The sequence below is a fragment of the Cherax quadricarinatus genome, unplaced genomic scaffold (genome assembly GCF_038502225.1).
Source record: "Cherax quadricarinatus isolate ZL_2023a unplaced genomic scaffold, ASM3850222v1 Contig17, whole genome shotgun sequence".
Classification (NCBI taxonomy): Eukaryota; Metazoa; Arthropoda; class Malacostraca; order Decapoda; family Parastacidae; genus Cherax; species Cherax quadricarinatus.
Window position 1 is genome coordinate 469,730 of NW_027195043.1, and position 144,179 is coordinate 613,908.

At 41.5% G+C, this 144,179-nt stretch overlaps 1 protein-coding gene across 1 annotated transcript; it reads right to left on the reverse strand.

Annotated features, from left to right (window-relative positions):
- Positions 1 to 31,629: 31,629 nt before the first annotated feature.
- On the reverse strand, positions 31,630 to 113,441 carry LOC128704496 (venom carboxylesterase-6-like). The gene is made up of 13 exons (XM_070079794.1): positions 113,244 to 113,441; positions 108,712 to 108,864; positions 106,487 to 106,628; positions 104,317 to 104,502; positions 102,066 to 102,277; positions 98,717 to 98,867; positions 93,896 to 94,068; positions 82,051 to 82,207; positions 76,770 to 76,899; positions 75,326 to 75,437; positions 55,758 to 55,912; positions 39,602 to 39,777; positions 31,630 to 31,784 (listed from the first exon to the last, which is right to left on the reverse strand). The coding sequence occupies exons 1-13, from the start codon at positions 113,439 to 113,441 to the stop codon at positions 31,630 to 31,632; spliced, it is 2,100 nt and encodes a 699-aa protein (XP_069935895.1).
- Between the last annotated feature and the right edge of the window lie 30,738 nt (positions 113,442 to 144,179).

Here is a 144,179-nt window from a genome sequence, read left to right on the forward strand (position 1 = left end):
TGCTGCTGCTGATGTTATTGCTTACGTACCGCCGCCAGCTTCCGGCGCTGCTTACCTCTCTTGAGACAAATCCCGATAACTCTTATCGGAATTTTGGTCTTGTCCAATATCTCCCAAAAGGTGACATTCTCAGGCACTTTCTCTCTTTTATAAACACTTGAGGGATTTTACAGGATTATGGTAAAAGTTCCTTCCTTCAGTTCCAACAAGCTAAAAGTTTTTGCCTACCTAAACCCATTTAAAAATATACCCTGAAATTATATTCACTAGTATAAAACATACCAACGGGGAAAGGATGACTTTGGAGCCATCTGTTGGCCTGGTATTTAATTTAGTCATCTGCCTCTTTTCAATAATGCTTGTGCGTGATTCAGCTAAGTTCTAGACTCCACTAATACTATTTACGAATGAAGTGAAGGTTTTCAGAAGGATACAGAGAGTGTAGTTGATGATGAGACGAGTGTAGCAGTTGGCTGTTTCGCCTACACGGAAGGTTTTTTTCAGTCAAATTCAGAGAATAAATTGGAGACAGTAGTTGTGGCGAGGTGAAGATGTAATTAATCTATTAATCCTCAAGTAGTTTTGAGGTGGTCAGTCCCTCAGCCTGGAGAAGAGCACACCTTCATGGTCTAGGTTCTCTAGAACTGAAGTTGAAGCATGAGAATGGAGTCTTATATATTCTCGAAGGTGAGGCGTGAAAGATCTTTGATATATATAAAATAATAGATATATTAAAGATTTAATAAATGCCCACTTGTTGTACATATCTGAATCTTAAACTTGCCATTATTACATCCAATTTTTATCATACCTGTCAGACAGCAGCACAATGGTACCTTGGTATAGAGAGTATCTTCCACAACCACTTTGCTGAACCACTTGAGAGTGAGAAGGGTTGGATTATAGTTGGATTATAGTTTAGCATAGGCCAGTAGACCTGTTGCAGTACCTAATTCTTACCTTCTGTCTTCTGCTAGTGGTCCCAGCCTCCTGTGATATCTTCAAGATATTTTAGGCCTCATCTTTGATAGTATATAACATTACATTCTCATGCATCAATTTCAGATCATGGTGATGAACACACACACACACACACACACACACACACACACACACACACACACACACACACACACACACACACACACACACACACACACACACACAAACACACAAACACACACACACAAACACAAACACACACACACACACACACACACACACACACACACACACACACACACACACACACACACACACACACAAGTATGTGAGGAACTCAACAAGAGATTCAAAGAAGTGTTCACAAAGGAGACAGAAGGGGCTCCAGAAAGACGAAGAGGTGGGGCACACCACCATGTGCTGGACACAGTGCACACAACCGAGGAAGAAGTGAAGAGACTTCTGAGTGAGCTAGATACCTCAAAGGCAATGGGGCCAGATAACATCTCCCCATGGGTATTGAGAGAGGGAGCAGAGGCACTATGTGTACCCTAACAACAATATTCAATACATCTATCGAAACAGGGAGATTGCTTGAGGCATGGAAGACAGCAAATGTAGTCCCAATCTTTAAAAAAGGAGACAGACATGAAGCATTAAACTACAGACCAGTGTCACTGACATGTATAGTATGCAAAATCATGGAGAAGATTATCAGGAGAAGAGTGGTGGAACACCTAGAAAGGAACGATCTCATCAACAGCAGCCAACATGGTTTCAGGGACGGGAAATCCTGTGTCACAAACCTACTGGAGTTCTATGACATGGCGACAGCAGTAAGACAAGAGAGAGAGGGGTGGGTGGATTGTATTTTCTTGGACTGCAAGAAGGCGTTTGACACAGTTCCACACAAGAGATTGGTGCAAAAACTGGAGGACCAAGCAGGGATAACAGGGAAGGCACTACAATGGATCAGGGAATACTTGACAGGAAGACAGCAGCGAGTCATGGTACGTGGCGAGGTGTCAGAGTGGGCACCTGTGACCAGCGGGGTCCCACAGGGGTCAGTCCTAGGACCAGTGCTGTTTCTGGTATTTGTGAACGACATGACGGAAGGAATAGACTCTGAGGTGTCCCTGTTTGCAGATGACATGAAGCTGATGAGAAGAATTCACTCGATCGAAGACCAGGCAGAACTACAAAGGGATCTGGACAGGCTGCAGACCTGGTCCAGCAATTGGCTCCTGGAGTTCAATCCCACCAAGTGCAAAGTCATGAAGATTGGGGAAGGGCAAAGAAGACCGCAGACGGAGTACAGTCTAGGGGGCCAGAGACTACAAACCTCACTCAAGGAAAAAGATCTTGGGGTGAGTATAACACCAGGCACATCTCCTGAAGCGCACATCAACCAAATAACTGCTGCAGCATATGGGCGCCTAGCAAACCTCAGAACAGCATTCCGCCATCTTAATAAGGAATCATTCAGGACCCTGTACACCGTGTACGTTAGGCCCATATTGGAGTATGCGGCACCAGTTTGGAACTCACACCTAGCCAAGCACGTAAAGAAACTAGAGAAAGTGCAAAGGTTTGCAACAAGACTAGTCCCAGAGCTAAGAGGTATGTCCTACGAGGAGAGGTTAAGGGAAATCAACCTGACGACACTGGAGGACAGGAGAGATAGGGGGGACATGATTACGACATACAAAATACTGAGAGGAATTGACAAGGTGGACAAAGACAGAATGTTCCAGAGATTGGACACAGTAACAAGGGGACACAGTTGGAAGCTGAAGACACAGATGAATCACAAGGATGTTAGGAAGTATTTCTTCAGCCACAGAGTAGTCAGTAAGTGGAATAGTTTGGGAAGTGATGTAGTGGAGGCAGGATCCATACGTAGCTTTAAGCAGAGGTATGATAAAGCTCACGGCTCAGGGAGAGTGACCTAGTAGCGATCAGCGAAGAGGCGGGGCCAGGAGCTCGGACTCGACCCCCGCAACCTCAATATATATATATATATATATATATATATATATATATATATATATATATATATATATATATGTAATATATATATGAATATATATAGTGCCATGCGCTGGCGCTGGCAAGACGTGTGGCGGGCTAGCTGCGGGATTTTCAATTATAAGTCCGGATCAACGAGGCTGACCAGGTTAAGACTCAACAGGACTTATTGTGAATACTCTGGGAAGATTCCAGTGAAGCGAGAAGACATTTCAAAGCACCGTTTCAAGGTAAATTGTGGAAATGTTGTGCAGTTTGTGAATGTTGGTGAGTGGTGGTTGTAGTGAGGAAGACGGCCAGTGGAGGTGTGGGGGAGTACAAGGCCTACACTGTTTATGAGTACCGGCCAAGATTATCGTACATACAAACCTCGAAAAGCTCTTATAAAAACATCTATATCCAGCACCATGCACCATGCTTCCAGTTAACGTGGAAATGATTGTGTCGATGCATGGACTTTTTAAAGGCTTATGTTATGGAAAAACAATGTGAAATTAATGTTAACGAGGGAGTGACCAGTCAGTGCATCCACCCCCACGTCACGGGGGTGGGTGGAAGAGGTGGGATGTGTAACTAGATGGTGAGTGAACACATTGGTTCAGCAGTGCCCATACCCACATTGTTCATAGTGTACATGGGAAACAAATAAAGTTATGTGTATTGTAAGACAGTGTGAACAATATATAGTGTGCAAGTCCATGTGTATTGTACTCCCCGGGATAACCCCACTCAACCTGCGCCTCCCCCACCTAATTCCCAAGGGAAGTTTTCCCCTTCCCCTCCCGGCCCCTCAAACTCCACCAGGCCACCACGGTCAAGTTCACTACCTTCCACGCACCATACCCACCCAGCATGTCATATTCCACTCCTATTGTCTAGTCTAGCAGATGGATGCCAACCAGGAGGAAGCAAGCAGCCAGGGAAATGGCACGGCTGGCAATACTAGGAGAGGCAAGTGTCGGTCATGCTTACAGCTTCGTTGTCTCAACTCTAATGGTTTCCTCCGCAAACACGGTAGTTGCCCTGGTTCAGGATGTCCTCCTGTGGAAAGTGATGATCCAGAGCCACCTCAGGCACCTGAACCCACTCCAACAGATTTTATCTCATCAGACAATCTCTTGGAAGCAATCAAAGCAACAGGTACGAGGACACTCACACATATTCCCAAAGCAGCCCGTCCACACGCAGCTGGGAAACTTACAGACCTCCTGAAAAAAGTAAACGATGGTTCCACTATCTTAAATGCTCCACCAACCATCAAGGCATGGCACAACTTGCTACTTTTTGGCAATGTCTGCTTAGCTGTGCCGGAAAGAAGGGGAAAGAGGCTAGCCTCAATGATAATTAAATCCTTAAGAGATTTTCCTAGAGTTGATAACCTCATTCACCTTCCCCGTCAACACAAAAAAGGGAGAGGCAGAACCCCCACTCACTCTACTGACAGTGAAAAAGTCAGAGTCCAGGTGAGCAAGAAAATTGAAGAGGGCAACACAGTGGGGGCAATCAGAATTATTACCAGTGAAGATACAGTTGCTCCCAGGGATGCTGACACGGCTGAAGCACTTAGAGGAAAGCACCCTGCCAGGGAAACCAGTGGCACCAACAGTTCCAACACCTCTGTCCCCACTATGGAACCATTGATTGTGGAAGACTCAGACATTTACAAAGCAATAATGTCGTTCCCATCTGGCTCTGCTGGGGGTTACACTGGAATAAGGCCACAGCATTTAAAGGAAATGGTTAATCCAGTTATTGGGGAAATTGCAGAGACACTGCTTTCAGAGATCACAAGGTTCGTCAACAATTCCTTGGCTGGTCTGATTCCTGATGAAATTAGACCTTTCTTTTTTGGTGCAACACTTTGTGCACTTAAAAAGAAGGATGGAGGAATTCGGCCAATTGCAGTAGGCAACACGTTACGCCGCCTCGTATCCAAAGCTGCTGTCCGAAGTATTCGTGCACAGGCAGCCATGATGCTTCAACCAAACCAGCTTGGCTTTGGGGTCTCTCAAGGAAGTGAAGCAGCGGTTCATGCAACAAGGGCATATATCAACAACCTGCCTGAGGACAATGCAGTGGTAAAATTAGATTTCAAGAATGCGTTCAATCTCCTGAAAAGAGACGTGGTATTAGCAGCAGTACAAGAACATTTCCCTGGTCTCTTCCCTTTTGTTTCAGCTGGGTATAGCAAGGAATCAATGCTTCTCTTTGGAGAGCATGAAATCACATCATCGGAGGGTGTCCAACAAGGAGATCCTCTTGCACCATTTCTCTTCTGTATTGCAGTTAGGGAAATCACAGTCAGACTGACCAGCGAGCTAAACATCTGGTTCCTAGATGATGGCACACTAGCAGGTACAAAGGAGTCCCTCCTACATGACCTTACACAGGTAATGACACGGGGACAGGAAATGGGTCTCATCCTGAATCCATCCAAATGTGAAATCATCTCAGTCAGTCAACAAGTGATAAATGCAGTGAGATCAAAACTACCAGGAGCAGCAGTCATTGCCCCCACAAATAGTGTCTTGCTAGGAGCACCTCTGGGAAGCAATGCCATTGACACAATTCTCAGGAAGAAATTGGAAGAGTTAAGGAGAATGGAACAACGAATAGGCAATCTGGACACCCACGATGCCTTGTACCTTCTCACAAAGTGCTTGAGTCTGCCCAGGTTGACATATTTCCTAAGATGTGCACCTTCATATGATAACCCTATACTGCACGAATATGACAGTATTCTGAGGCAGATTTTTACGAAAGTACTTAACCTTACTCTAGAAGACGGGCAGTGGAACCAAGCTACACTTCCAGTCAGACTAGGAGGCATTGGTGTCCGCAAGTCATCACAGATTGCGTTACCTGCTTTTCTGTCCTCGTGTATTGCATCCAGAGAGCTTGTAGCAGCGATTCTCCCTGAACATCTTAGGGACAAGATTGGAGCCCAGGACCAAAAATTCATTGACGGAGCAATGATCTGGGATAATCTAACGGGCTCAGAAACCAGACCTGCTCCCCCCAACAACTACAAACAATCGCACTGGGATGGTCCAATAGTGGAAAATATAGCCTCAACGATGCTTCAGAGTGTGTCAGGGAAGGATAGAGCCCGCCTGCTGGCAGTGAGAGCCCCTCATGCTGGGGACTTTCTGTTGGCTGTTCCCAACTCCAGCCTTGGCACACGCCTCGACCCACAGACCATCCGCATCGGTGTTGCCCTTCGACTTGCCGCCCCTATTCTCGCCGAACACAGGTGTATTTGTGGCAGTGAAGCAGCAGACCGATTCGGGTACCATGGTCTTGTGTGCCGTAAATCCGAGGGAAAGATTGCAAGACATGAGGAGGTTAATAACATTATCAAGAGGAGCCTCACAACAGCTGGATGCCCAGCAGTAAGGGAGCCACCCCAACTATGCAGATCTGATGGCAGCCAGAAGCGTCCAGATGGTATCACCCTTCAAGCCTGGACAGATGGGAAGCAGGTGGTGTGGGACTATACATGTGCATCTACCTTGGCTGATACCTATCTCCAATACACCAGGGAGGAAGGAGGGGCAGCTGCCAGCTTTAGGGAGTCCCAAAAGTCTAGAAAATATGGAGAACTTGCCCATCATTATATGTTTGTTCCCATAGGCTCAGAGACCCTTGGCTCATGGGGAAAGAGTGCATCTAATTTCCTTAAGGAGCTGGGAAAAAGACTCATCAGGGTAACTAGGGATCCCAGGGCAGCTAGTTTTCTGTTCCAGCGGCTCAGTGCGGCTGTTCAAAGGGGTAATGCATGCTGCATTTTGGGCACACGCCCCAGCTCTGAGGAGCTGGATGAGATTTTCGCCTTATAATCGGTGATACACACGTAACAACATGTACCGTATATGCCACCTTTATATCAACAATGTATCTCTTAAATCTTCTGTGCCATATTATGTAATAAAATATTCCTATTGGTAAAAAAAAAATAGTTTAAAAGATGGGGTGGTAGGGGAAGTGGAATATTCAAATGGCTTCAGGAAGAAATCCAAATATTCTTCCTTGAAGCCTTTTTATCCACTTCTCCGAGGCTATGGGTCCCACAATTTACACCAGAGGTGGACACCATATATATATATATATATATATATATATATATATATATATATATATATATATATATATATATATATATATATATATATATATATATATATGTCGTGCCGAATATGTAAAACTGGTCAATTAGCAAGAAATCATTTAAAATTAAGACCTTTCTAAAATTTTCTCTTATACGTTTTAAGATATATTTTTTTTTCATTAAAGTTGATGTGAAAATTTATAATTTTGCACCAAAAGGAACTTAGAAAACTTACCTAACCTTATTATAACAAGCGCAATTTATTTTAGCCTAACCCAACTAAATATATTTTAGATTTGTTTACAATAATTTAATACTAAACAAACACAGTGAAATATATTTTTTTCGTTAGGTTCAGAATGATTTTGGCGAAATTATTGCATACACAAATTTTCACTTGTCCTATATGGCAAGATGAGCGTTGCTATTTAAGCCAAGATCGCAAGTTCTGCCTATTCGGCACGACATATATATATATATATATATATATATATATATATATATATATATATATATATATATATATATATATATATATATATATATATATATATATATATATAGAGGTGGCTGGCCATCCAGGAAAGTAGTGCATACATAAGGTGAGAGAGCACACTTGTGTCTCGAAGTTGGAGTGGGTCTCGAAGTTGGAGTGGGTCTCGAAGTTGGAGTGGGTCTCGAAGTTGGAGTGGGTCTCGAAGTTGGTGTGGGTCTCGAAGTTGGAGTGGGTCTCGAAGTTGGGGTGGGTCTCGAAGTTGGAGTGGGTCTCGAAGTTGAAACGGGTCTCGAAGCTGAAACGGGTCTCGAAGTTGAAACGGGTCTCGAAGTTGGAAAGGGTCTCGAAATTGAAATGGGCCTCTAAACCTATAAAAAATGAAAATAAAAGAAATTGAAATTTTAAAACCGGTGGATAAAAAACGCATTTCGTAAATAATGCCAGCAGGTGCAATGAGTCGTGTGAGAAGCAGATGATTAATCACAAGTGTTTAAATACCAGTAATTACGTCGTCTTTTGATTTTAAATTTCTGCTCTCGTCATCACCTCGTTAATTCCTTTAATCTTAATAATTTGGTGACAAAACATTTTTAATATATCTGAAGATTTTTTATATCATAATTTCATTTTAATTTCATTACTGCTAAGCTAAATTTAATAAGTAGAAATTGATTTCTGAAAAGAAGAAAGAATGCAGTAGGCCTACTGCCCATGCTAGGTAGGTTCTTCTCAAACCCAAACCCACTAATAAAAATATTTGCCCAACCCATTTTCAATGCTACCCAAGGAATATGTAATGTATACAGGAGAAGGGGGTTACTGGCCATTTGCTCCTACCATTTTAGTCGCCTCGTACAACAGGCATAGCGTACAGAGGAAGATTAAGTAAGTTTATTCAGGTATGCACAAATACAGTTACATAGATAACAAAAAAAGGCACAATACCGTGACTGGAACGAAACACAAATAACCCGCACATAGAAGAGAGGAGCTTACGACGACGTTTCTGTCCGACTTTGACCTTTTACAAAAGCCACACTGTGACTTTGTAGATGGTCCAAGTCGGACCGAAACGTCGTCGTAAGCTCCTCTCTTCTATGTGCGAGTTATTTGTGTAGAGTTACACAGATTATCATACATGGCAAAAATGTGTGTAGAGAACCTAGGATAACCCCAAAAAAGTCAGTGACTTATTTCCATTGGGACATTCAATACGCATGTATTCTCTAGACTATCTCTGTTGCAACTGAGTACATATATATGAAGGGGTGTTTGTCTCAGTATGTTTACAAGGAGAGTTATAATACTTTTAATGGTAATGGGAGTATATTTGACGGGTGTTTAGATAACATACAGCTGTAATGACGCTCAGGTGGTTAGATATAAACCTAAATTCAGAACGGGCAAAATATTTTCCTAGAAGATGAATGAAAGTGTCGAACTATGAACATAGTGAAGAAAAGATTCGTTAAACAACGAGCGCTGTTTCGCTCTGTAGAGCTTCGTAAAGTTATGGAGTGATAAATGATATTTAGTTGCATAGAGCGCGAAACGTTGTCTTTAAAGCTAGTTATGCAACGCAAGCAAGATATTGAGAAAATGGGTCGTTGTGTCACACCCTGAATGGGATATTATGGTGGTGGCCATTGGTACTGATAGTGTGGCTTCGCATGAGATATTCCAGAGTTAACTGCTTGAGTGCAATGTCCAGGACAATAGCCAAGAGTGTTGGCGTTATTAAGGGTAGGGGGTAGTTTTTGAGTGATAAAAAATAGGAAAATTGTAAAATTATGGAAAAAATGTTTTACCAATAAATAGTGCATAATTCTGGCAACATGTTGATGTAATTAGCTTGTTTCTATCATATTTCTAAGTATGTTTTTCCAAAAATGTAATTTTTTTGTTGTTGCTGTCATCAAAAAGACAGGATTTGGGGGGTCAACGCCCCCGCGGCTCGGTCTGAGAGAAGGTCTCATGGTGGATCAGCGTCTGGTAAACCAGGTTGTTCCTACTGGCTGCATGCAAACTGACATATGAACCGCAGCCCGACATGATGGCAATTCGTGTTTTTTTTTTACTCCAAAAATTAAAATTTTTATGATAGTTTCATTCTAAATACACTACATTACAACTTCTCTGAGAACTCCATTCAAGTGCAGGGAGTGATAACAGCTCAGTCACCTGTGGGTTGTCAACATGTGTTGTGTGGTGCAACATACTGAAATATGGCGAGCCGTCACCGTAGAGTTTTACAGAAAACGTAATATATGTGTAACTCAGGAATAAGTTATTGTCATCATTTTCCATTTCTGGCGAAAAATATTTATTTATAGGAGTTTCATAATTTTTGCACACGTTGAGTAATGATAGTTCTACTACCATGCACAGGGGATTTGCGATATTTTTTACCACTTTGTTTTCATTGATTTTTTCTTCAAAAAAATTCACTAAAAAATTTATTTAAAATTTTTTTATTATGAAATCTATTGACATTTTCGCTCAAACTACGTTGGTACCAAGATTATTTAGACCTTATCATTCATCTGATGTCAATTAGAGCATTGTTCATCTTACCAATTTTGTAGATAAGAGTTTTATGCACTATTTTTTGCTATCTATCTTTTAAGGCAAAAAGTCCCTACACATTGTGTAGGCTTCAAATGCTGCTTAAATCACTGTAAAAAAATTTAATTGAAATTGGACCAAAAAAAAAAAAACTACCCCCCACCCCTAACGATTTAACACTTAATATACATATTTTACCAGTGAGTTGTATGACATCTTTTTTTGTTAAACATTTCTAAATGAATAATTATAATATAAAAAAATAATAATATTAACAAAATTCTTAGGTTCGTGCAATACCCTGAGATAGCCTCTTCTGATTGTCTAGAAATTTTCAACGCTCGAATATATACTTAGAAGAAAGTTTAAACTCATGTAGGAGTGTGTAGGGGATAATCCATCAGTTTAATTTTAACTATACCGTGATCAGTGAATATTATATGTGCCTTGTCTGAACGACTTAGAAATAATGATGTCCTTGTATTGATAAAGCCACTGGATGGCTAAACGTCTATAGTAAAGATACCCAGATGCTGCATATTTGTCTAATTTTATCTTGTCGATGTTGTATACCATTCATGGACAATTTATAATTTGTATTTTTTCAGGCACTGCAAATATTCATTTAATGTATTAAAGTACTGTATTTTTGAATACTGAAGTATTTTTCAGAAACTAATTTATCAGATATAATAGTTGACGAGGTACTGTAGTTCAGGTAACGTTGATAGATACTTAGGTACGACTAACTGTCTAGGTACTGTAGACTTTCCAGGTACTGTAGTTGTCGAGGTTTCATAGTTATTTTGCTTCTCTAGTGTCAAGATACATTTGTTAGCCAGGTTGAGCAGTTGCAAAGATTGCTATAGTTGAGTGTGCAACAAGTGGGCATCTTTATTGATGAAACGTTTCGCCTACACAGTAGGCTTCTTCAGTCAAATATATTGAAAGCGGTAGTAATGAAATAGATGAAATCAGTCAGTCAACTGCGGAGAAAGAGTATTTGAGGTGGTCAGTCCCTCAGCCTGGACTGACCACTTGTATTTGACCGAAGAATCCTGTGTAGGCGTAAACTATTTTAAAACATTTTCAATAGTGCTATAGTTATTTAGGTGCTCTAATAGTCCATGTTCTATTATTGTCCGGTTAATAAAATTGTATAGGTACCTTAATAATCCATGTTCCGTTGCTGTCCTATTAATGTAGTTAGGTACTCTGATTACCCAGGTTCTGTTATTGTCTTATTAATGTAGTTAGGTACTCTGCCCAGGTTTTGTTATTGTCCTACCAGTGATGCTAGGCACTCTGCCCAGGTTCGGTTATTATCCTCTCAGTGTAGCTAGGTACTCTGCCCAGTTTCTGTTATTGTCCTATTAATGTAGTTAGGTACTCTGCCCAGGTTCTGTTATTGTCTTATTAATGTAGCTAGGTACTCTGCCCAGGTTCTGTTATTGTCCTATTAATGTAGTTAGATACTCTGCCCAGGTTCTGTTATTGTCCTATTAATGTAGTTAGGTACTCTGCCCAGGTTCTGTTATTGTCTTATTAATGTAGCTAGGTACTCTGCACAGGTTCTGTTATTGTCCTATCAGTGTAATTAGGTACTCTAATAGTCCAGGTTCTGTTATTGTTCGTTTAACGCAGTTCCTTAAGTACCATAGTTGTTTATTTAGCTTTAAGAACCAGTACCAGATGCTATTTACATTATTAACAAGACTAATGCTAAATTGTAAAATGTAAATTTATTTCTTTACATGATTCTCTCCGTTATTAGCTAAACATTCATAGTTAATTGATAACAGTCTCTCGTATGTTAAAATTGTACATCTGAATTCTAAAATCAAGTTATTCTAAGATACCATGAAAAAAACACATTACAGTGGACCCCCGCATAACGATTACCTCCAAATGCGACCAATTATGTAAGTGTATTTATGTAAGTGCGTTTGTACGTGTATGTTTGGGGGTCTGAAAGGAATAATCTACTTCACAATATTCCTTATGGGAATAAATTCGGTCAGTACTGGCACCTAAACATACTTATGGAGTGAAAAAATATCGTTAACCGGGGGTTCACTGTATATAAATTATCCCAGCGGGTCTAATGAGCCGAGTGCCAGGAAGATGATTAATCATTCTTCCTCCTTAATTACCTATGTAATTACGTCTTCTAATATTTTGTCTTCTCCTCCTTTCTTGCCATAATCTTCATTAGTAGGTAATAGGTCTTCAAGACGAGTCCTTGGATAAAAAAAATATAAAATTTGATTTATCTTGGCTGATATTCTCTTTACAGGAAAATCTAACAAATGAATTTTCTCTCCCAAATTTTAAGTATTGTTTTCATGTGTGATGCTGATGAATAAGATGTATGTGACACGTGGGTGTCTTTATTGCCTAAACGTTTCTCCTGCCCAGCAGGCTTCTTTAGTCGAATATAAAACCGGAGACGAAAGTAATTTTGAGGTTATCAATCCCTTACTCTTAGTAGGAGGTATTCAGTAAATTAAATATTTTGAAATATGTTTTTAATGATATAAAAGAATGAAAGACAAAATTGCTTTACAGTAATTGAGTTGTTCACAAAAAAAACAGAAATTTTTGTCATAGTTCGTGTTTCTTGTTTCTTCTTTATATCAGTTGCTGGATTTTCCAGTCGAATTTATCAAATTTTCCCAACACACCGAGTAACTGCAATTATTTACAATATACATATTTTGCAGTTTTTTTTACTGGCGCAGAGGAAATCTAAAATATTTTGTATAATTTGCAAATACTGTCGAAAGAATATTCGGTTAATTTAACTCAAAGGAATATTTATTCTGAATTTATGAACTAAATACCCGATGCGTATGGTCAATAAATTTTTGATATATATATATATATATATATATATATATATATATATATATATATATATATATATATATATATATATATATATATATATATATATATGTCGTGTCGAGTAGGCAAAATTTGAGATTTTGGTTTAAGTAGTAACTCTCTTTTTGCCGAATAAGGCAAGCGATGATTTGTGTATGCCATAATTTCGCACAAATCATTTTGAACCTGACGAACAAAATGTATTTCATAGTTTTTGTTTATTAATAAATTATTGTAAACTCATCTAAAGTATATTTAGTTGGATTAGGCTAAATTAAATTGCCGTTGTCATAATAGGTCAGGTAAGTTTAAGATTCTTTTGGTACAAAATTATTAAATTTAACATTAACATAAATGAAAAAATGCATCTTTAAACGTATAAGAGAAAATTTTAGAGAAGACTTAATTTAAACGAGTTCCTGCTAATTCACAAATTTTACCTATTCGGTATAATATATATATATATATATATATATATATATATATATATATATATATATATATATATATATATATATATATATATATATATATATATATATATATATATGGATGCAGTGCGGATGATTGCTGATGTTATGAATGAAAAGAAGTTGGATGTCCTGGCCCTAAGCAAAACAAAGCTGAAGGGGGTAGGGGAGTTTCGGTGGGGGAAAATAAATGGGATTAAATCTGGAGTATCTGAGAGAGTTAGAGCAAAGGAAGGGGTAGCAGTAATGTTGAATGATCAGTTATGGAAGGAGAAAAGAGAATATGAATGTGTAAATTCAAGAATTATGTGGATTAAAGTAAAGGTTGGATGCGAGAAGTGGGTCATAATAAGCGTGTATGCACCTGGAGAAGAGAAGAATGCAGAGGAGAGAGAGAGATTTTGGGAGATGTTAAGTGAATGTATAGGAGCCTTTGAACCAAGTGAGAGAGTAATTGTGGTAGGGGACCTGAATGCTAAAGAAGGAGAAACTTTTAGAGAGGGTGTGGTAGGTAAGTTTGGGGTGCCAGGTGTAAATGATAATGGGAGCCCTTTGATTGAACTTTGTATAGAAAGGGGTTTAGTTATAGGTAATACATATTTTAAGAAAAAGTGGATAAATAAGTATACAAGATATGATGTAGGGCGAAATGACAGTAGTTTGTTGGATTATGTATTGGTAGATAAAAGACTGTTGAGTAGACTTCAGGATGTACATGTTTATAGAGGGGCCACAGATATATCAGATCACTTTCTAGTTGTAGCTACACTGAGAGTAAAAGGTAGATGGGATACAAGGAGAATAGAAGCATCAGGGAAGAGAGAGGTGAAGGTTTATAAACTAAAAGAGGAGGCAGTTAGGGCAAGATATAAACAGCTATTGGAGGATAGATGGGCTAATGAGAGCATAGGCAATGGGGTCGAAGAGGTATGGGGTAGGTTTAAAAATGTAGTGTTAGAGTGTTCAGCAGAAGTTTGTGGTTACAGGAAAGTGGGTGCGGGAGGGAAGAGGAGCGACTGGTGGAATGATGATGTGAAGAGAGTAGTAAGGGAGAAAAAGTTAGCATATGAGAAGTTTTTACAAAGTAGAAGTGATGCAAGGAGGGAAGAGTATATGGTGAAAAAGAGAGAGGTTAAGAAAGTGGTGAAGCATTGTAAAAACAGAGCAAATGAGAGAGTGGGTGAGATGTTATCAACAAATTTTGTTGAAAATAAGAAAAAGTTTTGGAGTGAGATTAACAAGTTAAGAAAGCCTAGAGAACAAATGGATTTGTCAGTTAAAAATAGGAGAGGAGAGTTATTAAATGGAGAGTTAGAGGTATTGGGAAGATGGAGGGAATATTTTGAGGAATTGTTAAATGTTGAGGAAGATAGGGAAGCTGTGATTTCATGTATAGGGCAAGGAGGAACAACATCTTGAAGGAGTGAGGAAGAGCCAGTTGTGAGTGTGGGGGAAGTTCGTGAGGCAGTAGGTAAAATAAAAGGGGGTAAGGCAGCCGGGATTGATGGGATAAAGATAGAAATGTTAAAAGCAGGTGGGGATATAGTTTTGGAGTGGTTGGTGCAATTATTTAATAAATGTATGGAAGAGGGTAAGGTACCTAGGGATTGGCAGAGAGCATGCATAGTTCCTTTGTATAAAGGCAAAGGGGATAAAAGAGAGTGCAAAAATTATAGGGGGATAAATCTGTTGAGTATACCTGGCAAAGTGTATGGTAGAGTTATTATTGAAAGAATTAAGAGTAAGACGGAGAATAGGATAGCAGATGAACAAGGAGGCTTTAGGAAAGGTAGGGGTGTGTGGACCAGGTGAAACATATAAGTGAACAGTATTTAGATAAGGCTAAAGAGGTCTTTGTGGCATTTATGGATTTGGAAAAGGCGTATGACAGGGTGGATAGGGGGGCAATGTGGCAGATGTTGCAGGTGTATGGTGTAGGAGGTAGGTTACTGAAAGCAGTGAAGAGTTTTTACGAGGATAGTGAGGCTCAAGTTAGAGTATGTAGGAAAGAGGGAAATTATTTCCCAGTAAAAGTAGGCCTTAGACAAGGATGTGTGATGTCACCGTGGTTGTTTAATATATTTATAGATGGGGTTGTAAGAGAAGTAAATGCGAGGGTCTTGGCAAGAGGCGTGGAGTTAAAAGATAAAGAATCACACATAAAGTGGGAGTTGTCACAGTTGCTCTTTGCTGATGACACTGTGCTCTTGGGAGATTCTGAAGAGAAGTTGCAGAGATTGATGGATGAATTTGGTAGGGTGTGCAAAAGAAGAAAATTGAAAGTGAATACAGGAAAGAGTAAGGTTATGAGGATAACCAAACGATTAGGTGATGAAAGATTGGATATCAGATTGGAGGGAGAGAGTATGGAGGAGGTGAATGTATTCAGATATTTGGGAGTGGACGTGTCAGCGGATGGGTCTATGAAAGATGAGGTGAATCATAGAATTGATGAGTGGAAAAGGGTGAGTGGTGCACTTAGGAGTCTGTGGAGACAAAGAACTTTGTCCTTGGAGGCAAAGAGGGGAATGTATGAGAGTATAGTTTTACCAACGCTCTTAAATGGGTGTGAAGCATGGGTGATGAATGTTGCAGCGAGGAGAAGGCTGGAGGCAGTGGAGATGTCATGTCTGAGAGCAATGTGTGGTGTGAATATAATGCAGAGAATTCGTAGTTTGGAAGTTAGGAGGAGGTGCGGGATTACCAAAACTGTTGTCCAGAGGGCTGAGGAAGGGTTGTTGAGGTGGTTCGGACATGTGGAAAGAATGAAGCGAAACAGAATAACTTCAGAAGTGTATCAGTCTGTAGTGGAAGGAAGGCGGGGTAGGGGTCGGCCTAGGAAAGGTTGGAGGGAGGGGGTAAAGGAGGTTTTGTGTGCGAGGGGCTTGGACTTCCAGCAGGCATGCGTGAGCGTGTTTGATAGGAGCGAATGGAGACAAATGGTTTTTAATACTTGACGTGCTGTTGGAGTGTGAGCAAAGTAACATTTATGAAGGGGTTCAGGGAAACCGGCAGGCCGGACTTGAGTCCTGGAGATGGGAAGTACAGTGCCTGCACTCTGAAGGAGGGGTGTTAATGTTGCAGTTTAAAAATTGTAGTGTAAAGCACCCTTCTGGCAAGACAGTGATGGAGTGAATGATGGTGAAAGTTTTTCTTTTTCGGGCCACCCTGCCTTGGTGGGAATCGGCCAGTGTGATAATAAAAAAAAATAATATATATATATAAATATATATATATATATATATATATATATATATATATATATATATATATATATATATATAAAAAATATATATATAAATATATATATATATATATATATATATATATATATATATATATATATATATATATATATATATATATATATATATATTTATATATATATATATATACAAAACCACTGTGAAAGAATAGAGAAATTCCAAGCACTTTCGTGACTACTCACATTATCAAGGAACTATGAAAGTAAAGCATCCAAGGGAGGTATATAAGGGGTCTGGCCAACACCTCACTATCAGATCCCGCGCGCCGGCCCAACTGGACAGGTCCTTCGCACAACCCACCAACAAACTATTCTACCCAAGAAAATTTTAAAAATTATTATTTGTCCAGTGTATTATTAAATTCTTCCCAAATTCTATTAATTATAAATGGATCTGATTTATATAAACCAAAGGAAATATTCATATTATTGTCAAAACTGCTTTTTATGAAACAAGATTCAATTATATTTCTGTCGACCATGGACTTGCTTGATACTACTTTCTCAACTTTTTGAAAATCAATTGGATGGTTAAAATCTCTTACATGAATAAATAGAGCATTGGAGTCTTGTCTAGTTCTAATGCTATATTTATGTTGTTTTAATCTTAGTTCGAGATTTTTACCAGTTTGACCGTAATAAACTTTATCGCAAATTTTACAAGGAATCTTATAGACACATCCATCAGCATTTTGGGGGGAATTCTTTATCAAAAGTTTTTTTATTGTATCAAGATTTTTGAATACAACATTAATATTAAAAGTCTTAAGAAGAGAAGGCATATCAACCAAGTTTTCATGGTAAGAAAGAACCAGCATATTTTTAGTTGAATAAGGCTGGTTGTCCCTTTTTGGATTGTAAAAAGTATTTCTAGCAACTTTAAAAGATTTATCAATTACATTTCTTGGGTATTTTAAATCATTACCTATTTCATAAATTTTGGATATTTCCTCATCTATGAACTAAGGACTACAAATTCGTAAAGCTCTCAAAAACATTGATGAGAAAACAGACAGTTTGACTCTATCTTGATGCGAGGAATAATAGTGGACATAGGAACAGTTATTTGTAGGTTTTCTGTAAATTTTAAATTTGAATTCATATGTGTGTGTGTGTGTGTGTGTGTGTGTGTGTGTGTGTGTGTGTGTGTGTGTGTGTGTGTGTGTGTGTGTGTGTGTACAAAGAAAAAAATTCAGATAGTTGTCGGTCCATTATGGCTTTGGCAGTACATGTAAATTCTAAATTTTAAAGTGAATGATTTTTGTAGCGGATAAATGCAATATGAATCGTCCTTTAGTACCAGCGAGAAACGTTACCCTTTGGCCATTTAATAAAAGTGGGAATGAAAAAAACGAATTGTAAGTTGGTCAATGTGAAAAGTAGACTGGAAGATTAGGTAGGGAAGAGAGGATCCGTAAATGAAATTTAAGACAAATGTTATTCTAGGTCTTGATGCCAGCGAAGGGGTCTCCATTAATGAACTACAGCTCCCTTATTCTTGGAACACTTTTGATTGTTCCAAGTTGAGTTTCCTCTTGGAACACTTTTGATTGTTCCAAGTTGAGTTTCCTCTTGGAACACTTTTGATTGTTCCAAGTTGAGTTTCCTCTTGGAACACTCCGGGTCACCGTATTACAGACTGGATATAACTGCACTGGAAAACGTACAGAGGAGGATGACAAAGTTGATCCCATGTATCAGAAATCTTCCCTATGAGGATAGACTGAGGACCCTGAATCTGCACTCTAGTAAGGCATAGAATTAGGGGGGATATGAATGAGATGTATAAATGGAAAACAGTAGTAAATAAAGGGAATATAAAAAGCGTGCTAAAAATATCTAGCCAAGACAGGACTCGCAGCAATGGTTTCAAGTTGGAAAAATTCAGACTGAGGAAGGATATAGGAAAGCACTGGTTTGGTAATATAGTTGTGGATGAGTGGAACAAACTCCCCAGTACCCTCATAGAAGGTAAAACGTTGTGTAGTTTTAAAAACAGGCTAGATAAATACATGAGTGGGTCTGGGTGGGTGTGAGTTGGACTTGGCTACCTTGTGATAGTAAGTCTGATGACTTGCACCTTCCTTAAGTGGATGTGACCTATCTCAGCTAGGTTGGATCATTTGCTTAAACCAGTAGGAGACTTAAACCTGCCTCCCATGAGGCAGTAGGCCTGTTGCAGTGTCCCTTCTTTCTTGTGTTCTTGCAAGTCTTGAAGAGAAGCCCAGGAGCCTACCTGTTATGTCTGCCTACTTAGTGGACCGAGAGAAACTGAAAGTTGGATCTCCGAGTTACCACTCAAATGTGATGGGTCTCACGACGTTACAACTAGAAGGGAGCCTTGCCATAGAGCAGCTGGGATTATCTAAGTATACTACACAGTACACAATAATACTACAAACAGTGGCGCCTCTGCTTTTGCTTTTCATCTGGGGAGGTTGCATCTCCTGCCGAGTCTTCTGCTTTCGTAGGGAGTGATTTTAGTGGGTAAATTTAAGACTAGTCCCTCTAGGATTTTCCAAGTGTATATTATCAAGCATCTTTCTCGCCTGCGAAAAAGATGCTTGATAATATACACATCAAGGGGCTTCAACCGTTCCCAGTAATGTAGGTGCTTTATCGTATTTGTGTGTGCCGTGAAACGTCTCTGTATATTCTCCAAGTCTGCAATTTTGCCTACCTTGACAGGGGCCTTTAGTGTACAGCAATATTCCAACGTAGAGAGAAGCGGAGAGAAACATTATGGGCTTGACATCCCCTAGTTTTGAAGGTTCTCATTATCCCTCCTATCATTTTCCTAGCAAATGTGGTAGATACACTGTTGTCATCTTTGAAAAAGTGAGATCCTCTGACATTATCACTCCCAGGTCCTTCACATCAGTTTATCGCTCTATTGTGTTGTTGAAATTTGTTTTATATTCAGATACAGTTATGTCCTCGAGTTTTCCATAGCAGGGTGATTATCATACGAAGCACATCTGAAGCGCACATTTACCAAATATCTGCTGCAGAATATGGTAGCCTGGAAAACCTAAGAATAGCATTTCGACACCTGATTGTGGAGTCATTCAAGACACTGTACACTACGTCAGATCCATGATGGAGTATGAAGTACCATTATGGAACCCACACATGGTCAAGCATGTTAAGAATTTCGAAAATGTGCAAAGGTTGGCAACAAGACTAGTCCCAGAGCTACGCAGTATGTCTTTCAAGGAGAGGATAAGAGAAATCAACCTGACGTCACTGGAGGACACGAAGGACACGATAACATATAAAATATTGAAAAGAATTGACAAAGTGGATAGTGACAGAATGTTTGAGAGATGGGACACAGAAACAAATGGTCACGACTCGACTCACGAAATCGTAATGACACGATTGCAAACAAACCATACCCCGGCCGGGATTGAACCCGCGGTCAGAGAGTCTCAAATCTTATCTGTGGCTAGCTGGTCTAGTGGCTAACTCGACTGTCTGGAGTTTTGAGACTCTCTGACCGCGGGTTCAATCCCGGCCGGGGTATGGTTTACAAAGGGTCACAACTGGAAGCTGAAAACTCAGATGAGTCACAGGGATGTTAGAATGTACTTCTTCAGCCATAAAGTTGTCAGGAAGTGAAACAATCTGGAGAGTGATGTAGTGGAGACAGGAGCCACACATAGCTTTAAGAAATGGTACAGTAAAGCTCTTGGATCAGGGAAAAAGTGGACCTAGTAACGATCAGCGAAGAGGCAGGGACAGGAGCTACAACACGACCCAAGGAACCACAAAAAAGTGAGAAACACACTAACACACACCACCCATCATATCTAAGACTCATCATTATTTCTCTCGTTATTCCTAAATAATGAGTATCTATTCATATTGCCGTCATTGTGCGTTATCACGAAACACGTAGTTCGTATCATTACGTATTCAAAATGAAATATCCTTCATTTTGAAGAGATATTTCAGCTAAACTGGAGCTGCATTCCGTTTCCATGGATCAAATATGACTCGGTTCGGTTCCCAAAGTGTAGTTTGATCCTCGAGAGACATAGAGAGAGAGAGAGACAGAGACAGAGGGAGTGAGTCAGGTAGACAGACACATTGACATATATATATATATAGAGAGAGAGAGACATATATAGAGAGAGTATGGAGGAGGTGAATGTATTCAGATATTTGGGAGTGGACGTGTCAGCGGATGGGTCTATGAAAGATGAGGTGAATCATAGAATTGATGAGGGGAAAAGGGTGAGTGATGCACTTAGGAGTCTGTGGAGACAAAGAACTTTGTCCTTGGAGGCAAAGAGGGGAATGGATGAGAGTATAGTTTTACCAACGCTCTTATATGGGTGTGAAGCATGGGTGATGAATGTTGCAGCGAGGAGAAGGCTGGAGGCAGTGGAGATGTCATGTCTGAGGGCAATGTGTGGTGTGAATATAATGCAGAGAATTCGTAGTTTGGAAGTTAGGAGGAGGTGCGGGATTACCAAAACTGTTGTCCAGAGGGCTGAGGAAGGGTTGTTGAGGTGGTTCGGACATGTGGAGAGAATGGAGCGAAACAGAGTGACTTCGAGAGTGTATCAGTCTGTAGTGGAAGGAAGGCGGGGTAGGGGTCGGCCTAGGGAAGGTTGGAGGGAGGGGGTAAAGGAAGTTTTGTGTGCGAGGGGCTTGGACTTCCAGCATGCATGCGTGAGCGTGTTTGATAGGAGTGAATGGAGACAAATGGTTTTTAATACTTTACGTGCTGTTGGAGTGTGAGCAAAGTAACATTTATGAAGGGGTTCAGGGAAACCGGCAGGCCGGACTTGAGTCCTGGAGATGGGAAGTACAGTGCCTGCACTCTGAAGGAGGGGAGTTAATGTTGCAGTTTAAAAACTGTAGTGTAAACATGACTCATGAAATCGTAATGACACGATTGCAAACAAACCATACCCCGGCTGGGATTGAACCCGCGGTCAGAGAGTCTCAAAACTCCAGCCCGTCGCGTTAGCCACTAGACCAGCTAGCCACAATAAGATTCGTTCAACTAGGTATATTTCTACACCATAGGAAGGTTAGCTAGAGTTCGTCACGGCCACGCTAGCTGGAGATTCGTCTGTAAAAACTTGCATTTGTGGTCACAGAGGTGCCTGTGCTAACCTTCCTATGGTGTAGAAATATACCTAGTTGGACGAATCTTATTGTGGCTAGCTGGTCTAGTGGCTAACGCGACGGGCTGGAGTTTTGAGACTCTCTGACCGCGGGTTCAATCCCAGCCGGGGTATGGTCTGTAGTGTAAAGCACCCTTCTGGCAAGACAGTGATGGAGTGAATGATGGTGAAAGTTTTTCTTTTTCGGGTTACCCTGCCTTGGTGGGAATCGGCCAGTGTGATAATAATAATAAAATAATATATATATATATATATATATATATATATATATATATATATATATATATATATATATATATATATATATATATATATATATATATATATATATATATATATATATATAAAACATAAAAAAAAGATATTGGTGATTAAATGAGAAGGAAGCTAGAGACTTAACAACTACAGACTTGGTCTCGGAATCAGCGTGTTATTCATACTGGCAAATTGCTTAAGTTTGTTGAATGGCTCGTTAGATGGTGTTCCGAGAGGTGCATAATGTCTCCGGCGTGAGACAGGGGATCACTGCAGCTACGGCGTGAGACAGGGGGATCACTGCAGTTCCGGCGTGAGACAGGAGGATCACAGCAGCTCCGACGTGAGACAGTGGAACCACTGCAGCTCCAGCGAGAGACAGGGGGATCACTGCACCTCCGGCTTGAGACAGGGGGATCACTGCAGTTCCGGCGTGAGACAGGGGGATCACTGCCGCTCCTGCGTGAGACAGGTGGATCACTGCAGCTCCGGCGTGAGACAGGAGGACCACTGCAGCTCAGACGTGAGACAGGGGAATCACTGCAGCTCCGGCGAGAGACAGGGAGATCACTGCAGCTCCTGCGTGAGACAGGGGATCACTGCAGCTACGGCGTGAGACAGGGGGATCACTGCAGCTCCGGCGTGAGACAGGAGGATCACTGAAGCTCCGGCGTGAGACAAGGGGACCACTGCAGCTCCGGCGAGAGACAGGAGGATCACTGCAGCTCCGGCTTGAGACAGGGGGATCACTGCACCTCCGGCTTGAGACAGGGGGATCACTGCAGCTCCGGCGTGAGACAGGAGGATCACTGCAGCTCCGGCAAGAGACAAGAGGATCACTGCAGCTCCGGTGTGAGACAGGGGGATCACTGCAGCTTCTGCGTGAGACAGGGGGATCACTGAAGCTCCGGCGTGAGACAGGAGGATCACTGCAGCTCCGGCATGATACAGGGGGACCACTGTAGCTCCGGCGTGAGACAGGGGGATCACTGCTGCTCCGGCGTGAGACAGGGGGATCACTGCAGCTCCTGCGTGAGACAGGGTATCACTGCAGCTACGGCGTGAGACAGGGGGATCACTGCAGCTCCTGCGTGAGACAGGAGGATCACTGCAGCTCCGGCTTGAGACAGGGGGATCACTGCAGCTCCGGCGTGAGACAGGGGGATCACTGCAGCTCCGGCGTGAGACAGGAGGATCACTGCAGCTCCGGCATGAGACAAGAGGATCACTGCAGCTCCGGTGTGAGACAGGGGGATCACTGCAGCTTCTGCGTGAGACAGGGGGATCACTGCTGCTCCGGCGTGAGACAGAGGGATCACTGCAGCTACGGCGTGAGACAGGGGGATCACTGCAGCTACGGCGTGAGACAGGGGGATCACTGCTGCTCCGGCGTGAGACAGGGGGATCACTGCTGCTCAGGCGTGAGACGGGATCACTGCAGCTACTGCGTGAGACAGGGGGATCACTGCAGCTACGGCGTGAGACAGGGGGATCACTGTTGTTCCGGCGTGAGACAGGGGGATTACTGCTGCTCAGGCGTGAGACAGGGGTATCACTGCTGCTCAGGCGTGAGACAGGGGATCACTGCAGCTCGGGCGTGAGACAGGAGGATCACTGCAGCTCCGGCGTGAGACAGGGGGATTACTGCAGCTACGGCGTGAGACAGGGGGATCACTGCTGCTCCGGCGTGAGACAGGGGGATCACTGCAGCTCCGGCGAGTGACAGGAGGATCACTGCAGCTCCGGCTTGAGACAGAGGGATCACTGCACCTCCGGCTTGAGACAGGGGGATCACTGCAGCTCCGGTGTGAGACAGGGGGATCACTGCAGCTTCTGCGTGAGACGGGGATCACTGAAGCTCCGGCGTGAGACAGGAGGATCACTGCAGCTCCGGCATGATACAGGGGGACCACTGTAGCTCCGGCGTGAGACAGGGGGATCACTGCTGCTCCGGCGTGAGACAGGGGGATCACTGCAGCTCCTGCGTGAGACAGGGGATCACTGCAGCTACGGCGTGAGACAGGGGGATCGCTGCAGCTCCTGCGTGAGACAGGAGGATCACTGCAGCTCCGGCGTGAGACAGGGGATCGCTGCAGCTCCGGCGTGAGACAGGGGAATCACTGCAGCTCCGGCGTGAGACAGGAGGATCACTGCAGCTCCGGCATGAGACAAGAGGATCACTGCAGCTCCGGTGTGAGAGAGGGGGATCACTGCAGCTTCTGCGTGAGACAGGGGAATCACTGCTGCTCCGGCGTGAGACAGAGGGATCACTGCAGCTACGGCGTAAAACAGGGGGATCACTGCAGCTACGGCGTGAGACAGGGGGATCACTGCTGCTCCGGCGTGAGACAGGGGGATCACTGCTGCTCAGGCGTGAGACGGGATCACTGCAGCTACTGCGTGAGACAGGGGGATCACTGCAGCTACGGCGTGAGACAGGGGGATCACTGTTGTTCCGGCGTGAGACAGGGGGATTACTGCTGCTCAGGCGTGAGACAGGGGTATCACTGCTGCTCAGGCGTGAGACAGGGGATCACTGCAGCTCCGGCGTGAGACAGGGGGATCACTGCAGCTCCGGCGTGAGACAGGGGGATCACTGCAGCTACGGCGTGAGACAGGGGGATCACTGCTGCTCCGGCGTGAGACAGGGGGATCACTGCAGCTCCGGCGTGAGACGGGGGATCACTGCAGCTACGGCGTGAGAGAGGGGGATCACTGCTGCTCCGGGGTGAGACAGGGGGATCACTGCTGCTCAGGTGTGAGACGGGATCACTGCAGCTACGGCGTGAGACAGGGGGATCACTGCTGCTCATGCGTGAGACGGGATCACTGCAGCTACGGCGTGAGACAGGGGGATCACTGCAGCTACGGCGTGAGACAGGGGGATCACTGTTGCTCCGGTGTGAGACAGGGGGATCATTGCGCCTCCGGCTTGAGACAAAGGGATCACTGCACCTTCGGCGTGAGACAGGGGGATCACTGAAACTACGGCGTGAGACAGGGGGATCACTGCAGCTCCGGCTTGAGACAAGGGGACCACTGCAGCTCCGGCGAGAGACAGGAGGGCCACTGCAGCTCCGGCGTGAGACAGGGGGATCACTGCAGCTCCGGAGATGAGACAGGGGGATCACTGCAGCTACGGCGTGAGACAGGGGGATCACTGCTGCACCGGCGTGAGACAGGGAGATCACTGCTGCTCAGACGTGAGACGGGATCACTGCAGCTCCGGCGTGAGACAGGGGGATCACTGCAGCTACGGCGTGAGACAGGGGGATCACTGTTGTTCCGGCGTGAGACAAGAGGATCACTGCTGCACAGGCGTGAGACAGGGGGATCACTGCTTCTCAGGCGTGAGACAGGGGATCACTGCAGCTCGGGCGTGAGACAGGGGGATCACTGCAGCTCCGGCGTGAGACAGGTGGATCACTGCAGCTACGGCGTGAGACAGGGGGATCACTGCTGCTCCGGCGTGAGACAGGGGGATCACTGCAGCTCCGGCGTGAGACGGGGGAATCACTGCAGCTACGGCGTGAGACAGTGGGATCACTGCTGCTCCGGCGTGAGACAGGGGGATCACTGCTGCTCCGGCGTGAGACAGTGGGATCACTGCTGCTCCGGCGTGAGACAGGGGGATCACTGCTGCTCATGCGTGAGACGGGATCACTGCAGCTACGGCGTGAGACAGAGGGATCACTGCAGCTACGGCGTGAGACAGGGGGATCACTGTTGCTCCGGCGTGAGACAGGGGGATCACTGCAGCTCCGGCGTGAGACAGGGGGATCACTGCGCCTCCGGCTTGAGACAAGGGGATCACTGCAGCTCCGGCGTGAGACAGGGGGATCACTGAAGCTACGGCGTGAGACAGGGGGATCACTGCAGCTCCGGCGTGAGACAGGAGGATCACTGCAGCTCCGGCTTGAGACAGGGGGACCACTGCAGCTCCGGCGAGAGACAGGAGGGTCACTGCAGCTCCGGCGTGGGACAGGGGGATCACTGCAGCTCCGGAGATGAGACAGGGGGATCACTGCAGCTACGGCGTGAGACAGAGGGATCACTGCAGCTACGGCGTGAGACAGGGGGATCACTGCTGCACCGGCGTGAGACAGGGAGATCACTGCTGCTCAGGCGTGAGACGGGATCACTGCAGCTCCGGCGTGAGACAGGGGGATCACTGCAGCTACGGCGTGAGACAGGGGGATCACTGTTGTTCCGGCGTGAGACAGAGGGATCACTGCAGCTACGGCGTGAGACAGGGGGACCTCTGCTGCTCAGGCGTGAGACAGGGGATCACTGCAGCTCGGGCGTGAGACAGGGGGATCACTGCAGCTCCGGCGTGAGACAGGTGGATCACTGCAGCTACGGCGTGAGACAGGGGGATCACTGCTGCTCCGGCGTGAGACAGGGGGATCACTGCAGCTCCGGCGTGAGACGGGGGGATCACTGCAGCTACGGCGTGAGACAGTGGGATCACTGCTGCTCCGGCGTGAGACAGGGGGATCACTGCTGCTCAGGCGTGAGACGGGATCACTGCAGCTACGGCGTGAGACAGGGGGATCACTGCTGCTCATGCGTGAGACGGGATCACTGCAGCTACGGCGTGAGACAGGGGGATCACTGCAGCTACGGCGTGAGACAGGGGGATCACTGTTGCTCCGGCGTGAGACAGGGGGATCACTGCAGCTCCGGCGTGAGACAGGGGGATCACTGCTGCTCAGGCGTGAGGCGGGATCACTGCAGCTACGGCGTGAGACAGGGGGATCACTGCAGCTACGGCGTGAGATACGGGGATCACTCTTGCTCCGGCGTGAGACAGGGGGATCACTGCTGCTCAGGCGTGAGACAGGGGGATCACTGCTGCTCAGGCGTGAAACAGGGGGATCACTGTTGCTCCGCCGTGAGACAGGGGGATCACTGCTGCTCAGGCGTGAAACAGGGGGATCACTGTTGCTCCGCCGTGAGACAGGGGGATCACTGCAGCGCCGGCGTGAGACAGGGGGATCACTCCCTGGCTACCTTCAAGAGGGAGTTGAACAGATGCAAAAAGTCGGTGCCGGATCACCTGGGCTATGGCTCGTACGTTGAATTATGTGCGGTCAGCATTAACAGCCTAGTTGGTCAGGCCCTGATCCACTTGGAGACCTGGCCAAGGATTGGGCATAGGGGGCGTTGACACCCCGGAACTCCCTCTAGGTAGACTCCAGGTAGATGAGCCATTCTCCAGTTACAGCAAGATTTCAACGATTCCAAGTATTAAATACATCAACTTATCTGCCTGCATACAAACGGAATTTAGGAGGTACAAGGAAGTTTACCTGGAGATTTACCTGGAGAGAGTTCCGGGGGTCAACGCCCCCGCGGCCCCGTCTGTGACCAGGTTAATAAGTAATAATAATCGTTTTATATTACTTCAGAATGATACAATATTTGTACAGTTTGGTGACATTTTAGTTGTACATACAGAAAGCCTAAAGCTATGTAGGGCATAACTATATTAGTTAGTCTGGAAGGAAGACTGAGAAAAAAAACAAAAAAATGTGATGTGTAATGAGGGACCCACCTTAAAAGTGACGTCACTGATATATCTAAGAACACCGTTGATCCCCTGCATTTCAGGTGAATTGATGGCGAGCCATATAGCTAAGAAAATAATTAAGTTGAAGTCCTCTACATCCACTATACCACAACTAAACAAGAAATGCAAAGCTAGGCTAAATGCTCTCAAAGCTGTTGCTGGCTACAACCCTAACTATGGTGCTAATGTGAGAATCGTAAGAATGATGTACATAGCCTATGTTAGGTCCTTAATTGATTATGCTGCTCCCGTGTTGATATTAGCTAGAGAAAGTTCTCTCCGACCCTTGGAGTTAATGCAAAATGAAGCTCTCAGGATTATTCTTGGCTGTCCGAGATCTACAAAAGTTCTTAACATGAGGAAGGAGCTTGGTATTTCTAGTATCAGTGATAGGATTATTGAGATTAACACTGTACTCGGTATTAGAATGTTGAGAAACGAACCAGACACTGTCACAATGAATCTTACCAAGTGTCTAGAGGTAAATACACACAGATCTAAATGGATTGTGAAAATGTGCAATTACATCAAGTTTTATAACCTGCATGAACTGTATCACTGTAGGCAACAAGAGCATTTCACCCCTCCGTGGAAGATGTGTTCATTTAATATCACATACCTACAAGTCCCTCCCAAGAAGCTCATTGCTAGTAATCCCTTCCTTAAATCTCTTGTTAGAGCAACTGCTCAAGAAGAAATTTCTCACCTAGCTGGTAGTAATAAGTTATCACAAGTTATATACACTGATGGATCTAAACAGGAGTCTTCTGGCAGGGCTGCATCTGCTCTTGTTGCCACTTCCCTTGTTAAGAACGATAATAAATTTGTTGAGTTAGGCATAAGAATTAACAACTGGGCGTCTACACTGCAAACTGAATTGTTTGCAATCCTAATGGCGCTAAAGCTAACCTATGACACTGAGCTTGACTCTATCATCATTACTGATTCTATGTCATCATTGAAGGCTCTTGACTCATATAATGACTCCAACAACATGCTCATTGGAGAAGCCAGGTATAGATACTCAAAATTAGGGACAAAGGAATTAATGCAGGGTGAACAAGAAATGTAAAGATAGGCTAAATGCTCTCAAAGCTGTTGCTGGCTACAATCCCAACTATGGTGCTTATGTGAGAATCGTGAGAATGATGTACATAGCCTATGTTAGGTCCTTAATTGATTATGCTGCTCCCATGTTGATATTAGCTAGAGAAAGTTCCCTCCGACCCTTGGAGTTAATGCAAAATGAAGCTCTCAGGACTATTCTTGGCTGTCCCAGATCTACAAAAGTTCTTAACATGAGGAAGGAGCTTGGTATTTCTAGTATCAGTGATAGGATTGTTGAAATTAACACTGTACTCGGTATTAGAATGTTGAGAAACGAACCAGACACTGTCACAGTGAATCTTACCAAGTGTCTAGAGGTAAATACACACAGATCTAAATGGATTGTGAAAACGTGCAATTGCATTAAGTTTTATAACCTGCATGAACTGTATCACTGTAGGCAACAAGAGCATTTCACCCCTCCATGGAAGATGTGGTCATTTAATATCACATACCTACAAGTCCCTCCCAAGAAGCTCATTGCTAGTAATCCCTTCCTTAAATCTCTTGTTAGAGCAACTGCTCAAGAAGAAATTTTTCTCCTAGCTGGTAGTAACAAGTTATCACAAGTTATATACACTGATGGATCTAAACAGGAGTCTTCTGGCAGGGCTGCATCTGCTCTTGTTGCCACCTCCCTAGTTAAGAACGATAATAAATTTGTTGAGTTAGGCATAAGAATTAACAACTGGGCGTCTACACTGCAAACTGAATTGTTTGCAATCCTAATGGCGCTAAAGCTAACCTATGACACTGAGCTTGACTCTAGCATCATTACTGATTCTATGTCATCATTGAAGGCTCTTGGCTCATATAATGACTCCAACAACATGCTCATTGGGGAAGCCAGGTATAGATACTCAAAAATTAGGGACAAAGGAATTAATGTACAATTGCTATGGATCCCATAACACATTGGATTACTCCTTCATGATAAAGTTGATAAGTTAGCCAAGAAGAGTATCCAGAAGGAGAACGTAGAATATAACTTTGGTATAACTGTGTCTAGCATTAGGAATAATATTAGGAGAGAAGTAAATAAGGAAGATGATTGTTATAGGAATGCAGTTAGAAGCCTGAGTAGATCTATAACCCACTATGATAACATGAACGTAGATAAGTATGTTTATGGAGCAACTTGCAATGTGAACAGACTGACTGATGTTGTAGTGGCCAGGCTTAGGCTTGGTTACAAGTACTTCTGGCAGTTTGGGAGACACACAGATGATGATCAAACTAAATGTAAATTATGTGATCAGGCATATGGTCACTCTCTTGAACACTATGTGCTTAATTGTCCACTTATTGAGGAATACAGAGACAGACAGTATAATAACCTATGTGACATGTCAAGATATCTTATTAATGAAAATAAGATACCAGATATACTAAGCAAATTTCCTAAATTTGCTTGTAACAGATAAGTGAACTATAGATATGTAGATATAAATCCATATGTATTCCTGTTAACCCTTTGGGGCCTAGTTCCTAGGCCTTTTGTGTATCCACATGCTCTCGCGCTACCGTCCACAGGATGGATATGGGGTGCACAATAAACTAGCCACTTCGGTGGCAAAATCTAATCTAAATCTAATCCCATCACACATTGGATTACTCCTTCATGATAAAGTTGATATGTTAGCCAAGAAGAGTACCCAGAAGGAGAATGTAGAATATAACTTTGGTATAACTGTGTCTAGCATTAGGAATAATATTAGGAGAGAAGTAAATAATGAAAATGATTATTATAGGAATGCAGTTAGAAGCCTGAGTAGATCTATAACCCACTATGATAACATGAACGTAGATAAGTATGTTTATGGAGCAACTTGCAATGTGAACAGACTGACTGATGTTGTAGTGGCCAGGCTTAGGCTTGGTTACAAGTACTTATGGCAGTTTGGGAGACACACAGATGATGATCAAACTAAATGTAAATTATGTGATCAGGCATATGGTCACTCTCTTGAACACTATGTGCTTAATTGTCCACTTATTGAGGAATACAGAGACAGACAGTATAATAACCTATGTGACATGTCAAGATATCTTATTAATGAAAATAAGATACCAGATATATTAAGCAAATTTCCTAAATTTGCTTGTAACAGATAAGTGAACTATAGATATGTAGATATAAATCCATATGTATTCCTGTCAACCCTTTGGGGCCTAGTTCCTAGGCCTTTTGTGTATCCATATGCTCTAGCGCTACCGTCCACAGGATGGATATGGGGTGCACAATAAACTAGCCACTTCGGTAGCAAAATCTAAATCTAGACAAAAGTGATGCATACCTGTCCAAGTATTCAAGACACTGACTGACTATTGCTGAAAATGATGTAGATTATTTTTGCTCTTCCTGGAATTCTCGTCTAACAAAAAAAGAATGGAAAACTATAAATCACCCTAAATAAAAGAGATTCATTTAGGACCCGGGTCAAGAGAACAGTTAAGAGAGTAAAACAACTGAAACTCAACAGTATATTAAATAATAACAGTCTAGAATATCTTGCAAGGTTTTTTTGGTTAGAAACTAATACCAGTATGGAGTTAGGGTGAAGGTACTTAAGTCATGGGTTACCCATTACACTGTACATTAGAGGTATTTACCCTGGGCAGGCACGACAAGTAAACTTTGGTTTACTGTTCATGCTGACCCAGGTTCATCGAAAAAAAAAATTCGTCCGATTTTTTTCTTTTTTTTTTTGGTGTACTTTGAGAAGTATATATGAAATGAACTGTGATAAAGTTTCAATAAGATCGGCCAACAAACAAATGAGAACAAAAATATTTACTGAATATGACACTTGGCAGTATGAATGACCGGACTGGCACTGCGAGTGGCACTGCGAGTGGCACTGCGAGTGGCACTGCGAGTGGCACTGCGAGTGGCACTGCAGACACTCCCAACTGATAAAACAAGCCTAACCTGAATTTCTGGTAATTCTGAATAATGTAATACACCTTATCTTAATACCGAAAAAATACAGTAACTCTGACTTTTTTGGGTTATCCTAGGTTCTCTACACATATGCTGCTATGTATGATAATTCTATGTAACTGTATTGTGTATACCTGAATAAATTTACTTACTTACTTACTTACTTTTGATATTCGCCGAAATATCTGCCTTTTACCCTCCCCCTCTCCTCAGAATAAAAAATATTTGAGATATTCCAAAAATCGATCCATCATTAATTCAAACACACTTTGTTTTGTGTGTCCTGTGAAAATCATTAAGATAAGACAAGATTTCGTTGGGATTTTTAACGCCGGAGGGTTATCTACCCAGGATAACCCAAGAAAGTCAGTGCGTCATCGAGGACTGTCTAACTTATTTCCATTGTGGTCCGTTTTCTCTAGTAAGAGATGAGCAGTAGAAATAGAAAACCATTTTATAGTAGACTATACTAAAAACATTAGCCGCGACCACAACGACAGCTTTGTATTTGATGCCAAATATTATTATTTTGACTGCAGAAATACCGTATCACAGTGGGATTTCCACCAAAATGTTGCCCTGTTCAGAACATCCACACTTACTTCTGTACAATCTACATATACAGGACCTTAAATTCCAATATTAATATTGACCTAAAACGCTTTCTTGATGGTTGTGACAGGACCCACAGGCATAACACCAGACACAAACATCTCTGTGACATTCCCCGTGTCCGACTAAACCTTTACAAAAATTCAATGTGTGTCAATGGCCCTAAAATCTGGAACACCCTACCTGAATACTCTAGAATTACAGACACATTCATCACTTTCAAAACTACAGTTAGAAAACATCTTATCTTCCTGATATATCCCGTCAACTAACTACATAAAAACCACCTGGTGGTTCACACTTACACTCACTCACTCATTTGACTATAAACACAGAAATACGAATCTTAATCTTAAAATAATGATTCGTAACTAGACATAAATTTGCCTGTGATACTCCAATATAGAAACTATGTATTGTGCCCAAACAAAAGCATTCACATTGCTAAACTCACAAACTAGTATTTAGTCACTTAGTATTTAGTCATCTTACTCAATAATTTGTAATAATTTAGGGTTAAGAATTAATCTAAGTTTGCCTGAAATGCCTAGCCATGCTAGGTGTCCTAGTGGCCCCCTCTGTAGTTAATATTTTATTACATGTAAACCACACAATAACCATAATCTGTAAACCCCGCATTGTAATCCTTAAAGAGAATAAACTTGATTGATTGATTGATTCTTAAACTATTTTTTTCTGTAAGCAAAAGTCATTTTCCAAATTTTTCGAATTACTTCGTAATTCATGCACCACAGAGGAGTTTCTGTGCCTTAGTAGTAGTTACTGTTTAAAGTTTATAACAAAAAAAGGCACAATACCGTGACTGGAACAGTACACAAATTAAGTAAGTTTATTCAGGTATACACAAATACAATTACATAGATTGTCATACATAGCAGCATATGTGTAGAGAACCTGGGATAACCCAATACGCTAGGAAAAGTCTGAACTTGCCACCACTTGCAGCTCACAAGACGGTCATCCCCACGAGCCCCTTTGGGGCGGGGCAGATGGCAGACCAGTGGCCTAGCTTCTCCCTGCCAGCCCCATGAGGGTGGGGACTGTGGCTAGGCCTGGGGACAGTTGGTCCCAATGATGAGGGGATACCTCCACCCATGAGAGAGACAGGTCTCGAGATACTCCCCAGACAGGGAGCCAAGGCCGGGTCACCACTATTGGAAAAGACCTGGGCTGGGAGAGTACCGGCGAATAAAAAAAAAAAAAAAAAAATCGCTAGATACAGTGATTGATAAACAAGGGTTGAGGCTCGATCGTTCGTCATTGTAGGAGCTGCCAGAAATCACCGGTTCTTCAACACGTAAGTTATACTTTTGTATCAATCAAATCACATATTACTCGGGTAGATAATTTCAGGTAGATCCTTCATGTGTTAGCCCAAATCACCGACCAGTATGTTTTAAATAAGTGACCCACTGATCAGATCAGATCGACTGGTCCAAACCCTCGACTGGTCCGAACCCTTGACTGGTCCGAACCCTTGACTGGTTTCAAACGGATTCGTTGGACAATAAAGCAGACTGTAAACGGATGGGGTTGTAGGCGCCCTTATCAAACACAAACAATAAATATAAATCAGGAACATACACGGTAAGCTGTCCAATATACAAGTACAGTTAGAAATAGAAATACAAATAGCTAGAGCTTCATTTAAGGAGGTTATTAATAGAATATTCAAGAGGTTGCTAGTAGAATTACAGTAAATAAACCATTCAAATCATTATGAAGCCCTGTGTAGTCTGTGGTCAATCAAACAAACGGGCTTCCACATGGATAAATTGTCATTTTTGTGGAAATTGGTGTCACGCCCCTTGTGCAGATATCCAAGAACTAGCTACAAGCAGTATTAAAACAAGGAAGTGTTTTTGGGTATGCCCAAATGAGATAAATCTGTGGACTAAAATCACAAGGGTATTAAAAGAGGATAACATCAAAGCTGCTTTCATAGAAAACCTGGAAGCTTTCTACAACAGATGGGAACATAAAAAGTCTGGGCTGTAAGGCTGGAGGTGATGTCCTGGTAGTCAGTAAATGTGGTGCCGATAGTGCTGTCCCGGGAGACAGTAATGGTGAAGTTGGAGGTGCTGTCCTGGGAGACAGTAATGGTGAAGCTGGAGATTTTGTCCAGGTAGTCGGGAATTATACGCAGGAAGGAATACATATAAATGACCTCATAGGGGACAGGAGCCGTAGTAGGGAAACAAGTGTAGTCAAAGATAAGATAAAACCAATATTGCAAACTAGAAATACCACAGGAAATAGCAAACAAGAGGACTCCACTAGCAATAGTGAGGATATATTACCAAAAACAACTGGTGGGAGCTCCATTGTTGGTGCTAGGGAGGATAGGAATAAGACAGCGAAACATGCACCAACAGGGAATACAGTCACAGAAACCCAAGGCAAACGGAAACCAAGCCTGTGCACATACTATGCACTTGGTATCTGCAGACATGGGAAATCTGGAAAAACAGACGGGACGTGCAACTATGACAACCCTAGAAAATGCCATGCCCATATGACAACAGGAAAATGCAAACTCCCTTCCTGTAAGCTTTTTCACCCTGAACTGTGTACCTCTTCAGTACAGGAAAGACTGCTATAACTTAAATTGCCAGGCACACCATCTAAAGGGGACAAAAAGATGCAAAACATCCAGGCCATGGGAAAACCTGGGTAGCCACAGCCACTCAAGAGGGAGAGGTTTTTTAGTGCCAGGAAGGAAAAAAAACTGGCAGGAAATGGCAGAAATCGTACACCAAATCCAGTCATTCCTGGAGTGGAACCACAGTCGATGGCCTCCACTCCAAACCAACAGATACAGATACTAATGCCGGAAAAAAAATCCCCCCCCCCAGTACCAACAATACCACCAGTCCGATGACATTCTTCTTTGCAAATATACAGGGTCTAAAGCCAGCAACAAACAACAAAATACCTTTCATCCGTGGACTGCTTGCAGAGGCAAAGGCAATGTTCGCGGCTTTCACTGAGACCCACATAAAGGATCACTTGGACAACGAAATATGGATCCCAGGTTACAACCTATACAGATGTGACTGAGTAAACAGGCAAAAGGGGGGGGGGTTTGGCCTGTACATTGCAGAGTTACTTGTTTGCACAGAACTCCTTAATGCCTCAAATGATGTAGTGGAAGTTTTAGCAGTAAAGGTCGAGAACCAAAACCTAGTCATTGTGGTAGTCTACAAGCCTCCAGATGCAACATCCCAGCAATTCCAGGAACAGCTGTTAAAAATTGACCACTGTCTGGAAAATCTTCCAGCTCCTGCACCCAACATCTTGCTCCTGGGGGATTTCAACTTAAGGCACCTAAAATGGAGGAATATAGCAAATAATATTGTTGCAGTAATAACACCAGGAGGCAGCTCTGATGAAAACTCACACTCACACGAGCTTTTAAATCTCTGCACAAAATTCAATTTAAACCAGCAAATAATAAAGCCTACTAGACTGGAGAATACACTAGACCTCATCTTCACTAACAATGATGATCTGATAAGAAATGTCACCATATCAAAAACAATATACTCAGATCACAACATAATTGAGGTTCAGACATGTATGCGTGGAGCCCCAGACCGACATAATGAGACTAGTCACAAGGGAGCATTCACCAAATTCAACTTCAATAACAAAAACATAAAGTGGGACCAAGTAAACCAAGTCCTAACCGATATAAGCTGGGAAGATATACTAAGCAACACAGACCCCAACTTATGCCTAGAACAGATTAACTTGGTGGCACTCGATGTATGCACATGGCTTATTCCTCTAAGAAAAAGGAGGAGTAGTTGTAAAATAGAAAGAGACAGGCGCTCCCTTTACAGGCGACGGAAAAGAATAACAGAGCGGCTAAAAGAGGTCAAAATATCTGAAATGCGTAGGGAGACACTGGTCAGAGAAATAGCAAGCATCGAACTTAAGCTAAAGGAATCTTATAGGAGTCAGGAATCGCGGGAAGAACTAAAAGCCATAAATGAAATCGAAAGAAACCCAAAGTATTTCTTCTCCTATGCCAAATCAAAGTCGAGAACAACGTCCAGTATTGGGCCCCTACTTAAACAAGATGGGTCCTACACAGATGACAGCAAGGAAATGAGTGAGCTACTCAAGTCCCAATATGACTCAGCTTTTAGCAAGCCGCTAACCAGGCTGAGAGTCGAAGATCAAAATGAATTTTTTATGAGAGAGCCACAAAATTTGGTTAACACAAGCCTATCCGATGTTATCCTGACGCCAAATGACTTCGAACAGGCGATAAATGACATGCTCATGCACTCTGCCCCAGGGCCAGACACACGGAACTCCGTGTTCATCAAGAACTGCAAGAAGCCCCTATCACGAGCCTTTTCCATCCTATGGAGAGGGAGCATGGACACGGGGGTCGTCCCACAGTTACTAAAAACAACAGACATAGCCCCACTCCACAAAGGGGGCAGTAAAGCAACAGCAAAGAACTACAGACCGATAGCACTAACATCCCATATCACAAAAATCTTTGAAAGGGTCCTAAGAAGCAAGATCACCACCCATCTAGAAGCCCATCAGTTACACAACCCAGGGCAACATGGGTTTAGAACAGGTCGCTCCTGTCTGTCTCAACTATTGGATCACTACAACAAGGTCCTAAATGCACTAGAAGACAAAAAGAATGCAGATGTAATATATACAGACTTTGCAAAAGCCTTCGAGAAGTGTGACCATGGCGTAATAGCGCACAAAATGCGTGCTAAAGGAATAACAGGAAAAGTCGGTCGATGGATCTATAATTTCCTCACTAACAGAACACAGAGAGTAGTCGTCAACAAAGTAAAGTCCGAGGCAGCTACGGTGAAAAGCTCTGTTCCACAAGGCACAGTACTCGCTCCCATCTTGTTCCTCATCCTCATATTAGACATAGACAAGGATGTCAGCCACAGCACCGTGTCTTCCTTTGCAGATGACACCCGAATCTGCATGACAGTGTCTTCCATTGCAGACACTGCAAGGCTCCAGGCGGACATCAACCAAATCTTTCAGTGGGCTGCAGAAAACAATATGAAGTTCAACGATGAGAAATTTCAATTACTCAGATATGGTAAACACGAGGAAATTAAATCTTCATCAGAGTACAAAACAAATTCTGGCCACAAAATAGAGCGAAACACCAACGTCAAAGACCTGGGAGTGATCATGTCGGAGGATCTCACCTTCAAGGACCATAACATTGTATCAATCGCATCTGCTAGAAAAATGACAGGATGGATAATGAGAACCTTCAAAACTAGGGAGGCCAAGCCCATGATGACACTCTTCAGGTCACTTGTTCTATCTAGGCTGGAATATTGCTACACACTAAGAGCACCTTTCAAGGTAGGTGAAATTGCTGACTTAGAAAATGTACAGAGAACCTTCACAGCGCGCATAACGGAGATAAAACACCTCAACTACTGGGAGCGCTTGAGGTTCCTAAACCTGTATTCCCTGGAACGCAGGCGGAAGAGATACATGATTATATACACCTGGAAAATCCTAGATGGACTGGTACCGAACTTGCACACGAAAATCACTCACTACAAAAGCAAAAGACTTGCCAGACGATGCAACATCCTCCCAATGAAAAGCAGGGGTGTCACTAGCACGTTAAGAGACCATACAATAAGTGTCAGGGGCCCGAGACTGTTCAACTGCCTCCCAGCATACATAAGGGGGATTACCAACAGACCCCTGGCAGTCTTCAAGCTGGCACTGGACAAGCACCTAAAGTCAGTTCCTGACCAGCCGGGCTGTGGCTCGTACGTTGGTTTGCGTGCAGCCAGCAGCAACAGCCTTGTTGATCAGGCTCTGATCCACCAGGAGGCCTGGTCACAGACCGGGCCGCGGGGGCGTTGACCCCCGGAACTCTCTCCAGGTAAACTCCAGTGTGACTTATTTCCATTGGGGTCCTTTTACCTTATGATTATAATATAAAGGTTATAATATCTTATTATTTTATTATCATACTAAAAGACTATCAACTGCACAAGGGTCATTAAGACTACAATACGAGTCATTACTAGAAATAAGGTAAAATTACACGTGTGTGACACGCCGACTTTCTTGGGTTATCCTGGGTGGCTAATCCTCCGGGGTTAAAAATCCGAACGAAATTTTATCTTAAAAAATAAGAAAGTCATTCCCCTTCTTTTCTGTAGCTACATTCATCAGACACCTTTTGGCACTGTTCTTGAACTGGTTCATGCTATGACTGGCATTGACAAGTGCAGGCAGTCTGTTCCATTTCTTTATTGCTGTACAATAAAAGGTGTTTGAAGCCTGGCCACTGACTCGGGATTCTACAAAGTTGTGGTCTCTCCCCCTAGTACTATGATTGTTTTGGTTCCCAACCTTGACAAAATTGGCAGCAAAATATTCTGGACACTGTGAGCAATTTAATAAACATATTTTAGCTTCAGTTGTTTTACTCTGTCTTCAACATTCAGCATATCCAGCTGCTGTAATTCATTCTGGCCTACATGCTCCCTTGGACCCAGACCCAGGATGAATCTTACAAGTTTGTTCTGGGTGATTTGCAGTCTATCTTTCAGTTTTTTTTTTTTTTTTGTCAAGGCAGAGTACCATGAAGAGCAAGCGTAATCCATATGACACCGTATAAGGGCTAGACATAGGGTCCTGCGAGTCTCAGTAGGTAGACACTGTGTTTGTCTATAGAGGAACTTCAATCTGGCATTCGCTTTCTATACTACATTGTTCTCTATCAATTCTCCTCACATACATGGGTCAAAGGGGATCCCTAGATATTTTACTGATTAAACCAAAGTGATGGGCTCCCATTACACTGGACATTAAAATTATTTACCCTTTTCAGTTTATGTTTCGTGCCAAAGAGAATATCTTTAGTTTTCCCTAGGTGTAATGATAGTTTGTTGTCTACTAACCATTTGCTGCAGGACTCCAGTTCCAGTGTTAATACATTAGCTATATCTTGTGGGTCTTTACCTGACACTAACAGAGCACTGTCATCTGCGTACAGTAGACATGTCATTCACATAGCATAATAATAAGGAACCCAGAATACTACCTTGGGGAACTCTACATGCTATCGGCAGGGGTTCTGATTGCGTTTTGTTGATTTTGACAATTTGTCTCCTGTTGCTAAAGTAGGACTTAAACCAGTCTACAGAACCTATACCGACAGCTTGAAGTTTCTTAAATAATATTTTGTGGCTGACAGTATCGAAGGTCTGTTGCAGGTCTAAGGTTACCATACCTATGAGGTTCCCCAATGACATTTCAGTTCTCAAGTAATCCATCAGATTAATTAGGGAGGTGTCGGTTAAGTAAGATCTTCTGAAGCCTGATTGATAGCTATGGAGAATGTTGCTGTCATTAAGGTGCTTAACTACTTGACAGTACACCGCCCTCTCTAGATTTTTGGATATTATTCTGAGTATACTAACAGACCTATAGTTGCTTACATCAGACCTACTATTTTACTTGAAGATAGGAGTAACTCTGGCCTCCTTGAACCCCTCCGGTACGGTATTAGTGGTGATGGACAAATTATTATGTGAGCAATAGGGATTGACAGTTCAGAAGCCCCATCTTTTAAGAACTTAGATGGGATGTTATTCGGGCCTGCTTATTTCTTTTTGAATAAAGTCATGAGATACACTTACAGGTTGACAATTGTTTGGGGTTACCCCTTTATTCGTATAGTATGTTTGAAACTTATCAGAGTCTTTGTTAAAGGTATTTGATGCAGCTGGTAATTTACTTACTTCATTGTCTGCATCGCTCTTGGGCCGTGTAGACCCCCTTGCCTGACGCTCCTCAGTAACCTGATAGCAGTGGTACGAGGAGGTGTTGTGCATTCGCTGCCTGGATGAGGTAGAGTGCGGTCTTGCTTTGCACTCCTCTACTGTTTTCCCAGACGAGCTACTCAGTCAACAACATGGCGCCAGGTGTGCGCAGGAGAGTGAATACTGTGGGCATTGAACTCATTAGTGGGGCTTTAACGCCTACGTCAGTCGATGTGTTATTGCCCAAAATTATAAGAGAGACATACGGCATCAGAGACGAGGATTTATATGGACTGGCACTGAACGGTGTATATAGAATTTTCGTGAAAGTGCTAACTGCTCAAGTATACGAGGCTTTGGTTGATCGTTACGAAGATGTCAGCATTAACGTAACACCGGCAGTGAGGGTCAAGTTGACGGATGTATCACGACATTATTCGTGGGTTAAGCTCCGCAACGTGTCTTTTGAGGCTGATGAGGTAGATATTCGAAATGTATTCGAACGTTATGGAACTGTACATCTGGCCCAACCTGGCAAATGGGTAAAAGGAGCTTACACAGGATTTCCTGAGGGTTCTTTTAATCTCAAGATGACGCTAAGGCATCCTATACCCTCGTATGTATATCTCGAAGAGTTTAGAACCCACGTAATGGTAGTGTATGCAGGGCAGAGACGTACGTGCCGACTGTGTGGCGAATATGACCATATGGCGGCAGACTGTGGCAAGCGGAGTATGGCTCCTGGGCCGGCAAGGGGCGGAGCACCTGCGCATGAGCACCTGATGCCTAAGGAAGAACGGGGGCAAGGAGGAGGGCGTGGTCGCATGTGGAGTGAAGAGGTAGTGGCTCCTCCTGTGGAATCGGAAGAAGGGGTGATCCATGAATCACCTGGCCCATCAACAGTGGCTCCTGGGCCGGCAAGGGGCGGAGCACCTGCGCATGAGCACCCGATGCCTAAGGAAGAACGGGTGCAAGGAGGAGGGCGTGGTCGCATATGGAGTGAAGAGGTGGTGGCTCCTCCTGTGGAATCGGAAGAAGTGGTGATCCATGAATCACCTGGCCCATCAACAGTACAGTTGTCAAGTGAGGAGGTGCAGGAGGGCGCAGCAGTGAAGGCTATTGAGGAGGAGTTGGAGACGGTGATACAGGCTATGTTACAGTCTACGGAGGTGGAGAGTTACAGCGAACAAGAGCCTGGGATCAGGGCAGAAGGTGTGTGCGGGGAAGGGGAGGATCAGGTGGCACCTGTGGTGGACAGTGCGAGTGCCATGGAAGGACATGGAGGCGGATTAAGGGTGGTAGAGGTGGAAGTCCATTGTGCTGGCTCCCAGGACTCAGATATGGAAACTGAGGGAGCTACAAGGAAAAGAGCAGCAGCGTCAGATTCGGACGATGTTCTGACGCCGGCGCAAAGGCCGGGGAAAAAGATATGGGATTATGGTTCCCAGAGTGACTGCGAGAGGGCCACAATAGAAAGGGGGGGATGGTTGGGAAGGAGTGTGGAGTCTGTGGCAAAGGCGCAGTCCAGGGGAACGATCTGAAAGGGAAGAATCTTGACATGAGGCGGGGAAGGAAACCTTAAACTGGCCTCAGGTGTGTAACAATAAATATTAATGGTCTGTGTGATGGTGTTAAACGGGAGTGCTTCAGGATGTTTTTGAATAGGTACAAGGTTGACGTAGCTTTTGTGCAGGAGCACAATTTTAAGCTTGGTCGTGAATTAGTGGTGCCTGGGTATCAGGCTTATGTGTTGCCGTCTGAGCGTTTAAAAGGAGGAGTGGGTGTGTTGATCAGGGAGGCGAGCCCGTTTGTATTGCATAGGAAAGAGGGGGGGAGGGGGGAGAGTATTACGTGTGGAAGGATGGTGGATGGGAGAGAGAGTGGCGTTTGTGTGTGTGTATGCCCCAGCAGAAAGTGACGTGAAAGTGAAGGTGGATTTTGTGTGGGAGGAGCTCGTGTACTACCTACGCACGTTACCATCTGTGGCGATTGTGCGGGGGGATTGGAATTGTGTAATTAAGAGGACAGACGTGGAACCCAGAGGAGCGGGATATTTTTCCTCAGTCTTGGGGGGCCTGCTTAGAGATCTTCAGTTACGTGATGCTTTCGGGGGAGGTCTGTGGGAGGTGGAACATACGTTTATAAGAAGGGGATATGCGGCTCGTTTGGGCAGGTTATATTTATCTCAGAGGGTTTTGGTAGTGTCTTTTAAAACTATTGAGATGGTGTCTTCCGATCATAGGGCGGTATTAGTGGAGGCGGGATGGGATGCTTTGGCTCGTAGGCAGGGAAGTTATTGGAAACTGAACACGATGGTTTTGGGGGATAGGGAGGGAGTGGAAGCGTTTGCAATATTTTGGGAACAGCTCTGTGCAAACAGAAGGACTGAGGAAGATGTGGTAGGATGGTGGGATAGTGTGGCTAAGTTAAGAATACGTCAATTTTATGTGAGGGAGGGCAAACGCATTAATCAATTGCGGTATGGTTTGTCAAATTATTTAGAATCTAGATTACGGGATTGTTACGAGGGGGGGGGGCGGTGGCCGGGGTGTACCCGGTGGAGGATATACACATGTTGAAGGACAGGATACGGGATTTGCAAGAAGAACGTTTTGCAGCCGTACGGGTATAGGCGGGGTTGGACGAAGTACTCTGGGGCGACAAGCCGTCAGCTTGTGTGCTGCGAGGACAGAAGGTACGACAGCGAACGACTACAATACCGGGTTTGCAAGTTATATCTTCTGTGGGGGATTTTAGAGAGGGTCAGGTATTAAGGGACACCAAGGGGATGAGTGCATATGCAGATAGATGGTTTGAGGAATACGGGAAAAGTAGCGGGGTGGATGGCGAGGTTCTTGGGAAGGTATGTGAGTATGTGCCGTGCAAACTGGGGAGGAGTGATCGGGAGGCACTGGGTGGGGTCATTGAGGAGGGGGAAATATGGAGAGCCCTTATGGACATGAGGAAGGGTAAGGCACGCGGGATCGATGGTTTACCAAGCGAATTTTATGTACAGCACTGGGGTCTGCTTAGGGGTTTCCTAGTAAGGTTAATGAATGCCATGAAAGACGGAGGTAAGATGGGAGAATCTCAGGCAACGGCGGTGGTGGTATTGGTCCCAAAGGGTAAACAACAGAGTACCCTTCGGGATTACCGAGCCATTTCGTTGCTTAGTGCTGATTATAAATTATTTACGAAAATTCTTGGGAATCGGCTTAAATGTGTTGTGGGGAGGGTCGTGTTTGAGTCTCAGTTGGGGTTACCTGGTAGGTCAATGGGCGAGGGCCACGGGATTATCAAGGGGTTCCTGGAGGACATGGAAAGGGGAAGAGGGGCGTTGGTGGCGTTGGATTGGCAAGGGGCTTATGATAGGGTGGAAAGAAAGGCTTTGAGGGATATTCTCCTACGACAGGGGTTTGGCGAAGAAATAGTGGGGTGGGTGGATACGTTGTACTCAAACGCGAAGGTAAGGGTGCAAATCAATGGGTGTGTGGGGGGGGAGTCAACATGGAGCGGGGTCTTCGGCAGGGATGTCCTTTATCACAAATATTGTTTGCATGTGTTCAGGATCCCTTTTATAGGATGGTGGAGGATCGTCTTAGGACGGGGGGGAGGGATGGTGAGCTGAAGCCGTGGCCTGGTTTGGTGGGCTATGTTGATGATACCACTATTTTGGTAAGTGAGGAGACACGGTTAGGACTTTTGGGGGAAGTTGTACACACTTTTGGGAGAGCTACTGGGATGAAGGTAAATCTGGAAAAGTCAATGATCATGGGGCTGGGAGAGTGGGCAGAGAGATTAGATTGGGGATGTGATGTTGTGCAGCGGAGGACCGGGAGTCTGAAAATCTGCGGTGTCATGTATGAGGCTGACCTGAGTGCTGCAAGGGTTAGCAATTCGAATAGGATGGTGGAACAGGTGCAGCGACGGTTGGGAATGCTGCGACCTCACCATTTAACCCTTAGGCAACGTGCAATTGTCATCAATGTATTACTATATAGTAAAGTCTGGTTTGTTTCGGCTGTGATGCCGTTAACAGGAACGGCGATCACGAGTATTCTTAGAATGGTGTTCAAATTTTTGTGGGGTTCAGGGTGCAACTGGTTGCGAAGGGAGGTAGTGACATTGCCGGTATGTAGGGGAGGGTTGGGTTTGTTGGACTTGAGAAAGCGCGTGAAATGTGTGTTTATTAAGAGGGAAGTGATGAGTGCAGGTGGATGGAGGGAGGGTCAGCTAGATAAGGTACATGCTCACATGAGGAAATGGTATGGAGGGGCGGAAATGAAGGAATGTGAAACAGTGTTACGCGCTTTAATGTTAGCCAGGGAACCGGGAAAAGTAAAGTAAATCGTTAGGGGGATATGTATTATTATTATTATTATTATAATCAAAAAGAAGCGCTAAGCCACAAGGGCTATACAGCAGGGGGATATGTAGTGGCGCCAGTTGAAGGGATCTACCGCATGTATGCATGGGATGTAATATGGCGAAGATTTAGTAAATTAAGGATACGACCTAGGGCGCGTGAGGTTATGTACCATTTCCTGCATGGGATTTTGCCAACGGGAGCGATGCTCCGAGATAGGAGGGTTATTGAGGGTGGGGGGTGTGGCAGATGCAGTGGGGAAGAGACTGCGTATCATGTCGTCTATTTTTGTGAAGGTTTGGAGTGCATCAGGGTATGGATGAGTAAGGTAGTGGTGAGGGTGGGGGGTCAAGGTGTGTCGGTATTGCGAGCGTTGAGTCTTGATATGAGTGGTGTGGATGAGAGTGTGGTAAGAGGTTTAGCATATGTCATCGTGGACTACATATATGTTTTATGGGGTATGAGGGGGAAGGTGGGTGGGGATGTGATGAGAAGGACTTTGGCGGCGACGTTTTATCGAACTTTGTGTCGCAATAGAGACATTTTTGGGAAAAGGTGGGAAGAGTATTTTTCTGAGGGTTATAGAGGACTAACAATAGGGAATTTATTGGCGTTATAAGGGGCTTTAACTGCCGGGGTGAGTAGGTTGGTAAAAGGGGGGGGGGGGGTTCAGGGGATTTCAACGGGCTCACCTCCTTGGGTATGCAGTGATGTGGTTGGGTGTGATTGGAGGTACTAGTGTGTGACCAGATGAGAGGTTGTGCAAGATTAGTTTTGCTTAGTTCCCTTGATGGGGAAGGTGTAAGGAGCAGATTAAATATATAACATGTATTAATGTATAACCTATAAATTATATAACATGTATATTTCTTTGGTAGCGTATTATGTTCCACTTGCACTGGTATTGCAATTGAATTTGAATTTTTCTTGAGAGGGTTTTCCTTTCACTATTTCCTTGAAGCACTGAGTTATTTTTGCCTTTTTTGTAACGTGGTCCAGCATCAGTTTTGACGTAATTACCTATTATTGTTATTCTTATTTAAGGTATTGTAATTTTGGTAGTCCTGTACCATTCATGGTTGTAAATAATGTTTCCTCAAGTGACATGTGTCATAATAATCCTAAATTGAGGATAATTAATGTCATGATTATTCAGGTTGGTGATGGGGTTAGTTTTCAATGTGTGTGTGTGAATGGGGGAGGAGGGATGATGGGTCACCTGTGTTGCAGCACAGGTTTCTTAATAAGGCATATTGTAGATCTGGTGTAATTTGTCGCGAGTTGTATTACGGGTGATTGTCATTAAGCTTGGTGCATTATTGTGTTGAGGTTGTAATTTTAGGAGTTTTATTTATAGCCATTTTGTGGCCTTTGTTATTATAACTTTATTCCTTCTTGAATTGTGGTATGTTTTAAAAACTTGTATATAGTAGACTGTCAGATGTTGCCTGGATTGTTTTGTGTTTATATATTGTTTTATTGATGTTGTCCTTGTTCAAGTTTTTTTTAATTTTAAGTGAACAAGGGAATGTGGACTGTATTCATTGGTGGGGAGAGGGGACTGTAAGTAATAAAGGGTAGGTACCATTATATCTATGAACCCTTGTGTACTTGTGAAACAATGTACGTACGGCAGTCTGTAGGTTTTGTTAAGTTTATTTTAAGGGCCTTATGTATGTGCTTATTCAGTAGATTGTGTAGTGAATGTTATTGTTCATCATCAGTGTCAGTGTTACATATTAATATATGTACCTATAAATATTTGTACATGAAGTTTAAAAAAAAAAAAAAAAAAAAAAATGTTTTTCAGTCAGTATTTCTTTGCAACATTATCAATGTAAAGGTTGAGACATCATAGTTGGGAGGTAAATGATATGTGAAATTAAATTAGGTAACATCCATTGATTGTAGTAGGTTGTTAGGTTGTAAATAGTGGGGTGGTTGGATAACCACCGGGGGAGGGGGGTAATATGTCTGTGTGTAATATGTTCAGTGCAATGAATTGCATGGTCTGTAGTGGTCGATTACATTCTGAATGTGGGAAGAAAATCGATGTATCTGAGGGTACAGATTATGTAACATTTCGAGGAATGTGTAGATAAGTGTTGTTCATATTGTGTAATTCTGTTGGGTAGCTCCAACAGGTTTGGTTTAAGTGATTGGATGAGGGAACAGAGAGGGGGGGGGGTTGTACCCACACGGAGTTGTAAGTGTGGTGTGTAATGTTAGCTGTATGTAGGATTATGTTTATGTTATAGCCCTACATGAGTTTTATATATTATATTTTTTGTAATATCATGTTTTAAATAAAATATAAAAAAAAATTACTTACTAGTGTTGATGCAACAGATGTGTAGTAGGAATTAAAACAATTTGCCACCTTAGATGTTTCGTGGCATACCTCGTAATCGATAGTGAGTACTATGTTAGACCTATCTACTAGTTTATGGCTATACCCCAACTGTTTTAGTTGTAGCCAGAGCTTTCTGGGGTTATGCTTATACTCTTCAATTTTTGAGCAATAGTGCTTTGCCTTTGCTCCTTTTTTTAATTTTCCGAAACTGTAGTGCCTAATAGGTGTTTAATGTGTCTATGTGGGTCAAAAATGTATTTGAAAATAGGATAGAACCAGGAGTTCCCTTTGCGCATGCGCGGATGTGCTGGGGTTGAGGTCGACTTGGGGCATGGGAGAGGCGGGAGTGTTTTGAATGAGTGAGGAGGCTGGGAAAGCATGGAACCAGGAAATTGGCATTCATGGCGGCCTAAGGATTAATATAGGCCTCATTTCATAATAGGAAGTGTCGTAACTGTTCCTGGTGGAGAGTGAGGGAACGTGATTTACGGGACCACCGTAATAGAGTGGTAAAATGAGTGAATAAGGGTAGGACCGGGTGACTGGCGCGTCACCATGGACTGTGTCCCGGGGAAAATTACCCTTGGTTTAATCATCACTCATCGGTCTCAGATCTTAATGGAGTGATCTCTAATGTGTATAATAATTATGAGACATTAAATCGTCTTGTGAATTGTAATGTAATTAATGATAATAACGCTAAGTTAAGAGAATGCGTGAAGTGAAATAAGTCGCCTTGCTCCGAGTGAACACGCTAGACCTCGTTGTTCCCGAGACGAGGAAAGTGAAGTTCATTGAGTCACGACTTCTAAACCAGGACAAACCAACGGATACCTCGTCCTGCTGGAATGAGAACCGTGTCGGTGTAACAGGACATCGAAATGTGGTGGTGAATGGAGGAAATAAGGATTATCAATCACCCACAGTTAAGTAACCCTTCTAGTTATAACAGACTGATACTGGCCAGTTAGGAATGTTGTAATTGGATAGGTTATGAGTGATCCAGCTACATCAAGTGACCACCAGAGAATATCTGGTAAGTGGTGGGATTATGTACAAATGTTTTTCCTTGATGGATATATCCATGTGTAACCTACCCCCCCCCTTCATTCAGTTACACTAATATAATCTATACAGTCCACAATTAATTAGTAGCACCGTACGTGTGGGTGCTATCCAATCCATACTGGTCTCAGATAGATATGGATAAGATTGTGAGGTCGAAGGGACCACCTCCAGCGACCAGGGGTGGTTAAGTTTTCTCACATGTCTACACGGGGTGACTACGGTAAACAATATGGTTGTCTCCCAATGAGATTACTTGTATGTATATAATGTTGAGGTACATACAGGTAATCACCCCTAGAAAATTTTCCACATCTGCCCGCTGGTCCTTCGAACCGGATGCAATCAGTGAAAAAATTAATTGAATTAATTACTTAATAATTAAGTGACTGATTGAAGGAAGTGGGTATAGGGTACACAAGTTTAATCGATCGTGTGGTGGATGATAATTAGCCCAATTAATTGCTAGCACATGTGTGGCTAGGATTTATACAAGAGTAAAGTGCAAGAATTACTCTTACAAGGCGCCTAACTAAGTTGTATAATCAGTGATTAATAATTCTCTAACCATGACTGGATCTGATGGAGTTAATGTGGCTGACAAGTCCGTGAATTTTAGAGTAATGAAAGCATCATTACAGGCTATTAAAGGCCATGTGACGAAGGCATTTGATTTAATGAATCAAAGAACCGTGAACCCTAATAAATTAAAGTTATACTTAGACACTTTAGAGAGTAGATTTGATTGGTACAAATTGTGGTTTAAAGACTGTGAAAGAGATCTGCTGGAGAATTGTGCAGATGGAATGGAAATGAATGTTTTAATTAATCAACATTACGAATTGGAAGAAAAACTGTCTTGTAAAAGTAAGGCTTTGAATAAATTAAAGGGTGTAAGCCAGGCAGTTGATCAACCTATTAATGCAAAGGGTGTGTTTGCCAAAACCTCCAGAGTACGGTCTGGAGGAAATCAGACTAGGTCGGCAAGAATTAATTGTTCAATTGCAGACCAGTCAGCCAAACAGTTCTAAGGATATAACACATAATGACTCTGAAGTATCTGTCAAGTCTCAAAAGGGAAAAATAATCCCAGTGGTAATAATCATAATTAAGAGTTAAATAGGCACATATCAAGTGACAGGAATCAGTAATAGTGGTTCCTCACATCAAGGTAAGAGGAATAAGTACCTCAGTAAGGGTAACCCAGTTAATAAGAGGTCAGGCAAGGAAAGGAGAGACTGTCTCTTCTGCAAGGGTACTCATTTCACTAAAAATTGTAATGCCTATAATTCATGGGATATTAAAGTGGAAAGAATGAAAGAACTTGACAGATTTATCAGATGTCTAGACAATCATAATGTAAAGGATTGTCATACCAAATTGAACAGTTGCTATCAATGCAACAAGGGAAGGCACCATACAGTTATGTGCAGGGTTGTATGTGATTCTTATAATAATGGTGACAATAATGATAATGTTAATAACCCTGACACTACAGTGACTGATGTAAAGGTTGCAGCTAATGGCAATAATGATGGCCTAGCTGAGGTAGCCTTGCTGGTGTTGGATGTAATAATTCAGGATAAAAAGCATAAATTCAAAACAATGCGGCGTCACTCTCCTCAACACTGGTACGGGCCATGTAATATATGGCAGACTACCGCCTAGCAATAATGACTAGAGGAAGTAGTAAATACAGTCACGGTGTCTTACTCATAAAAGGTCAACCCAGTACAAGTATTCTTCTATCAAGGATGATGTTGAACCAGTCTAATTTGTGGGAGCTGGACAGCATAGGGATTAATATAAATGAGGAAAGTCCAAATGATTCCTTTACTCAGGAACAATACCTGAAGGATGTTAAATGTGAATCTGGACATTACTGGGTGCGACTTCCGTGGAAGCTCGACCGTCCAGAATTATCTACTAATTATAGGATGACGTATGGACAGTTAACGGGCCCAGTTCTGCGAACTGAGCAAGACACCAAAATTGTTGACTGCTTATAATGATATAATTAATAAACAGTTAAATAATAAATTGTTCTTACTTCAGGCGACGATAAATGCACACCTTAAGTGCACAGGTGGTCCACTGAGCGAAGTAATTGGGTAAATAATCTTATGTGGACAATTTCCGGGTGTGACGTCAACTGAAGAGGAACTAATGAGGATATGTGAAGGGGTTAATGAAATAATGCAGTAATGTGCTGGGGCTGACTTGGGATAATGAGAGAGACTTGTTATTGTTAAAGTCTCATAATTCCAGTATGTCCAATAAATTAACCCCGGGAGCATAGGCTTATGCCCCTGAGAGAATGGAACAGTAATTAGTCCATTTTGAGGGATCAATAAATATGGATGGCCATGGAGTTGAAGTGTCTATATGCAGTAATGTGCTGGGGCTGACTTGGGATACTGAGAGAGACTTGTTATTGTTAAAGTCTCATAATTCCAGTATGCCCAACAAATTAACCCCGAGAGCATAGACTTAGTGTCACACCTTACAATAAGAGGGAAATTGTTAATACCAGAAGCATGGAGGCTTGAGTGTGCTTTGCATGGAGCCCTACCTGAGGAGTTAACAGGTGGAAAGAATTAATGGGTGATAATGTAAATACCAATGTTGGAGTTCCCAAGCCAGGTGGCCAGTGAAGATGGGAAAATTGTACTCCACATTATGTAAGTCGTTTAGCAACGACCTCCGCCCGGCCGCAGTGTAGAAAATATTTTAATTTTCCGAAGCTATAGCGCCTAATAGGTGTTTAATGTGTCGATATGAGTCAAAAATGTATTTGACAATAGGATAGAACCAAGAGTTCCCTTTGCGCATGCACGGATGTGCGGGGGTAGAGGTCGACTTGGGGCATGGGGGAGGCGGGAGTGTTTTGAATGTAGTGAGGAGGCTGGGAAAGCATGGAACCAGGAAATTGGCGTTCACGGCGGCCTAAGGATTAATATAGGCCTCATTTCATAATAGGAAGTGTCGTAACTGTTCCTGGTGGAGAGTGAGGGAACGTGATTTACGGGAGTCCTGGGAAAAATTACCCTTAATTTAATCATCACTCATCGGTCTCAGATCTTAATGGAGTGGCCTCTAATGTGTATAATAATTATGAGACATTAAACCGTCTTGTGAATTGTAATGTAATTAATGATAATAACGCTAAGTTAAGAAATCGGTGAAGTGAAATAAGTCGCAATTGCTCCAGAGTGAACACGTTAGACCTCGTTGTTCCCGAGACGAGGAAAGTGAAGGCTTACTGAGTCACGACTTCTAAACTGGGACAAACCGACGGATACCTCGTCCTGCTGGAATGAGAACCCTGTCGGTGTAGCAGGACATCGAAATGAGATGGTGAATGGAGGAAATAAGGAGTATCAATCACCCACAGTTAAGTAACCCTTCTAGTTATAGCAGACTGATACTGGCCAGTTAGGTATGTTGTAAATGGATAGGTTATGAGTGATCCAGCTACATCAAGTGACCACCAGAGAACATCTGGTAAGTGGTGGGATTATGTACAAATGTTTTTCCTTGATGGATGTATCCAGGTGTATCCTACCCCCCCCCCCTTCATTCAGCTAAACTAATATAATCTATACAGTACACAATTAATTAGTAGCACCGTACTTGTGGGTGCTACCCAATCCATACTGGTCTCGGATAGATATGGATAAGATTGTGAGGTCGAAGGAACCACTTGCCGCGACCAGGGGTGGTTAAGTTTTCTCACACATCTACACGGGGTGACTACGGTAAACAATATAGGGTTGTCTCCCAATGAGATTACTTGTATGTATATAATGTTGAGGTACATAGAGGTAATCACCCCTATAAATTTTTCCACCTAATTTGCGGGGTTTTCTATATAGTAGTATGTCATTGATGTCAGCTATGGTCTGTATACCTTGTAGATGTACTTGTAGTAAATAAAGATATTATCATTGTTAAAGCTGCTTACGCTTTAGAGTTTTCTCTAACTTATTTCAAAAGAAATTCATTAGTAACAGAGGCACGATTTGCGGGCAACTTAGATTTAATGTTCATTGAGGATTTTTTTACAGATTATTAATTACTGAAATTTATTAAACGTAATATAACCCAGGAAAACCATGCAGTGTTGTTTATTGGTCATTTCGGAGGATGTGACCCACAATGCCTGTTCACGTAACTGCTGCTAGGTGAACACGTACAAGAGAGTTCATAATATTAATACCTTTATTTACTACACGTACATGTACAAGGTATTACCTGGAGTTTACCTGGAGAGAGTTCCGGGGGTCAACGCCCCCGCGGCCCGGTCTGAGACCAGGCCTCCTGGTGGATCAGAGCATACAGACCATAGATGATTTAATTACATACTACTGTATAGAAAGCCTTGCTATGCAGAGTATTTTGGACAAATTAGGTCACTTTTGCTCCAGGATGCGACCCACACCAGTCCACTAACACCCAGGTACCCATTTTACTGATGGGTGAACACAGACAACCGGTGTAAGGAAACATGTCCGATGTTTCCACCCCTTCGCCGGCAATCGAACCCGGAAACTTGCCGTGTGAAGCAAAAACTTTTGCCACCAGGCCACGGGGCATGTGTACAAAATTAATGAGTAGTAGTCATTTTCTTACGATATCCATGTTGAGAACAGATATAAAAGGCTAGAGAACTTGGCAGCATTATTTTCTTGTCACACATCAATGCCAGTTGTTTAACACACTTGACCTATAAGATAAGATTTCGTTCGGATTTTTAACCCTGGAGGGTTACCCAACCAGGATAACCCAAGAAAGTCAGTGCATCATCGAGGACTGTAACTTATTTCCATTGTGGTCCTCAATCTTGTCCCCCAGGATACGACCCACACCAGTCGACTAACACCTAGGTACCTGTTTGCTGCTAGGTGAACAGGACAACAGGTGTAAGGAAACGTGTCGGAATGTTTCCACCCGCCGGGAATCGAACCCGGGCCCTCCGTGTGTGAAGCGGGAGCTTTAGCCACCAGGCCACCTGTGTCTTTCAAGAGCTCACAGTGATGGTACTGTAGCTATATACGCTGGAATTTTTTAGTGATTCCAGGAGAGCTCTGTTATATTCAGAAAAGAATTTGGGATAAGCCTAAAAAAGCATGTCAGCTACATCATAGAATAGGGAATCCAAAGTGCTTTGCGGTTATGATTATTATTAGTAGTACTAGAATTATTAATTATTCAGGAGTAATCGCTAAACCCGTAGGGATCCACAGGGCCAGGAAAATGAGAGGTGGTACAGTTTCTGAAATATGTTTATGGTTGCTTAAAAGGAACGGGGACGGGGGTGTTATAACCTTTCTACTACACAAGGGTCATTAAGGCTGCTTGTTACCTGTTCACCACTCAAGAATACTTAAATATCTGAAAAAAGCATTACTCTTAGCATATATACAGTGAGAGACATAAGTTTATTCAGGTATACACAAATACAGTTACACAGATTATCATACATGTCAGCATGTGTGTAAAGTTCCTGGGATTACACAAAAAAAATCAGTGACTTATTTCCATTACGGTTCTTTTAACCTCTGTGTGTATATTTTATGTCCAAAGGAGCTATATCAGGGCAAACTTGTTTAAATAATCTAGGAGAAAACAGTACAATATTATGGATTCGACCATAAAAGAACATAGTTATTTCATGAAATAAGTATTGAAAGTTATAAAGAACATTACAGACAGTTACAAAGCATATTTTTATAAATACATTTCATATATATAACAGTAAAAGAACTCTTGCCTGCACCAGGACATTGGCTAATAAATGGGATTTAAAGCCTACCGATTGTAAGGTCATTAAAGTTACATATAAAACTGTTCTCTATCAGTCAAGAATACTTTAAACCTTAAAATCGTGACTAAAGAAAACTGTGGATATTCTCTGAGGGAGACTTCTTACTGAATATATTTTCTTACCAGACTGAGGCATGTAGAACTCTATTGACCACTTCAACTGACTCTACAGTCAACTGTATAGAAAAGAATACCTCTCATGAAGACCTTTCAACCCTAGAAGTATTACAGATGTACTGTGTGTGCGTATATATATATATATATATATATATATATATATATATATATATATATATATATATATATATATATATATATCGTCAGGCACAGCTTTCTGACAGGTCTTGATGCTGTGATGACCGTCCATTAGGAGCATCCGAAGGTGGTATCATAAGATTGTTGATGACTTTGCTTCATGAAGTTACTGAGTTAAGTCGGCGCCTCATTGCAGCTGCGCCCAGATCATCGGGTGTTCTAGCGCCTCTAGAAGGGATGTAAAACTTAAACTTGACAAGAGCGTGAGGAATATATAAAAAACCTGAGGTGGAGGAAACCTTATGAGAGGGGAGCAATTGACTTTAGATATCTTACCGCCATCAGTACGGGCAATGGAGGCAGGAGTAGCCGCCCACCCAAAGCTGGATGGTTACCTGGAGGTTACCTGGAGGTTATTCCGGGGATCAACGCCCCCGCGGCCCGGTCCATGACCAGGCCTCCCGATAGATCAGGGCCTGATCAACTAGGCTGTTACTGCTGGCCGTATGCAGTCCAACGTACGAGCCACAGCCCGGCTGATCCGGCACTGACTTTAGGTATCTGTCCAGCTCTCTCTTGAAGGCAGCCAGGGGTTTATTGGCAATTTCCCTAATGCATGATGGGAGGCTGTTGAACAGTCTTGGGCCCCGGACACTTATGGTGTTTTCCCTTAGTGTACCAATGGCGCCCCTACTTTTTATTGGGGGCGTTTTGCATCGCCTGCCCAGTCTTTTACTTTCGTAGGGAGTGATTTCTGTGTGCAGATTTGGGACCATTCCTTCCAAGATTTTCCAAGTGTAGATTATGATATATCTCTCCCTCCTGCGTTCCAAAGAGTACAAGTCAAGTGCTTCCAAGCGTTCCCAGTAGTTAAGGTGCTTGACAGAACTTATACGTGTAGTAAAGGATCTCTGTACACTCTCTAGATCTGCGATTTCACCTGCTTTGAATGGAGATGTTAATGTAGAGCAGTATTCCAGCCTAGAGAGAACAAGTGATTTGAAAAGGATCATCATTGGCTTGGCGGCTACTCCTGACGGGACACTCCATCATAGTGGATCAGAGGTTGTATGCATTTGAGGCAGTACTAGGGTCCTTCCACTAAAGCCTTCTTGGCTATAGCTATCACCGTAGGAGAGTATGAGTGGCCGTATGTTGGACTCTGGATATGCTGCTGCTCTCTACTGATTTGTCTGCGATGGTGTTGTTAATTCGTGAGTAACTAATCCATATACTTAAATTGGTATTTTTTTTCCTCTTCGACACCCTTAATATTGAAGTTTGATGTAAGTATTGGACTTAATAGGTAGAGAAGGTAGGTAACCCAGCAATGAAGCAACAATTTTCAATCAATCGTAATTATGACTGGGGACGTGGTGTGGGGGAAGGGGTGTAAGGCACTGCAGCAGCAAAATCATCACTAAGTTTTGGACCAAAATCGTCAGGTTGAAGAGCTAGGTGACCGAGTAGTGATTTCATCGTTCAGTCTGGGATCAAAGTCGTTAAAGTGGATGAAGTATTAGGTCCTGCAGTGAAACTATCGTTCAGTTTAGGAGGAAAGTCGTAATGGATGACGGAGAACAAGTCTGTGTTCCAGTAGTGAAACTGGTGTTCAACTAAGGAAAAAAGTCTTCAAGGACGATAAGAAAGACGCAACAAATTAGGGAAATGTCGGAAGTACCAAGTGAAAAAGTTGGCTGGTTGGTGGAAATAATTTGGACGCTGCAGAGGAGAAGGATGCCAAGGGCCTGGTATAGGCTTCCAAGGTTTGCGGAACCTCTCAGGGTATAACATCTGATTTTCTTTAGTCGGTAGACTCTTCCAAAACTCGAGAACCTGCAATGAAATTAAGATGGAGTAATTGACATTAGATGCCATAGTATTTTCTGCATATAAAGGTTGAATGAAAAACCAGAGATAAAAATTTTGAAATATTGAAATAGTGATCAACTGAAAATTTGACAGATCTCTCTCTCTCTCTCTCTCTCTCTCTCTCTCTCTCTCTCTCTCTCTCTCTCTCTCTCTCTCTCTCTCTCTCTCTCTCTCTCTCTCTCTCTCTAATACATACACACACAAACATACATATATACATTTATAAGAGCTTATATGACTCAGTTTAATCATATGTTAAAGGTGAATTCTAGCAGGCCTACCTATCTGGAGGGTCTATCTGGAGGGTCTGTCTGGAGGGTATTCCGGGGATCAATGCTCCCGCGGCCCGGTCCACGACCAGGCCTCCCGGTGGATCAGAGCCTGATCAACCAGGCTGTTACTGCTGGCCGCACGTAGTCCGACGTACGAACCACAGCCCGGCTGATCCGGTACTGACTTTAGGTACCTGTCCAGCTCCCTCTTGAAGGCAACCAAGGGTCTATGCATGGTGGGAAGCTGTTGAACAGTCTTGGGCCCCGGACACTTATGGTGTTTTAGTGTACCAATGGCGCCCCTACTTTTAATTTGGGGTATTTTTCATCGCCTGCCCAGTCTTTTACTTTCGTAGGGAGTGATTTCTGTGTGCAGATTTGGGACCATTCCTTCCAGGATTTTCCAAGTGTAGATTATGATATATCTCCCTCTCCTGCGTTCCAACGAGTACAAGGCAAGTGCTTCCAAGCGTTCCCAGTAGTTAAGGTGCTTGACAGAACTTATACGTGTAGTAAAGGTTCTCTGTACATTCTCTAGATCTGCAATTTCACCTGCTTTGAACGGAGATGATGTTAATGTACAGCAGTATTCCAGCCTAGAGAGAGCAAGTGATTTGAAAAGGAACATCACTGGCTTGGCATCTCTCGTTTTGAACGTTCTCATTATCCATCCTATCATTTTCTTTGCACTTGTGATCGTGGCACTGTTGTGATCCTTGAAAGTGAGATCCTCAGACATTACTACTCCCAGATCCCTTTTTCCGCTCTATTGTATGGCCAGAGTTTGTAGTATACTCTGTTCTAGTTATTATCTCCTCCAGTTTTCCATAACGGAGTAGTTGGAATTTGTCCTCATTGAACATCATATTGTTTTCCGTTGCCCACTGGAAAACTTGGTTTATATCTTCTTGGAGGTTAACCGTGTCCTCAATAGATGACAGTCTCGTGTAGATCCTGGTATTGTCTGCAAAGGATGACACGGTGCTGTGGATTGCATCTCTGTCTATGTCTGAGGATGAGGAACAGGATGGGGGCGAGTACTGTGCCATGTGGAACAGAGCTTTTCACTATGGCAGCTTCCGATTTAATTCTGTTGACCACTACTCTTTGTATTCGATTGGTTAGGAAGTTGAAGATCCATCTCCCCACTTTGCCAGTTATTCCTTTAGCACGTATTTTGTGAGCTATTACGCCATGATCGCACTTGTCAAACGCTTTTGCAAAGTCTGTGTACATTACATCTGCATTCTGTTTTTCTTCCAGTACATCCAAGACCATATAATAGTGATCCTGTAATTGTGAGAGGCAAGAACGACCTGCCCTGAACCCACGTTGCTCTGGATTGTGCAGAGTTTGGGAATCCAGGTGATTTGCAATTCTGCTTCTTAGCACTCTTTCAAAGATTTTTATAATGTGGGACGTTAGAGCTATTGGTCCATAGTTCTTAGCTAATGCTTTGCTGCCACCTTTATGGAGTGGAGCAACATGAGCCTATTGGCTCATGTTCGGCAGGTTCTTCTAGGACCAACTCAATATAACCAAATGTATTAGGACTAGTAGATCATCAATGAAAGTTTTCAACTCTCTTGTCAAGCTTAAAATGTGCTACATATAAACTAAATAATGTTGATCTTAATACTACTGATTGCGAAAAGGATTTAGGATTTCTGGTTAGCAGTAATCTAAAACCAAGACAACAGTGCATTAGTGTTCGCAATAAAGCTAACAGAATTCTTGGCTTCATATCTAGAAGTATAAATAATAGAAGTCCTCAGGTTGTTCTTCAACTCTATATATCCTTGGTTAGGCCTCATTTAGACTATGCTGCTCAGTTCTGGTCACCGTATTACAGAATGGATATAAATGCTCTGGAAAACGTACAGAGGAGGATGACAAAGATGATCCCATGTATCAGAAATCTTCCCTATGAGGATAGACTGAGGGGCCTGAATCTGCACTCTCTCGAAAGGTGTAGAATTAGGGGGGATGTGATCTAGGTATACAAATGGAGAACACGAATAAATAAATGGGATGTAAATAGCTTACTGAAAATTTCCAGCCAAGACAGGACTCGCAGTAATGGTTTCAAGTTGGAAAAATTCAGATTCAGGAAGGATATAGGAAAGCACTGGTTTGATAATAGAGTTGTTGATGAGTGGAACAAGCTCCCGAGTACAGGTATTCAGGCTAAAACGTTGTGTAGTTTTAAAAATAGGTTAGATAAATACATGAGTGGGTGTGGGTGGGTGCGAGTTGGACCTGACTAGCTTGTGCTGCTGGGTGGGTCACTGGGCTAATCCGGGGGGGGTGGTCATTGGTCTAATCCGGGGGGGGGGGGACATGGACCTGCTCCGCATGTGTCAGTAGGCCTGTTGCAGTGTTCCTTCCTTCTTATGTTCTTATATAGCTATATACATTTATGCATATGAAACCGAAACCACTCAGTCGTTTATATATACATATAAATACTCATATATATATATATATATATATATATATATATATATATATATATATATATATATATATATATATATATATATATATATATATTTTCAACAAGTCGGCCGTCTCCCACCGAGGCAGGGTGACCCAAAAAAGAAAGAAAACCCCCAAAACGAAAATACTTTCATCATCATTCAACACTTTCACCACACTCGCACATTATCACTGTTTTTGCAGAGGTGCTCAGAATACAACAGTTTAGAAGCATACACATATAAAGATACACAACATATCCCTCCAAACTGCCAATATCCCAAACCCCTCCTTTAAAGTGCAGGCATTGTACTTCCCATTTCCAGGACTCAAGTCCGACTATATGAAAATAACCGGTTTCCCTGAATCCCTTCACTAAATATTACCCTGCTCACACTCCAACAGATCGTCAGGTCCCAAGTACCATTCGTCTCCATTCACTCCTATCTAACACGCTCACACACGCTTGCTGGAAGTCCAAGCCCCTTGCCCACAAAACCTCCTTTACCCCCTCTCTCCAACCCTTTCGAGGACGACCCCTACCCCGCCTTCCTTCCCCTATAGATTTATATGCTTTCCATGTCATTCTACTTTGATCCATTCTCTCTAAATGACCAAACCACATCAACAACCCCTCTTCTGCCCTCTGACTAATACTTTTATTAACTCCACACCTTTTCCTAATTTCCACACTCCGAATTTTCTGCATAATATTTACACCACACATTGCCCTTAAACAGAACATCACTGCCTCCAACCGTCTCCTCGCTGCTGCATTTACCACCCAAGCTTCACACCCATATAAGAGTGTTGGTTCTACTATACTTTCATACATTCCCTTCTTTGCCTCCATAGATAACGTTTTTTGACTCCACATTTACCTCAACGCACCACTCACCTTTTTTCCCTCATCAATTCTATGATTAACCTCATCCTTCATAAATCCATCCGCCGACACGTCAACTCCCAAGTATCTGAAAACATTCACTTCTTTCATACCCCTCCTCCCCAATTTGATATCCAATTTTTCTTTATCTAAATCATTTGACACCCTCATCACCTTACTCTTTTCTATGTTCACTTTCAACTTTCTACCTTTACACGCATTCCCAAACTCATCCACTAACCTTTGCAATTTTTCTTTAGAATCTCCCATAAGCACAGTATCATCAGCAAAAAGTAACTGTGTCAATTCCCATTTTGAATTTGATTCCCCAAAATTTAATCCCACCCCTCTCCCAAACACCCTAGCATTTACTTCCTTTACAATCCCATCTATAAATATATTAAACAACCATGGTGACATTACACATCCCTGTCTAAGACATACTTTTACCGGGAAGTAGTCTCCCTCTCTTCTACACACCCTAACCTGAGCCTCACTATCCTCATAAAAACTCTTTACAGCATTTAATAACTTACCACCTATTCCATATACTTGCAACATCTGCCACATTGCTCCTCTATCCACTCTATCAAATGCCTTTTCTAAATCCATAAATGCAATAAAAACTTCTCTACCTTTATCTAAATACTGTTCACATATATGCTTCAATGTAAACACTTGATCTACACATCCCCTACCCACTCTGAAACCTCCTTGCTCATCCGCAATCCTACATTCTGTCTTACCTCTAATTCTTTCAATTATAACCCTACCGTACACTTTTCCTGGTACACTCAGTAAACTTATTCCTCTATAATTTTTACAGTCTCTTTTGTCCCCTTTCCCTTTATATAAAGGGACTATACATGCTCTCTGCCAATCCCTACATACCTTCCCCTCTTTCATACATTTATTAAACAAAAGTACCAAGCACTCCAACACTATATCTCCCCCTGCTTTTAACATTTCTGTCATGATCCCATCAGTTCCAGCTGCTTTACCCCCTTTCATTTTACGTAATGCCTCACGTACCTCCCCCACACTTACATTCTGCTCTTCTTCACTCCTAAAAGATGGTATACCTCCCTGACCAGTGCATGAAATTACTGCCTCTGTTTCTTCCTTAACATTTAAAAGTTCCTCAAAATATTCTCGCCATCTACCTAATAACTCCATCTCCCCATCTACTAACTCCCCTACTCTGTTTTTAACTGACAAATCCATACTTTCCCTAGGCTTTCTTAACTTGTTTAACTCACTCCAAAATTTTTTCTTATTTTCATTAAAATTTCTTGACAGTGCCTCTCCCACTCTATCATCTGCTCTCCTTTTGCACTCTCTCACCACTCTCTTTACCTTTCTTTTACTCTCCATATACTCTGCTCTTCTTATAACACTTCTACTTTGTAAAAACCTCTCATAAGCTACCTTTTTTTCTTTTATCACACCCTTTACTTCATCATTCCACCAATCACTCCTCTTTCCTCCTGCCCCCACCCTCCTATAACCACAAACTTCTGCCCCACATTCTAATACTGCATTTTTAAGACTATTCCAACCCTCTTCAACCCCCCCACTACTCATCTTTGCACTAGCCCACCTTTCTGCCAATAGTCGCTTATATCTCACCCGAACTTCCTCCTCCCTTAGTTTATACACTTTCCCCTCCCTCTTACTTGTTGTTGCTACCTTCCTCTTTTCCCATCTACCTCTTTCTCTAACTAGCTACAACTAAATAATGATCCGATATATCAGTTGCCCCTCTCTAAACATGTATATCCTGGAGCCTACCCATCAACCTTTTATCCACCAATACATAATCTAATAAACTACTTTCATTACGTGCTACATCATACCTTGTATATTTATTTATCCTCTTTTTCATAAAATATGTATTACTTATTACCAAATCTCTTTCTACACATAGCTCAATTAAAGGCTCCCCATTTACATTTACCCCTGGCACCCCAAATTTACCTACTACTCCCTCCATAACATTTTTACCCACTTTAGCATTGAAATCCCCAACCACCATTACTCTCACACTTGATTCAAAACTCCCCACGCATTCACTCAACATTTCCCAAAATCTCTCTCTCTCCTCTACACTTCTCTCTTCTCCAGGTGCATACACGCTTATTATAACCCACTTTTCACATCCAATCTTTATTTTACTCCACATAATCCTTGAATTAATATATTTATAGTCCCTCTTTTCCTGCCATAGCTTATCCTTCAACGTTATTGCTACTCCTTCTTTAGCTCTAACTCTATTTGAAACCCCTGACCTAATCCCATTTATTCTATACATATGTCGTGCCGAATAGGCAGAACTTGCGATCTTGTCTTAAATAGCAACGCTCATCTTGCCATATAGGACAAGTGAAAATTTGTGTATGCAATAATTTCGCCAAAATCATTCTGAACGTAACGAACAAAATATATTTCACTGTGTTTGTTTAGTATTAAATTACTGTAAACAAATCTAAAATATATATAGTTGGGTTAGGCTAAAATAAATTGCTCTTGTTATAATAAGGTTAGGTAAGTTTTCTAAGATTCTTTTCGAGCAAAATTAAAAAAATTTACACTAACATTAATGAAAAAAATATATCTTTAAACGTATAAGAGAAAATTTTAGAAAGGACTTAATTTTAAATGAGTTCTTGCTAATTGACCAGTTTTATACATTCGGCACGACATATATATATATATATATATATATATATATATATATATATATATATATATATATATATATATATATATATATATATATATATATATATATATATATATATATATATATATATATATATATATTTATTTATTTATTATCACACTGGCCGATTCCCACGAAGGCAGGGTGGCCCGAAAAACAAAAACTCTCACCATCATTCACTCCATCACTGTCTTGCCAGAAGGGTGCTTTACACTACAGTTTTTAAACTGCAACATTAACACCCCTCCTTCAGAGTGCAGGCACTGTACTTCCCATCTCCAGGACTCAAGTCCGGCCTGCCGGTTTCCCTGAATCCCTTCATAAATGTTACTTTGCTCACACTCCAACAGCACGTCAAATATTAAAAACCATTTGTCTCCATTCACTCCTATCAAACACGCTCACGCATGCCTGCTGGAAGTCCAAGCCCCTCGCACACAAAACCTCCTTTACCCCCTCCCTCCAACCTTTCCTAGGCCTACCCCTACCCCGCCTTCCTTCCACTACAGACTGATACACTCTTGAAGTCACTCTGTTTCGCTCCATTCTCTCTACATGTCCGAACCACCTCAACAACCCTTCCTCAGCCCTCTGGACAACAGTTTTGGTAATCCCGCACCTCCTCCTAACTTCCAAACTACGAATTCTCTGCATTATATTCACACCACACATTGCCCTCAGACATGACATCTCCACTGCCTGCAGTGGAGATGTCATGTCTGAGATATATATATATATATATATATATATATATATATATATATATATATATATATATATATATATATATATATATATATATATTATTATTTATTTATTATCACACTGGCCGATTCCCACCAAGGCAGGGTGGCCCGAAAAAGAAAAACTTTCACCATCATTCACTCCATCACTGTCTTGCCAGAAGGGTGCTTTACACTACAGTTTTTAAACTGCCACATTAACACCCCTCCTTCAGAGTGCAGGCACTGTACTTCCCATCTCCAGGACTCAAGTCCGGCCTGCCGGTTTCCCTGAATCCCTTCATAAATGTTACTTTGCTCACACTCCAACAGCACGTCAAGTATTAAAAACCATTTGTCTCCATTCACTCCTATCAAACACGCTCACGCATGCCTGCTGGAAGTCCAAGCCGCTCGCACACAAAACCTCCTTTACCCCCTCCCTCCAACCCTTCCTAGGCCGACCCCTACCCCGCCTTCCTTCCACTACAGACTGATACACTCTTGAAGTCATTCTGTTTCGCTCCATTCTCTCTACATGTCCGAACCACCTCAACAACCCTTCCTCAGCCCTCTGGACAACAGTTTTGGTAATCCCGCACCTCCTCCTAACTTCCAAACTACGAATTCTCTGCATTATATTCACACCACACATTGCCCTCAGACATGACATCTCCACTGCCTCCAGCCTTCTCCTCGCTGCAACATTCATCACCCATGCTTCACACCCATATAAGAGCGTTGGTAAAACTATACTTTCATACATTCCCCTCTTTGCCTCCAAGGACAAAGTTCTTTGTCTCCACAGACTCCTAAGTGCACCACTCACTCTTTTTCCCTCATCAATTCTATGATTCACCTCATCTTTCATAGACCCATCCGCTGACACGTCCACTCCCAAATATCTGAATACGTTCACCTCCTCCATACTCTCTCCCTCCAATCTGATATTCAATCTTTCATCACCTAATCTTTTTGTTATCCTCATAACCTTACTCTTTCCTGTATTCACCTTTAATTTTCTTCTTTTGCACACCCTACCAAATTCATCCACCAATCTCTGCAGCTTCTCTTCAGAATCTCCCAAGAGCACAGTGTCATCAGCAAAGAGCAGCTGTGACAACTCCCACTTTGTGTGTGATTCTTTATCTTTTAACTCCACGCCTCTTGCCAAGACCCTCGCATTTACTTCTCTTACAACCCCATCTATAAATATATTAAACAACCACGGTGACATCACACATCCTTGTCTAAGGCCTACTTTTACTGGGAAAAAATTTCCCTCTTTCCTACATACTCTAACTTGAGCCTCGCTATCCTCGTAAAAACTCTTCACTGCTTTCAGTAACCTACCTCCTACACCATACACTTGCAACATCTGCCACATTGCCCCCCTATCCACCCTGTCATACGCCTTTTCCAAATCCATAAATGCCACAAAGACCTCTTTAGCCTTATCTAAATACTGTTCACTTATATGTTTCACTGTACACACCTGGTCCACACACCCCCTACCTTTCCTAAAGCCTCCTTGTTCATCTGCTATCCTATTCTCCGTCTTCCTCTTAATTCTTTCAATTATAACTCTACCATACACTTTACCAGGTACACTCAACAGACTTATCCCCCTATAATTTTTGCACTCTCTTTTATCCCCTTTGCCTTTATACAAAGGAACTATGCATGCTCTCTGCCAATCCCTAGGTACCTTACCCTCTTCCATACATTTATTAAATAATTGCACCAACCACTCCAAAACTATATCCCCACCTGCTTTTAACATTTCTATCTTTATCCCATCAATCCCGGCTGCCTTACCCCCTTTCATTTTACCTACTGCCTCACGAACTTCCCCCACACTCACAACTGGCTCTTCCTCACTCCTACAAGATGTTATTCCTCCTTGCCCTATACACGAAATCACAGCTTCCCTATCTTCATCAACATTTAACAATTCCTCAAAATATTCCCTCCATCTTCCCAATACCTCTAACTCTCCATTTAATAACTCTCCTCTCCTATTTTTAACTGACGAATCCATTTGTTCTCTAGGCTTCCTTAACTTGTTAATCTCACTCCAAAACTTTTCCTTATTTTCAACAAAATTTGTTGATAACATCTCACCCACTCTCTCACTTGCTCTCTTTTTACATTGCTTCACCACTCTCTTAACCTCTCTCTTTTTCTCCATATACTCTTCCCTCCTTGCATCACTTCTACTTTGTAAAAACTTCTCATATGCTAACTTTTTCTCCCTTACTACTCTCTTTACATCATCATTCCACCAATCGCTCCTCTTCCCTCCTGCACCCACTTTCCTGTAACCACAAACTTCTGCTGAACACTCTAACACTACATTTTTAAACCTACCCCATTTCTCTTCGACCCCATTGCCTATGCTCTCATTAGCCCATCTATCCTCCAATAGCTGTTTATATCTTACCCTAACTGCCTCCTCTTTTAGTTTATAAACCTTCACCTCTCTCTTCGCTGATGCTTCTATTCTCCTTGTATCCCATCTACCTTTTACTCTCAGTGTAGCTACAACTAGAAAGTGATCTGATATATCTGTGGCCCCTCTATAAACATGTACATCCTGAAGTCTACTCAACAGTCTTTTATCTACCAATACATAATCCAACAAACTACTGTCATTTCGCCCTACATCATATCGTGTATACTTATTTATCCTCTTTTTCTTAAAATATGTATTACCTATAACTAAACCCCTTTCTATACAAAGTTCAATCAAAGGGCTCCCATTATCATTTACACCTGGCACCCCAAACTTACCTACCACACCCTCTCTAAAAGTTTCTCCTACTTTAGCATTCAGGTCCCCTACCACAATTACTCTCTCACTTGGTTCAAAGGCTCCTATACATTCACTTAACATCTCCCAAAATCTCTCTCTCTCCTCTGCATTCCTCTCTTCTCCAGGTGCATACACGCTTATTATGACCCACTTCTCGCATCCAACCTTTACTTTAATCCACATAATTCTCGAATTTACACATTCATATTCTCTTTTCTCCTTCCATAACTGATCATTTAACATTACTTCTACCCCTTCCTTTGCTCTAACTCTCTCAGATACTCCAGATTTAATCCCATTTATTTCCCCCCACTGAAACTCTCCTACCCCCTTCAGCTTTGTTTCGCTTAGAGCCAGGACATCCAACTTCTTTTCATTCATAACATCAGCAATCATCTGTTTCTTGTCATCCGCACTACATCCACGCACATTTAAACAACCCAGTTTTATAAAGTTTTTCTTCTTCTCTTTTTTAGTAAATGTATACAGGAGAAGAGGTTACTAGCCCATTGCTCCCGGCATTTTAGTCACCTCATATGACACGCATGGCTTACAGAGGAAAGATTCTTTTCCACTTCCCCATGGACAATAGAAGAAATAAAGAAGAACAAGAGCTATTTAGAAAAAGGAGAAAAAAAACCTAGATGTATGTGAAGTGTGACCAAAGTGTAAGTAGGAGTAGCAAGATATCCCTGTTATCTAGCGTGTTTATGAGACAGAGAAAGAAACCAGCAATCCTACCATCATGCAAAACAGTTACAGGTTTCTGTTTCACAGTCATCTGGCGTGACGGTAGTACTTCCCTGGGTGGTTGCTGTCTACCAACCTACTACCTTATATATATATATATATATATATATATATATATATATATTATATATATATATATATATATATATATAGATATATATATATATATATATATATATATATATATATATATATATATATATATATATATATATATATATATATATACATACATATACAGATACGTGTGTATATTCTTTCGCGTAAATGAATGGTTCAGAGAATCGACAGGTTGATATATTAAACACATCTGCTACACTTGAGTATCTTTAATGAGGAAACGTTTCGCCACACAGTGATGGACTGACCACATCGACTAAAGGCTGAGGGACTGATTACCTCAAACTCTTCCTGTTGTTCACTATTTTCTTTTGTATGGACTGATAAAGCCACTGTGTGGCGAAACGTTTTCTCATTAAAGATTCCCACGTGTTGCACATGTGTCTAATTTATCATATTGTTTCGTAATGCTTAGACTAATTTCCATGGATTTCTTTGTATTAATAAATTTTCATTCGGCTTGTTCGTCAAAGCACGTTGCCGATGTGTTTTATACACACGCATAAACGCACACACACACACACACACACACAGTGCGCACAGTGCACACAACCGAGGAAGAAGTGAAGAGGCTTCTGAGTGAGCTAGATACCTCAAAGGCAATGGGGCCAGATAACATCTCCCCATGGGTATTGAGAGAGGGAGCAGAGGCGCTATGTGTACCCCTAACAACAATATTCAATACATCTATCGAAACAGGGAGATTGCCTGAGGCATGGAAGACAGCAAATGTAGTCCCAATCTTTAAAAAAGGAGACAGACATGAAGCGTTAAACTACAGACCAGTGTCACTGACATGTATAGTATGCAAAATCATGGAGAAGATTATCAGGAGAAGAGTGGTGGAACACCTAGAAAGGAATGATCTCATCAACAGCAGCCAGCATGGTTTCAGGGACGGGAAATCCTGTGTCACAAACCTACTGGAGTTCTATGACATGGTGACAGCAGTAAGACAAGAGAGAGAGGGGTGGGTGGATTGCATTTTCTTGGACTGCAAGAAGGCGTTTGACACAGTTCCCCACAAGAGATTGGTGCAAAAACTGGAGGACCAAGCAGGGATAACAGGGAAGGCACTACAATGGATCAGGGAATACTTGTCAGGAAGACAGCAGCGAGTCATGGTACGTGGCGAGGTGTCAGAGTGGGCACCTGTGACCAGCGGGGTCCCGCAGGGGTCAGTCCTAGGACCAGTGCTGTTTCTGGTATTTGTGAACGACATGACGGAAGGAATAGACTCTGAGGTGTCCCTGTTTGCAGATGACGTGAAGTTGATGAGAAGAATACACTCGATCGAAGACCAGGCAGAACTACAAAGGGATCTGGACAGGCTGCAGACCTGGTCCAGCAATTGGCTCCTGGAGTTCAATCCCACCAAGTGCAAAGTCATGAAGATTGGGGAAGGGCAAAGAAGGCCGCAGACGGAGTACAGTCTAGGGGGTCAGAGACTACAAACCTCACTCAAGGAAAAAGATCTTGGGGTGAGTATAACACCAGGCACATCTCCTGAAGCGCACATCAACCAAATAACTGCTGCAGCATATGGGCGCCTAGCAAACCTCAGAACAGCATTCCGACATCTTAATAAGGAATCGTTCAGGACCCTGTACACCATATACGTTAGGCCCATATTGGAGTATGCGGCACCAGTTTGGAACCCACACCTAGCCAAGCACGTAAAGAAACTAGAGAAAGTGCAAAGGTTTGCAACAAGACTAGTCCCAGAGCTAAGAGGTATGTCCTACGAGGAGAGGTTAAGGGAAATCAACCTGACGACACTGGAGGACAGGAGAGATAGGGGGGACATGATAACCACATACAAAATACTGAGGGGAATTGACAAGGTGGACAAAGACAGGATGTTCCAGAGTTTGGACACAGCAACAAGGGGACACAGTTGGAAGCTAAAGACACAGATGAATCACAGGGATGTTAGGAAGTATTTCTTCAGCCACAGAGTAGTCAGTAAGTGGAATAGTTTGGGAAGCGATGTAGTGGAGGCAGGATCCATACATAGCTTTAAGCAGAGGTATGATAAAGCTCACGGCTCGGGGAGAGTGACCTAGTAGCGATCAGTGAAGAGGCGGGGCCAGGAGCTCGGACTCGACCCCCGCAACCTCAACTAGGTGAGTACAACTAGGTGAGTACACACTCGTGGAGGAGTCACGCGGTTTGAGCTCGTGTTTTTGGTGGTAATTTCTGACTGTGCCGTAAGGAGTGTGGGATATAGGTGTGTGCACGCATAAGAGTGCATATAATCACTTAAGCCCCGAAAAAAGGAAATATAAGTGATCACAGAAAAGAAAACAAAGGAAATTAGTGGCTGAGTGTTATTGGGGGCCGTTGGAAGGGTGAACGGTTGTGTCAGGCCTAAATAGTGTTGCCATAATAACGCATTGGGGTATTTGAAGAATAAGTGCGACTCAAGACAAGGGAGATAAGAGATATGTATAGATGTGTCAGTAAATACAGTGAGTGAGTGAAAAAATTAGAAGAGGTAGAGACTACAGTGCATACAGGAAGTTAGTGGAAAAATTACCGAGAAGCATCAAACTTCTTCAACTTCTGGGAGACAGGACAGACCAGCAACGTTACTGCACTGCCAGCCGCAAGTAATATTCACCTAAATATTCACCTAGTTTGAGTTGCATGGGGTCAATAGTACCTGTCCCTAGCTGGAATTGGGGGTCACTCTCCTCGAGCTATCAGAATTAGAATAAGCAGCATTTACTGGTATTTAATAGAATTTAGAGGTAGCGGCATATAGGCGAAGCCTAGTGTATTTATTTTTGAACGTAATTTTAAACGCATAAGACAGTACAGTGGGAACCAAGAGATTGGGTACATATACAATACATATGTAGTACATACGTGGGAAATAAGGACTATTTACATAAACATATGCACACACACTTGGTTAGAACAACTCTGCTGTTAGGCAATTGAATAGCTGTAGCACACACACACACACACACACACACACACACACACACACACACACAAACACACATATATACAGGATTTCACACCTTCCTGTGAAGTGACACTATAACCCTTCCTTTCCCCCCCATCTCTCTCCCTCCTCTATCTCTCTCTCTTCCTCTCTCTCTTTTTTTTTTTTTTTTTTTTTTTTTTTTTTTACACAGGGTTTGACAAGGTTAAGGATCCCTAGCTTTATTGACATCTCTGTCTCTCTCTCTCCCTTTCTCTCATCCTCTCTCTTCCTCTCTCTCTTCCTCTCACTTTCTCTCTCTTCCTCTCTCTCTCTCTCCCTCTCCCTCTCTCTCTTCCTCTTCTTTTTTCTCTCTCTCTCCTCCCTTGTCACTCCCCCCTCTCTCTTACCTTTTCCCTCTCTCTCACTTTCTCCCCCTTTTTACCCTTCTTTTCCCCTCCTTCTAGGCTCCCCTTCTCTCTCTCCCTTTCTCCCCCCCTTTTTTTTTTTTCCTCTCTCTCTCTCTTTCACTAAAAAAAAAAAATGGTTGGGACTCGCAGGAATCAGGGATCAGATGACAATGGTACTGGTAGGGAGGAATGGATGGAGGAACAGTGGAAAAGGATAGAGCAAGAATGGGAGAGAAAATTAGGAGAGCTTTCTGAAAAAATGGAGAAAGAGCTCTCTGTGAAATGGGAAAAGAGGTTGGAGAAGGAGACGAAGAATTGGGAGGCACAAGTCGAAACTGCAGTAGCCAGGGTAAAGGTTCTAGAATTTGAGGTAAATAGGCTGAAGCAAGTCTCAGGGGTAGTAACCAGAGAAGACATACCATACGAAGCTGAGAGGCTGAACACGAAGGAAGCAGATTTGAATTATGCTAGGGTCATATCAGCCTGCAAAGAAGGGCCAGGGAGTGAAAGGGAAGAGCAGATGAGTGCAGATGGAGAGGGAGATAGGTTGAATGCTGAGGCACAACCATGATACCAAGAGCCAATGGAAAAATCAAGGGAGAAAATGACCACATACAGACAGGAACCAGAGTCACAGTGGGAGAGGCAATGGGAGGAGGAAAGGGCAAAATCAGTGATTATCCATGGGCTTCGGGAGAGAGAGGAAAGGATACACACTGAAAGACGGCAGGAAGAAAGAAAGGAGATTGAGAAAATCATCATGGAAATAGGGGGAGAAGACATGGATGAGATTGTAAATTTTCAGAGAATAGGGGGGTACTTGAAGGGGAGAAACCGACCGATCAAGCTGATTCTCAGGACAGAAGCAGTGCGGAACAGGATCCTCCAAGAGAAACCACGGTTGAAAAGCTCGGAAGAGTACAAGAAGGTGTTCCTAGACAGAGACAGAACACGAACAGAGAGACAGCAGCTGAGGGAGAGGACAAAAAAGCGAAAGGAGCTAGGAAAGGAGACAAGGATGGAACCAGCAGAGGTCAGTCAGAGCAGAACAGAGCAGCAAGGGCAAGCACACACACAACTATCCTCAGAACCCCACAACCTATCACACCATCCCAACACACAATGCAATCCATACCCACAGCTTCCACCCAACCCCCAACCATAGAATCCCACAGTATGCTACCAGGTCTCCCACCCCCACAGGCCCCCCAAACCACAGTGTTGGAAAGGAAACTGAAGGTATGGTACACAAACGCTGATGGAATAACAAACAAGTGGGAGGAGTGGCACGAAAGAGTCAAAGAGGCATCACCAGACATCATAGCGATCATAGAAACCAAGCTTACAGGTATGATAACAGATGCCATCTTTCCAGAGGGATACCAGATCCTGAGAAAAGACAGAAGGAACAGGGGGGGTGGAGGAGTGGCATTGCTGATCAAACACCGATGGAATTTTGATGAGCTGGAGAGAGGAGACAGCAGAGAAGAAAGTGATTACATAGCGGGAACGCTTCACTCTGGTGGTCCCAAGGTGATAATTGCAGTGATGTATAACCCACCACAGAACAGCAGGAGGCCAAGGCAAGAGTATGACGAGAGCGATAGAGCGATGGTTGACACACTGGCTGCAGTGGCCAGAAGAGCTCATGCATGCAGGGCAAAGCTACTGATCATGGGTGACTTTAACCACAAGGAGATCGACTGGGAGAACTTGGAGCCACATGGGGGCCAAGATACATGGAGGGCTAAGATGATGGAGGTGGTATTGGAAAACTTCATGTACCAACACGTAAGGGACACTACAAGAGAGAGAGGAGAGGATGAACCAGCAAGACTGGACTTAGTATTCACCTTGAGTAGTGCAGATATTGAGGACATCACATATGAAAGACCCCTTGGGGGCCAGCGATCATGTGGTTTTGAGCTTCGAATACACAGTAGAGCTACAAGTGGAGGGGGAAGCAGGAAGGCCAGGACAAATGAAACCAAACTACAGGAAAGGGGACTACACAGGAATGAGGAACTTCCTGAATGAGGTTCAGTGGGACAGAGAACTGGCAGGGAAGCCAGTTAATGAGATGATGGAATATGCAGCAACAATGTGCAAGGAGGCTGAGGAGAGGTTTATACCCAAGGGTAACAGGAATAATGAAAAAGCCAGGATGAGCCCATGGTTTACCCAAAGGTGCAGGGAGGCAAAAACCAAGTGTGCTAGGGAATGGAAGAAATATAGAAGGCAAAGGACCCAGGAGAATAAGGAGAGCAGTCGTAGAGCCAGAAACGAATATGCACAGATAAGAAGGGAGGCCCAGCGTCAATATGAAAACGACATAGCAGCAAAAGCCAAATCTGACCCAAAGCTGTTATACAGCCACATCAGGAAGAAAACAACCGTCAAGGACCAGGTAATCAGGCTAAGGAAGGAAGGAGGAGAGACAACAAGAAATGACCGTGAAGTATGTGAGGAACTCAACAAGAGATTCAAAGAAGTGTTCACAGAGGAGACAGAAGGGGCTCCAGAAAGACGGAGAGGTGGGGTACACCACCATGTGCTGGACACAGCACACACAACCGAGGAAGAAGTGAAGAGGCTTCTGAGTGAGCTAGATACCTCAAAGGCAATGGGGCCAGATAACATCTCTCCATGGGTCCTGAGAGAGGGAGCAGAGGCGCTATGTGTACCCCTAACAACAATATTCAATACATCTATCGAAACAGGGAGATTGCCTGAGGCATGGAAGACAGCAAATGTGGTCCCAGTCTTTAAAAAAGGAGACAGACATGAAGCACTAAACTACAGACCAGTGTCACTGACATGTATAGCATGCAAAATCATGGAAAAGATTGTCAGGAGAAGAATGGTGGAACATCTAGATAGGAATGATCTCATCACCAGCAGACAACATGGTTTCAGTATCGGGAAATCCTGTGTCACAAACCTACTGGAGTTCTATGACATGGTGACAACGGTAAGACAAGAGAGAGAGGGGTGGGTGGATTGCATTTTCTTGGACTGCAAGAAGGCGTTTGACACAGTACCACACAAGAGATTAGTGCAAAAACTGGAGGACCAAGCAGGGATAACAGGGAAGGCACTGCAATGGATCAGGGAATACTTGTCAGGAAGACAGCAGCGAGTAATGGTACGTGGCGAGGTGTCAGAGTGGGCACCTGTGACCAGCGGGGTCCCACAGGGGTCAGTCCTAGGACTGGTATTTGTGAACATGACGGAAGGAATAAACTCCGAGGTGTCCCTGTTTGCAGATGACGTGAAGTTGATGAGAAGAGTTCAGTCGATCGAAGACCAGGCAGAACTACAAAGGGATCTGGATAGGCTGCAGACCTGGTCCAGCAACTGGCTCCTGGAGTTCAATCCCACCAAGTGCAAAGTCATGAGGATTGGGGAAGGGCAAAGAAGACCGCAGACGGAGTACAGTCTAGGGGGCCAGAGACTACAAACATCACTCAAGGAAAAAGATCTTAGGGTGAGTATAACACCAGGCACATCTCCTGAAGCGCACATCAACCAAATAACTGCTGCAGCATATGGGCGACTGGCAAACCTCAGAACAGCATTCCGACATCTTAATAAGGAATCGTTCAGGACCCTGTACACCGTGTACGTTAGGCCCATATTGGTGTATGCAGCACCAGTTTGGAACCCACACCTAGCCAAGCACGTAAAGAAACTAGAGAAAGTGCAAAGGTTTGCAACAAGACTGGTCCCAGAGTTAAGAGGTATGTCCTATGAGGAGAGGTTAAGGGAAATCAACCTGACGACACTGGAGGACAGGAGAGATAGGGGGGACATGATAACGACTTACAAAATACTGAGAGGAATTTACAAGGTGGACAAAGACAGGATGTTCCAGAGACTGGACACATCAACACGGGGACACAGTTGGAAGCTGAAGACACAGATGAATCAAAGGGATGTTAGGAAGTATTTCTTCAGCCACAGAGTAGTCAGGAAGTGGAATAGTTTGGGAAGCGATGTAGTGGAGGCAGGATCCATACATAGCTTTAAGCAGAGGTACGATAAAGCTCATGGTTCAGGGAGAGTGACCTAGTAGCGACCAGTGAAGAGGCGGGGCCAGGAGCTTGGACTCAACCCCTGCAACCTCAACTAGGTGAGTACAACTAGGTGAGTACAGGATGTGGAATAGTCTAGCAAGTGACTTAGTGGAGGAAGGAACCTTACATAGCTTTAAGACGAGGTATGATACAGCTCAGGGAGCAGTGTGTGGACCTAGTAGCGATCAGTGAAGAGACGAGGCCAGGAGCTGAGTCTTGACCCCTGCAACCACAATTATTCGAGTACACACACACATACACACTAATAATAATAATAATAATAATAATAATAAAATCACAATCATTAAAATAACCAATGTGTAATACATAGTAAATTTCTAATTTTTTTCATTATTTCTCGTATGAATGAATTATTATTATTATTATTATAATCAAGGGGGAAGCGCTAAACCCGGAGAATTATACAGCGCCTGGGGGGGGGGGATGTGGAAGGCATTCAGGCTTAATTCGGGGAACTGGAGCACAGATCCAATTCCCTAAATCAAGAGCCCCTCACCAACATCAAGGAACCTTCCTTGAGGGGTCACATGAATGAAATCTCACGATATAAAAACAAGGAAGAATGTATATTTCGAGCTCCAGGTGAGGTCCTCTTCAGTTGAACGGGACCTCAAAGAGAAATGGAATTATACAGACTACCAATCTTCTTGATTTTTATCTAATGATCAATTTCCTCTCGTTTATCGGTGTTCATTTAGGTGTATAATAACACAGTTCTAATATCAGCATTTTTACGTAATAGATGGATCAGAATATTGGCAGTTGATAAATTGCATGTTATCAGCAGACATGTATTGAAAAGCTGGTTAGTAGCAGTAGCAGTAGCGATTTTTCCGGAGAAAAGCTGGTTAACTATCCGCTCTACATAAACACACTGTTCCAGCATTAGCAGGAGCACTGAAGCACCTACCCAAGCTGTAACAATAGCCCTGCAGCACCTACCCAAGCTATAACAATAGCCCTGCAGCACCTACCCAAGCTGTAACAATAGCCCTGCAGCACCTACCCAAGCTATAACAATAACCCTGAATCATCTGTCCAAGCAATAGCAATAGCTCTGAATCATCTGCCCAAGCTATAAAAATAGCCCTGCAGCACCTCAAGCAATAACAATAGCCCTGAAGCGCTTGCTGCAGTGAAGCAAACATATGGTGGAAAGAAGTGACCACTTACCTCAGCATTGAGAGGGATCATGGCGGGTGTTGTGGTCAAGGCCAACGTCGAGATGTTTGTGGGTGTCACCGGCTGCCATAATACTCCCAGAGAGTTGTTTGGGGTCGGATTCCTGGTGAAGTTGTAACATCTAAGTAACAATGGCGATCCTTATTTTAATAAAGTACGGTGTACAATTCATATAGGATTTATTCCTGTGATTTACAGACTGGGAAAAGGCCCTGATTATGAGCCTAACATATTACTGAAACTACAGTTTCCCGAGTTAAAGCCCGTCGTTTGGTGACTGTTTATATATATATATAAATATGTCGTGCGAATAGGTAAAATTGGTCATTTAGAAAGAACACGTTTAAAATTAAAGCCCTTTCTAAAATTTTCTCTTATACGTTTAAATATATTTTTTTTTCGTTTATGGTAATGTAAAAATAAATAATTTTGTACCAAAAGAACCTTAGAAAACTTACCTAACCTTATTACATCAAGCGCAATTTAATTTAACTTAATTCAATTAAATATATTTTAGATAAATTTCCAATAATTTAATAAACACAGTGAAATGCATGTTATTTGTTAGGTTCAGAATGATTTTTGCGAAATTATTGCATAAAATCAAAGAGCGTTGCTTTTAAGCCAAAAATCGCAAGTTTTACCTATTTGGCACGACATATATATATATAAAATATATATATATAATATATATATATATATATATAATATATATATATAATATATATATATATATAGAAATATATATATGTCGTGCCGAATATGTAAAACTGGTCAATTAGCAAGAACTCATTTAAAATTAAGTCCTTTCTAAAATTTTCTCTTACACGTTTAAAGATATATTTTTTTCATTAATGTTAATGTAAAAAATTTTAATTTTGCTCCAAAAGAATCTTAGAAAACTTACCTAACCTTATTATAACAACAACAATTTATTTGAGCCTAACCCAACTAAATATATTTTAGATTTGTTTACAATAATTTAATACTAAACAAACACAGTGAAACATATTTTTTTCGTTAGGTTCAGAATGATTTTGGCAAAGTTATTGCATACACAAATTTTCACTTGTCCTATATAGCAATATGAGCGTTGCTATTTAAGCCAAGATGGCAAGTTCTGCCTATTCGGCACGACATATATATATATATATTATATATATTATATATATATATATATATATATATATATATATATATATATATATATATATATATATATATATATATATATAAAGATCACAGTAAACAGGTGATATCACAATATGATAATCCCTATGGAAAAAATAATGAAATTATAATCGCATTCGTGATTTCTCACATTATCCAATATAATTTACTAGACTGATAAAAAAATAATTATTAAACTGCACCTATGCAGTAAAAGGTGAAACAAAATTGACATTTTTTTGTATAAACATGGTGCAGGGCTCACCCCATGGAGGCAAAGTTGGTCCAGAGTGAGACCATCAGTTCCCGCAGTTGAAGGTCTTCAGGTGTGTCTAAAGTGGGTAAGGAGGCTGCACCCTCAAACAGATATTGCAAGTCGTCTCCGTGGCTCACCCCTGCAACACGCTGCAACAGTTTACCTGCCGAGCTAAGATGCAATTGCCAAGTGGTAAGAAAGTCAGTGCTGGGAAGCTTTTACTGGTACAACGTTTGTCTTAAGGGTAAACACTATAATTTACTTGATAAGGTCTCCAGTAAAGGCTTCCTTGCAGTTCACGTAAACTTACAGGTAATGAACGAAGTGATTGAGACAATTTAACTGACAACTGTGTGTGGAGACACCAAGTACAAAACGAGCTTTAATTTCACGAAACATTTTGCTCAGGACTGAGCTTTATCAGGTTATTATAAAGCTCAGTCTTGAGCCAGGTGTTATCTGAGCTTTATCAGGTTATTATAAAGCTCGGTCTTGAGCCAGGTGTTATCTGAGCTTTATCAGGTTATTATAAAGCTCAGTCTTGAGCCAGGTGTTATCTGAGCTTTATCAGGTTATTATAAAGCTCAGTCTTGAGCCAGGTGTTATCTGAGCTTTATCAGGTTATTATAAAGCTCGGTCTTGAGCCAGGTGTTATCTGAGCTTTATCAGGTTATTATAAAGCTCGGTCTTGAGCCAGGTGTTATCTGAGCTTTATCAGGTTATTATAAAGCTCAGTTTTGAGCCAGATGTTATCTGAGCTTCATCAGGTTATTTTATAAAGCCAGATGTTATCTGAGCTTTATCAGGTTATTATAAAGCTCAGTCCTGAGAGATATGTTATCTAAAATAAAATAACTCTGCGTTACGTATTTATAAGACCAAGTTACCTGATACAGATTTAATACTTATAAATCTGCCGTGACTGTCAGAGAAACACTAAGTAGAAAAAATCCAGCTTTTGCGGTAGATTTAAATCCTTTCTGTTACACAAGGGTCATTATGGATACATTTATCCATACATGTCATTTATCCATGTATACTCATTTTGAGTTAGCAAATCTTCTTAGATATAGTATGGAGTCTACTTGGGTACCAAACTAGAGCGTATGGAGTCTACTTGGGTACCAAACTAGAGCGTATGGAGTCTACTTGGGTACCAAACTAGAGCGTATGGAGTCTACTTGGGTACCAAACTAGAACGTATGGAGTCTACTTGGGTACCAAACTAGAGCGTATGGAGTCTACTTGGGTACCAAACTAGAGCGTATGGAGTCTACTTGGGTACCAAACTAGAGCGTATGGAGTCTACTTGGGTACCAAACTAGAGCGTATGGAGTCTACTTGGGTACCAAACTAGAGCGTATGGAGTCTACTTGGGTACCAAACTAGAGCGTATGGAGTCTACTTGGGTACCAAACTAGAGCGTATGGAGTCTACTTAAGTACCAAACTAGAGCGTATGGAGTCTACTTGGGTACCAAACTAGAGCGTATGGAGTCTACTTGGGTACCAAACTAGAGCGTATGGAGTCTACTTGGGTACCAAACTAGAGCGTATGGAGTCTACTTGGGTACCAAACTAGAGCGTATGGAGTCTACTTGGGTACCAAACTAGAGCGTATGGAGTCTACTTTGGTACCAAACTAGAGCGTATGGAGTCTACTTGGGTACCAAACTAGAGCGTATTGAGTCTACTTGGGTACCAAACTAGAGCGTATGGAGTCTACTTGGGTACCAAATTAGAGCGTATTGAGTCTACTTGGGTACCAAACTAGAGCGTATGGAGTCTACTTGGGTACCAAACTAGAGCGTATGGAGTCTACTTGGGTACCAAACTATAGTGTATGGAGTCTACTTGGGTACCAAACTAGAACGTATGGAGTCTACTTGGGTACCAAACTAGAACGTATGGAGTTTACTTGGGTACCAAACTAGAGCGTAAGGAGTCTACTTGGGTACAAAACTAGAGCGTATGGAGTCTACTTGGGTACCAAACTAGAGCGTATGGAGTCTACTTGGGTACCAAACTAGAGCGTATGGAGTCTACTTGGGTACCAAACTAGAGCGTATGGAGTCTACTTGGGTACCAAACTAGAGCGCATGGAGTCTACTTGGGTACCAAACTAGAGCGTATGGAGACTACTTTGGTACCAAACTAGAGCGTATGGAGTCTACTTAAGTACCAAACTAGAGCGTATGGAGTCTACTTGGGTACCAAACTAGAGCATATGGAGTCTACTTGGGTACCAAACTAGAGCTTATGGAGTCTACTTGGGTACCAAACTAGAGCGTATGGAGTCTACTTGGGTACCAAACTAGAGCGTATGGAGTCTACTTGGGTACCAAACTAGAGCGTATGGAGTCTACTTAAGTACCAAACTAGAGCGTATGGAGTCTACTTGGGTACCAAACTAGAGCGTATGGAGTCTACTTGGGTACCAAACTAGAGCGTATGGAGTCTACTTAAGTACCAAACTAGAGCGTATGGAGTCTACTTGGGTACCAAACTAGAGTGTATGGAGTCTACTTGGGTACCAAACTAGAGCTTATGGAGTCTACTTGGGTACCAAACTAGAGCGTATGGAGTCTACTTGGGTACCAAACTAGAGCGTATGGAGTCTACTTGGGTACCAAACTAGAGCGTATGGAGTCTACTTGGGTACCAAACTAGAGCGTATGGAGTCTACTTGGGTACCAAACTAGAGCGTATGGAGTCTACTTGGGTACCAAACTAGAGCGTATGGAGTCTACTTGGGTAACAAACTAGAGCGTATGGAGTTATACTTGGGTACCAAACTAGAGCGTATTGAGTCTACTTGGGTACCAAACTAGAGCGTATGGAGTCTACTTGGGTACCATACTAGAGCGTATGGAGTCTACTTGGGTACCAATCTATAGTGTATGGAGTCTACTTGGGTACCAAACTAGAACGTATGGAGTCTACTTGGGTACCAAACTAGAACGTATGGAGTTTACTTGGGTACCAAACTAGAGCGTAAGGAGTCTACTTGGGTACAAAACTAGAGCGTATGGAGTCTACTTGGGTACCAAACTAGAGCGTATGGAGTCTACTTGGGTACCAAACTAGAGCGTATGGAGTCTACTTGGGTACCAAACTAGAGCGTATGGAGTCTACTTGGGTACCAAACTAGAGCGTATGGAGTCTACTTGGGTACCAAACTAGAGCGTATGGAGACTACTTTGGTACCAAACTAGAGCGTATGGAGTCTACTTAAGTACCAAACTAGAGCGTATGGAGTCTACTTGGGTACCAAACTAGAGCATATGGAGTCTATTTGGGTACCAAACTAGAGCTTATGGAGTCTACTTGGGTACCAAACTAGAGCGTATGGAGTCTACTTGGGTACCAAACTAGAGCGTATGGAGTCTACTTGGGTACCAAACTAGAGCGTATGGAGTCTACTTAAGTACCAAACTAGAGCGTATGGAGTCTACTTGGGTACCAAACTAGAGCGTATGGAGTCTACTTGGGTACCAAACTAGAGCGTATGGAGTCTACTTAAGTACCAAACTAGAGCGTATGGAGTCTACTTGGGTACCAAACTAGAGTGTATGGAGTCTACTTGGGTACCAAACTAGAGCTTATGGAGTCTACTTGGGTACCAAACTAGAGCGTATGGAGTCTACTTGGGTACCAAACTAGAGCGTATGGAGTCTACTTGGGTACCAAACTAGAGCGTATGGAGTCTACTTGGGTACCAAACTAGAGCGTATGGAGTCTACTTGGGTACCAAACTAGAGCGTATGGAGTCTACTTGGGTACCAAACTAGAGCATATGGAGTCTACTTGGGCACCAAACTAGAGCGTATGGAGTCTACTTGGGTACCAAACTAGAGCGTATGGAGTCTACTTGGGTACCAAACTAGAGCAATAACATGCTGCTATTTTCACCTGCTATTTTTACCTGCTGTTTTTCCTTGCTATTTTTACCTGCTATTTTTATCTGCTATTTTCTCCTGCTATTTTCACCTGCTATTTTTACCTATTTTTACCTGCTATTTTCACCTGCTATTTTTACCTGCTATTTTCACCTGCTATTTTTACCTATTTTTACCTGCTATTTTCACCTGCTATTTTTACCTGCTATTTTCACCTGCTATTTTCACCTGCTATTTTCACCTGCTATTTTTACCTGCTATTTTCACCTGCTATTTTCACCTGCTATTTTCACCTGCTATTTTCACCTGCTATTTTCACCTGCTATAGCTATACCATTTTCAACCTATGGTTTCCAGTGTCAAATAAATAGCGTATTAAGTGTTCTTAATTTTTCCATATGCAAAAAAAGTAAATATATGTGGGAAACAAAACCAACGGATACGACTTATAGTGATGTGCAGCCGAGTGGTAGAACGCTAGGCTCACAACTAAGGACCCTGGGTTCGATTCCCAAACAGGGAGGACAAGGCATATAGGCGACTCTCCTTTCACCTTATACCAGTATAGAGGTAACTAGATGTTAGTAGGATTAGAGCAGGATTAAAGTCTTAATAGGCTCGGTGTGCACTCAAGATCTTAGATTCCAAGACAGACCTATAGATAAATATTTACTGTGCATACATTGCATTGTGCAGAACAGCCACTATGAAAAAATAGTGAAATTCCAAGCGCTTTCGTGACTTATCACATTATCAAGGAACTATGATAGTTTCTTGATAATGTGAGAAGTCACGAAAGCGCTTGGAATTTCATTATTCTTTCACAGTGGTTTATTCTGCATATTGTGATATCACCTGTTTACTGTGATCTTATTGCAACATCGCATTGCATGTAGTGCATATAATTTAACCAATTTGTACGGCTTAATTCACGAGTTTTGTTTGATCTTATTTCGACTCGAGGCATTGTCGTTGTCTGAATATTTTCTCGTATGATCTGAGCACTGCGGCCATTATGACTGATAGACAGTCCTGTGGTTAGTAATAAATCCTGAATTACCTACAATATGTTAGGAAAAAGAACACACTGCAACTAAGGTGACACTGCGGCAACGTTTCGCTCTCCAGGAGCTTTAACGTGTGTCCTACCTAAGTATCCGGTGGTCATATACGATAAATAGAAATGGGCTTAAGTGAATTTGGGAATTTTTTTTAAGGCGGTATGGAGATGATTTTGACTGGTTTCGGCTATAACTGGACTAACGTAGTTCTCAAAGTGGCAGAAATAATCGTTTCTTAGCAATTTTCTTAATGAGAGGCTACCTTCCCAGTCTGTTTTATGGATTTTAGAAAGATCTTACATATTAAATTTAACCAAGGGGAAAAACATACATTGATCTGTGATGGTAGTGTTGTAAGCGTCAGTGAGGCTGTACTGGCCACGGTGTTGAAGCACGTAAGCGAATACCAGGTTTCCCAGAGCAATACTCTGGGAGTGTAGGCGAGTTGTCTCGTGGTGAGGCACGTTAAAACCCCGGTCACCAAACAGCTGCACAGGTCACAACATGTGAATACAAGTATTGAGCACTGCAGAACATATAAGAATTAAGCACTGCAAAATATATAAGAATTAAGCACTGCAAAATGTATAAGAATTGAGCACTGCAAAATATATAATAATTGAGCACTGCAGAACATATAATTGAGCACTGCAGAACATATAATTGAGCACTGCAGAACATATAATTGAACATAAGAACATAAGAACATAAGAAAGGAGGAACACTGCAGCAGGCCTGTTGGCCCATACTAGGCAGGTCCTTTACAATTCATCCCACTAACAAACATTTGACCAACCCAGTTTTCAATGCCACCCAAGAAACAAGCTCCGATGTGCAAGTCCCACTCAAATCCAACCCCTCCCACTCATGTATTTATCCAACCTAAATTTGAAATTACTCAAAGTCCTAGCCTCAATAACCCAACTAGGTAGACTGTTCCACTCATCAACTACCCTATTTCCAAACCAATACTTTCCTATGTCCTTTCTACATCTAAACTTATCTAATTTAAATCCATTACTGCGGGTTCTCTCTTGGAGAGATATCCTCAAGACCTTATTAATATCCCCTTTATTAATACCTATCTTCCACTTATACACTACGATCAGGTCTCCCCTCATTCTTCGTCTAACAAGTGTATGTAACTTAAGAGTCTTCAATCTTTCTTCATAAGGAAGATTTCTAATGCTATGTATTAATTTAGTCATCCTACGCTGAATGTTTTCTAACGAATTTATGTCCATTCTGTAATATGGAGACCAGAATTGAGCTGCATAATCTAGGTGAGGCCTTACTAATGATGTATAAAGCTGCAGTATGACCTCTGGACTTCTGTTGCTTACACTTCTTGATATAAATCCCAGTAATCTGGTATAAATCCAAGTAATCTGATATAAATCTCAGTAATCTGCAGAACATATAATTGAGCACTGCAGAACATATAATTGAGCGCTGCAGAACATATAATTGAGCACTGCAGAGCATATAATTGAGCACTGCAGAGCATATAATTGAGCACTGTGAAGGCTTACTCAGCTTTGTAACAACTTCAGACAGTATTACCAAGGCTGGCTCCTCCTCAAGAAAAATAATGAATAGAAAAAGAACAAAAACTGACAAACATAAACAATTTATTATTTAGAAAATATAAAATATGAAACACTTAAATATGAAATATTGATCCTACATTAAAGAAAATGAAAAATGAAAAATATAAATGATAACTGAATTCAACGCTAATATAAATGTATATAAAACGTGGGTGTTGGTGACACTGCGTGTTGTTAAAATTGTAGCCGTAGCTGATGATGGGGGGGGGGTCGCAGGTGTTGATGACAACCCACCGGCTCGTTCTTCATAGATTTTCTAGCTTTCAATAATCCTTCCAGATGACAGGAAATCAGGTTTTCTCCACTGCAATGATGAGGGGTTATATCCTGCTACTTGCATACACAAACAGGTAAGTGGATCAAAATTTGGGACATCTCAGAACGTTAGTCCGTCTCCTTCAATTCTACTCGTTGATTGGCAGGTGACCCTCTCTGTCATCCAAGAGCAATGCTGGGAGCTGTGAGTCTAGTGATTACTGTTTGGACCGGAGCCCCACACGTCACCTTTCGGGGGAGGGGAAGGAGGGGAAGGGATAGCCGGAGCTAGACTGACCCTACCTTAACAAGCAGCCGGCAATCAAACTATCACTTTCGAGGTGGGGGGAGAAAGGCGGGAATAGCGGGAGCTAGACTTACCTTACATTAACAATTAGCCGGCAAGCAAACTATCACTTTTGGGGAGGGGATAAAAGGATGGGGATTAAACTATTGTTACTATATCGCTACTCCTATCTATTGAACTTTTCCCTCACACTCCCCCATACCAAGACTTATAGTCAAGGAGTATAAGAAGAATAGGCGAGGAAAAAGTTCTAACATGTGGAAGTCGCGTAAGGCAACAAATCTTCTACTGACTGTCACGACTTAACCAGTCAGAGAAATAATTGGATGAACCATTGATATACACAATATGGAACTTAAAAGCCTGGAGTGCCAATGTCCATCTCAAGAGGCGACTGTTGGTTCCCTTAAAAGTTTCAAGGTATATCAAAGGTTTGTGGTCCGTTTCTAAAATGAATTCTTTTCCCAGCAAATAAAATTTAAGTTTGGAGATACCCCACACAAGGGCCAAACATTCCTTTTCTATGGTGGAGTATCTCGTTTCTGCGGGAAGGAGTTTCCGGCTTAGGAAGCATACAGGGAAGGGAGTACCATCATGGTATTGTAGTAGCAATGCACCTAAGCCAGTATTGGAGGCATCAGTTCTCAAACAAAATGTTTTATTAATATCTGGAATCTTAAGTGTATAGGGTCTTTCGAGAAGATATTTTTAATCTCATTAAACTTTTCCCGAGCTACGTCGGAGAGTTCAAGAGGTTCCTTCACAGACTTTTTAAGGAAGTCGGATAAGATGCCTAAGATCAGTAAGGTTCGGGATAAACCGTGCATAAAAATTTACAGAACCAAGAAAGCTACGCATGAGCTTCTTGATTTTGGGGAATTTAAATTCTAATAAAGCTTTGATCTTACTGGGGAGAGGCTGCAGAGAGTTATTAGAAAGTATCAGTCCAAGATATCTAATCTTGTTATACCCAAGGAAGCATTTCTTCGGCTTGGCAGTGAGGCCATGTGAGCGTAACCTACGCAAAACTGATGTTAATGTTTGGATATGTTCGCCCCACGTGGATGTCATTACGTAAATGTTATCAAAATATACTGAAACATTTGGCATATTTCCCAAGACCTTTCTCATCAGTCTCACGTAGGTAGCACAGGCAGTTACCAAACCGAAGGGCATAATATTGCATCAGTCCTTGGTGTGTAGGAAAAGTGGTGTAGTGCTTAGAAGAAGGATCTAACATTACTTGATGATATGCCTGCGCAATATCAATCTCTGAAAAGAAGGAAGAGTCATAAAATTTGTGTAGATCGCTATCTATTAAGGGCATAGGCTCAGCATCCCACCGAGTTATAGCATTAAGGCCTCTGAAGTCAATAGCAAGTCTATATGAATTATCCTCCTTCTTAACCATGACTACTCGTGAGCAATATGAAGATACTGAAGGTTCAATGATCTTTAGTTTTAATAATTTGTCTACCTCTCGGTCAAATGCATCCCTAAGGTGAACTGGAACTGGGTATAATCTTCGTTTGACAGGATTGTCCGTCACTAAGTCAATCTTATGGACTACCGAGAAGGTAACAACTGGAATATCAGTAAAGACGTCTGAAAAGTTACTCACACATTGAAGTAGTTCATGTCTCTTATGGTCATCCAAAGATTCATTAATATTAATGTTTGTTGTGCCCGAGTGGTCAAGAGTCACCAAGTCATGTAGTTCTTCATCATAGTCTAAGTTAGAGGTGTCAATTACGCACACCTTACATTCTTCAGTTGTCGTATCAAGTTCGTGTGGAAAAACTAAGTCAAAGTTATTAAGGCAGTTAACCGAATTTCTTCGGTAATATTTCTTAAGGATGTTGATATGATAAAGCTTAGGTTTCCCCTTGACTTCTATGAGGTAGTCAACTTTCCCACAAATTTTTAATTCTTTATATGGACCTTTCCATGCTACTAATAATTTATTTGACTTGATAGGCAAAAGTACCAGAACTTCATCTCTTACTTTAAAACTTCTCCTCTGACTTTTGGAATCAAAATAGGTTTTGTATTGGTCCACTGACAAGCTTAAGTTTTTCGAAACTATGTCAGAGGTCTTCTCAAGTTTGGATCTAAGGTCAAGGAGAAACTGGTAAGAAGACTGAACCTCAGCATTTACCTCCTCATTAGTCCATAAGTCGTGAAGGATGGGCAATGGGCCTCTGGCCTGTCTACCATAGAGAAGTTCAAAAGGTGAAAACCCTAAAGAGTCACTGGGAACTTCCCTCATGGCAAACAAAGCACAGGGTAGGTAACGATGCCACTCCTTAGGTTTAAGGGAGCAAAGTTTCCTTAAAATGGACTTGAGAATCGAATGCTGGCGTTCAATCCTCCCATTACAGCTGGGATGATAGGGTGTGGTGAAGAGAGGCTTCACTCCCTGAAGTTGGTATAGATGTTGCATTAAGTCAGATGTGAATTGTGTCCCACGGTCAGACAAAATTTCTCTAGGGATTCCCACTCTGGAGAAAATGGACAAAAGGGCTTCAGCCACCTCTGTAGTAGTTATAGTCTTTAAGGGAACGGCTTCAGAGAAACTCGAAGCATAATCAACTAATGTTAATATATATCTATGTCCCCCAGATGAAAGTGGAGATAAAGGACCAACGATGTCAATAGCTACTCTTTCAAAAGGTACTGTAAAGACTGGCATTTTGACCATAGGTACTCGCCTGGTACCTCGGGAGGATGACAGTTGACAAATTTTACACGATCTACAATAGGTAGTGACATCTGAGGACATTTTTGGCCAAAAATAGGTTTCCCTAATTTTATTTAAGGTTTTACGATGCGAGAAATGTCCGGCCACTGGCAGGTCATGAGCCATTTTAAGAACCGTCTCTCTGCATTGACTTGGAACAACTAAGATGGAATAGTCTATCTCATCTGAATTTAATTTGAATACTGACTTGTACAAGATACCTTTTATATATTCAAATTTATATGAAAAGTTTTTCCTTTGGATATCTTGATTTTGTTTAGCGGTATTATGGCAGTTCTGAAGAGAAGGGCAATTACGTTGTAAATTGACAAAGGAGTCCTTCGATATATCTAAAGGCTTAAAGTCAGGGAAAATCAAAGGATGGATAGTAGGAGAACTTGGGCTTTATTCTGAGCCCTAGTCAAGACATTTATGGTATCGGAGGTGATAACTTCACTTTCATCTAACAAGTGAACCGGTGATCCTACTACCTCGAGTATAGCATCACTGGTTTTTAATCCCACATGAATCTCGCGAGACATTGTCTCATCTGAACTTTCGAGGGGCTTCTCTGACTCTACAGGAAGAGGATCTGAAACACTTATGTCCATCTTTGGTGATGAAAGGTCAACTTCAGAGGAAAGAATGGCACCTTTTACATTACCTATTAGTACGGAGCAAGAAGTAATGGAAGCTAGTACGGCTTCAGACCAACCTGTGAACAATTTAGATCTAATGTAACAACGGATGGTAGGAAAAGTGTCTGTACGGCCCAAGTAGTCTGAAAGTATAGCAGAGGAATGAGTTTCTTTAAGATTAGGGAACAGCTTATCAGAAATGACTATACATGTGCATCCAGTGTCTCGTAAAATGGTAGATACATTAAGTCCATTAACTGTTCCTGAACAGAAGGGTGCTTGGTCATTACAGTCTTTAAAACATCTTCCAACTTTTTGGACCTTCTTAGAAGGACAATCTGGACGTTTATGTCCCTTAACACCACACAAATGACAAACAGGAATAAAAGAAGTCATTTTACTTTCCACTAGAGGCTTTGATTTCTTAAGGTCTGATGAACCCTTGCCCTTAGGGTTCGATCCCTTTAGGTCTTTATAGGAATTGTGAGCCTCAGCATACAGGTCAGCAGCCTCAGCAACTTCCTCAGCTTTAATCAGGTTATGTTCTCTAATGAATGTTCATATCTGGTGAGGAAGAGCTGTCAGGGACTGGTCAGCAACCATCAAGTCTCTAAGAGATTCATAACTCTGATCAATTCCTGAACTCTCTATCCAAAATTCGAACAAACGAAAGAGTGTTACCTGTAACTGTTGAAAGTTCTGACCAGGCTGTAAGGTGGCATACCTGAAATCTTTCCTGTAAGAATTAGTGGTTTTTTTATATGCTTTAAGGATTGCCTTCTTTAGTAGATTATAATTACATATGATATCCTGCGACAAAGTTGCATAGATATTCAAGGCTGTACCAGAAAATAATATTCCAAACCAGGTAGCCCAGGTGTGAGCAGGCCATTCACAGAGGGTAGCGGTATTTTCAAACCTGATATTATTATTATTATAATCAAGGGGGAAGCGCTAAACCCGGAGGATTATACAGTGCCTGGGGGGATGTGGAAGGCATTCAGGCTTAATTTGGGGAACTGGAGCACAGATCCAATTCCCTAAATCAAGAGCCCCTCACCAACATCAAGGAACCTTCCTTGAGGGTTTCAAACCTGATAATGTATTAAGTTATGTCTTCCCCCTCTGTGAAGGGAGGTAAATTAGGTGTTGGAATATGTGCACTAGCTGCAAGTTGTTCCATTATTCCTTCATCTAATTGCTGTTGAGAGAAAGTTAACTTTTTATTCTCTAATTCAAGGCGAGCTTGTTCGAGCTCGCGATCCTTTTCTCTCTCCCTTAACTCATATTCTCTATCTTTTGCTCTTTCCTCAAGTTCCCTTAATTTAACTTGTTCCTCACGTACTTTAGCTCTTTCCTCACGATCAAGTCTATCACGCTCTTTTTTGTCTTCTCAATCTCTCAATCTCTCCTTTTCCTCTTCTCTTTCGACTCTCTCTCTCTCCTTTTCAATCCTTTCCTGGATTTTAGCACTAATGAAAGATTCTAAATTTTTCCATGTTATTCCTAACTTACTTCCAGCATTCATCCAAAACTGGTATTCCTCCATGCTTGCAAGAATAACTTAAACTATCTGGGGAAATGAAACGAGTATTAAAGAAAACAGAGGGTTCAATTTCTGCTCTGCTCAAACTGTAAGTAAACCAGAGGGCTCGATCCCTGCTTCAATTAAACAATATGTTTTAATGAAAACGAATGGTTCTGTGCCGGTCCGAGCAAACAGTAAGTAGAATGTTGTCACTTGACCATCCAATCTTCTCACCAACAAATCAAGAGTGCCCTACAACAGTTCCCTTGATATAATAAAGAGCTCAATGAAACAAATTGTCACTGGAAAATCTCGGGTCCCTAGAGTCTAATCCTCCAAAGTGTTTCAAGCTCGAACAAAAAGGTGGCAGAATTAAATATTATATCCTGCCTGACTTGATTTACAATAAATTGAGACTATAACAATCACCAAATCTTTTAAATACCTGTACTGCAGTCGTACCATAGAGAATGATTACTCATGGCTGGTGGTAACCGTCTGTGGTATGCGGCGTTGAAGTTCCAATGGTAGATTCGAGATGGAGCTGAATCTTGATTCAGAAGAGTTGATCCTGGCAAGGTCGCCACTTGTGAAGGCTTACTCAGCCCTGTAACAACTTCAGACAGTATTACCAAGGCTGGCTCCTCCTCAGGAAAATTAATGAATAGAAAAAGAACAAAAACTGACAAACATAAACAATTTATTATTTAGAAAATATAAAATATAAAACACTTAAATATGAAATATTGATCCTACATTAAAGAAAATGAAAAATGAAAAATATAAATGATAACTGAATTCAACGCTAATATAAATGTATATAAAACGTGGGTGTTGGTGACACTGCGTGTTGTTAAAATTGTAGCCGTAGCTGATGATGGGGGGGGGGTCGCAGGTGTTGATGACAACCCACCGGCTCGTTCTTCATAGATTTTCTAGCTTTCAATAATCCTTCCAAATGACAGGAAAGCAGGTTTTCTCCACTGCAATGATGAGGGGTTATATCCTGCTACTTTCATACACAAACAGGTAAGTGGATCAAAATTTGGGATATCTCAGAAAGTTAGTCCGTCTCCTTCAATTCTACTCGTTGATTGGCAGGTGACCCTCTCTGTCATCCAAGAGTAGTGCTGGGAGCTGTAAGTCTAGTGATTACTGTTTGGACCGGAGCCCCACACGTCACCTTTCGGGGGGGATGGGGAAGGAGGGGAAGGGATAGCGGGAGCTAGACTGACCCTACCTTAACAAGCAGCTGGCAATAAAACTATCACTTTCTGGGTGGGGGGGGAAATGCGGGAATAGCGGGAGCTAGACTTACCTTACCTTAACAAGTAGACGGCAAGCAAACTATCACTTTCGGGGAGGGGGAAAAAGGGGAAGGGGGAAAAAGGGGGAGGGATAGCGGGAGCGTGACTTACCCTACCTTAACAAGTAGCCGGCAATGAAACTATTGTTACTATATCGCTACTCCTATCTATTAAACTTTTTTCTCACAAGCACTGCAGAACATATAATTGAGCACTGCAGAACATATAATTGAGCACTGCAGAACATATAATTGAGCACTGCAGAACATATAATTGAGCACTGCAGAACATATAATTGAGCACTGCAGAACATATAATTGAGCACTGCAGAACATATAACTGAGCACTGCAGAACATATAACTGAGCACTGCAGAACATATAACTGAGCACTGCAGAACATATAATTGAGCACTGCAGAACATTTAACTGAGCACTGCAGAACATATAACTGAGCACTGCAGAACATATAACTGAGCACTGCAGAACATATAACTGAGCACTGCAGAACATATAATTGAGCACTGCAGAACATATAATTGAGCACTGCAGAACATATAAGAGCTGAGCACTGTGGTAATTCTTCAGTCCACTGAAACGCAACTCATCACACTGAAATCTTTTCATTCATACATATTTCCTATTTTTTTTCTTAAAGATACTCAATGGATTTGCGTCAGTGATATTAACTGGTAGTATATCTCACTCATCTAAAACTAGATTATATTTTGCCACGGAAGTGGCTAGTTTATTGTGCACCACGTATCCATCCTATGGATGGTAGCGCATGAGCATATGGATGCACAGAAGGCCTAGGAACTAGGCCCGAATAGGGTTTGCAGAAGTTCATTTGTATTTATATCTATGGTGTATTGTGTACATTTGTATTTAAATCTACAGTTCACTTATCTGTTGCAAACAAATTTGGGACACATGCTTAATATATCTGGTATCTTATTTTTATTAAGATACATGCTAGTTGGCCCAGTGGCTAGCGCGACTGTCTGGAGTTTTGAGAGACTATGACCGCTGGTTCAAACCCCACCCGTGGTATGGTTTGTTTATACAACTCTCTTGCGAAAACCTTAATTTTCTATATCCGGTATTTATTCAAAATGAATATTTCTTATTTTTTCTAGGTTAGAAATTTCGTCAATTTATATCTGTCTTGACTCACGAAATCGTAATGACACGATTGCGAGTTTTGAGACTCTCTGATCGCGGGTTCCATCCCCGCCCGTGGTATGGTTTATATTTGTCTTCTTATATTCCCCGATATTATTTAATAATATGTAGCATAAGGTATTAAGAACATTAGGTTAGGTTAGTTAGGTAATATTGGTCAAGAAACAAGACAAGTGTTTCCTGACGTGGGTCATATGATGTCCCACAGCTGGATCTTTTGGTCATCTGACCGAGGCCTTCCGCCTGCTTACGTATCTACTCCTTTAAAAACTGAGGATGTAATTATAATCACAATAATATAGTGTAGTTAGGCTAGGTTATTTGGCAGAGTCAAAATTAATAGAGAAAAAAGACAGTAGTATAGCATTGTTAGTATGAAGGATCATTTATTAATTGCTTCACATTTTCTTCTATCAGAATTTTATTTAGTAATCTCTTAAATCGGGCTGATTATCTGTTTTTTTTTTTTACCTACATCTACTTTTGTGCTGTTTAGACAATCCTTGTCTCTTAATTAGTGTGTGAGGTTAATCAGTTGCTTTAATAGCTCCGTTTGTTGTAAAGTAAATTAGAAGTACAGCCTTCTTTGTAAACAGAGACACTTGTGGTTCAATGGAATCATTTGTTGACGTTTCACCCATACAGTAGACTTTAGCACATCGCAAACATTAACCACTGCCAAATACTACTATTACTACTGCTGCCACTATTACTATTATGCTCCTCTTCCTTATTCCCTTATATCTTGCCTCTCCTGCGTTTTACTCTCACCACTACCCTCGTCGTAGGGCTGTAAAAAGTGTATTACTTGGAGAAGTGTATTACTTCTCCAAGTAATACACTGTAAACAGTGTATTACTTGGAGAAGACCCGGGCCACGACCTGATAAACCATGTAGAACGTTTTACTTTCTCAGTTGAGATTTGACAGTAGTTCAGAATAGACCGAAACCTCATCCTAACGTTGCTCTCCTAAGTGCGGATTTTTGGTGCACTGTTCCAGCCACGGGTTTGTGAATTTTTATTCTTCATTCACATAAAACTGGTGAGAAATGTATATAGTAAGCAACAGTGAGGTGAAGAGCTGATGGGGTGCGCGTCAGGTGACACTGATTCACGAAGATCCAAGTACTTTCGTGGCAAAAAGATTATACACAAATAACCCGTACATAGAAGAGAGGAGCTTACGATGACGTTTCGATTCGACTTTGACCATTTACAAAGTCACCTTTTGCAAATGTTCCAAGTCGGACCGAAACGTCGTCGTAAGCTCCTCTCTTCTACGTGCGGGTTATTTGTATATTGTCCCAGTCATGGTATTGTGCCTTTTTTTTGGTTACAAAAAAATCTATGTTATGGAACATCTCATTGATATTTCGGGATAGACTTATTAGTGTAGATTCAAGGACTCTTCTGGGTATCATTATTGACAAAATTTATTTCATTATATGTGGTAATTAGTTTATAATGCAGGCGTTGTTAATTGTTTATTCTACTTCCGTATCTGTGTTATGAGTTAATGGTGTCTTTGTCTTAAAAATGTCGTTTTTTTTGCCATCTTTGGCATGAGAGATTGTATTCCTATAGGGTAGTTAGGTTGCTCGTGTTTCTGTCTAGTTGTGTCTGTGATACATTAAGTTGTTAGGTAAAAGGACACAAGTGTAGCTTATGTGACATTTTATTGTGACAACGTTTCGCTGTCCAGGAGCCTTGTCAAACCGTAACGGCTTGATAAAACTCCTGGAGAGCGAAACGTTGCCACAATAAAATGTCATATTAGTTGCACATGTGTCCTTTTACCGAACATTTTGTAGGTAATTCTACATTAAATTATCGGTATTGCATACCTTTACTGGTAGCAGTGATGACTATGCTGAGTCATTGTGACAGTTCTCTTCGTCTCACCGCGTCTTAATCTATTATGGCAGATTTATTTATATGTGACCTTGAGAGATGTGGCAATATGTGGACAATAAGGGATTCCATATAAACACTTTTCTCTCTCCTCCATCATGTCGGTATCTCAATCCACTTAAAATCATACCACGGACGGGGATGGAACCTGCGTTCAGAGAGACATAAAACTCCAGACCGACGCGCTAGCCACTGGGCCAGCTGGCCATGGATCTCTTTCCTTTTTTGGTTCTGTCTTTCATTATTTTTTTCGCAAATTTATCGTATTTTTTGTGACGATGATGGCCCAGAATGGCTTGAAACATTCAAAGTTTCCAAAATGTGAGATATTTGTAAATATATTTATTCATGCAATGAAAGTATGGTTAACACTAGTAGATGAAAACCAAAAAACCCACTTGGAGACAAGAAATAAACTATATTTTGAATTCTAATTTAAATTATTTTGTGCCAGTCTTTATGTTAGAGAAAAAAATTAAAGATGTTTATACTGACACAACGCATCTTTGTCAAAAGCTTAATGAAATACCTACGACTTTATAAAGCTCAACGAAGAGAGAATTGCTGTCTAAATAAAAGAGCTTTTGTGACACGTGTAGTCTTTCCAAAATGGTAATATGCTAGTTGCATTTGTCTCAAAGGGGTGTTCTCCATTTTCATATCCCATTATTTGAAGATACAGACATATTTTTGACCTTGACCAGAGGCTTGGAAGCATTTACACTGATGTGACCACAATGGTAGTGTTCGAAGGCTCGCTCAGCAAGTTTAAGACTGGGGTCCTCGTCGTCGAAGTTCATAGCGACAGATCCGATGGTATTCAGATCTTGTGTCAGAGGCTCCTTCACTTCCGGGAACATGAGAACCGCTGTTGACATGGTAAGGAAAAACAGAGCTATGTAATAATACTCTGTACTTTGATGTAGAGTGCGCAGGTTCGAGTCCTTTTGTGGACTGAGAGATAATGTAAGACTAGTCACGGGGATGAAAATCTTGTCTAGCATTAATATATATACATATATATATATATACATACATATATATATATATATATAGGTAGTAGGTTGGTAGACAGCAACCACCCAGGGAAGTACTACCGTCCTGCCAGATGACTGTGAAACAAAAACCTGTAACTGTTTTGAATGATGGTAGGATTGCTGGTTTCTTTTTCTGTCTCATAAACACGCTAGATAACAGGGATATCTTGCTGCTCCTACTTACACTTTGGTCACACTTCACAGACACGCACATGCATATATATATATATACATACATCTAGGTTTTTCTCCTTTTTCTAAATAGCTCTTGTTCTTTTTTATTTCTTCTATTGTCCATGGGGAAGTGGAAAAGAATCTTTCCTCCGTAAGCCATGCGTGTCGTATGAGGCGACTAAAATGCCGGGAGCAATGGGCTAGTAACCCCTTCTCCTGTATACATTTACTAAAAAAGAGAAGAAGAAAAACTTTATAAAACTGGGATGCTTAAATGTGCGTGGATGTAGTGCAGATGACAAGAAACAGATGATTGCTGATGTTATGAATGAAAAGAAGTTGGATGTCCTGGCTCTAAGCGAAACAAAGCTGAAGGGGGTAGGAGAGTTTCAGTGGGGGGAAATAAATGGGATTAAATCTGGAGTATCTGAGAGAGTTAGAGCAAAGGAAGGGGTAGCAGTAATGTTAAATGATCAGTTATGGAAGGAGAAAAGAGAATATGAATGTGTAAATTCAAGAATTATGTGGATTAAAGTAAAGGTTGGATGCGAGAAGTGGGTCATAATAAGCGTGTATGCACCTGGAGAAGAGAGGAATGCAGAGGAGAGAGAGAGATTTTGGGAGATGTTAAGTGAATGTATAGGAGCCTTTGAACCAAGTGAGAGAGTAATTGTGGTAGGGGACCTGAATGCTAAAGTAGGAGAAACTTTTAGAGAGGGTGTGGTAGGTAAGTTTGGGGTGCCAGGTGTAAATGATAATGGGAGCCCTTTGATTGAACTTTGTATAGAAAGGGGTTTAGTTATAGGTAATACATATTTTAAGAAAAAGAGGATAAATAAGTATACAAGATATGATGTAGGGCGAAATGACAGTAGTTTGTTGGATTATGTATTGGTAGATAAAAGACTGTTGAGTAGACTTCAGGATGTACACGTTTATAGAGGGGCCACAGATATATCAGATCACTTTCTAGTTGTAGCTACACTGAGAGTAAAAGGTAGATGGGATACAAGGAGAATAGAAGCATCAGGGAAGAGAGAGGTGAAGGTTTATAAACTAAAAGAGGAGGCAGTTAGGGTAAGATATAAACAGCTATTGGAGGATAGATGGGCTAATGAGAGCATAGGCAATGGGGTCGAAGAGGTATGGGGTAGGATTAAAAATATAGTGTTAGAGTGTTCAGCAGAAGTTTGTGGTTACAGGAAAGTGGGTGCAGGAGGGAAGAGGAGCGATTGGTGGAATGATGATGTAAAGAGAGTAGTAAGGGAGAAAAAGTTAGCATATGAGAAGTTTTTACAAAGTAGAAGTGATGCAAGGAGGGAAGAGTATATGGAGAAAAAGAGAGAGGTTAAGAGAGTGGTTAAGCAATGTAAAAAGAGAGCAAATGAGAGAGTGGGTGAGATGTTATCAACAAATTTTGTTGAAAATAAGAAAAAGTTTTGGAGTGAGATTAACAAGTTAAGAAAGCCTAGAGAACAAATGGATTTGTCAGTTAAAAATAGGAGAGGAGAGTTATTAAATGGAAAGTTAGAGGTATTGGGAAGATGGAGGGAATATTTTGAGGAATTGTTAAATGTTGATGAAGATAGGGAAGCTGTGATTTCGTGTATAGGGCAAGGAGGAATAACATCTTGTAGGAGTGAGGAAGAGCCAGTTGTGAGTGTGGGGGAAGTTCGTGAGGCAGTAGGTAAAATGAAAGGGGGTAAGGCAGCCGGGATTGATGGGATAAAGATAGAAATGTTAAAAGCAGGTGGGGATATAGTTTTGGAGTGGTTGGTGCAATTATTTAATAAATGTATGGAAGAGGGTAAGGTACCTAGGGATTGGCAGAGAGCATGCATAGTTCCTTTGTATAAAGGCAAAGGGGATAAAAGAGAGTGCAAAAATTATAGGGGGATAAGTCTGTTGAGTGTACCTGGTAAAGTGTATGGTAGAGTTATAATTGAAAGAATTAAGAGTAAGACGGAGAATAGGATAGCAGATGAACAAGGAGGCTTTAGGAAAGGTAGGGGGTGTGTGGACCAGGTGTTTACAGTGAAACATATAAGTGAACAGTATTTAGATAAGGCTAAAGAGGTCTTTGTGGCATTTATGGATTTGGAAAAGGCGTATGACAGGGTGGATAGGGGGGCAATGTGGCAGATGTTGCAAGTGTATGGTGTAGGAGGTAGGTTACTGAAAGCAGTGAAGAGTTTTTACGAGGATAGTGAGGCTCAAGTTAGAGTATGTAGGAAAGAGGGAAATTTTTTCCCAGTAAAAGTAGGCCTTAGACAAGGATGTGTGATGTCACCGTGGTTGTTTAATATATTTATAGATGGGGTTGTAAGAGAAGTAAATGCGAGGGTCTTGGCAAGAGGCGTGGAGTTAAAAGATAAAGAATCACACACAAAGTGGGAGTTGTCACAGCTGCTCTTTGCTGATGACACTGTGCTCTTGGGAGATTCTGAAGAGAAGTTGCAGAGATTGGTGGATGAATTTGGTAGGGTGTGCAAAAGAAGAAAATTAAAGGTGAATACAGGAAAGAGTAAGGTTATGAGGATAACAAAAAGATTAGGTGATGAAAGATTGAATATCAGATTGGAGGGAGAGAGTATGGAGGAGGTGAACGTATTCAGATATTTGGGAGTGGACGTGTCAGCGGATGGGTCTATGAAAGATGAGGTGAATCATAGAATTGATGAGGGAAAAAGAGTGAGTGGTGCACTTAGGAGTCTGTGGAGACAAAGAACTTTGTCCTTGGAGGCAAAGAGGGGAATGTATGAGAGTATAGTTTTACCAACGCTCTTATATGGGTGTGAAGCGTGGGTGATGAATGTTGCAGCGAGGAGAAGGCTGGAGGCAGTGGAGATGTCATGTCTGAGGGCAATGTGTGGTGTGAATATAATGCAGAGAATTCGTAGTTTGGAAGTTAGGAGGAGGTGAGGGATTACCAAAACTGTTGTCCAGAGGGCTGAGGAAGGGTTGTTGAGGTGGTTTGGACATGTAGAGAGAATGGAGCGAAACAGAATGACTGCAAGAGTCTATCAGTCTGTAGTGGAAGGAAGGCGGGGTAGGGGTCGGCCTAGGAAAGGTTGGAGGGAGGGGGTAAAGGAGGTTTTGTGTGCGAGGGGCTTGGACTTCCAGCAGGCATGCATGAGCGTGTTTGATAGGAGTGAATGGAGACAAATGGTTTTTAATACTTGACGTGCTGTTGGAGTGTGAGCAAAGTAACATTTATGAAGGGATTCAGGGAAACCGGCAGGCCGGACTTGAGTTCTGGAGATGGGAAGTACAGTGCCTGCACTCTGAAGGAGGGGTGTTAATGTTGCAGTTTAAAAACTGTAGTGTAAAGCACCCTTCTGGCAAGACAGTGATGGAGTGAATGATGGTGAAAGTTTTTCTTTTTCGGGCCACCCTGCCTTGGTGGGAATCGGCCAGTGTGATAAAAAAAAAAAAAAAAAAAAAAAAAAAAAAAAAAAAAAAAAAAATAATAATAATATATATATATATATATATATATATATATATATATATATATATATATATATATATATATATATATATATATATATATATATATATATATATATATATATATATATATATATATATATATATATATATATATATATATATATATGTGTGTATATGTCGTGCAGAATAAGCAAAACTTGTGATTTTGACTTAAATAGCACTTCTTGTCGAATAGGACAAGCGAAATTTTGTGTAAGCAATAATTTCGCAAAAATCATTCTCAATCCAACGAAAAAAATATAATTCATTGTGTTTGTTTATTCTTAAATTATTGTAAACTTACATATATCATATTTAGTTGGATTAGGCTAAATTAAATTACGCTTGTTATAAGGTTAGAAAAATTTCCTAAGGTTCTTTTGGTACAAAATCACTAATTTTTAAATTAACAAAAATGGAAAAATATATCTTTAAATATATAAAAGAAAATTTTAGAAGGACCTTTATTTTTAATGATTTCTTGCTAATTGGCTAGTTTTACTCATTCGGCACGATATATATATATATATATATATATATATATATATATATATATATATATATATATATATATATATATATATATATATATATATATATATATATATATATATATATATATATATATATATATAATTAAAAAAATTTTGGCAAAATATTTTGAAATTTTGCCAAAGTTAGATCAAAATAATGCATGGGAAAGATCTCAAGCAGAAGGTCAAGGAATTCATAATCATATCTTATAAGGCAACTATGAATTAACTATTAGTTATGAAATTTATTAAGAGCAAAATTATTGGTGAAGATACTAACGTGTAGCAGCGAGTGCTCCTTCATCCTTGGTGACTCCGGATATGATGTCCACCCTGTTGTATCGTCTGGATCTAAGTAGGACCTCTGGATAATCAGGCAGGAAATCCCAGTCCACTCTGGGCGTCATCACGGAGGGATTGTTCAGCCACACCTGCACAACACACAGCATAGGAGATATTGTCGTATCTCGTGGATGCTGTGACAGTACTAAAATCACTGGCTGAAGATTTTATATCGTGAAGCGGCTACTTCCTTGGGGGCAGAGTACGGTTCAGCACCGCCGGCTCAGCACCGCCGGTTCAGCACCGCCGGTTCAGCACCGCCGGTTCAGCACCGCCGGTTCAGCACCGCCGGTTCAGCACCGCCGGTTCAGCACCGCCGATTCAGCACCGTCGGTTCAACACTGCCAGTTCAGCAGCGTCGGTTCAGCACCGCCGGTTCAGCACCGCCGGTTCAGCACCGCCGGTTCAGCACCGCCGGTTCAGCACCGTCGGTTCAGCACCGCCGGTTCAGCACCGCCGATTCAGCACCGTCGGTTCAACACTGCCAGTTCAGCAGCGTCGGTTCAGCACCGCCGGTTCAGCACCGCCGGTTCAGCACCGCCGGTTCAGCACCGCCGATTCAGCACCGTCGGTTCAACACCGCCGATTCAGCACCGTCGGTTCAACACTGCCAGTTCAGCAGCGTCGGTTCAGCACCGCCGGTTCAGCAGCGTCGGTTCAGAACAACCGGTTGAGCACCGTCGGTTCAGTGCCGCCTGTTCAGCGCCATGTTATTTTGGCACCGAACTATTCAACACCGGTCCATTCAGAAACAAACAGTATACGAGTGCAATGTTACCAAATTAGCCTGACGTAACCTAACCTAAACCTACCTAACCCTCTCCCTTTGTTTCAGACGATTTTAATTTTTTTTAATTTTTAATTGAATAAACTAATCTCTTAAGTATGTAATTCAATAAGTCATTGTTCAACATAAATATTTCTTTTCCTCATATTAAGCCCCGATTCCTTTCATCCTTCTTTACATTCTTTCCTCTACTCTCATCTATTCTTTAACTATCCCCACTTCCTCCTCAGCCCTAGTGGGTCCTTATCTGTGAGTCCCTTGTACTATATTTTCTCTATTTTATTGATTTGAGTTTTGAAAGAATGGTGGCGCTGAAAGTCTGGTACTAAAACAGCCTTTGCTGAATAATCTGGTGCTGAAATGGCCTGGTTCTGAATAATCTGGTGCTGAAACAGCCTGGCTCTGATTAATCTGGTGCTGAAACAGCCTGGCTCTAATTAATCCGGTGCTGAAACAGCCTGGCTCTGAATTCTTTTTCTGAATTGTCCGGCTCTGAATAGTCTGGCACTGAACTGTTCAGCGCTGAAACGGTGTGTCACTGAATAGTAAGACCTAGCACTGAAACAGTGGTCATGCCATCCGACATGTCAGTCATTCAGAGCCAAAAAGTGGAGTAGGCTCGACCCTCTGTCGGCTAATTGCAATCGAATCCCTGATCAGTTAGGCAGTTGGTAATCCATAATATTAATTGGCAATAAAGAATATAAATTGGTAATAAAGAATATAAATGAAAAAAGTAGAGAGACGACCACGAATAGAAAAAATATATTACTAATCAGCAAGATTTTTTCCTATTTTGAAAAATGTGAATAATTATATATATTATGTTCGTATCTGATGTATATAATTTTCGTATCTGATGTACATAATTTTCGTATCCAATGGATATAATTTTCGTTTCTAATGTGTATACAGCAGGGCTCTGCTTCACAGCGTTCCCTAATACGGCTATTTCAAACTATGACCAAAACTCCTATACGGCTCCCCTTGTCTTTCTAATACGGCGCGCCCCTCCCGGTTTGCTTACATTCTACGTGAGCATGTCTCTATTATGTCTGGAAATTTTCTTTAAAGTTATTGCATATTTTATATGTGTTCTGATAATTGTACTTATAATCTCTTGGGTGCATTAGATAAGAGCATAAGAACATAAGAAAGGAGGATCACTGCAGCAGGCCTGTTGACCCATTCCAGGCAGGTCCTTTACAATTCATCCCACTAACAAAACATTTGCCCAACCCGATTTTCAATGTCGTATATTACGTTAATATAGACATTTCCATTAATCCATCTATGTTATTTTTTCAAAATTATATAATAAATAGGCTACGTAACATATAAACATGATAAATGCATCTTACAGTAGAATAAATTAACATAATTATGAGACATGGTAGCCAGGCGACTTGTAGGAGTGACCACAAGAATAACGTTTTCTCTATTTCAACATCAAAGAAAATGTGTGCACTATATTATTGCTAGGGAGTAACTAGAAAATTATTCCTTTCGTATGCCTTCACTCAGAGCGTCATTTCTTCTAAAAATGGTGTTACATGAGAATGGGAGTGTTCACCTTTATTTATTCTACTGTATTAACGTGGAGACAACTTATACACAATATAAAGTGTTTTATGATGTAATATAAACGTGTATGAACCAAAATCAGACGTGTCAGTTTGTTTACATTATGTGTGGGTGGGGTGGGGTGCCCTGGCTGGCTACCATAATTCCCACACCTGACTTCTACAAATACATACAACTTGTCTCTCGCCCTACACTAAGACTACAAATATTTTATGGTAAGTAATGGGTGTACTGTGTGTTTATTTTTTCTTGTTGTTGTTTTTAATGCCTAGTTCTATTGCTAACTTAATATATGTTAGTGTGAACTTGTTATCTGGCATTTACATGCATTTATAAGTGGAAAAATATGGCGTTCTGCTTTCCGGCGATGTCTGCTTTCCGGCAGTAGCTAGAACTTAACCTGCTGTATACGTGGGGCCCTACTGTAATGATTTTCGTTTCTAATGTGTATAAAAAAAATTTATCCAATGTATATAACGATTTTTTGTATCAAGTGTGTATAATGCATATCTGGATTAAAATTTTTTCTAGATTTCCAAAAAGAGCATTCCTTAGACTTCCAAGAAGCTGTAAAATGTTTTTGGAAACTACATAGTATTGCAGGACTAAAAGGCAGACTATTTTAGTGGATGAATTTAAAAACAATGGATAATCTATATATGAGGAAAATCACTTTGAGGATGGGGGGAAGAATATTACCTGTAGTGTCCGAAAAATGGCTGCACTTGCCCTTGTAGTATTTTTACTTTACATAAGTGATTCACTAGAAGGGATAAATGAAAGTGGAGAATGAATTAAATGAGCCATTTTGAAAAATATTTGAGGTCATGCTTGTTACTTTCCTTCAGCTTGAGAATTATATTTTTTACTGTTACACAATATAAATAACAAAAAATATTAGCATATTTATATTTACCACGAAGGCTGAAGGAATGGCTACCAAGTCATCTAGGGGCTGTTTCTGGAGACACAACAGTAATTCTTTAGAGACGAGGGCACCAAGTGTTTCTTCTGCATCAGAGCAGTTGAACGCCAGACCGATGGCGGTAGCGACTTGTTTGTGGTCGCTTCGTAGAGCCCAGGGACTCAGCGATGATCCGGACTGCAATATCGCACGCCGGAATAACCCTATTTATGGGCGACAAAGTCGTTAATAAAATCTGAGAGCTAATGAAGGTGTGTTCACCCATATGTACTCGCCTGTATGTGGTTGCATAAGTTGAGTCTTGGTGCCTGGTTTTCGCCATTCAACTCGCCGCTTGCCATATTCACTTCTTAGTCATATGAGCCCTATCTTACTTTATCTTAAAGCTATATATGGAACTTTCCCTACTACTTCGAGGCCATTCCACTTCCTGATCACTCTTAGACTAAAGAAATGCTTCCTTGCATCCCTGTGGCCCATCTGACTTCTTACAGCTATTCTCTCGTACCCCTTTCCAACCTCTCACTCTATCATTTCCTATTAAGTTTGTGATAATGGAGGGCGCTTAAGACTTAGAGAAGAACATGTGTGGTGTTTCCCTATACAGTAGACGGTTTCAACGCAGATTGGAGGTATTATAAAGGAGTATTTCTGAAAGGTATACTAGGTATAGTGCTTGTAAATGTAATGTGTTGATCAAGTGTTGACACTGAAACACTTGTGCTACATTTATGCATTCGGAAAACTAATTTGATAGGGCGGATAGGGGACCGATAATGTAAGTGTTGTAAATGTATGGAATAACTGAGAAGTTATTAAAAGCGTTCTTGTTCAAGAGGAGAATGAAGCTCAAGTTATGAATGAGAATGTATTAGCTTTGGCAAAGTGGCTCTTGCACAAAAATGTGAACTGTGGCCATAAATATTTAGTGTTCAAAAGAAAGACTTCAAGAGAATTATATGCTAAAGTGTCAAGGAGATGCTTACTCAAAAAATAAAAAAATAAAAAACTGACCTCCTTTACGGGAGTTGTCACAGTAACTGTTTGCTGATTGTACAGTGCTATTTGAAGATTCATTAAAAGAAGTTTCAGAAGTTCCTGCAGGAATTTAGAAAGTTTTGTTAAAAGACAAATTTTGTGAAAATGTAGAAATGAGCGAAGTGATCAGAGAGCGTATATACTAAAATTTTTAATGCATTAATAAGAGAAAAATGTTAAATCTTTGACAGGCTTATTTTTTATATAAATTAATAAAAAATAAGTCTGTCAAAGATTAAAAAGGTTGAGGTTTGATGCAGTGTCTGAGAGAAAAGTGAGGTACAAGTATAATGAACATAAGAACATAAGAAAAAAGGAACACTGCAACAGGCCTACTGGCCCATGCGAAGCAGGTCCATGTCCCCCCCCGCATTAGACCAATGACCAACCCCCGGATTAGTCCAATGACCCACCCAGTCTGGTCACCTCCACTCAAGGATGGAGCACTGCACCAGACCCAGCAGCACAAGCTAGTCAGGTCCAACTCACACCCACCCACACCCACTCATGTATTTATCTAACCTATTTTTTAAACTACACAACGTTTTAGCCTCACTAACTGTACTCGAGAGTTCGTTCCACTCATCCACAACTCTATTACCAAACCAGTGCTTTCCTATATCCTTTCTGAATCTGAATTTTTCCAACTTGAAATAAGGAATGAGCATAAGGAAGAGAAGTGTAAGTTAGAACAGTTAAGTTATGGAAGGAAAAATTTAGGGAACGACAGATTCTAGATTCTAAAGTGTCTGAAGGTGGCAGTGAGTTAGTAACCCAAACATCCTGAAATTTAGTTCACATATCCCTATATGTGAACTAAATTTCATGTTATGTCTGAGGATAAGCAGAATAATAACAGTTAAGGGATGATAATCAAATATCTGATCTTGAGTCTTTGAAAATGAAATTTGTAATTCAGTGAGCCATTATTAGATTATAATGACTGTCCTGGAAATACAGCTTAATATAATGTAACTCTAAAGATATGTTTTAAAATCTCGACTTACTGCTTTTTTTTTTTTTTTTTTTTTTTTTTTTTTTTTTTTTTTTTTTTTTTTTTTTGAGAAAAAGTCGATGTGTTTACACATTCATAATTTGATTATCAGAAAATGCAATCTGCTTGGATTACTTTGAATTATACCATTAACATTATATAGTCATTCCCGTATGAGTTTCATCACAAAAATGAATATGCAGTTCTTACCTCTGGAGTGCGGTGACAGCACCTGGAGATGGGCTGACGCGGCACCGGCGCTCTGGCCGAAGATGGTGACCTGGTTAGGATCACCGCCAAGGTCTTGAATATTGTCCTGCACCCAGCGCAGAGCCAGAGTCTGGTCTTTCAACCCCAGGTTACCTGGCAGCACTGAGTCCTCCGTCGACAAGAAACCTGAATAAACAAGTCTCTAATTATTTTCACATAGCTGAATTTGCAAGTTAAAAGCTGTTACTCGATACTAATCTTGCATTAAATAGTTTAGAAAGCTGACAAGTTATGCTACATTTGAAGAAGCCAGTGACTGGCGAAACGTTTCCTCAATAAAAATTCCCTAATGTGTCACAAGTGTCTATTTCTTCAAGTATGCTCGTCGAAAAATGAGGATGCGGATGCAGATGCGGATGTAAGAAATTGTGCGGATGTTCTGCAGACGCGGATGCGGATACGGGTATCCGATACATCCCTACTTGAAACCCCAGTCACGAAAGTCGACTAGCACTGAGGCACCAATTTACTGCAAGGTGAGAGTCTTTCGTGTCTCTCCCCGGTATAATTAACCTGGGTAATCTGGTTTGTAAGCTGAGTGGACTACTGTTGAGAAACTGGTCAGCTGCCTTAACATTCGATATTATCGGATATAATGTGACTAAGAATAACTTGCAATCATATGCTATTGCCAGACAGCAAGTTAATGAAGATAAATTTGAAGGAGTTTTAACCTACTGAAGAAAGTAATCTTTCTAAATGACAAAGACTAAGTACATTTAAAACTTGAAGGGTTGGTTCTTGTTCGTCACTATTAGGATATTTTTTTACACGGCCTATTAAATGAGCTAAGGTCTTTAATTACAAATCAACCCATGTTAAAGATATACTGCCACACGCAGGATGCTACCAGCAAAAATCCAGTAATAGCCAAGTACCTACTTGGGGTTAATCGAACATGTGCAGCAAGCAATGGAACCTCGGGTACCTTCTATGTTTCCTTACTCCATGGCGATAATTTAATTAATATCCCATCATAATTCAAACTAAGTATGTTTTAGTATTAAGTTGCAAATAGCCTCAAAGTCGGCTGAAGAAAGAGCAATGCAATAAAAACTCGTATAAATTATATATATGTTCTTGGAATTGCAACCAGAGAGGAATGGCCTGTCACTGAGAAATTAAGTCCAGAATTAACAGAGATTAATCATATGAACAATGACGTATGTGCGATGTTTAGGTGTATGAAGCAAACAGTTAAGGTGCAGGTAGGAGTGTTTACGTTAAGGTAGGAGTGTTCACGTATTTCATACTGAAACTAAGCAAACACAAATCATTTGATAGGTACCTAAACATTAGTCCTTCATTACTAAGTGAATATTAAACCTAGGTAGTTAGACGAACACGAATGAATCGATAGATTTATCCATAGGTATAGTCAACACTAATCAATTACTAGCAAAGTGAACGATAATCCGTGGATGAAGTGAACATTTATCCATTGGTAGCTAAGGGAACTCGAGTCTTAATTAACTGATGTCCTGATGAAATGACTATCCAATATGCGTGAGATGTTCAACAAAGCTTGATGCATGTTGTCAGCAAAACAGCCAATTCCCGAAGGAAGCATCTCAAGCTGGCGAAGTCAAGTTGACAAGATTCTTAAGAGAAATTGTCCATCAGACAGCGATGATCGCATCAGATGATGCGACTTCCTAATTATCAACTTGCCTTACTGATCCATGAAACTATAGGGGTTACTGCAGCGCTATATGACCCATGTGGGTTTAATTTTGATGGTAATACTGTCATAATAAAAATACAGGGATTACTACATGGCATCTGAATGGAGACAGTCTATATATAAATCTCCCAATGAGTGGGGTCTCGAAGACACTCGTGTCTCGGTAATCAGAATGTCGAGCTTCATTTTTCCAGTTTAAATTCTTCAGGCTACTTACACCCCTGGAAGGATGTAACTAAGTTTTTCTTTAATGAATCTTACAATTATAAATAAATTTCAGTATCTTCGAGAGACATCAAATAAAATGGAAAATGGCGAGAGAAAATAATTGAATAAAATGGAAAATCTCTAATTAAGTTGCTAGCACAACCACAATATGCACCGTTAACTACAATCAGACTTGTGTAACCATTGTCTAATAATTACCTAAAGTTCCAAGACGATATTGAATAGTGACGAGCACCACGTCCCTCGTCAGTAGGACGCTGGGAGAGTATTCGTCAGCTCCTCCCACGGTAAAAGCTCCGCTATGGATCCATACCATCACCGGGAGACTGTTGTCAACATACTGTGGGAGACACCAACACCTCATGAAAAACATCGAACTTGTAGAATTAAACACTTTTGCAACGTCTGGGAGTTTTTATTATGAAAACGTTTCGTCCACAAGTGGCTTCCTCCCAAATGTTGCAAAAAGCGTCCTAATTTTTCAACTTGATAAATTAGACACATGTGCAACTCTTGGGTATCTTTATTGAGGAAACGTTTCGCCACACAGTGGCTTCATCAGTCGATACAAAGGAGAATCTTGAAGAACAGGAGGAGAATGAGGTAATCAGTCCCTCAACCTTGAGTCGATGTGGTCAGTCCATCAATCTTGAATAGAATGATTACCTCGTTCTCCTCCTGTTCTTCAAGATTCTCCTTTGTATGGACTGATGAAACCACTGTGTGGCGAAACGTTTCCTCAATAAAGATACCCAAGAGTTGCACATGTGTCTAATTTATCAATATGTCGGTTCTCTGAACCATTCATCTACAATTTTTCAACTTGTCGATTCTCTAGAACATTTACATAATATATAACTAGTGTTCACATTTAGTATTAACAGCTTTGAAAAAAGCAACATTTTTCAGCACTGACATTATTTTTGATCCATCTGACATCCTGGCGACAGTAGTGAAAAACTGTTCACAGGGCTCTGGTGGCCTGGTGGTTAACGCTCTCGCTTCACACGGTGAGGGCCTGGGTTCGATTCCCAGCCAGAGTAGAAACATTGGACGTGTTTCTTTCCACCTGTTGTCTATGTTCCCCATCAGTAAAATGGGTACTTGGGTGTTAGTCGACTGGTGTGGGTCGCATCCTGGGACACTGACCTAAGGAGGCCTGGTCACAGACCGGGCCGCGGGGGCGTTGACCCCCGGAACTCTCTCCAGGTAAACTTCAGAACCACATCTACTGGGACAACCTTAGTAGAACCTTCTCATGGTTCCGTTGTAACACAAATGCTCCATCAGTTATCCAAGACTTGAGCCAGTAAGAAGTTAGTTTATTCAGGTATACACAAATACAGTTACATAGAATTATCATACATAGCAGCGTATGTGTAGAGAACCTGGGATAACCCCCCAAAAAAGTTCGTGACTTATTTCCACTGGGATCGTTTACTATCTTGTAACAATGTTAGTAGAATTACCGATAATGTTAGGCCAAAGGACACGTGTGCAATTACGGCAACATTTTATTGTGGCAACATTGCCACAAATAAAATCTTGCATTAGTTGCATGTGTCAGGTTATCTTGTATGGTGAGCTGATGTCGGTATGGAAACTGCACGCAGTTAGTTCAGTCGGTATTTACCAGTCATTCTGGAGTATTTAAATGGTAATTGGTTTAGAAAGACACGTAAGCAAACACTATAACATATAATGTCTTTCTACCTCTGTATGTTAGAAGTGATCAAGGTCCCAGGACCGAAACGTTTTCTAATAAATATGTTATAGTGTTTGCTTACGTGTCTTTCTAAACCAACTTGTCGGTATTTATTACCAAGGTTTATACCAAATGGTAATTAAACCGCTTAGCGGTGGGTTTGTAACTCAGTGAGCTTTACGACTCGCTTGCCATGAGTTCTAACCTCCACCCGTACCGTGGCTTGTAATCATGTTACAAATTCGTGAGTCATGGTAAGTAAAAGATTAGAGCACAAAGCTGTCATAAGCTGGTTTTACTTACATGGGTCTTCAGACAACATTCCTGTTAGATGTGGAATGACGCTTATGTACAGTTCAGGACGTTTATTAGAGGAAACGTTTCGCTACTAGTGGCTTCTTCAGTCCTAAAATACCTTCAAGACTACGGGACTGATTACCTCATCGTTTGTATCTATAATTATACATACTTCATATTATGTATTTGTACTGATAAAGCCACTGTTTGGCGAAATGTCTACTAATACAGACACCTAGATGTACATAGTGTTGCACATGCATCTAATTCATCAGTCCTAAAGACTGGAGAAGACATTAGTGGAGAAACTATACATAAGTGTCCTTTTCCACGTCTTGATATCACCATATCATTTTTCATTTGTGTTGGTTAGGTTTGCACACACTAAGATGCTGTTCTAGGCACTTACAATAATAATTACCTGAGGTGTGAAGACGTTGAGGAAGAGGCAGTCTTCCTCACCCTTGACCTTCACTTGACCTTCAAGAAAGGAGTCAGTGTCCAGCTGGGGACAGACAGGTGGTTGCACCTTGCCGTCTCTCGTGCCTTCCCACGCCCCAGCCGCCACAGGGTCCTGACCAAAGAAATCAGTAATAAAGAATAATGCACAATATCGTGACCGGAACAATACACAAATAACCCGCACGAAGGAGAGAGAAGCCTCTGATAACGTTTGGGTCCGATTTGAATCATTTACAGTCAGTGTGGCATTGTAAATGGTCCAGATGTAATTTATATAATGTATCTTGAACAAGATTCCTGGAACTATTAACATGAGTGTTGCCCTGTGCACATTGCTGCCTAGGCCGTTCCCAAATTTTGCTTTCGTGTGGCTGGTAAAGATAGACTCCTCTGATCGGCTTAAAAAATCAGCCCTTGTGTATACACCACTTGTGTATAGAGCACTTGTGTCTACAGCACTTGTGTATAGAGCACTTGTGTATACAGCACCTGTGTATACAGCACCTGTGTATACAGCACCTGTGTATACAGCACTTGTGTATACAGCACTTGTGTATATACAGCACTTGTCTACAGCACTTGTGTCTACAGCACATGTGTATTCAGTATTTGTTTCCATTGCTTGTTTATCCAGCACATGTGTATCCAAGACTTCTGTATCCAGGACTTGTATATCCAGACCTTTGCATCCAGCACTTTTGTATCCAAGACTTGTATATCCTACCAGGGCAAGGTGACAACACAACCAGTCAACACCCGGACTGTATCAAGTTACTCTTAATAAGGTTGGTATATTTAACGAAGAGTATAGACGCCAGTCTGTCACTTGTAATCTCGTGATGGTATCAAGTTACTTTACATTATTTTACTTTGCCTTGATGCTGGAGAGAGGCTCTTGATCCATGGAACAGGACTTGTCTTCACCTTGCATGGATTGAATTTGTACAGAAACAATGATCCCTTTGGCTTTGGATTTTCTTTGATTAAGATATAACAATTGTGAACAATGTCTTTACTGGCTGATGCATCGCGTGATATAGATGGAATATTTAGAGCAAGAAGGTACAAAACCTTGACTGGAGTAATACACAACCCGCACAAGGGAGCTTACGATGACGTTTGGGTAAATGCTGCAATCTGGCCGAAACGTCGTCGTAAGCTCCTAGTGCGGATTGTGTATGGATTGACAGTTTCATGGATTTCGACTCTGTAGGTACAAATTTTATTGGTCTCTGAGCAATAACTGGAAAATGCATCTTCTGATCTATATATTTCTAGTGTATCAAAGGAAACAGTCTCTTGATGTTAGGTTTACGTTATCACTTTTATCCACCAAACTGGTTTCTGTGAAATGACCGGAAAATCTCTTATGGTATGAAATAAGTTATGCTATGTTAAGTCATTGTTCTTTTATATGTGTATGTTTATGGGATCTCAAGATCATTAAGCAGCAATCTAATGGTTATAATTATAACCATGATTTTTCAAGGGGTGGAGGGGTAAGCCAGTGGAAGGCTTCGGTCAGTTGACCAAAAGCTCTAGTTGTGGATCATCATATGACTTAGACCCGCGTCAGGAAACACTTGTTCTGTTTCCTGATAAATCTTACCTAACCTAACCTAACCTAAACTAACCTAACCTAACCTAACCTAACCTAACCTAAATCTTACCTAACTTAACCTAACCCAAATCTTACCTAACCTAACCTAAATCTAGCCTAACCTAAATCTTAACTAACCTAAATCTTACCTAACCTACATCTAACCTAACCTAAATCTTACCTAACCTAACCTAAATCTAGCCTAACATAAATCTTACCTAACCTACCCTAAATCTTACCTAACCTAACCTAAATCTTACCTAACCTAACCTAAATCTTACCTAACCTAACCTCAATTTTACCTAACCTAAATCTTACCTAACCTAACCTAAATCTTACCTAACCTAACCTAAATCTTATCTAACCTAACCTAAATCTTACCTAACCTAACCTCAATTTTACCTAACCTAAATCTTACCTAACCTAACCTAAATCTTACCTAACCTAACCTAAATCTTATCTAACCTAACCTAAATCTTACCTAACCTAACCTCAATTTTACCTAACCTAAATCTTACCTAACCTAACCTAAATCTCACCTAACCTAACCTAAATCTTACCTAACCTAACCTAAATCTTACCTAACCTAACCTAAATCTTACCTAACCTAACCTAAATCTTACCTAACCTAACCTCAATTTTACCTAACCTAAATCTTACCTAACCTAACCTAAATCTTACCTAACCTAACCTAAATCTTACCTAACCTAACCTAAATCTTACCTAACCTAACCTAAATTTTACCTAACCTAAATCTTACCTAACCTAACCTATACCTAACCTAACCTAACCTAACCTAACCTAACCTAACCTAACCTAACCTAACCTAACCTAACCTAAATCTTACCTAACCTAACCTAAATCTTACCTAACCTAACCTCAATTTTACCTAACCCTAAATCTTACCTAACCTAACCTAAATCTTACCTAACCTAACCTAAATCTTATTTAACCTAACCTAAATCTTATCTAACCTAACCTCAATTTTACCTAACCTAAATCTTACCTAACCTAGCCTAAATCTTACCTAACCTAACCTAAATCTTACCTAACCTAACCTAAATCTTATCTAACCTAACCTAAATCTTACCTAACCTAACCTAAATCTTACTAACCTAACCTAAATCTTACCTAACCTAACCTAAATCTTACCTAACCTAACCTCAATTTTACCTAACCTAAATCTTACCTAAACTAACCTAAATCTTACCTAACCTAACCTAAATCTTATCTAACCTAACCTAAATCTTACCTAACCTAACCTAAATCTTACCTAACCTAACCTAAATCTTACCTAACCTAACCTAAATCTTACCTAACCTAACCTAAATCTTACCTAACCTAACCTAAATCTTACCTAACCTAACCTAAATCTTACCTAACCTAACCTAAATCTTACCTAACCTAACCTAAATCTTACCTAACCTAACCTAAATCATACCTAACCTAAATCTAACCTAACCTAAATCCTACCTAACATTAACACCAAAACCATTGTTGAAAATTGATATATGTACAAAATGCATTCGTAAAGCATTCTGATTATTATAAGGTGGTCAGTCTAACTTTTCTAAAAGATGGGTTTGATTGTTGAATAATTTAAATAACACTTTTCATTCGAGAATTTCTGAGTGTCGTATCTGATTATCTTCAACCCTTCTAAGTTGCTAACTTAAATATGCAACTTATGCGTCAAGCTTAATGTGCTTTGTGTAGTTTAGGATATTAATCTTTTTGGTCTCTCTGAAAAGATTGAATTATAATTTTTGAATTATAATTTACCATTTTTTATTATGGCTTATAATATCTCTTATGGTTCCCTTCAATTCTTCAACGTTAATAAACAACATTATCAATTTATGCCGCACTCTGCACTATTCCAATCTCGTGCACTGAAGCACTGGGGACTGAGGTTATAGAATAAGGGGAAACCTTTACGGGGTTCCTCAGAGACCGAAGTCCATCTATCGGTACCATATACTTTGGTTGGTATACTCAACAGGCTTATTTCTCAATAATTCTTACACTCTCCCTCCCTGGTTCCTTTTCCATTATCGTGCCGAATAGGTAAAACTTGCGATTTTGGCTTAAATAGCAACGCTTTTCTTGCCGAATAAGGCATGCGAAAATTTGTGTATGCAATATTTTCGCAAAAAACATTCTGAACCTAACGAAAAAAAATTAAATTATTGTGAACTTGTCTAAAAGACATTTAATTGGATTAGGCTAAATTAAATTACGCATGTTATAATGAACGTATAAGATAAAATTTTAGAAATCTCTTAATTTTTAACGAGTTCTTGCTAAATGACCAATTATATCTATTCGGCACGATATATATATATATATATATATATGTATATATATATATATATATATATATATATATATCTATATATATATGTATATATATATATATGTGTATATATATATATATATATATATATATATATATTTTTATATATATATATATATATATATCTGTGTATATATATATATATATATATATATATATGTATGTATATATATATATATATATATGTATATGTATATATATATATGTATATATATATATATATATATATATAATGCAATAAGATCACAGTAAACAGGTGATTTCAGAATATGCAAAACAACCACTCTGAAAGAATAGAGAAATTCCAAGCGCTTTCGTGACTACTCACATTATCAAGGAACTATTCGTGAGTAGTCACGAAAGCGCTTGGAATTTCTCTATTCTTTCAGAGTGGTTGTTTTGCATATATATAATATTTAATATTATGCAACACAATCTCAAAAATGCGATCTCGACAATACAGAACAAGTCACAAGAGAATAGAAATCTTTTGCTCAAGATTTCTATCACCGTATGGCTTGTTGATGTCCCTTACTCTAAACCTGAGGTCATCAACCGGAGGCTGGGCGTAAGGAATGCCCTTGAAAGCGTAGAAACTCCTTCCGTTAACGGCTTCCTCCTTGAATCCCTGGATAGCTCCTTGCTTCAGCCTCACCACGAAGATTTCATCTTCCTGGGGTAACACAATCGACCAGACTCCTCTCACCAACATCACATACGTCCACAATATCATCCTGAAATTGCAAAATTTAGAGAACTTTCTGATGTTTCTTTTAAAACATTGGCAAGTGTGTGAAGCAAAATAATTTTTTTTTTAAATCTCTTCATGTTATTTTCTGGTGTCCCACTCGTAAAGGGTTACACTGATGTTGAAGGGCTCTTGATCTCAGGAGTGAGAGATTTACCAAACTGCAGCAGGCCAGGGTTCGACCCCTCACGACACAATGTCCCGCCTCAATAGACAACACATCGTATGTGTCACCTTATCCACTCAGCCATCGATTCTACAAAGATCATGCACCCAGCAGAGCTAGGTGTTTTTCGTGATCTGAGGACACTCGTGGCAGTGGTACGTACAAGCATTAATTTTAGCCTCCTGTCCTCGGATCACGAAAAGCACCTAGCTCTGCCGGGTGCGTGATCTTTGTAGAATCGATGGCTGAGTGGATAAAGTGACACATACGATGTGTTGTCTCTTGAAGTGGGACAATGTCCCGTGAGGGTTGAATCCTGGCCTGCCGCAGTTTGGTATATTATTCAAACCCACTTGTTTCGTGTTTTCATTGTTATATACATATATATATATATATATATGTCGTGCCGAATAGGCAGAACTTGCGATCTTGGCTTATATAACAACCCTCATCTTGCCATATAGGACAAGTGAAAATTTGTGTATGCAATAATTTCGCCAAAATCATTCTGAACCTAACGTAAAAAATATATTTCACTGTGTTTGTTTAGTATTAAATTATTGTAAACAAATCTAAAATATATTTAGTTGGGTTAGGCCAAAATGAATTGTTCTTGCTATAATAAGGTTAGGTAAGTTTTCTAAGTTCCTTTTGGTGCAAAATTATAAATGTGTACATCAACGTTAATGAAAAATATATATCTTTAAACGTATAAGAGAAAATTTTAGAAAGGACTTAATTTTAAATGAGTTCTTGCTAATTGACCAGTTTTACATATTCGGCACGACATATATATATATATATATATATATATATATATATATATATATATATATATATATATGTGTGTGTGTGTGTGTGTGTGTGTGTGTGTGTGTGTGTGTGTGTGTGTGTGTGTGTGTGTGTGTGTGTGTGTGTGTGTGTGTCACGCACACACATCTCTAATCATAACATTACAGTCTCAACGCCTCCCACATTTTTTCAAGAGTGATAAGCAAAATTGGCTTCAGGTATAGATACAATTATTCCGCAACATTGCAGTTGTAACAGATTGATGACCCTTTGTATTATTCCCGGTCTAAATGACCTTGGGTATATGCAAAGGCATCACGTCATTCGTAAATTAGTTAAAAAATCCTCCTTGAAATTCCACGTTGGAGAGACATTTCTTCAAGATCAGTTTTTTTTAACTCAGTATCAGTAAAATAATATAAATAAGAGTTAAAATAATGAAATTACTTTTAAAATCAGCAAAAATAATAAAAACAATGGAAAATTGTCAGTAATAAGGAATATGTACACAGAAATCACTCCCTACGAAAGTAAAAGACTGGACAGGCGATGCAAAATACCTGCAATGAAATTTAGTGGCGCCATTGGTACACTAAGAGAAAACACCTTAAGTGTCCCACCAGCCATGAGGAGAATTACCAATAGGTCCCTGGCTGCCTTCAAGAGGGAGCTGGACAGATACTTAGTCGGTGCCCGATCAGCCGGTTTGTACGTTGGACTACGTGTGGCCAGCATTAACAGCCTGGTTGATCAGACCCTGATCCACCGAGAGGCCTGGTCGTGGACCGGTCCGCGGGGGCGTTGATCCCCGGAATACCCTCCAGGTAGACTCCAGGTAAGGGGGAACATTAGACTCATTGCCTCTAGAATGGTAATTTAAATTTGATCCAATTCCTTGGATCAAGAGCCGTTTACTATCACCACTTCCCTCAAAGGATGTTCCCTGGTGAGGGGCTCTTGATTTAGGGAATTAGATCTGTGCCCCAGTTTCCTGAATTAAACCTGGATGCCTTCCATCTCAACCCCCATCTCATTAGCAGTGTTACAGCACTGACAGCAACACTCATTGTCTCATGTTTACATAAATTAATACTGGTTAGGTTAGGTAAGGTTTGTCAGGAAACAGGACAAGTGTTTCCTGATGCGGGTCTTAGTCATTTGACCCACCGTTGGAGCTTTTGATCATCTGATCGAGGCCTTCCACTGGTTTACCGGTCCACCCATTTAAAAATTATGATCATAGTTATAACTCTTTTATCTACCTTAGACACAGCATTTGCTTGATTACCTTGACACTGTGTGGTATTAGAGTGTTCTTGAATCAGAATTGTTTTTCTCGCCTCAGTTTCCAATTGGAAACTGAGGCGGAAAGAGAATCAGTCAGATAATAGGTGAAGATAAAAGCTGTGTAAGTGATATATAGTGTAAACCTTTGAAGAGAAGCACTGGAGAAGATGCTTGTAGTAGTGGATATTCCTGGAGATTTACTGGAGATTTATAGCAGTGGATGCTGCTGGAGCTCCAATGGAGGACGTTTGTACCCCCCTAATAGAACAGAAATGCACCAGTGGATGATCTTGGAGCTTAGTGAAGGAGGCTTACAGCAGTGGATGATCTTGGAGCTTAGTGAAGGAAGCTTACAGCAGTGGATGATCTTGGAGCTTAGTGAAGAAGGCTTACAGCAGTGGATGATCTTGGAGCTTAGTGAAGAAGGCTTACAGCAGTGGATGATCTTGGAGCTTAGTGAAGAAGGCTTACAGCAGTGGATGATCTTGGAGCTTAGTGAAGGAGGCTTACAGCAGTGGATGATCTTGGAGCTTACTGAAGGAGGCTTACAGCAGTGGATGATCTTGGAGCTTACTGAAGGAGGCTTACAACAGTGGATGATCTTGGAGCTTAGTGAAGGAGGCTTACAGCAGTGGATGATCTTGGAGCTTACTGAAGGAGGCTTACAACAGTGGATGATCTTGGAGCTTAGTGAAGGAGGCTTACAGCAGTGGATGCTGCAACAACGGAACCACTTGTCACATGAAAGGACAATTGAACACTGTGATGGCTGTCGCCCTTCATGCTGTGGTGTGCAAAAAGAGATCCCGCCTCTCTCCCAGCAGTCACAATTTTCAACACTGTCATCCCTGATATTAAGTCTACACTGTAACAGTCGACTAAGAATGTAATTCGTGTAAAGGCTATGTCTCCAGCAGAAGTTTTTTTTTTTGTTTTTTTTCACAGTGGTGATGATGAGGATTGCCATTGTTTAAGAAATCAGGTCTACACTTAATTCATGCCAGTGCTAGGTTGCACTTACCTAAAATGTCGTAAGCAAGGTTTTAAGCGGTGATTTCCATTTCTGGATGTTGGTTATATGATACAATAGACTACAATATAATAATTTAGATATTATTATTATTATTATTATTATTATTATTATTATTATTATTATTATTATTATTATTATTATTATTATTATTATTATTATTATTATTATTATTATTATTTCAGCATTATAAATTGTCTGTACAGAGATGGGTGACATTTAGTTGTCCATACAGAAAGCCCATAGTTAAGTAGAACATTTAGGGCAGAGTATGTTCGTACATGAGTAATGACTAAGCACACTAGCCACACCCTTCGTGTACGAGAGTAATCTTGAGAAAACGAAATATATGCAAGTGGAAACTGTTAAGTGCCCTCCCACTTGAAACACTTTACACAAGTGTTTAGCAGAACTGGAGTCAGTTTTGAGGAAGTATTTGAAGATTTAAGTATCCGTTTTCCACAAAACAGTACATTATGTAAAAGATACATAGCGAGAAACAAATTAATGAACCAACCTAGATTACGGATTTCTCAGTTACCAGACCTGACCATATAATCTCTAACTGTTAATGAACCAAAATTTTGCATCATTGCCATAGGACTTCTTGATGATCTAATTTTTTATTGAACCAGGAAAAACATTAGTGGACAGGAAAAAAAATCGTAGGTCAGCATTAATGAGACAAGCAACAAACTACAGTACACTACTCGGCTTCCTGATGTTATTACTGTCACGCATGTCATGACTAGGATTCCTGTTGTCATTACTAACACGTCTCTCATGACTAGTCTTCCTGCTGTCATTACTATCATGACTAGTCTTCCTGCTGTCATTACTATCATGACTAGTCTTCCTGCTGTCATTACTATCATGACTAGTCTTCCTGCTGTCATTACTATCATGACTAGTCTTCCTGCTGTCATTATTATCATGACTAGTCTTCCTGCTGTCATTATTATCATGACTAGTCTTCCTGCTGTCATTATTACCATGACTAGTCTTCCTGCTGTCATTACTATCATGACTAGTCTTCCTGCTGTCATTATTATCATGACTAGTCTTCCTGCTGTCATTACTATCATGACTAGTCTTCCTGCTGTCATTATTATCATGACTAGTCTTCCTGCTGTCATTACTATCAAGACTAGTCTTCCTGCTGTCATCACTACTCCCCAACGTGCATCTTCCAACAGATGTTACTCATGTACGGTCCTACAGACAGTACCTGGCTGTGGACAAGGCCGAGGAACCACTCAAGTCTACCAGGAACATCAATAACGGCGAGGGACTCCTGCCATACGGAACACCGCCTTTCAGTTCTCTACAGACCATGAACTCCAAACATTCAGGAAGATCCGAGTAATCAAAGACGCGGCAGTAGTTGGGTACATGGATTATCTATTGCACGAAGGTTATGGCCACAGTTTACCTGTTCACTATGTCTACAGTTCATCAGTTCAGTATTAGTAACGTATATTTTACCTGTTCAGTAACATGTACACTTTATATGTTCAGTAACATGTACACTTTATATGTTCAGTAACATGTACACTTCATATGTTCAGTAACATGTACACTTTATATGTTCAGTAACATGTACACTTTATATGTTCAGTAACATGTACACTTTATATGTTCAGTAACATGTACACTTTATATGTTCAGTAACATGTACACTTTATATGTTCAGTAACATGTACACTTCATATGTTCAGTAACATGTACACTTTATATGTTCAGTAACATGTACACTTTATATGTTCAGTAACATGTACACTTTATATGTTCAGTAACATGTATAATATCTCAATCCTCGAAGCAGGGATGAAAGTAAACATTTCATTTGTAGACGTAAATATAAACAGTCTCAGTCTCTCTCTCTCTCTCTCTCTCTCTCTCTCTCTCTCTCTCTCTCTCTCTCTCTCTCTCTCTCTCTCTCTCTCTCTCTCTCTCTCTCTCTCTCTCTCTTTCTCTTTCCGAATAGGCAAAATTGGTCAATTAGCAAGAACTCGTACAAAATTAAGTCCTTTCTAAAATTTTCTCTTAACGTTCATAGATTTATTTTTTATTTATTTTAAAGTAAAAAATAATAGATTTGTACCAAAAGAACCTTAGAAAACTTATTATGAGAAGCTCAATTTAATTTAGCCTAATCCAACTAAATATATTTTAGGTAAGTTTACAATAATTTAATAACAATGAAACATATTCTTTTCGATATTATTGCATACACAAATTTTCGCTTGTCATATTCGGCAAGAAAAGCGTTGCTATTTAAGCCAAAATCACAAGTTTTACCTATTCACCATGATATTATATATATTTACATATATATATATATATATATATATATATATATATATATATATATATATATATATATATATATATATATATATATATATATAGAAAATAATTCCACTCTGAAAGAATAGAAATTTCCAAGCTTTACGTGACTACTCACATTATCATAGTTCCTTGATAATGTGAGTAGTCACGAAAGCGCTTGGAATTTCTCTATTCTTTCAGAGTGGTTGTTTTGCATATTTTGAAATCACCTGTTTACTGTGATCTTATTGCATATATATATGAAATATAATAATATATATATATATATATATATATATATATATATATATATATATATATATATATATATATATATATATATATATATATATATATATATATATATATATATATATATATATATATAATTTTTTTTTATTATCACACTGGCCGATTCCCACCAAGGCAGGGTGGCTGAAAAGAAAAACTTTCACCATCATTCACTCCATCACTGTCTTGCCAGAAGGATGCTTTACACTACAGTTTTTAAACTGCAACATTAACACCCTCCTTCAGAGTGCAGGCACTGTACTTCCCATCTCCAGGACTCAAGTCCGGCCTGCCGGTTTCCTGAACCCCCTTCGTAAATGTTACTTTGCTCACACTCCAACAGCACGTCAAGTATTAAAAACCATTTGTCTCCATTCACTCCTATCAAACACGCTCACGCATGCCTGCTGGAAGTCCAAGCCCCTCACACAAAACCTCCTTTACCCACCCCTCCTCCAACCTTTCCTAGAACGACCCTACCCCTCCTTCCTTCCACTATATATATATATATATATATATATATATATATATATATATATATATATATATATATATATATATATATATATATATATATATATATATATATATATATATATATATATATATGTATGTACAGTAAACAAGTGATATCACAATATGAAAAACAACCACTATGAAAACATAGCGAAATTCCAAGCGATTTCGTGACTCCTCACATTTGGTTCCTTGATAATGTGAAAAGTCACGAAAGTGCTTGGAATCTCGCTATTTTTTTTTTAACTCAGATTATAGTTTACAAAATTTATAATTTTTTTTAAAATATTTCACTGTTGAAAAGAAATGTGTGATGTCAACCATGGAGACAGAGATTCATGACACATATAAATCACTGACAGTTGCCCAGTTATTATAAGATAAAAGAATTATAAGCTCCTACACAAGGTTGTGTTTTGACGAGGTGTCTCTGTGTCGAGATTGTCTAGTTATGACTTGTATATGTGCTGTATAGCCCTTGTGGTTTAGCGCTTCTTTTTTATTATAATATGGCTTGTATAGCTTAGTTACATGATATTCAAGGTACTCTTGGGATAACCCGTAGGGGGATGTTTTGCGCCTAAAGGAAATGAGAGTATTAGGTTCGATCCAGTGAAGGGGTGGTTAGGTTCAATAAAGGGGTAGTCAGGTTCAATAAAGGAGTAGTCAGGTTCAATAAAGGGGTAGTCAGGTCCAATAAAGGGGTAGTCAGGTCCAATAAAGGGTAGTCAGGTTCAATAAAGGGATAGTCAGGTTCAATAAAGGGATAGTCAGGTTCAATAAAGGGATAGTCAGGTTCAATAAATGGGTAGTCAGGTTCAATAAAGGGGTAGTCAGGTTCAATAAAGGGGTAGTCAGGTCCAATAAAGTGGTAGTCAGGTTCAATAAAGTGATAGTCAGGTTCAATAAAAGGGTAGTCAGGTTCAATAAAGGGATAGTCAGGTTCAATAAAAGGGTAGTCAGGTTCAATAAAGGGGTAGTCAGGTCCAATAAAGGGGTAGTCAGGTCCAATAGAGGGGTAGTCAGATCCAATAAAGGGTAGTCAGGTTCAATAAAGGGGTAGTCAGGTCCAATAAAGGGGTAGTCAGGTCCAATAAAGGGGTAGTCAGGTCCAATAAAGGGGTAGTCAGGTTCAATAAAGGGTAGTCAGGTTCAATAAAGGGATAGTCAGGTTCAATAAAGGGATAGTCAGGTTCAATAAAGGGATAGTCAGGTTCAATAAAGGGGAAGTCAGGTCCAATAAAGGGGTAGTCAGGTCCAATAAAGGGGTAGTCAGGTTCAATAGAGGGGTAGACAGGTTCAATGAAAGGGTAGTCAGGTCCAATTAAGGGGTAGTCAGGTCCAATAAAGAGGTAGTCAGGTCCAATAAAGAGGTAGTCAGGTCCAATAAAGGGGTGGTCAGGTCTAAGCTTACAATCTCCTCACCATCGTGGACAAACCATCTGAGACAAACCAAGGAATGGATAAGATTGAACCCTTCGTATGGGTTCAAAATCTACCCGTTCCGTGGTTTCCTTGCAATCATGTTATTCAGATTTCGTGAGTCATACCTGGAGTCTACCTGGAGTCTACCTACCAATAGGCCGTTACGTCCAACGTCAGTAAAAATCGACTAATTCTGCAATTCAAAATGTAGACCAGAAAAGGTAAACTCAGAATTGCTCTCCAAATTATTAACAAATTGATATGAATACTCGATCCACCGTTTCTTTAAACCATAAACTTGTTTTTCCCCCTTCAGTTGGGGTTTGCATTGTCAGATGAATGGGCTCTTGATCCAGGGTATTGGATCTACTTGAATCAGAACTGGTTACCTCTTCCCATACGAGTTTAGCGCTCCCTATGAGTAGGTATCCCCGTTGGGGAGCCTTTAATTTATTGTCTGGATTAGTTTTTTGTGTTATCCTGGGAACTTTCATTTATAACTCTAGAACGTCTCATCAGATCGGCTTCAACCTTTCAACGCTGGTTTACTGTACCGAGGAAAGGGTTAATGCGGCTGTTGGAGCATGTGGGTGACTCATGGTCAAAGTTATACAACCAATAGCCGTAATTTTCTTACCCTGCGATACTTAATGCGGCTGTTGGAGCATGTGGGTGACTCATGGTCAAAGTTATACAACCAATAGCCGTAATTTTCTTACCCTGCGATACTTAATGCGGCTGTTGGAGCATGTGGGTGACTCATGGTCAAAGTTATACAACCAATAGCCGTAATTTTCTTACCCTGCGATACTTAATGCGGCTGTTGGAGCATGTGGGTGACTCATGGTCAAAGTTATACAACCAATAGCCGTAATTTTCTTTCCCTGCGATACTTAATGCGGCTGTTGGAGCATGTGGGTGACTCATGGTCAAAGTTATACAACCAATAGCCGTAATTTTCTTACCCTGCGATACTTAATGCGGCTGTTGGAGCATGTGGGTAACTCATGGTCAAAGTTATACAACCAATAGCCGTAATTTTCTTACCCTGCGATACTTAATGCGGCTGTTGGAGCATGTGGGTGACTCATGGTCAAAGTTATACAACCAATAGCCGTAATTTTCTTACCCTGCGATACTTAATGCGGCTGTTGGAGCATGTGGGTGACTCATGGTCAAAGTTATACAACCAATAGCCGTAATTTTCTTTCCCTGCGATACTTATAGAAAGCCTCTTCCACTCGGCTTCACATGCTCAAAAAAAATTATCTTAAATGGAAGAAACTTGGGATTGTTATTAGTTTATAAAAAAAATTACTGACGGGTTTATTTTCATAACTTTCGCATTTCATCCCCTTGAATTACGGAGGAGATAAATGGAGTAAAATACCTGCACGATGGAGAAACAAACACTAATGCAGAATAATGTGATACTTTATTGACAACGTTTCGCCCACACAGTAGCCTTTATCAAGTCACAAAACGATTTACCTGGGTAAAGAGTACATGAGTAGATATAGTGTGGAGAGTCACACGAGTATATATAGTACGGAGAGTCACTTTCTCTACCTTTGTTTCGCCTACCATGTGGGCGAAACGAACTCGACTCCACCCGTAAATTACCATAAAAATAACTGAGAATACCCATTTTGAACGGCTTCAATATTTAATGGCTGGTGCATCATATACACAGGATGTTACTTATAAATGTATGGCCGTATAAATTTTTGAGCTGGAAAAAACTGAGATGAAACAGTACTGGTAGTATCATAGGACTCCAAGGGAAATAAGTCACTTAGACTTTTATGGGTTATCTAAGTTCTCTACACATATGCTGCCTTCTGTGTAGACGGGAAGATTCAGTATACAAAAATAAATAACAAAAAGGCACAATACCGTGACTGGAACGATACACAAATAACCCGCACATAAAAGACAGAAGCTTACGACGACGTTTCGGTCCTGCTCCACCTCTGTTAGTGTGACTTTGTCAATGGTCCAAGTCGGACCGAAACGTCGTCGTAAGCTTCTGTCTTTTATGTGCGGGTTATTTGTGTTTCAGTATACAAATACTACTACTACTACTACTACTACTACCACTAGTGAACATCGAAATGGTACCTCACTAGTTTTCACCTCACTCTGAGCCTTTATATACCCTCTGTGTCCATGTATTGTTTGTAATAGCTTGATAAAGCTCCTGGAGAGCGAAACGTTGCCACAATAAATGTCACATTAGTTGCACTTGTGTCCTTTTACTTTACATACAAATACCTAACTGTTGCACACGTGTTTTATCAACTTGTCTGTATTATGTACCATTATTATATTCACAGATGCGTATTCCATGTAGGTTCAATTAGGTGGAGAAAGAGCTCTAATTTGAACGACTTTCCTCTCTGCATAGAGTTTTATCAAAATAAGCGAAATGTTGTCACAGTAATAGCTAGTTTTTCCACGTGTCTTTGTTGTCATTCTGGAAATTTTGATATAAAACGCATGAGGCGTATTGTTTTATATTTGTAAAAGTGTCTATATTCAGCAAAACTCGTTTTATATACATGGCTGAAATCTTTTTAGTAATTTTTATGCAAGGTGTGTTGACATCGGAGGTAAGAATACTGGGACTAGATTTTCTGTGCGAGAGTAGTGTGTATACTTCATTGTAAGCGTATGGAGGATCGAGGCTTCACCAGCCCTTGCGCTAAACACACACACACACACCCAAACACACACACACACACACACACACACACACACACACACACACACACACACACACACACACACACACACACACACGGGCGGGGCCAGGAGCTGTGACTCGACCCCTGCAACCACAAATAGGTGAGTACACACCACACTGAAGAGGCGGGGCCAGGAGCTGAGTCTCGACTCCTGCAACCACAATTAGGTGAGTACACACACACAACACACAAGCATACACAAGAAGCACGCAACACACACCATACTTAGGCGATTTCATTTTAGCTGTTTCTGATTCCTCCCTGGGCACTCGGGTCGACCCTCAGGCCATTGGATTAGTGTAGCTCTACACTTAGCCACCTCTGTACTCATCAAACGCGGGTACATTTACGGCAGGGCACCGGCTTATAAATTTGGGTTCCATGATCTCGTCTGTCATACCTCAGAAGGGAAGTATTTCCTGACACGAATGACATCAAGGGTAGTTTCCTGTTGCCGAGCAGAACTGAGGACATATGGAAGTCAGAAGGGTCTAGATGGTGTCCTCATGGTACCCTGGAAAGTTATGTTTAAGAAATGCTTCAACGCAATGGCGTCTACCCTGGAAAGTTGTGTTTAAGGAATGCTTCAACAAGATGGCGCCTACCCTGGAAAGTTATGTTTAAGGAATGCTTCAACGCAATGGCGTCTACCCTGGAAAGTTGTGTTTAAGGAATGCTTCAACACGATGGCGTCTACCCTGGAAAGTTGTGTTTAAGGAATGCTTCAACACGATGGCGTCTACCCTGGAAAGTTGTGTTTAAGGAATGCTTCAACACGATGGCGTCTACCCTGGAAAGTTGTGTTTAAGGAATGCTTCAACACGATGGCGTCTACCCTGGAAAGTTGTGTTTAAGGAATGCCTCAACAAGATGCCGTCTACCCTGGAAAGTTGTGTTTAAGGAATGCTTCAACAAGACGGCGCCTACCCTGGAAAGTTGTGTTTAAGGAATGCTTCAACAAGACGGCGCCTACCCTGGAAAGTTGTGTTTAAAGAATGCTTCAACAAGATGCCGTCTACCCTGGAAAGACGCTAAGCAGATTGCACAGGGCTACACCTGTGCGTCTGCGTTGGCTGAGACCTTAAAATAATCTGAAGCTGTAGGAAGGGGGTTAGTGCAGCCAGTTTCAAAGAGACACAGATGATCAATAAATAGTGGGCTCGCACCTTGCTATAACTTCGGCACAAATGGACCGGAGACCTCGAACCATGGGGCAAATGTGCTCTCAGATACGTTGACGAGCTGGGTGACAATCATCACGGAAACCAACGATCTCAGAGCGACCCAGTTTCCTTTTCCAAGAGGAAATGTCTGCTGTCTTCTGACACACTACCCACTGCCCGGGAGCTGGGTGAAGTATTTGAGATAAATTCACTTTAATTCGTGACAAACGACTGTGAATCAATAAAGATGGACCGGGGGACTGAACGGTGGTCGTGGGATCGACAGAACCAACGCTTTATGGCTGAGCTACGGAGCTTCTAATAGGGAAGATCAGAAAATAAAGTTCTGTTTGTCTCCTACAGCCGCACCATCTGTGACTTTCCTGTCTCTCCCTCACAACTCCAACAACTTTCCCAGTCTGTCCTTTCCTCCCTCATAGCCGTGTAGTCGATGAACTCAATTTAAGTCGGTATAAACGACTGTCTTTTTCATTCATTTACAGTCGTTTATCATTATTTAAATTGAGTTGAAATGTTGATTTGAAAAAACATTGAGGTTAAATAAAATACCTCCCCGATACGATGTTTCGCTTCGTAGAGCTTTGCCAAGCTATCACATGGTGATCTGGTAAAGCTCTACGAAGGGCAAAACATTCTTTCAAAATCTCCTTCTGCTTCTCCTGTCTGAAAACTGTCCAATAACACACCGTTTTATCCAGGCATTGGTTTTTCGACGGTTTAAAACCAGTCGACTACACGAGTTATAAATACCGCTTATCACAAGCATATATAGATTTAAATGTTCTTAGACATAATCTAAGATTGGCATAATCTATGACAGACATAATCTCTTGGTGTATAGACTCCGAAAATTATGCGCTTTTAAAGTGATATACACTTCTCGGTTTATGTAATTAAATGTACGCCTCTCAGAGTATATGTACTAAAGTTGTACATCCGTCGGTGTATAAACCCTGAGATACACAAATAACCCGCATATAAAAGAAAGAAGCTTACGACGACGTTTCGGTCCGACTTGGACCATTGACAAAGCCACAGTGTGACTTTGTCAGTGGTCCAAGTCGGACCGAAACGTCGTCGTAAGCTTCTCTCTTTTATATGCGGGTTATTCGTGTATCGTTCCAGTCACGGTATTGTGACTTTTTTGTTATTTATAAACCCTGAGAGATGTACACAAATTCGTGTATATACAGTGAGACATACACTACAGTTGGTGTATGCGCTCCAGTCCCTACATGCGTTGCTGCGCTCCAGTCCGTACATGCGTTGCTGCGTTCCAGTCCGTACATGCGTTGCTGCGTTCCAGTCGTCCGTACATGCGTATCTGTGTTCCAGTTGTCCGTACATGCGTTGCTGCGCTTCAGTCGTCCGTACATGCGTTGCTGCGTTCCAGTCGTCCGTACATGCATATCTGTGTTCCAGTCGTCCGTACATGCGTTGCTGCGCTTCAGTCGTCCGTACATGCGTTGCTGCGTTCCAGTCGTCCGTACATGCGTATCTGTGTTCCAGTCGTCCGTACATGCGTTGCTGCGTTCCAGTCGTCCGTACATGCGTTGCTGCGCTTCAGTCGTCCGTACATGCGTTGCTGCATGGAGGTCGTGACATTCCACAGTTGGAGGTCGTGACATTCCACAGTTGAAGGTCGTGACATTCCACAGTTGGAGGTCGTGACATTCCACAGTTGGAGGTCGTGACATTCCACAGTTGGAGGTCGTGACATTCCACAGTTGGAGGTCGTGACGTTCTACAGTTGGAGGTCGCGACGTTCCACAGCTGGATGTGGTGACGTTTCACAGCTGGATGTGGTGACGTTTCACAGCTGGATGTGGTGACGTTCCACAGCTGGATGTGGTGACGTTTCACAGCTGGATGTGGTGACGTTTCACAGCTGGATGTGGTGACGTTTCACAGCTGGATGTGGTGACGTTTCACAGCTGGATGTGGTGACGTTTCACAGCTGGATGTGGTGACGTTTCACAGCTGGATGTGGTGACGTTCCACAGCTGGATGTGGTGACGTTTCACAGCTGGATACGGTGACATCCCACAACTGGATGTCGTGACGTTCTACAGCTTGATGTTGGGACATTCAACCCCTGAATGTTAAATCATTCACCTCCGTGACATGAATCACCCGGACGACATGACCTTCCACAATTGGATGTCGTGACATAATTCCACACCTGAGTGCCCAGGACACAGGAAGTGAGGCCAGGAAGTGCCACGGCGTTATGAAGCGTTGCTAGGATAAACAATGACACTTCCGCTGCCCTCGTGTGACGAAACGTTAAACCGGAAGTGTTGGTGAATGACTGAGCACTGCCAGCGCGAGGAGTAGAGTAGTTGAAGGAAAGTATAAGGAAAGTAGATAGGAAAGTATGGGAAGAGTAGATAAAGGAAAGTTTAGGGAGAGTAGATAAAGGAAAGTTTAGGGAGAGAAGATAAAGTTAAGTATAGGGAGAGTAGATAAAGGAGAGTATAGGGAGAGTAGATAAAGGAAAGTATAGAGAGAGTAGATAAAGGAAAGTATAGGGAGAGTAGATAAAGGAAAGTATAGGGAGAGTAGATAAAGGAAAGTATAGGGAAAGTAGATAGGAAAGTATAGGGAAAGTAGATAGGAAAGTATAGGGAAAGTAGATAAGAAAGTATAGGGAAAGTGGAAGGAATATATAAGGGAAAGTCGAGGAAGAGGAAGAGAGGAGATGCAAGAAGGATAAAGACATGAACGAAAGAGGTGATGGCGAAGGGTAGATAAAAACTTAAAAGGAAAGGAGGGGTGAAAGCAAGGGAAGGAAGAGGTGAAGAGAAAGTTATTTAATGTCTCACTGTCTTATAAATTATTCATTCTCACTTTGAGATAATGAATAATAATTAAGGCTTTTATGTTGATACGAGTTCATTCTCCATGCACTATTAAAGCAGATGAATAACGTGAGTGCTGATGAGACAGCTTCATCAGTTAAACATTACTTGTAAACATTGAAGTAGTTGCCTGGAGAACAGAGGCAGGCAGCGACCTTCCATGCGCCACTCCAGTAGAGATTCACACTTCTAGGCACTCGGTTAGCGCTTCACACTTGGCACTCAGTGCCTCACATTCGACTTGAAATTCGCCTGGTGCCTGGCTCTCGCCCTGACATTCAGTTCGTACTTGGCGATCGTCTTGACACTTGCCTGGCTATTGAAAGTTCTCTTGACACTAGACATATCCAGACTCGACTGACTGACGAAATGTAATGACACGATTACAAGCAAACCATACCATTGGTGGGGTTAGAACCCGGGATCAGAATCATAAAACTCCAGACCGACGCGTTAGCCACTGAACCAGATGGCTACAACATGATTCATCAAACTAGGTATATTTATGCACAATAGGAAGGTTAGCATAGGCACCACTGTGACCACAAATGCGTGGCCGTGACTATCTCTAGCTCAAGTTCTCTCAAAGCCGTCATCAGAACTTGTTTTGACACTTATCCAAGAGTTCTTGAAAACATTCACGAAGTTCTTGAGATCTCATGCTTATCTGCAGACAGAATCCACTTCTCTCCGGTATTTACCTTCAATACCTCCTCCTGTAGCGTAGATACATATATATTGATTGTTCTTCTTGCCTTAAACTCATGTTTCAGGTATGCTGGTCCAGCTTCTTGCTTCCTACTGGTGACACACCTGTTGTGTCGATCAAGTGACGTCTATAAGTTGCTTTAGATGTTGTTCTGCACTACATTGATATGGGTAGGCCATGTCAGAAGTGTAGATCTATTTTCTCTTGTCCTACGGATGATAAATTTTTGTTTTTCGTTTAATAACCCAGCTACATCATTCCTGGTGATTAAATTATCACTATCTCAGGAACAATGATAGTTTCTCCAGCATTACTGGCGGTACAGATTCTTAACAAGTGTTTCCTCCCTGACTCCTCCTCTCTGCAATTCTGCCTTGAAATTGTCTTCCCTCCCTGACTCATAGTACAATCCTGTCTTGTCTTCCCTCCCTGACTCCTCACTGCCCTGAATAACAGCTTATAGTCACCTAATTTCCGAATTCATATCTGAATTTAAAATGTATATTTAATCACAAGTCGTAAAATGTATTCAGTCAGGTTGAAGATCGTTTCTAGACCATGAGAAAAACAGAGAAATTCACTTTTACTCCCAGGTATCTCTGGGCTAATTTGAGAACGACTCTTCATATCGGCTTGAAACTTTCATAGCTGGTATAATATACCAGCTTAAGAACTGCTCTTGTGATTGGCTTCAAACTATCAAAACTGGTGTATATTACTATGAGGAAAATGCAAATTAATACTGGAGTGTGTAGGTAACAGTGAATTATACTGTGTTTTCCGTGCAATATCTTGAGAACACCTCTTCAGGATGGATTAAAACTTAACACGATGATGCATTTAACCTGAAAATTTTTTTTATTAAGAACATAAGAACGAAGGAACACTGCAGAAGGTCTACTGGCCCATGCGAGGCAGGTCCAAGTCTCCTACCGGCTTAAGCCAATGCACCCAACCTAGTCAGGTCAGGTCACATTGACTTAAGGGAGGAACACGGCAACCGACCTGGTAGCACAAGCTATCAGGTCTAACTCACACCCACCCACATCTACTCATGTTTTTATCTTGTGGATTTACAGATTTATTCATAAAACAATAAAATGAAAATTCTGTGCTTTACGGAAGCTTTTTCTAATCGGCTTCAAACCTTCAGTACGAATTTATTTTTCTCACAGGAAGATTTCCATTATTAGTGGACCGATTAAGTTATATGATAATTTTTTTAAAACTACATAGGATATTGTTTTCCGTGAAATAACTTTTGCATAGCGTGCCCTTGAAAAAAAAATCGAAGTACAATATTCTTCTCTTCAGAACTGACCATGATACTTGTTAAAATACATTTATAATAAATAAAGGAGCAATACCACGGCTGAAACCTCGGAGACTGAAACCTATAACGACGCTTCGGTCATACTGAAGTGATAAAGGAAGGATGATTTATCATCCTGTGTCAACATTAAAGTGCTCTCTCTTTTTATCTGCCGCAAGATATCTAACTTCCTTACTAATATTTTCCACACTGCTGGCCTTAATTTAAGAAATTCTCTCTGCTAAATTAAATAAACTTCGTCTTCTTGACAAGTCTTGGTCCAAAATCGTAATGACACGATTGTAAACAAACCATACCACTGGTGGGGTTAGAACCCACGATCAGAGAGTCATAAAACTCCAGACTGACGCGTTAGCCACTGGGCTAGCTGGCTATAATAAGATTCATCCAGCTAGGTATATTTATACACCATAGGAAGGTTAGCATAGGCCACCATTGTGACCACAAATGCAAGTTTTTACAGACTAATCTCCCGATTTCCGCTGGTCAGCATTACGCCATCTGCAAGTAGGGAAATTTAAGATGCTGTCTCACCAGGCATATCATTTACGGTGGCCTGGTGGCTAAAGCTCCCGCTTCACACACGGAGGGCCCGGGTTCGATTCCCGGCGGGTGGAAACATTTCGACACGTTTCCTTACACCTGTTGTCCTGTTCACCTAGCAGCAAGTAGGTACCTGGGTGTTAGTCGACTGGTGTGGGTCGCATCCTGGGGGACAAGATTAAGGACCCCAATGGAAATAAGTTAGACAGTCCTCGATGACGCACTGACTTTCTTGGGTTATCCTGGGTGGCTAACCCTCCGGGGTTAAAAATCCGAACGAAATCTTATCTTATCTTATCTTAAGAAACAATACTGGTTCCAGTACACAATCTTGTTGGACACAACTACTCATGTTTCCTAGGCTATCACTCAGTCTTTCTTTTAAACATTGATTCAGTGAAGGACGTTTCCAGTTATCCCTGTCTTCTCCGGTTTGTGGATTTGTCTTCAAGGAAGGTTCAAGGAAGGTTCCTTGATGTTGGTGTCGGGCTCTTGATTTAGGGAATTGGATCTGTGCTCCAGTTCCCCGAATTAAGCCTGAATGCCTTCCACATCCCCCCCCCCCAGGCGCTTCCCCCTTGATTATAATAATAACAATGTCACCTTAGCATAGAGCATTATTTAGGTTGTGACACGGGATTTATTTTCTTCAAACCCGTGGTGGCAGTCTCTTCAAGCTCCAAAACACTCGTTATTAATTATAATAACAATGTCACCCTAGCATAGAGCACTATTTAGGTTGTGACACGGGATTTATTTTCTTCAAACCCGTGGTGGCAGTCTCTTCAAGCTCCAAAACACTCGTTATTATCTCCTCCATTGCCTTCGATAATATGTGCGTCAAGGGTACTACCACATAGCTCTTCCCTTGCTTGAATAGTGGAACGGTATTCGTTACTTTCCTGCTGTTCGGAATGTCGAAGATTAAGACACATGTGCAACAGATGGGTATTTTTATTGTTGAAAAGTTTCGCCTACACAGTAGGCTTTTTCAGTCAGATACAGTGACAGCAGCGGTAATGAAATGAAGATGATGTAATCAGTCCAGCAATCTTGGAGAAAAAGTATCTGAGGAGGTCAGCCCCTCAGTCTGGAAGACCAAGTTACCTACTGGCCGATGCCAGTCAGGTCCAACTCTCACCCATCCACACCCACTCATATTATTTTTAAAACTACACAACGTTTTAGTGGCTCTGGCACTCGGTCTGCGGTCAGGGTAACAGGAGTGACTCAAATGGAACAGAGCTTTTTACCAGCGAGAAGACTAGTCCTGAGACCAGAGCGTTGAAGACGATTACAGCGGACTGCTACACCACTGAAGGAGACAGCCCTTGCCTTTGTCAGAGGGCTACCCCTGCCGTAGGGCTGTATATGGTGCATCAGTACCGCATCGGGAGTCACTGCCGGATCACCATATGGAGACGACCAGGGTCAGGACCCGTCCTGGTAAATCTATATGAACATCAGCAGTAGTAGTTATAGTACTTGTGATGTAAGTAGTAGCAGTGGTAGCAGTGGTAGCTGCTATGTGATGACGGGATTCATTACTTTAGGAGAATTCTTGTTAATACTTTATCTCTGTTTTCGTTCCCATTAAATTCACATTAAATCACAGAATGAGTGGGGCTCCAGCCCATGGTAGGGGCTTCCTTAAGCTCCCAGTTCGGTAACTTGTTTACAGTCGTGTTATTACGATTTTGCGAGTGAAGTTTACAAATGTGCAACGAGTTGCACACTGGACTTTTATTCCCGCATGTTATTCAGAGATACAAGAAACAGAGTTCCTATTGAAAAAACCACTTTTCACACATTTGATTAATGCCCCTTTCCATGCATTCATTCTTATTTTTGTTTATTCTTACCATTTGGCATTTTTTTTTAAATATAAAATTTTCTGTTACCTCTGGCTCCTCTAATGTCCAAATGTTTCCATCCTGTACGGGTAGAAACATTGGGACATGTTTCCTAAAGACACCTGCTGTCGAATGTTTACCCATTAGTAAAATGGTTACCTGTGTGTTAGTGGACTGGTGTGAGTCTCATCCTGGGACAAAACTGACCCAATTTGCTCATAATGCTCTGCATAACTAGGGGCTTTCTATACAGTAATATGTCACTGATGTTAGACCTTTATACCTTGTACATTTACTTGTAAATAATAATAATAATAATAATAATAATAATAATAATAATAATAATAATAATAATAATAATAATAATAATAATAATAATATTATTATTATTATTATTATTATTATTATTATTATTATTATTATTATTATTATTATTATTATTATTATATAGATGAATTATCACATCCAGTAAGTACGTTAAGACTTATGTTTTAACGATTTCCAGAGTCAAAACATAAATTATTATGGTTTCATGGCGTAGCTTCAAAGTTGCCTGGGTAATAGAAGGCAATCAGGCTTGATCCAAGGAAGTAATAGCGTTGATTCCTTGGATCAAGGTTCCCTAGAATCAAGGATGAAGGTAGTGAATGATGCATCATTAAGCTCAGACCTTGAACACAGCAAATTTCTCATGTTCAACGAAAGGTCTTAAACACTCTCACATTTTAAACGGCGTTGAATCTATGACCCCCATAGATTGAGCGCCTCGCCTCCCCATACATCGTCAGTGGCATGACATGATAAAAAAATATCTTTAAAGGTGATAATAATAATAATAATAATAATAATAATAATAATAATAATAATAATAATAATAATAATAATAAGTAAATGCTGCAACTTACACAGACCATAGTTGGCATCATTTATATACTTTATAAAAAGCCCAGGTTATGCACAGCATTTCGGGGAAATTAGGTTAGCTTTGTCTCCAAGATGCGATCCACACCAGTCGGCTAACACCCAAGTACCTACTTACTGCTAGTTGAACAGGGTTAGCAGGTGTCTTAAGATAACACGCCTGAATATTTTCACCCGTACCGGAGATCGAACCACGGACCTCAGTGTGAGAGTTGAGTGCTAGACACTGAGGTCTCTTAAACACAGTGTTGTAATATTTTATGTTGTAATTCAGTTCTGTAATTTTTGTAGGTAATTAATATAATTTAGTAGTGTAATTTAAAAATATAATCCTGACAATATTAACCTGGCAATAAATCCATAATTTATAAAGGCATATATTCATTGCAACCCAATTATTTAACTTGCATACCCCACTACATCATTATCGACCTACTGCTTCTGTATGATTAAGAGAGTGCATGTACAACCTCACCGTTTCTTGTTTACTGAAGCACTGTCATCTTAAAGCCTTAGTATTATACATTTGATATGTGTCTTTTAAAAGTGACGCCCACATACACACACACACTCTCTCTCTCTCTCTCTCTCTCTCTCTCTGTCTCTCTCTCTCTCTCCCTACCTGTCGGGAAGGCATCAGCGAGTCATGGTACTTGACGAGGTGTCAGAGTGGGAGCCTGTGACGAACAGGGTTCCACAGGGGTCAGTCCTAGGACCAGTGCTGTTTCTGGTACATGTGAACGACATGACGGAAGGAATAGACTCAGAAGTGTCCCTGTTTGCAAATAATGTAAAGTTAATGAGAATAATTTAATCTGACAAGGACCAGGCTCACAACGACGTGTCGGTCCGACTTAGACCATTGACAAAGACACACTAACACAAATGATAGAGGTAGCCAGTATGTATAGGCGAACTGGAGAAGGACAAGACCAAGAGAAGGAAAAGTAGTGGTGGTAGTGGTAAGGCTGCTAGTGGAAGTAGTGGTAGTAGAAAGTAAGGAAAGTAGTTTTAGAGGGACAGGAGATAGAAAGGAGAGTGAAGGGAGGCACTAACATGCCCAAAATATAATGATGCGAATTAGTGATGTGCCTGGCGAACTCCTCGTAGTGTTAATCTAACTGAAAATCCTACTCATGGAACCGGAGATATTTTCCCTTTCCATGAACCAACAAATACCTCTCATTCTTCCCATTTCGCAAGCACTGTATGATGTTTAAGAATATACAACTAACTCCTGAATATACTAATAACTATATCTATTCTGATATAGTTATTAGTATATTAATAATTTAACATTGATAATTTAACATCTACAGGCAACACGAGGTATAGTTACGTCAAGATGGCAGTGAGGAGCATATCGTATGTTCCTGTGCTAATGATGGTAGCGCTCGTAGAGTTAATGTGGGTCCAGGTAGACACAGCAGGTGCGCCTTCCGTCACCTACGTCGAAAGTTCCGTCTTTGGCAACTTTTTGGTTGCTATTGGCAAGACGCTGCGTCATCAAGATGCAAAGCAAATTCTTCTATTAAACGACGCCTGTAAGTAACATACCAGGGACTGTCATAGTCACACGTTACCACGGACTGTCACAGTCACAAGTTACCAGGGACTGTCATAGTCACACGTTACCAGGGACTGTCATAGTCACACGTTACCAGGGACTATCATAGTCACACGTTACCAGGGACTGTCATAGTCACAAGTTACCAGGGACTGTCACAGTCACAAGTTACCAGGGACTGTCATAGTCACACGTTACCAGGGACTGTCATAGTCACACGTTACCAGGGACTGTCATAGTCACACGTTACCAGGGACTGTCATAGTCACACGTTACCAGGGACTGTCACAGTCACACGTTACCAGGGACTGTCACAGTCACACGTTACCAGGGACTGTCACAGTCACAAGTTACCAGGGACTATCACAGTCACACGTTACCAGAGACTGTCACAGTCACACGTTACCAGGGACTGCCACAGTCACAAGTTACCAGGGACTATCACAGTCACACGTTACCAGCGACTGTCACAGTCACACGTTACCAGGGACTGTCACAGTCACAAGCTACCAGGGACTATCACAGTCACACGTTGCCAGGGACTGTCAGAGAAACACGTTATCAGGGACTGTCAGTCACACGTTACCAGGACTGTCACAGTCACACGTTAAAGGGACTGTCACAGTCACACGTTACCAGGGACTGTCACAGTCACACGTTACCAGGGACTGTCACAGTCACACGTTACCAGGGACTGTCACAGTCACACGTTACCAGGGACTGTCACAGTCACACGTTACCAGGGACTGTCACAGTCACACGTTACCAGGGAGTGTCACAGCCACACGTTACCAGGGACTGTCACAGTCACACGTTACCAGGGACTGTCACAGTCACACGTTACCAGGGACTGCCACAGTCACACGTTACCAGGGACTGTCACAGTCACAAGTTACCAGGGACTATCACAGTCACACGTTACCAGGGACTGTCACAGTCACACGTTACCAGGGACTGTCACAGTCACAAGTTACCAGGGACAATCACAGTCACACGTTACCAGCGACTGTCAAAGCCACACGTTATCAGGGACTGTCAGTCACAAGTTACCAGGACTGTCACAGTCACACGTTACCATTGACTGTCACAGTCACACGTTACAAGGGACTGTCACAGTCACACGTTACCAGGGACTGTCACAGTCACACGTTACCAGGGACTGTAACAGTCACACGTTACCAGGGACTGTCACAGTCACACGTTACCAGGGACTGTCACAGTCACACGTTACCAGCGACTGTCACAGTCACAAGTTACCAGGGACTACCACAGTCACACGTTACCAGGGGCTGTCACTGTCACACGTTACCAAGGACTGTCACAGTCACACGTTACCAGGGACTGTCAAAGTCACAAGTTACCAGGGACTATCACAGTCACACGTTACCAGGGACTGTCACAGTCACACGTTACCAGTGACTGTCACAGTCACAAGTTACCAGGGACTATCACAGTCACACGTTACCAGGGACTGTCACAGTCACACGTTATCAGGGACTGTCACAGTCACAAGTTACCAGGGACTATCACAGTCACACGTTACCAGGGACTGTCACAGTCACACGTTACCAGGGACTGTCACAGTCACACGTTACCAGGGACTGTCACAGCCACACGTTACCAGGAACTATCACAGTCACACGTTACCAGGGACTGTCACAGCCACACGTTACCAGGGACTGTCACAGTCACACGTTACCAGGGACTGTCACAGTCACAAGTTACCAGGGACTATCACAGTCACACGTTACCAGGGACTGTCACAGTCACACGTTACCAGGGACTGTCACAGTCACAAGTTACCAGGGACTATCACAGTCACACGTTACCAGGGACTGTCACAGTCACACGTTACCAGGGACTCAGTCACACGTTACCAGGCCTGTCACAGTCACACGTTACCAGGGACTGTCACAGTTACACGTTACAAGGGACTGTCACAGTCACACGTTACCAGGGACTGTCACAGTCACACGTTACCAGGGACTGTCACAGTTACACGTTACCAGGGACTGTCACAGTCACACGTTATCAGGGACTGTCAGTCACACGTTACCAGGACTGTCACAGTCACACGTTACCATTGACTGTCACAGTCACACGTTACAAGGGACTGTCACAGTCACACGTTACCAGGGACTGTCACAGTCACACGTTACCAGGGACTGTAACAGTCACACGTTACCAGGGACTGTCACAGTCACACGTTACCAGGGACTGTCACAGTCACACGTTACCAGGGACTGTCACAGTCACATGTTACCAGGGACTGTCACAGTCACACGTTACCAGGGAACGTCACAGCCACACGTTACCAAAGACTGTCACAGTTACACGTTACAAGGGACTGCCACAGCCACACGTTACCAGGGACTGTCACAGTCACACGTTACCAGGGACTGTCACAGTCACAAGTTACCAGGGACTGTCACAGTCACAAGTTACCAGGGACTGTCACAGTCACAAGTTACCAGGGACTGTCACAGTCACACGTTACCAGGGACTGTCACAGTCACACGTTACCAGGGACTGTCACAGTCACACGTTACCAAGGACTGTCACAGTCACAAGTTACCAGGGACTGTCACAGTCACACGTTACCAGGGACTGTCACAGTCACACGTTACCAGGGACTGTCACAGTCACAAGTTACCAGGGACTGTCACAGTCACACGTTACAAGGGACTGTCACAGACACACGTTACCAGGGACTGTCACAGTCACACGTTACCAGGGACTGTCACAGTCACACGTTACCAGGGACTGTCACAGTCACAAGTTACCAGGGACTATCACAGTCACACGTTACCAGGGACTATCACAGTCACACGTTACCAGGGACTGTCACAGTCACACGTTACCAGGGACTGTCACAGTCACACGTTACCAGGGACTGTCACAGTCACACGTTACCAAGGACTGTCACAGTCACAAGTTACCAGGGACTGTCACAGTCACACGTTACCAGGGACTGTCACAGTCACACGTTACCAGGGACTGTCACAGTCACACGTTACCAGGGACTGTCACAGTCACAAGTTACCAGGGACTGTCACAGTCACACGTTACAAGGGACTGTCACAGACACACGTTACCAGGGACTGTCACAGTCACACGTTACCAGGGACTGTCACAGTCACACGTTACCAGGGACTGTCACAGTCACAAGTTACCAGGGACTGTCACAGTCACACGTTACCAGGGACTGTCACAGTCACACGTTACCAGGGACTTGACACATGTGCAACTCTTGGGTATGTTTATTGAGGAAACGTTTCGCCGCACAATGGCTTCATCAGTCCATACATAAGAGAAACTTAAAGAACAGGAGGAGAATAAGGTAATCAGTCCCTCAACCTTGAGTCGATGTGGTCAGTCCATCAATCTTGAACAGAATACGGCACATGAGCGGAGAAGCAGCTTATGAACCGTATGGCAGGAGAGGTGCAGCAGTCGTAGGTGGTGTCACATTTGTCCAATGTGGAAGTAGGTCGTGCCCAAGAGTTAGGCAAGCGAAGAATTCCCAAGTATTAAGATCCCAAGAAGTTGCAGTGTCTGACAGGATTGTAGATGAATGGTTCAAAGAACCGACATGTTGTTAAATTAGACACATGTGCAACTCTTGGGTATCTTTATTGAGGAAACGTTTCGCACAGAGTGGCTTCATTAGTCCATACATATTCTATTCAAGATTGATGGACTGAGCACATCGACTCAAGGTTGAGGGACTGATTACCTCATTCTCCTCCTGTTCTTCAAGTTTCTCCTATGTATGGACTGATGAAGCCAATGTGTGGCGAAACGTTTCCTCAATAAAGATACCCAAGAGTTGCACATGTGTCTAATTTAACAACGTGTTTCCTTACACCGTTTGTCTAAGTTCACCCATCAGTAAAATGGGTACCTGAGTGTTAGTGGATTGGTGTGGGTGGCATCCTGGGACAAAACTGACTATGGAAAGTTTTATAGGGGTGTTACCTGTATGTACCTCAACATTATATACATACAAGTAATCTCATTGGGAGACGACAGTCATATTGTTTACCGTAGTCACCCCGTGTAGACATGTGAGAAAACTTAACCACCCCTGGTCCCTGCAGGTGGTCCCTTCGACCCTCACAATCTTATCCATATCTATCCGAGACCAGTATAAATGGGATAGCACCCAAAAGTACGGCGCTACTAATTAACTGTGGACTGTATAGATTATATTAGTTTACCTGAATGAAGGGGGGGGGGTAGGTTACACATGAATATATCCATCAAGGAAAAACACTTGTACATAATCCCACCACTTACCAGATATTCTCTGGAGGTCACTTGATGTAGCTGGATCACCCATAACCTATCCAATTACAACATACCTAACTGGCCAGTATCAGTCTGCTATAACGAAAAGGGTTACTTAACTGTGGGTGATTGATACTCCTTATTTCCTCCATTCACCATCTCATTTCGATGTCCTGCTACACCTACACGGTTCTTATTCCAGCAGGACGAGGTATTCTTTGGTTTGTCCCGGTTTACAAGTCGTGGCTCCATAAAAACTTCACTATCCTCGGGACTGGAACCACGAGGACTAACGTGTTCACTCGGAGCAGGGCGACTTATTTCACTTCATGCATTCTCTTAACTTAGTGTTATTATCACTGATTACATTACAATTCACAAGACGATTTAATGTCTCATAATTATTATACACATTAGAGGTCACTCCATTAAGATCTGAGACCGATGAGTGAGGATTAACTCACGGGCATTTTCCCCTGGACACACTCCATGGCGGCGCACCAGTCAACCCCGGTCCTACCATTATTCACTAATTTTACCACTTATTACAGCAGTGCCATCAATCACGTTCCCTCACTCTTCACCAGGGACAGTTAAGACACTTCCTATTATAAGTGAGGCCTATATTAATCCTTAGGCCGCCGTGAACGCCAATTTCCTGGTCCCATGTTTTCACAACCTCTTGGTGGCCCGGTGGCCTGGTGGCTAAAGCTCCCGCTTCACACACGGAGGGCCCGGGTTCGATTCCCGGCGGGTGGAAACATTCGACACGTTTCCTTACACCTGTTGTCCTGTTCACCTAGCAGCAAATAGGTACCTGGGTGTTAGTCGACTGGTGTGGGTCGCATCCTGGGGGACAAGATTAAGGACCCCAATGGAAATAAGTTAGACAGTCCTCGATGACGCACTGACTTTCTTGGGTTATCCTGGGTGGCTAACCCTCCGGGGTTAAAAATCCGAACGAAATCTTATCTTATCTTAACCCCATTCAAAACACTCCCCCTCCTCGATGCCCTGACTCGACCTCTTCCCCGCACATCCGCGCAGGCGCTGAGGGACCCTGTTGGTTCTATTCCATTTTCAAATACATTTTTTGACCCAAATCAACACATTAAACATCTATTAGGCACTATAGCTTCGGAAGATTAAAATATTTTCCACACTTACCTGATTTGCGGGAAATGCTCAGCATAACAAGGGGCTTTCTATATAGTAGTATGTCATTGATGTCAGCTGTGGTCTGTATACCTTGTACATGTACTTGTAGTAAATAAAGATATTATTATCATATTAGCTAAGAAATTATACTAGCTACCCTTATTTTGTGATAAATATTTCAAAGAAAACGCATACATTCTGGGGGAAACGCGTATGTATAGTCTAAGAGTTAAACTACAGTAAATAAACATGTTTATTTGACCAGAAGTATACATATGTACAATTATCATGCATAGTTTAAATTACCCAGCATAACCCCAAAAAAAGACAGACAAAACGACTTATTTCCATTGGTGTCCTTGGACAATGAACACTATACCTCCAATAATGTACCAATATATCAGTCTTTTGGTAGAATATAGCAATGGTAAATAATTAAGCACCCGACATAACCTGTCCAAGTAGTAGGTGACCAGACCTTTTCCAGTTATCGTTTTATATTAATATATATAATAGTTAACCCAACCGATTTTCTTACGTTCGTATCAAAGAAAACTTTAACGTTGAAGGAGTAACTCAATGTTTTTCACTGGGAGGACCGCAGCCATCTGGTGGCCCGAAATGCAATTTTATTTAAGTAAAGGCACAGACATTTACAATTATCATACCTAGTAACGTGTGGTAAATTACCTAGCGTAACCCAAAGAAGAAGTCAAAGTCCTACTGAACAGACAGTAAACAGGTCATGCAAAAACAATCACTTACGGACCCTAATGGAAATAAGTCACTTTGACTTCTTTTTGGGTTATCCTGGGTAATTTACACCTATGTTACTATGTATGATAATCTGTGTAACTGTTTTTATATGTACCTCTACCTAAATAAACTTACTTAAACTTGACTCATTTTTCACTAGCAGATTTTCCAGTCAATAGATGTAATTAGTGGAGAATGCAAGAACATCAGTGTTATTAACTAGCAATTATTCGTTAATATGGTTTCCAGATAAAGAATATTTGCTCTTATACTCTGTATTGACTAGATATACCTGGACAGAGAGGATATGAGTATATATAAAAAGCATAGTGACGTGGAGAGTCAGGTGGAAAATGAAAATTCAACTTTAATAATAGCATCATTTACTACAAGTACATGTACAAGGTATACAAGTACATGTACAAGGTATACAAGTACATGTACAAGGTATACAAGTACGTGTACAAGGTATACAGACCATAGCTGACATCAGTGACATACTACTATATAGAACATTTCTCGCAAATTAGGTCCTTGTTCCAGGATGCGATCCTTACCAGTCAACTAACACCTAGGTATCCATTTTACTGATGGGTAAAAATAGACAACCGGTATAAACAAACACGCCCAATGTTTCTACCCGCACTGGGAATCGAACCCACACATTCTCCATGTGAAGCAAGAGCTTTAGCTACCAGGCTACGGGGTACTTGATAATTTACATATATGTTGCACGGTTGGTAATTTTACTTACGATTATCTGTACCTATATTGATTTAACCGTGGCTTGGTTGGCAATGCTCTCGCTTCACACAGTGTGTGGTTCGATCTCCGGCACGGGTGGAAACGTTGGGCATGTTTCCTTGCACCTGCTGTCCATGTTCATCTAGGGGTTAGAAGATGCCTGGGTGTTAATCAATTGGTATGGGTCGCATCCTGGTGGACAACATTAAAGGGCACCATACTTAAAGAATTTTTTTCACTCTGAATGAAAGGAATTGAATAATATTCACCAGGGGAATTATTTAACACAATTGAATTTACAGGAAACGTTTATGTTCATGAAGCAGTAAACCCGCGTGGGTCATTTACCATAGGTGGGATATCGAATCTCCGTTCGATAATTGTGGCCTGATTTTCCAGCAGTGAGAATGCTGAGAATAAAAAGCCACAATACCGTGACTGGAACAATACACAAATAACCCGCATATAGGTGAGAGAAACTTACCACGACGTTTCGACCCGACGTAGTCCATTAACTTGACGTATTAACGTTAGTAGAATTACCGATAATGTTGGGTAAAAGACACAAGACATTTTTTTATTGATAACGGTTTGACAAAGCTCCTGGAGAGCGAAACGTTGCCACAGTAAAAAAAAGAAGACACATTAGTTGCACTTGTGTCCTTTTAGCGAATGCATTAGTCACACAGAAGCACGAAGGGAAGGGAGCCCTTCGCGTTTCTGTGACTACTGTTTTATGTTGTGCCGTAACGTTATCATATACATGTATTTCATTATTCGCAGGTTATTTGTGTAATGTTGCTCGTGATCGTGTCTCGGTTTAAGAGCTGCTGCTCAACCTCGCCTCATTCCAAGGCCAGGTCGTACCTAAGATTTACAGTAACATTCTAGGAAGCTATTTACAGCACTCGACTAATACCCTGATACCTAACTACTAAGATTTATATTGTGTTACTGAAGTGGCTACTTGACTGTGCACCCCATATCCATCCCGTGGACGGTAGCGCAAGGTTATATGGATACACAAAAGGCCCAGGAACTAGGCTCCAATAGGGTTAACAGTTGTGGATTTGGATTTATATCTAAGTGAATCGGAGATAACAGGTTTAACTAGGCTTGACTTAAGAAATCGTAATGACACGATTGCAAATAAACCATACCCCCGGCTGGGATTGAACCCGCGGTCATAGAGTCTCAAAACTCCAGCCCGTCGTGTTAGCCACTAGACCAGCTAGCCACAATAAGATTCATCCAACTAGGTATATTTCTACACCATAGGAAAGTTAGCACAGGCACCTCTGTGACCACAAATGCAAGTTTTTACAGACGAATCTCCAGCTAGCGTGGCCGTGACGAACTCTAGCTCAAGTCCCTTCACTGCCGTCAACATGACTTAAGAAATCGTAATGACACGATTGCAAATAAACCATACCCCCGGCTGGGATTGAACCCGCGGTCATAGAGTCTCAAAACTCCAGCCCGTCGCGTTAGCCACTAGACCAGCTAGCCACAATAAGATTCATCCAACTAGGTATATTTCTACACCATAGGAAAGTTAGCACAGGCACCTCTGTGACCACAAATGCAAGTTTTTACAGACGAATCTCCAGCTAGCGTGGCCGTGACGAACTCTAGCTCAAGTCCCTTCACTGCCGTCAACATGACTTAAGAAATCGTAATGACACGATTGCAAATAAACCATACCCCCGGCTGGGATTGAACCCGCGGTCATAGAGTCTCAAAACTCCAGCCCGTCGCGTTAGCCACTAGACCAGCTAGCCACAATAAGATTCATCCAACTAGGTATATTTCTACACCATAGGAAAGTTAGCACAGGCACCTCTGTGACCACAAATGCAAGTTTTTACAGACGAATCTCCAGCTAGCGTGGCCGTGACGAACTCTAGCTCAAGTCCCTTCACTGCCGTCAACATGACTTAAGAAATCGTAATGACACGATTGCAAATAAACCATACCCCCGGCTGGGATTGAACCCGCGGTCATAGAGTCTCAAAACTCCAGCCCGTCGCGTTAGCCACTAGACCAGCTAGACCACGAGCTAGAGTTCGTCACGGCCACGCTAGCTGGAGATTCGTCTGTAAAAACTTGCATTTGTGGTCACAGAGGTGCCTGTGCTAACTTTCCTATGGTGTAGAAATATACCTAGTTGGATGAATCTTATTGTGGCTAGCTGGTCTAGTGGCTAACGCGACGGGCTG

What these genes read in the sequence shown, in the direction of transcription:
- LOC128704496 (XM_070079794.1), bottom strand. Translation starts at nt 113,441, where the DNA reads ATGATATTGTGGACGTATGTGATGTTGGTGAGAGGAGTCTGGTCGATT. An exon ending in TTGATGACCTCAGGTTTAGA is followed by an intron (nt 108,865 to 113,243) that starts GTAAGGGACATC and finishes TTCTTTGGTCAG; the next exon opens with GACCCTGTGGCGGCTGGGGC. An exon ending in CCATTCCTTCAGCCTTCGTG is followed by an intron (nt 98,868 to 102,065) that starts GTAAATATAAAT and finishes TGTGTTGTGCAG; the next exon opens with GTGTGGCTGAACAATCCCTC.